The sequence below is a fragment of the Amblyomma mixtum genome, chromosome 8 (assembly GCF_055824585.1).
Source record: "Amblyomma mixtum isolate Tamu chromosome 8, ASM5582458v1, whole genome shotgun sequence".
Classification (NCBI taxonomy): Eukaryota; Metazoa; Arthropoda; class Arachnida; order Ixodida; family Ixodidae; genus Amblyomma; species Amblyomma mixtum.
The window spans coordinates 27494680-27611881 of NC_143019.1; the positions used below are offsets into that span (position 1 = coordinate 27494680).

Consider the following 117202-nt stretch of genomic DNA (forward strand, 5'->3'; position numbering starts at 1 on the left):
ACCTGCCCGAGCCTGAACTGTCCAGTGCTGCCTGCATGCACGAGTGGTCCTCCATTATGAAGCAGGCCAGCGCACAAAAGTGCTGCTGCACTGCGTACAGTACTGTTCAGGTGGTGCGAATGCCTGCACGTATAAGCCCACAATCTTACCGAAACTAACAACCGCTCTTTCGTATTCGTCCTCGCAAATGGTTCATTAACACTGACCAAAGACCTAATGAGGAAGATAAATAATTCAGCAGAAAAAGGCAACGCCGTCCTTATGGTCCGCGTCAAGAGAAATCGTTTCGGCTTGCCTACGGAAGCTTCGTTCAGTTGTGAGTTAAGCCATGTGAGTGAAGAAGGCTTCCGTACGGAAGCCGAAACGCCCTCCTTTGACGCAAACCATTGGCCGGCACCGCCTTTTTTACGCTGATGTGAACTTACTGCTCGACCAGATGAGATTTCGTCAACCTTTAGATTTCACCAATCAAACTATCGTAAGCAGCCGCGTGTTAAGAAACTACGTTCTGTAGGCCCCCATCGCTATCCAAAGGACTGAAGCGATGCTTGACGTTGTGCAGCGTAGCTGAAAAAGGGCACCTGTCTCACTTTGTAGTGGAGCACTAGTCCTATATATGTGAATCTCATCAAGCTTAAAAGCCAGCAAAGACCGCACCTGTGTACCTCATCCATTGGAGTGGTGTGCCTGGCGCAGTGGCTGTAGGTGCCGTTCCCCCGGCGTGGGATGGCCATCTCCTGCCTAAACGCCACGCCGGTGTTGGCGAACCTCTGCGGTGGTGGTCGCCACCGATGGTCCACGGCGAGCCCCGTTGGCTGACGCTGAATAGGTGGCACAGGAAAGCAGCCACCGTCGGTGCAGCGCCGTGGACCAAAGTTGTGACCTTGGGCCGACCTTCGCCGAACGTCACCCCGGGACACTCCTTGAGAACGCCCGTGGCCTTCTCACCACCAAGTGCGGCCGCACCAGGTTGGTTCGTCGAGGTGCGGCTTGATTTCCTGGAGACGGACGGCGAAGCTGCGTCTGTCCTGGCCACTGTTTTCTTCTTCTTCTTCGTTCAAGCACTACGCGTGCTCGCAATTAAGCATTCACCCGAGGTCTTCGTTCATGTCCAAAGTAAAACCTCAATAGTAGCGACGCTTACGTTGAAGCCCATGCATACTTGGTGTTTCAGGGAAGGCTAGCTAATTTTCAAAAATGAGATTTTTGACGTCAGAACTTTGCTTTTGCGGCATAGCATTGCCAGGGTTGGCGGGCACCAAAAAACTGGTGAGTTAGCTTAACTGGCAAGCTGGCGAAGTAATATCCAATAATTAACTTTTTAATTGTTAGTGTTATGCGCCTTGTTACAATTACAAATTTGTAGCCGGTCGCTTGTCGGCCCTATCAGTTTTTAGAACACCAGGTGTTTCAGGGAAGACTTTAAGCAAAATTTTAAAATAAGGTTTCGAGGTAAAAATGTGTTTTTTGTGGCATAGTATTGCCAGGGCTTGCGGACACCAGAAAATCAGTAAATCATCTTAACTAGTAAGCTGGTTAAGTAAGTTACAATAATGAACTTTTTAGCTATTTGTGTTAGGCGCTGGTTAAAATTAGAGATTTGTAGCTAGTCGCTAGTAACCGCCACATCAGCTTTTAGAATTTAGAAAATGCGATTACCCTCCGCGCTGTAGCCCAATAAATTCTGGCCACATAGTGCGAAAATACGTGCGCATTAGGATAGCATGCAGGGAAGCGACCACTACAGTTCAGTGACTAGTCGAAATATCCAACTTTGGCGAGCCACAGCGCCGAGGGCAATCGTGTTTTCGAAATTCTAAAAACGGTATAGCTATTACTAACGACCGGCTACAAATCTCTCCTTGTAACCAAGCGTCTAACTCTAATAGTTAGAAAGTGAATTATTGGAAAGTAGTTAACCGGCTTACTAATTAAGGTGATTCACCGATTTTCAGGTGTCCACCAACGTTGGGAATAATATGGCGCAAAAGCCATATTTTCCTTCAAAAAACCTCTTTTTTAAAATTAAACTCTTTCCTAAAACAACCTGAAACACACCAGCGCTCATGTGGCCTATCGCCATCAAACGTACGTAAACACTGCTGAGGAAGCAACACAAAAAAAATAGGAAATGACGTCATGCCTAAAGTAACATTGGGCATGCCTGAAGGCGTACAGGCTTAAATCAGTTTCTCGAAATCTGCCTGTGCACTGATATTTGAGATTCCCTTGGAATTCGATGTTTCGCAGTCGAGAATGATGATGATGTGCCATACGTAAGATATGCTGATTCCATTAGGTTTACACAGCATATAAAAACGGTGAATGGCTGTTCGACATGCTGATATTCATGTCAGAAATATTCGTTAATATTTTGTTGATTCTGTCCTTGAAATCATGGACGTTCTGAAAACTCGGCCATATGTATCTGGGTCGGTAAACGCGCTGGAGAAAGTGACAAACTTGAATTGTATAAAGTGAGACCAGTTGTCTGCAAACCCGGTCAGCTTTTCAATTCGTTCAGTTGGTACTTTGTTTTGAGAAATAAAGCTACAAAGCAAACAAAAAATGCGGCGATAGCAATTGCTCTCGTGCAGTGGCCAATGACGCGTACCTGTTCACGCCGCCGTGGGTTCGAAACCCAGGCGCGGCACAGTAGCGGCCATATTTATTTCATTTCTACACGTCTAGCTGATTTACGCATTCGACAACGTTTTTTTTTTTGTCAAGATTGAAAGCCTTAGTGGATTTTTCGTTTCCCTCACAACCGGAGTGATCTGGAAACCATACCAGGAAGCCACATCAGGGTCTTAGATTTTGTCGCGGTAATTTGATGAAATTTTGAATGCTGTATGTTGATCACTGATAATATATAATGATTTCTCTCCTAAAAACTATGTAAAACAGGTCTGTTAGACGAAAGCTTTTGTAGCCCCCGCCAGACAAGAACGATGAAGTTGCCCCAGCCATCTTCTCCACGCGCAAGAAAGTGCACGTGCCTCAACGAGCGATCCATAACCGTTGATTCAAAGCTGCTCTTGGGCTACGCAGGACCATGTTTCCGGGATTCCATCCTCAGCGACCGCTGTTCTCGCGCTCCCAGTCGCTGCCGGTATGCTGCTCGAACCAGATGATGCCCAACCACGGCGCCGTCGTGCACCGTAAGGATGCGAAGACACCACCAGCCGGTAGAGCGGTGTACGCGGCCTACGCCAACTCTTTCGACGAGGACGACGGGCCCCTTCTGGCGGCCATACCGCTGCCCTACATACAAGTGAGGTCAAAATCAGTAGACTTTCTGCACAGCGTTCTCGGTGGTGTTTGCAAATTCAGTAAAATGTCATCCGGAATCAACTAGAGCGAAAGACGATGACTAGAAAGGAAACAAGTCTTGTATTCTTCTTAGTCCTGGTCGTTCTCGTTCAGTATGACACCTAGTCATCATGCCCATACGTCTACTCTTCAGTAAAATGTACATCGCTGTCTTCTGCGTTGGTCACAGCCGCCGCCGTCACCGCGGTCTCGTTCGCCGGTTCCTGTGCCCCGGACATACTACTGGAGAACATGCGACCGTCATCAGCAGCGGTCGTTCCCGTCCTGGTCGGATGGAACGCGGCAAGACCCCAGCTCCTCTCGCGGGAACACGACCACGATCACGGGCTCTCGCCCATCGCGCGGTGACGCGATCAGCTACAGTAGTGGTGGCACCAAGAGTACGGGATACGCTTCCGGCATCCCGATGTCGACGGCCTCCATCAGTGAGGTACTTCAGCTGTCGTTTGCCGATCGCCTGATAGCAGAGCTTTTTCGAATATTGTTAACGGGATACTGAGACTGTTACTGTGTCCACGAGATAGCCATTGCGTATAGCGTATGGTACAGTACGGTACAGATCTTCTCTGAACAACATGCCGGTACATAACGTTAGACACCCATATTAGACACCCGTATTCTTTAAGAATGTGATTCAGAAGGTCTCTAAGTTTTTTCTCTTACAGAATGTCCGGTCTGTGTGTTAAACCCCATGCTGTTGGGAGGGGGGGCGGCGGCTCAAACACAACCCTGAGAAGTTATCACCCCATCGCCCATCAGTGTGGTATCTCGTGTAACACTGATCTGACCATAGCGCCAGAGCTCAGCAGGCTCAATGTACGGAACAGAAAGAATAAGACACTTTTCTTCGTCCAATCTGCTCTCGCAGGTGCTTACGGAAACGTACGCTTCAGAGCGGCGAACGAAACATCGCTCCCCAAGATACAAGGAGGACGCCCCCGCTTGGAAGGGCTACTTCGTCGTGGCGGGCACGCTCATGGCGCTTGCCTGCTTCGCAGTGCTGGCGCTCTTCTTGGTCACCGGGACGCAGTCTCTGTTCTCGGCGCAGCGCAGTGGGGCCTCGGCGCACGAAGACGGCGATCACCCGGCAAAAGCCACGGTCAAGGCGGACGAGCCGAACGAGCTTCTGGCAGGGTCCAGGAGCCTCGTCAAGTACGGCGTTGCTGCGAAACCCTCCACGGATGGCAAGCAGGACACGACAAGGCTCACTCATGCGAGGTGCGCTGCATTGGTGTGCGATAGTCATATTTACACGGCAACTCGCGAATCCGGCAGGCAGGTGATACGGCACATGGTATTCCTTACATCTGCTGTGGCTCTAACCCTTCATGTTTTCACCTTCAGTCCCGAAAGTTAATGAAGTCATTTGTGGCAAATTTTCCCTTTCCCCTGGTAGAAGACCATGTGAGACTGAAGATTCTGAACGCCAAACCCAAATTGAATGACATCCTGAATGTTTAGGACAGTTCGCGTATGAAATAAATGTGTCGAGCAAACATTTTTGGAGTATGGTCAGTTTTTGCGCCCTCTGAAGCGCCATTTTTTGTTTGCATCGAGGGGAAATTTTTTCCTTTTAATAGCATATTCACACTTCAATAAAGCTAATTTTTTAGTTTTCCAGAGCAAAATACTAGCAGGTAATTTTTTTTATGGATGCTGAATATTTCGTTCGAAATGTCAATTGATGAAACCAGCAAAATCGAAATGCAAGGAAGTGTCAGGTAAACATTCGAAAGATAGTGGCATGAAATTCTGTATCGGAAATGTAAAATACGGTTGAAATGGTTAAAAAATTAATGTTACTACCGGTGGACAAATCTGCATGCATAAAAATGACGGTCAGTCACTGCTTCACGAAATAATATTTGCTACGTTCGCTATTCGGCACAAAAAAAATCTTATTCGTGACATGAAGGATGGTAAAGTCACCCCAAGCAGATAACAGCCGCACACCCCAAAACCTTACCTTGAGTTACTAAGCACTCAGACTGTCAACATTTCGCACTACCCCAGCTATCGCTGATGTTCGCATTACTCGGAGGGTAAAGATACAGAGGATGTTTCAGTATGATGCGTTAGCATTATAGCTCCCACGTTGGAAAAATCCGTCTATTCCTCCGTCCGTGCGTCTGAAGCCTCGGATAGGAGGCGGCGAAGTGGAGAGAAGAAAATTCTCTCCATTTTCAGAGGTCAGGGAAGGAAGAGAGAAGATGAACAGAGAGATGGCGGGTGGGGTAGAGTGGAGAGGGGGTAGGGTATGTCCCACTCTGATTGCTCGAATGGAGCGGCTGCTCCGTCTGTGGGGAACACTAATACTAACGTGTATTCTGCCGCAGCAATCGCACCGACCATCTACATATATATATTTCACTTGTTATAGTTTATAACAACATCATTTTAAGCAAACATGCTTTTTGTAGTTCGAACGGGGTGGCTTCGTTGACCTAAAGTGCGGTGAGGCGAAAGCCTTCAGCGCGGTGTTGCTGCTTGTGTTACTGATGTGTGGTTAAGATGTTAAGCTTCGCCTCTAAGAGTGGAGCGCGACAGCACCTTGCAATGCTACCAGGGAGTCCACAGAATGCCATCGCCCGTTCGGCTGTACGTCTTGCACGTCGGTAAATGGTTTTTGAGGAAAGGAAATATATCTGTCTCAGATATCTCGGTGGGCACCTGAACCTCGCCGTAAGGGAAGGGAGGAAGATGAGAGTGAACGAAGACACCGTATTCACTAGACGCGCCTTTGTTCGCTTGCATGGCGGAGTGGTTCGCGTGGTCGTCTCAAACTCCGGATACCCTGGTTCGATTCCCCAACTCGACCAATTCATTACTCGGTTTTATTTATTTTACTTGAAGCATCACTGTACCATCCCTTTAATTGGTTGCATGGTTATTAGCCAAAGTACAATCGGCCCCGTTTGAAATTCGCGCACTGTGACGTCACGACTATTTCGGCCAGTTGAAAAGCGTGACATTTCTGTCGACAACTCCTGCTTACAACGACGAGCCATTAAAGGCTTCCGCCTTAATATCAATTTCTCTTCAGTGTCAGTTAAGCGCTCAATGCTACTGCCTTTCGCTTACTCTATATGACTCCGCCGTGCACGTTGCAGACGGGTCAACACCAGCAGCAGTCCTTCCTTCCCGCGCCTCTTCCCTTTCGTCGACGGGGCAACCACGCAGTTTCCGCGGACCGATTCTTCGACGCCGTCGCCACAACGACGGCGCACGTTGCAGTGGGACGACTCCGTCTGCTGGACAGAGGCGTGTCTGGCGGAAGGGGCTGCCATAAAGTACGCACTTTCGTGCTTCCTGTGTGCGCCTTCTAAGTTAACATGGCTTCTACAGGGGCAAGCGAGGAGCTCTGTGATCTTGTTGCGTTCTCGGAATTTAAATGGAATCAGTGCAGTCAAAGCAGTAATTCAGCCGTCATGGACATTACTTGGAGCAGGTATGCGATTAGTTTTTGGTGGCAGTTTAACAAATTTTTGTCTGCTTTTATCCACCTCATGCTTTGGAGCTACTTCTAGGCTACTAAGCGGCGTCCGCGATGTTTCTCTGAAACCTAAAGAAGGTTGGTTTATTGGTTTATAGGAGTTTAACGTCCCAAAGTTACTCAGGCTATGAGGGACGCCGTAGTGAAGGGCTCCAGAAATTTCGACCACCTGGGGTTTTTTAGCGTACACTTACATTGCATAGTACACGGGCCTCCAGAATTTCGCCCCCATAGAAATTCGACAGCCGCGGTCGGTGTCGAGTCCGCGTCTTTCGGGTCAGCAGCCGAGCGCCATAACCACTGAAGGATTGTTGCGGTACAAGCACTGCCTGTTCGCGAGTTACAGTCCTTCAAGCCCTCATGCCACTGTTGGACTTGCAGGTCATCTTTGGACTTGAGCGTTAACCCCTGCGACGACTTCTACGCCTATGTCTGCAACCGCTGGACGCACGAGCGACCACTGCCTCGCGGCCATGCAGTTGTGTCAGTGGACCTGGACTTCCTGGACGTCTTCACTCTGGACGTTTTCAACGTACTTGGCCGAGAGTCCAAAAATAAGTTCTTTGACAAGCTTAGGCTCCTTCTGCAGGTACATTATTATGCTTTGGTAACTCCTGTGCAAGCGTTTGGTTTTAGAATGTTAAGAGGAAGTGAAGTAATGAACAATTTTATGAGGAGAAGCAAAGGCGTGGTTGTTCTCGCATGGAGCCTTTTTGGTACAGTAAGGCACTTGAGGTCAGTCAGATACTGTTTTACGAGTACCTTACATGAAGGACGTGAAATTGTTTTGCACCAAAGTTGAAGTTGAAGTGTAAGTTTATTTCCATGTCAGTAAAAAATGTGAGACCCGAGACAAAAAGTGAACGTTAATTCACTTGACAGCGCTCGGGCCCCCGTCAAGTGAATTAACGTTCACTTTTTGTCTCGGGTAAGTCTGTGTCTCTGTTTCAAGGCAGGAGTACCACACAGACATTCAGTGTTGTCATGCCCATCGTAAATGCTGAGCTTCCTGCCCAGCCTCCCACCTTTGAATGAAACTGCTTTGTGAATGTCATGGTAACAACTGTAGTGGACTCTTGTTACTTGAAACTCGCTTAATATTAAGTGTCACTTTGCATTTACTAATTGTTCTGGTTGATTCGAAAACTGCTTGCTTGAGACACATTTTCTGTTCACTTTGAGCCGACTTATCTGCAGTGAACAATGATTACCTTCGTCGTAATCACACGTGCGCCGCAGCTTTCGCGAGTGCGCCCGTTCTTAAACTCACCAGCGTTTACGTGGCTCCAGATGAGAGGGCGCGTACCCACCGGCCCACGTGTTGTACTAACCCTGCCCCGCCTTGATGACGGTCATGTGCCGAAGATGGAGAGCACAGCATTTTTAATCGCAACGTAAGGCACGAAACGGCGCTCACCTCAAGCAGCTCGCTGTTTGTACCTACCATTATAATAAAATTTGTGCAATAAACGGCACAATACACAACACTTTCCGTACCATATACGAGGTAGAAACAAGAATGCTTATATCACATTCACATAACTTTTTTTTTGTCAACTGGCCTTTTATGGAACACCCCGACCACGGTGTAAGAAGTAGCTTCTTACACCGTGACCCCGACTAATAACCCGCAGGCGTGTGTGGCGTCTTCTGAAGACTTCTTCCCGAGGCTGGCCCGCGAGGCCCTCCAGTCCGTTGCTCTTGCCGGCTGGCCGTACGACCACGACGTGGACGCCGACGCTGTGTCCCTCTCGACAACGCTTGGACGCATGGTGACTGCGTACGACCTGGACCCTGTGTTCGGGCTCACCCTGACTTCGGACCCGGCGTCGGCATCTGGCATGATGGTTACCTTCGCCCTGTCCGGCCCAGATCCCGTGCTCAATGAGGGCATCGAAGAAGGGAGGGAGTACGGCTTCGTCCGACAGGTACCGTCTACAGCATTAAATTCGGAAGGAATACAGATGAGACCTATCGGTTATAAACTGCCCAGGAAGGCGAAAAAGTACAGGAAGACAAGCGGCCTCGTGTAGACTTCATTCTTTCGTCTTCGTCCGTCATTTTGCGCGCTGTGATAATTCTTGCGGCTAGAAATATATACTGCGCACGGTTTTCCACCGTCTTCAGGACATTCCTGTAAAAAAGCTGCAAAACTTCACGTAAGCTTGCCACGCAATTGCACCGGTCACTGAGGAAAAGCATATGCCGAGCGTTAAGTTACAAGGGGTTCTAATTTTTAAACGCAGCTTTAATATATAAATAGCAACACTTGTGAAAGGTACGTACACAGATAGTACGAAAGGAATACAAAAAGTTTTTGCAGAACAAAAAATGAAATGACTTTGTATCTGTTGTGCCCAAAGGATGCTGAAACCGATAGCTCCTCTGAAGGCTGTTTAAGCCATATTATTTTCCGTCTGAGCCATCGCTCTTGTCTACTGAATATTACACAGGGACTTTGCAAAGTAAAGCGTTTCGTAATAAAATTACATTGATGTCGCCTTCAGCTTGTTCATTTTCTTAACTCCAGTGTGCGTTAGCCCTGCTTGATTAAGCCGAAACTCCAACAAGCCAAAATGTCTAGATTCTAGGTTTGTATAGTTGTGTTACCCGCCGATAATCACCGGCTTTCCCCCTGAACGAGTCGCAGGCCTATGACATCCTGGTGGAGGCCATCGGAGAGAAGTCCCTGTACGACCCCATCGAGACAGACGTACAACTGGCCACAGTGTTTGCGCAGTCTGCGCCGGTCGCCACGAAGGCGCTGAAACTGAAGAACTGCACCAGGTATGCCGCGCCGTACGTCGAGGCTTCTGTATACGTATTTATTTTACACATGTTTTTTTCTATGTAGGTAACTGCTAGGGAGAACACAGAGTTACAACTGGTTGAATTAGTACGTATATGTGGTCAAATTGACGAAGACAGAGAAGTTACTGCTGTCATAACAAGGACCACCATTGTAGGCTGAAGTGCTCGAAACTGGGTTAAGCCTTGATAGGGCGCAGTGAGGATTTTGGAGACTCTTCCAAGCACACAATCCTAGGATAGCCGGGCACCGGGCTGACGAACGCTTATATCCTTTCCTTTACGGCGGTGGGACTTGAACCATTCACACCCCGCAGCCGAGGCGGACACATAATCCACTACGTGATCCGTCACCCCCCACCCTCTTTTGTATACATTTGCATAAATGTGGCTTTCTCGAAGCGCCATGTAGGTTTCTGCAATCTCGGAAACGCTGAAACAGGTATTGACAGTTTGGCTTGGCTGCGTTTCACGTTTACTGACGTCACTGATGGTCGCGCATGAGCCATGGTCTCGGATTTACCCGTGTCGAGATGGCAAGCCATTGCGGTCCTGGGCGCTCACTTGTGTGTATAACCAGGTTCGCAGATTAGCACGAAATGCGCCGTCTGTTCTGTCGAACACGCACGGCAAAGACAAGTTAACCGACAATACGGTCATGAGCCCTGGTGCATATTCAAAAACGCTTGGCCACCCGACATCGCTCTCGCTAGCTAGCTCAGCCGCTTGAGCTGCAACAACTTATTCCCTGTGCGCCCCTTGCGGCGGGCAGGGCAAGCATGAAGCATCTACCAGCGTCGGGACCAAAGAGGACGACATTATTGTATTTTGTTCGTACACGTGCAGTTGACGACTATCTAGAATTCAGCGAAGGATGTTAAATAGCGCTGACTTGCTTCAGAGTGCAGCTGTGTTGCTCTCCAGACAAGACCACTTTTTCACTTGAAGTCGTAGCACAGGCCTCTCCGGTCTATTAAGTTTTGCTACCGCCAATTGCGACGCAAACTGGTTTTCATAGTTAGAAAGACATCACATTCGCCACCTTCGCAAAAACCTACATACTGAGTCCGTCAGAGAGAGCTTCACACAGTTACCGACATGACGCGGCCGTCTCTATAGAATGAAGCCTAGCTTCCACCTGGTTTACGGCTATTAACGATAAATCTTCTAGAGATCACCTGCGGTCGTATAAGTAGCAGGTACTTGCCGTTCCTAACTACAGTATTTAGGACGCATGCTAATAGCTGCTTTATTGCCGTGCAAATGATCGCTCGCAGTGTAAAAATGTGCGGCAAAGAAACAGGCAAAATTTAGAGTCAAAACAGAACTCGGTCCCGGTCATCTACATCCGTAACAGAGTCTTAGCTGACCGGGTAGTAAATACACGGAGGCCGCAATATCTTAAAGGTGCTGTGAAGAGGAATCTGAACTCGTATTTTTACAGCTGGAACCGGACCTACAAGTTCAGGGCGCTCTGAGAAACGTCTAATTATTGCCCTGTGCGGCCGATTTCCCTCATTTAAATCGGATTAACGTCCAGCTCCAGCCTTTTTTTTTTAATTCCCTGCATACGGTGGGAGGAGTCGATCAACCTTTCAGCCAGTCGCGTGGCGGCTTGCCGCTCTGCCATCGAAGGAGGGATACGCAGCTTCTACGAAAGCAAAGCGTATTTTAATTTCCCTGGGCCTAATTTGCAGGTATGTAGTCTCTGTCTAGACCTATCTCTTCACGGAAACCTTAAAAAAACAAATAAAAGTGAAAGCAAAGCAGCCACGCGACTGCCTGAAAGGCACTCCATGCGTTGGTCGACTCCTCCCACCGTATGCGTGGATTCAAAAAACAAAGGCGGGAGTCGGACGTTAATCCGCTTTAATTAGGAAAATCGGCCCCACAGGGAAATAAATAGCAGTTTCTTAGAATGCTCGGAACGTGTAGATTGAGTTTCCGCCGCAAAAAGACGAGTTCAGATTCCTCTTCAGTGCACCTTTAATACTCGTGTGCATTCACATCGGTATGTTTGAGGTTCTCGCTCTTTTAGAGGTACTCCCTCAGGAACGGGCACCGTGACAAGTCCGTGTAATCAGCGCGGCTCTATTATTTAGTAGCCCGTCAGCAAAATAATGATTGAGGTGATGGCAATGCGATGCCTAACGCTCAGCCTTCGAATCTGTAAGAATATGTAAGCGCGCCATGTGATGGGCATAAAACAACCTCCGTATATGCATCGGAAACCCTAAGATATTACTGAAATACGTATGAAAACTTTCAGCGGGGATGGGATACCTTCTACACAAGCAAAATAATACTTCCGATCGGTCTTTCACAATGGTATTGCACGCTGTAGCAAGTGCTGTGTTGTAGAAGGTGTGTTACCACACTATAAGAGTTGCCCTTGCAGGACAGTTCTTACGGGAAATAAGTGAGGTGTTATAGACGTACTTCTAGAATGGAGGTTTCACAGACACTGATGGCGTCGGTGGTAAGTTAAGAAAAAAAAAACCTCATGGGAACTGTCATATAAAGCTGTGGTAATATTACCCACTGCCCATGATGACGTGGTACAGTGGTGCTGACAAACAACATGTACACGCCATTATTACCTCATGCACTTTCACCGCCACTCGTGACAATCTCGTAGTAAGGTTCTCTGACATCATGACGCTTTCACAAATAGTGGGACCAGTGCAAAAGCGTTCTGTCATCACTTCATGAGGAGGGTGCGATAATCGTTATCTCTTTCGCAATCGGGAAAGAAACATGGAAATCCTTTTCCCCCTCCTAAAGGAAATCCGTGGAAGAGCTTCCCCAGCTGGGCGAGTGGCTCTTCTGGGACAAGGTGTTCTCGGAACTGGCACCGGGTGTTCGGGGCAGCAGCATCGCGCTCAACGAGACCGAGGTTCTCTTGCCGGACACTGCGCTCTTCGAGAGGCTGAACCAGACGCGGCTTCTAAGTGCAAGGGGCACCAAGTCCAAGATGGCCAACTACTTGGGATTCCGGCTGCTCCTGCTCCTGTCGCCCTTCGGAACCGGAGCCGACGACAAGAACGTCCCCGCTAGCCTGGCTTACGCTCTGCACCGGAACTACCCGACCAGTTTACACGACTACCAGGTATGCCGCTTTGGCCGTACGGACAAAGGTTAGGGGCGCGCGTTACCTTAGCAGTTTCTGTGTTAGGCTCTCAAGGAGGACTTCTTGCCTTCTGGATAGCCAACAGAAGACACAGCTGTAGCAGTACTGAACGCCATGCTTTCAGTAACCATGCTTTCAGTGCAGGGATGGTTTCAGTGCGCCATGCTTTCAGTGCAGGGGATGCAGTGAGCGCGGTGAAACGGCTCGAAGCTTGATCGAAATGTGTTAAACGGTGGTGGTGGGTAGGCCATTCCAGGGCATTGGCAACTCAGCCTTATCGCTGCAACGGATAACGAGCAAGGGTACGGGCTAAGCCTCATTATATACCCATGACGAATGAAAGTATGCGTCCGGTCCTTATTTCTCCCAAGCTATATTTGGTTGCAGTGTGCAACCCGTGTGAAATCATGAGCCCCATCTTCACGGTTGTGGTTTACACGTGCCGCTGACACTCTTTTTCACCCTCGCCGTTCAATGACGTTCTACGTCACATCAGCGGTAACTCAGGACGTGCTACGTCCGCCGCTTAAGAGCGTGGGTGGCGCTGATGAACACTCTTGATGTTAGGTTATTTTTAAACATAAATACCCCCGAATGCAGAAGATTTGACAGCCGTCGCCGTAGCTCAGCGGTAGAGCACCGGACGCGTAATTCGGAGGTCGTGGGTTGGGATCCCACCGGCGGCATGTGGTTGTTTTTGTTTCTGCTTTTCTAATTAATTAGCTTTAAGCAGTAACATTTTTTTAATACTAAATCGAACAGCAAAATATAAAATAAATAAAAATCCCCTTTTTCCCTTGGTTTCTGTGGCTGTTGGCTTCTCTCATATTTGTAACGAGCCCCTCATTCCCCTTTCCTTGTTTGCTTTATGGGTCTAGTATAGTACCCCTTGTATCGATTCAATGGACAACTGAATGCTGCTAGCGTTCAGCTCCCACTTCCATCGAATTAATAGCCTACTGAGTTAGAGGAACAACGCGGACCTCAATCGAGATTTCGAAGTCCTTCGCACGGCGGCAGCGTGCATTCTCGGATGCCGAGCGCATGGAGCGATGCTCCGGTAAAATCGGTTCAAGGTTACGAAACTTGGCCGCAAAACACGTTCAGTAAGGAGGCTATCATTCAAGACGAACTGCTGGGCTATAGTTGGTTTTACATGCTTGAATTTTTGATACTTCATTTCTGTCCGTGTCTTTTGTGCGCTCTGTGAGGAATACGAAAACAAACGGCAGCCGCTGCTACAAAAACGCACGGCTGCTTTGTAGCTCGCATATAGGAAAACTAAATTTATTTCAAGAGCGAATAATATTCGAGTAAAAAATAATCATTTTGTTAACTCTTTCAGGTTAAACTTGTTACCTGATCGATTACATGCCTGCAAAACTATTATCGGCGATGGTGGCGCCACAACATCTTGGTGGGAGATAATGGAATCTGCCGAAGGCTACCGATTTTGGCTTGCAGCAGAGATGCAACTGCTTCTAGTTCGATCACGATTGAGAACATGAAAGGCTCTCGACTCATTTGGAAGTGCCTGTGTGACAAGGCCGTAAGCAAAGCAACATAAATGCGAATGACCGTCTGGACTTTTTAATAACTTGCACCAATTTAAGCACTTCATTCGCATTCTGCGAATAACATACTTGTTCTTGTCTGCCTGCGGTGTAAATAAACGTATATATTGTGATCTGCAAGTAGTTGTGGGTAAGTGGAAAAGTATTCGCTGTGGCGATAAACAAACATCTCTCAAGCAAGTACCTAACAATCTGTATATGCAAGCATTCATTCCTCTCATTATTTTTTGTGTACTGCTGGTGCAATTGATATGTTTGTACAAAGGTTTTTGTACCATTTTTATCTCAGAGGTGATTGCTTAGTTCAGATAAGGGATATTCGGCTGTCCCTTGGAATGCTTATAATTATTGTAACACATTTAAAACGACCAGTGCATCCGTTATTGGGCCCTTCGGACAGAAAAAAAATTGAAATCAACTAGACAACTTGAGTGCTTGCCCTGCTTGTCCACCACCAGGCGTGCCTGAGGTTCGTGAACCGGTTCGAGCCTATCGTGGCCATGCGTCGACTGCACGGCGACTGGAAGGAGAGGCTCGTCAAGCCGGACGATCTGGTCCAGATGGTCTCCTTCCTGAAGGACGAGCTCAAAGTCTGCCTCAAGACGAGCTCGCTTTTCTTCACGTCCTCGACGAACTTCGTTGCCAGAATCCTGCTGGAGTTCCTCAGCGGAGTGTCTTGGCAGGTAAAGGAGCGATGGAAAACGCCTATACACGAACCAAAAACAGGCTTTAAACGCCCGTTCCCAGAGAAGGTTCCGAAAATTCCCCAGTCTTACATCAGCCAGTTATCTGTTTTAGAGATTTTAGATATCATTAAATCATAAACGCAGCAAACGAAACTAACCCTTTTCTTGCTTCCTTCTCTACAAATTTCTCTACCCTGGGCGCATGTTGTCTTCTACCGTTCTAATCAAATGTACAAGTAACCCTGGTTTGGTATGGCTGCAAGCATCACTTATGAAAGCGGGGCTTGAATAGCAGCGTCTAGGAATCAAGAAATCTATTAAAACGGAAGATAAAGATATATAATCTTCCTCAAAGATACACGGCACCAGATTGGCCATCGACGCATACCGTAAATGAAAAGTTTGTGCTCACGCGAAATAAGCAGAAAACTCCGAGGAGGGGAGGTTTGATTGCTCGCCGGAGGAGCCTTATAGATCACCTTGTATACAGCATAGTGTAACTAGTGTTTCTCTCCCGGCAGGTACTCAATCCCGAGCTCATGGAGCACACATGGACCTTCGAGCACCTCTCGGCCGCGTACGAACAGCTGAACGTGACCGATCCAGGATCAGTCATCGCCTTCCTCCAATCGGCGGTGCAGTCCAAGAGGGACGCCGCGAGCGACCTTTCAGCGGTCCAGTGGAAGGGCGGCTTTCTCAGCACGACCGCGAATCTCGCCTACCCTTACAAGGTGCTCGAAGTTCCGCTCCCGGTCTTCAACCTGCAAAGAACCTTGGAGGACTCGGTCCGTCATCTCCAGTTGGCGCGCATCGGTCCACGAATCTACTATGCCATCTATAAGGCTTTGTACTTCGTCAGTGGCAACCTGGCGCTGGACAACATGACATGGAACCCTCAGCGGTACTTCGACACCGCGGCCGACTGCCTGTGGGACCAGCACTCGTCCTTATTGCGAAGGGCGGCCAACGCTTCCTCACTGTCACCACCGTATGGAAGTCGGACCCGTGATCTGGACGACTTGTTCAACGCCCTGGCACTTGGTAGCAGTCTGGACGCGTATGCGTACTTTGTAGGTGCGAAGAAGAAAATTTACCGGTTCAAGGGAAGCGAGGATCTAGATGTCACGAAGCTGTTCTTTGTGGAGTATGCTAGGAACTTATGTGAAAACCGGGACCCAGGATTCGGTGGCACACGGAACCGCGCGAGGTTCTCGGAAGCAGCCACAATTTCCCGACCTCATGCGTGGTACCGAGTCAACGGTCCTTTGATGCACCTGAAGGAGTTCTCGAAGGCATTCTCGTGTCCACCAGGGTCCCTCATGAACCCGTCAAACAAGTGCCCTTTGATAAGAAAGCATCGTTGAGAACTGATTACAGTGGCTCTTCTTGCTCATGCTCGTGCTTTTGATAGTTATTTCTACGAAAAGTATTGTCAATGTCCAAGAGAACGTAATTTTATCCAAGCGTTATTATCTCTGTACGGAACAAAAATGGCACACATTAGGGCATGTAATGCGAAGGCAACATAACCGATGGTCTTTAAACGTAACGGAGTGGATACCAAGGGAAGGTAAGCGATGCAAGGAGCTGCAGAAAGTTAGGTGGTCGGATGAGATTTGCGGGTTTAAAATGACCGAAGCTGGCACAGGGCAGGGTTAATTGGATGGTTTTGGGAGATGTCTTTGTCATGTGGTGGGCATAGTCGGGCTGCTTCTGCTGATAATGATAATATTTTTAGACTAAATCGGCCCATAGAGCAATTGAGTATTCAGGCGAGGAATAAGGCTAGCAGCATGTTGGCAAAATAATTTGGTAGTGCGGGTTTCGATAAGCTTCACTTTCGAGTAGGTGAAGCCGGGTATTCTGAAGCAAATCATTCAAGGCTTGCTTTAATAGCTCTATTGACGTACTACGAGTGACCGACCGTTATGCGCAGACGGCCCTACCAGTGTAAATTCTTGTTGATCCAAAAAATTCCCGGTGTAGTCACGAAACTTTTTCTTGCGCAGTCAGCCCTACTGGTTCACTGAAAGGCGTGGAACCACGGAGTGAGACTCAGGGAGGTGCATATAAGCTATTCTCACGTCGGCACCTAGCAGTTGAATGGGCACCGAGGGAACACAAATTAATATCTCTCTGCAAGCCTGGTTGCCGTAAAATTTGTCTGCGACTGTACAACTGAAGATGGAAAAAGAGAAACTTGAATTTGAGGTGTTAATGAGCAAAGCATTCTTTTTTCACGGGCTGTAGTTTAGAGCACGCGAGACAACGCTAACGTTTGGTCACTATCCAAGAAACTGTTCCATCTCTATCTACACATCGGAATACTTTATGTATTGCTTGGTTCTATACAAACTGATTTTCGAGCATGAAACGGTTTATTCAAGGCTGAGATGATATCCATTGCATTTGATAATCTTTATTGGGGATCCATAAGATTAAGATTTTTGTCTGCCGTGATGTCTTTAGGTACATTGAGAAAGGAAAGAAATAAAAATGAAGCAATAGTTGAAATTTTTGCGAAGAGCTAACTGAATGCTCACTCTTTCCGCATCACGGACAAAACCCCTAGCTCCGACTGCTAGACGGCGACGAAGTGACGCCATGCGCGAGATCAAAGCTCGCGCCTGCAGCTGGGGCACCGCGAGACGACCGTCAACGTGTTCGGTGCAGGCATATCTGCATTGAACGCTTCGATTAGCACTGGTCTTGTGGCGGCTAAAAATGACCTCCGAGGATGAGGTGCCGCATGTTGGTTGCGGATGTTCAGCATTACTTCGAGCGTTGACGAAGCAAGCCAGGCGCCCAGGTGCAGAAGATGGACCATCAGATCGCTCGGGTCGGCTAAAAATGACCTCCGAGGAAAAGGTGCCGCATGTAGGTTGCGGACGTTCAGCGTTACTTCGAGCGTTGACGAAGCAAGCCAGGCGCCCAGGTGCAGAAGATGGACCCTCATCAGATGTCTCGGGTTGTTCACATGGATCTTCTTCAAGCCCTGACGATGGAAGCTCATCAACCGGCCAGTCGATGTGGCGTTCTTCAGGTTACGCATCGACAAATGGCTCGCTGCTTGTGCCCGCCATGGGACGTGGTGCCCTGCTTGGAAAACTAATGGGTGAGTACTACAGTGCCTTCGTCCGGAATCCACCATATTCTGCTGAGGGGGATGTGGCAGAAGGCATACCAGGACCGTCTGGATATGACATTATGGCAGCACATGGGGACGGCTTAGTGGGCACGCCGGCCAGCATGAGAATGCATGCACAGCAGACAACAGCCACGCAGCAAGCTCAGGACATCTCTGGAGAGGCCTCCGCAGCTGCAGAGGCTGAAGGAAGTGTTGGACCTCCAGGACCGGCGATGGCGCAGCCAGGCATGATGGAGCTCACGGGAAAAGCTGGCCAGCCGGAATTTCTTGAAGCCGACTGCATTCATCTGGACACCAAGTGAGGTATAGGTGGGCACGAGTGCCGTATCAGCTATGGGTTTACCATTGCCTCTGAGCGCCCTGGCGATCAACGGTTCAGAAGCGACTTCGTTATGGAGTGCGCTAGCTGGATCCTGGTGTCTCCTAGCACAAGTATGCACCTGCCTCAGCGGCTTCAGGCGACTGCGACATTCACATAAACTGTGCTGCGAATACAGTGCAGTACGGTGATAGCGCGCACCAAGTTTATGAAAAAGACTCTTCCTCGCAGAGCAGGCAACTGTACAACGTGCTTTTGAAGAAAGTGATTCACTGCCGGCAGCTGACCCATAGTGCCTGCAACTACGTCAACCGCGGGGGTTTTCATGACGCCCCAGCGCTGACTGGAAGTGTAGCCTGGCTAGTGCAGTCTGTAGCCGAGTATGAAGAAGGGCTCCTGCTGAAGTGTGGTGTGCTTTAGTGTTCTACGCTGGGTAACTGCACGTGAAGTTTTGTTTCATGTATACAATGGTGGTGGTGGTAGTGGTTTATTTAAAAATAAAAAAGTGAAGCAAAAGAGTGTTGCCGGCCGTGGCAATTGCTATCTAATATCTTAAGCACCCGAGCTGCAGCAGGCGGAAACGAAAGGGAAAGGGAGAGGATAGTGAGGAGAAGTATAGAGGGGAGCGACAGCAAGAAAGGACAGGGGACAGCTTTGTACACTATTTACAAAATACAAAAGTAATCAAGTTCGCGCCGCTCGCGCGCTAATGTCCAAGCATTGTCCGAAAATAAGTGCGCGCGAGCGGCCACTGCGCACAATCACTTACAAAAGAAGTAAACTCTATGTACATAGCCGCGCGCACGTAGCGTCCTGTCTCGGAATAATCGCGCGCGCGGCACACTGCACTAGCAGCCGGGGTGGGGCGCCCGGCCACGTGTATACAATACCTACCCACAAGACTACAAGGTCAAATCTGCGCATGTCATTCAGGCTGTAGTTTTAATGACATGGTAATTTACCTCACCTATTGGTTGGATGGCAGCGTGGTTATTAAAATCAGCCTTCCCTTTTCATTTTCGCAGCAACCTGACTAGCCAGGTTAAGAACTCCAAAGCATATGCAATATTCAGATCCTGGACTAGCACTTCTTACGATCGCCATTGATGTTAATCGCTGTCACAGCCTCGCTGGAATAGGTAATAAAGTCAAAGGTTTGGCCACTTGTCGTTATCTGCACTCCATATTTTAAAGCTATGCAACAATTTGCCTTGTAACGCCTTTTACTCTTTTACGTAAAGAGTTCCGAACGTGTGGCCTCACTCTTGCATTGTTCGCACGATGAATGCGGTTTCGTGAAGCTTAGGCCTGAATGGGATCTAAAGCCAATACACAATAGCCAGCGAAAATACCTGAAGTAAATAAACGGGAGAACATGGAGGGCTGAACGAACATAGTGTAAAATTATTAAACAAGTTTTGTGATAAACGCAGTAGCATTTAGGTTGTCTTGAAACCGTGTTTCTCAGTGACAAAATTCTACTGGTCGGGAGGGTCGCAACGTCGTCATCACCTCCAAATTACAATGTCTGGGGAGTGAGGAGTAAAATGTTAGAGTGCCTTCCATTGGGTTGTCATCCTTACTTCATCTGGCTGTGCATGTATACTGTATGCCTTATTCACATGATACAGTGGCAACACAAATGTGCGACCGTATAAGACGGGAAGAGATGCTGCACTTATGATACGAATTAGGAATGCTGGAAGACGATAGCAGCTAGAGAATACATCACCTGAAAAAAAAAGTGCTCGTCTTTCAAGGTGTCTTGGTTTTTATTTCATTTCAACGTGCTACGTTTTCGAGCTTTATTTGCCAAAGCCATAAGGCAAAGAAAAATATCGAGAAGCGGTTGCTGGTGCCCTCTAGCTTACGGCGCGTACTGCGTAATAGTAACACGCCTTGGGTGCCGGCACCGTGCGCTGCAGCTATAATTAGATCCCGAAGCACACAGTGACGAAACTTTGTGCTACCTCATTTCACAATCTGAGAACGGCGCTTTCGCAGTGTGTCCGTCGGCGCCGTGGCTTAGTTAATAGAAGAGGGCTGAGGGGACATTTACATATAAGCGTTGTGTTTGAATATCATGGAAAGTGAAAAAATTCGAGGATTCCAGCTACAGGCAGCAGAAGTTAAGCTGCTGGCTTATGCGGATGATGTCGCGGTGTTCACAGTGAACCGGGAAGGTATAACCGAGGCCGTGGCATGCGTAAAAGAATTCACCAAGATCACCGGTAGTAAAGTGAATTGGTCAAAGTCCCTGGGGCTTTGGCACGGAGAATGGCCAACGAAGCCCGGCAATTTTGCAAACGTGTCCTGGGTGACGACCCCAGTAAAGTACTTAGGCGTTCCACTGGACGGTTATCGCGATAGCGATTCGTACTGGAAAGCACAGACGCAAGCCACGCGTGAAAAGGTGGAAAGGTGGAAAGGGCGACACCTTTCAATTTTCGCAAGGGCCACAGTGTGCAATCTGTTTTTTATGTCTAGGCTGTGGTACGTGATGAAAGTGTTGCATTGTGCAAGGATGAACGTACAGAGACTGCACCGGATCTTTGCCGTTTTTGTGTGGGCTGCGGACTGGGAACGCTGTAGCCGGACCAATTTGTTTAGGCGGGTGAAGGATGGCGGCCTGAGTCTGGGACACTTATTTCTGCGGCAGATTGTAAGCAGATTTTGTTTTGTGCGCGATGTAAGCGATCCGTTTTTGCGCACTGTGTGCCAATTAAGGCTCGGAAATGCACTGCCGGACTTTGTTGTCACAACCGAAAGTTTCTCGGGACGTATTTTTGGTTACTTTAGAGAGGTTGTCGTGAGTGTTCGATTCCTGTCTGTTCGATTTTCGTATGAATATTTATCTTCTGTTAGCAGGAAGAAGTTGTATAAAGATTTGTGCGATGTAGTTCTTCCACAACCTATGTACAGGGCCTTATACAATGGAGGCCAGGGACGCGACGTACTTAAGCGTGTGAAGGCGATGCAGGTGCCGCCAAGTGCAAAAACTTTTTTCTTTAAATTACATACCGGAACACTACCAGTAAAGGAATTCTTGGAAAGGAAGCAGTTATTTCTACCTTGGGGATCACATTGTTTAATTTGTAAACAACCAGAAACAATAGACCACGTTTTTTTGCACTGTTGGGAGGGGGTATACTTTTGGGACATTTTGCAACGGACTTTAAAAAAGGAATTTCCGCTCGACGCTCATGGTATTCGGTACTTGCCTGTAGAGAGTGAGGATGGGACACCATTCGACCTCATTATGCTAATGGGCCTCCATTGTATTTGGCGCTCCAGAATGGCAGGATATCATTGCGATCCTGATGCACGGCCAGCACGGATCTATTTTCAGGAGTGCATGCATAAGTATATTGAAGTTCAGAAACTTGCTCCTGAAGCTCCCGAGTGGCTCGAAAGAGTCGAGCCTTTGGTGACGCTTAAGGAGTTTTAATATGATGAAGCCACGCACCCCCGGGCGGATAGTGTTGTTAATTATTGCTCATTGCGCTCTGTAAGTGTATTTGTGTACTGTGGTTCTTGCCGAAGTCAGGAAATAAATAAAAAAAAAAGCGCCGTGGCTTAGTTGGTTAGTTGGTTAAAGCGCCTGTCTAGTAAACAGGAGATCGTGAGTTCGAATCTCACCGGTGCGTGTGTGCTTATATTTTTTCGCTACAGTGACAAGCACGCGCATACATGCGCAAAAATGTGCAACGAGGTCCGTATTTTTTTCTTTTTTATCATTTGTAAACGTACGAAGACGTCGGAGTTTGTTCGGGATGAAAAATGCCGTTGTACTATGCTGCGCTGGGAAACTCGGGAACTCTCCTGCAGCTCAGTGCTGCTTAGCTTGTACATCAGCCTTTAGAAGTGTACATTTCCTGCTTGATGAATTTAAGGCAGCTCCTTTACATGTTTGATTGCTTGCATATAATGCTCATCAGACCTGAGCTGGAATAGGATTCTATAGGCGGAGATCATTATTTGAAAAAGAAAAAAAAAACATGTTAAGAAACTGGCAATGCTTGTAAGAAAAGTTGACAGTTTTATGTTTGGTTCCTATCGCAGCCTTATTCACCATCATCGCTCATGGCAGGAAACAAAGTAGAAGGATGATCGCCACACTGAAGTTACTATTCGTGGTTCACAAGTGCCAACTTAGTATCAGTTCACTATATCCCCGTGTAGTTCGTGAATCTCGGTTCAACTGTTTCACACCCTCGCAACAACTTCGACATTATGAATATATTCAAGAACATAGCCCACCGGGCTAGGAACGAACTCACTATATCACCCACACAAACTTAGTATACTAATTCGGATATAACATACACTTGTATGCCAAATCGGGTATAACGGCCTTTCCTGTGTTAACTTCGGATATAACGAACCTTAATACGCCTCCTTGGATATAACGAATGTTAACCTTGGATTTACCGAACATAAGTAAGCCACCTCAAATATAGTGAAATTTGCGTTGTTGCCTTGGACATAGCACCCAAGTATGGCCCCCGCACATACCGAACTTTCCTGTCTAGACCTCGCATGTAACAAAGTTAGCGTGTTGACCACGGACATAAGGAACCTAAGTGCATCAACCCGGATATAACAAACTTTAGTGTGTCAACTTCGGATATAACGAACGTTAGGCGGCTGGTGTTTGAAGCCATCCACGGAGGATCGGCTAAGCGTTTTTTGTTCCACGTAGTATCTATCGCCTTTTGAATGCACCTGCGATAGACGTCTTTTCATATGGTGATATAAAATTACCTTTGAGACACGTGTACTGAGTGTTCCCTCTGGAATTTGTTCTTGGCAATTTTTTCCTTTTGTTTTTTTTTGCACTTTCATGTGTTTCTAAATTCGTATTTATTGATATTGCATGTCCATGACTGCCTTGTATTGCATTTATTTTTTCATGTATTGTTCTTCCACAGTCATCAATGACTGCCGTGCTTCAAAAAAAATAAAACAGTATAAATTAATATATTAGGAGATAAATAATGAAATACATAAATAAAGCATGCAACTAGAATGTGCTCCGAAGGGCACGCTGCCACGAAGTTAGCGTTATCGCTTTATATCTCCACAAAGGGAGGGAGTAGGAGTGCGGGAATCCCAGCAAGTTTTCTTTATTTCTTGATCTAAAGAAACGGCGTTTCATTCTCGTTTTGATTCATTGGAAAAATAGCATTATTTGTTTTAGGACACAGGTTCGCATGCCTGAAAAAATCTGGCCTGCTTTGTCCTTATTTTTCTTGCCGAAAAAATACAGGTCGAAAGTAATTTTTTTTTGTTTCCTTCTGCTGCCCAGAACAATAAACGGCGCATAAGTACGACATTTGGACCGGAAAATGCCGATTTATGGGTAACTATTACAGAGGTAGGTAGAGAGTGGGGTGGGGGAGTGGGGGGGGGGGGGGGGGGGGGGGGGGGGGGGTGGAGGGGTTGTGCAATGTCCAGTGCATGTCTTTAAGATTTGTGCTAAAAAACTGACCGGCCAGTGTTGTTTCAAGGTACATCTCCCCGCTCCTCCTTCGGCGCATAAAGAAAATATCTACCCCTTATTACTTGTCCTGCAGGAAATTAAATAAGCTTGGAACAAAATATAAATTCCAGCCCTTTTCGTCGTTGAGAGTGGTTGTAAGTATGGAATGCCTAGCTGCGAAAGCATAGCCCAATATTAGGGCTACTTATAGGTGGCGGTGGACGCGCTTGGGTAATGGCCAGCTTCCTTGGCTCTGGTGCACCGCTTCCTTCCCCTTTTTCTTTTCTTTGGCCTCGGAAGCGAGGTCGGTCTATCTGGCTGCTTTCGCACCTTTACATGTTGCAGCCATCAGCCGCTTATTTCCTGACAGCTTACTAAGGTGGCAGTCTGGGCATGTTGGTGATTCATGAAGGAAATGTACAGCGCGAAGAAAGACGAGGACACAAGGAAGACACAAAGGACGCTGGTGTGCCCCATGAACAATTGTGCCCCATAAACAATTGTAGGAAAATGGTAAGTAGTGGAATTTCATTCTGTTTGTGATCAAGAGCAGCGCAGTAAAGCCTTTTACGTCTCAATAAGTTGAAGAAAGCGCTTATAAGTTTGCCCTGGTTGGGGCCTATTGAGGGAATCCTTTAAACCAAGCCTATTTTGTCTGGCTGTGCATGCATACTGTATGCTTTATTCACATGATACAGTGGCAACGCAAAGGTGCGAACCTACAAGACGGAAAGAGGGGCTGAACAAAGGTAACGAATTAGGAATGCCTGAAGACGATAACAGAGAATGCTTCGCGAGAAAAAAAAAATGTTCTTGTCTAAAGGGATAAAAACGGCACTAGGTTTACCACCCAATACATCGACGAACAGGATTATGAGACTGGGTGTTTCCAATACCCTCGAACAGCTCATTGAAGCTGCAACAACCTCGCAATACCAGAGACTGTTGCGCAGCCGTACCGGTCGCACCATTCTGGAGAAGCTGGGGCATGAGCCACGAGCATGCTCCAGACGTACTGAAAAGGTTCCTACACAGGTTAGAGACAAATTAAAGATACCTCCACTCCCAAAAAACATGCATCCCATCTACCATGAGAGCCGGAGGAGGGATAGAGCAGTAGCTTTGCAAGCCCGATTTGATGGCAGACAGGCCGTCTTGTATACAGATGCCGCAGAATGCGCGGACGGTACGGGGCGCGTTTCGGTAACAACCAGGGAAAACGAGGGCCCGGTAGCGTGCTGCAGCGCCCGAAACTCGACCGCAACGGAGGCCGAAGAGCTGGCCATTGCGCTGGCTCTAACTCAAAAACAGGTCAAAATTATTGTCAGTGACTCAAAGTCAGCGATCAGAAACTTTGACGCGGGCTGCACTTCAGCTGTAGCAGCACGAGTGCTGGCCGGTGCCCCACCACCGGCAGAACAGGTCGCGCTCATTTGGACACCGGCGCACCAGGGGTTGAGGGGGAACGAGAAAGCGCACGCACTGGCCCGAGGGGCGTCTCATACGCAATCCCATCCCCCTCGCGAGATGAAGAGCCCCTACGGTTCGATGAGATTCTTAATACATACCAAGAAATTCTAAATCATTACAAATTAGGCAGAGCGACATTTCCAAAACCGAATAGACAACTCACTAAAAGCGAAGAGGTCGTGTGGCGCAAGCTTCAAACTGGAGTTTTCCCGAACCCGCAGCTCTATAGTAAGTGGCACCCGGAGATTTTCAGCCCCAGGTGCAAGCGTTGCGAGGGCATAGCGGACATGGTCCATATGATATGGACATGTCCTAGCTTTGGAGAGCCTTACAGAACTGCTGAGTCCTGGGAGGCACTGCTTCTGAAAGAGGACGAAAAAGAACAACGCACTGTCATCCATCTCGCCCTGGCCGCTGCCGAGATCCAGGAGATTCCGGTCGACGGTTAAGGGGGAGGACATGGCTGGGACCGAGCTGCGACTCGGATCCGGGTCAACCTTTTGACGGGTGTCAATAAATGTTATTTCTCTCTCTCTCTCTTGTCTAAAAGTCTCCAGTTTTTTTATTTTATTTTATTTCTGCGCTAAACTTTCTAGCTTTATTAGGCAAAGCCGTAAGGCAAAGAAGAATATCGAGAACTGGCTGCCGGTGCGCTCTAGTGCTAGGCGCGTATTGCGCAAGATATGCTCTTGGTGAGTGACGTACCTTGGGTGCCGGAAACGCGCGCTGAAGCTATAATTCGATACCGAAGCACACAGTGACGCAACTTCGTGCTACCTCATTTCACAATCTGAGCACGGCGCTTTCTTCCTCGCCTCCGTCGGCGCCGTGGCTTAGTTGGTTAAAGCGCCTGTCTAGTAAACAGGAGATCGTGAGATCGAATCTCACCGGTGCCTGTGTGATTACATTTTTTCGCTTTCACTGACAAGCATTAGCATACATCTGCGAAAAATGTGTAACGAGGTCCGTATTTCTTTTCTATCACCATTTGTTACAGTACATAGACGTTGGAATTTCTTCGGGGTAAAAAATGTCATCGTGGTATGTAGCGCTGCGAAGCTCGGGCAGTCTCACTGCAGCGCGCTTTGGATCAGTCTTTTAGGAAAGTAGATTATCTGTTCAATAAATTTAAGGCAGCTCCATTACATGTTTCGTTGCTTGTATACAATGCTCCCGAGACCTGAGCTCTAATATGCTTCCGTAGACGGGATCAAGAGGCTGAGACGATCGCATAAACTGGGCTGCGCACTTACAGTGCCATGACTGTGCACATCAAGTTTGGGAAAAAAATACCGCCTTATAATACAGGTGCCTTTATAACGTACTGTTCAAAGATGTGATGTAGTGCTTGCAGTTCCCCCCCCCCCCCCCCCCATTCCCTAGAACAACGTCCAGTGCACAGGTGCTCTCATGATGCGCCAGCGCAGGCTGGAGGTGTGGCGTGGCTACGTGCAGTCTGTAGCTGAGTATGATGAAGGGTTCGTGATGAGCTGCGTTTTGGTCTTCATTGCGATGCACAGCGTCACTGCACGTGAAGTGCTGTTTAATGTGTTCAGTGGCTACTGTCAACACTGTATGGCCAAGACTGTGCATGCCATTGTGGGCGCAACTGTAACGACGCGCTACAGCTACCACACATATCGGATGGATGACAGTAGGGGTTGTGAAACCAGTGCTCGCTTTTCAGTTCCGTTACAGTCATATGATTAGCAGAGTTGAGTATTGCAGTGCATGCTTTGCAGTGCATGCAGTGCAAAAGCTTTCGAGCTTTTAGTCCTGTCTCCTTCTCTAATATAGAGAAAATAAAAGGCTGATTGATGTACAATACTGAGATCCATGACTACTATCAGCCTATACCGCTAATAACGATCGCTTTTGCCGATCATAGAATCGCTGCAAAAGGTAATAAAGTCATGTACTGAGTAAGATGTGCCTGCTGGCACTTGCCTCTGAACTCTGAAAGCTTGTACAACTCTCCATAAGGTTCCATGTCTTCATGTCCAGAAGCCTGCTGTTAACTACCACATGTAATCTAGAAAATACGCAGTGTATCGCAGAGAAGATAATTTTCAGCAGAACCTTGAGGACCACAAAGCGCAAAGAGGCGTAAAGAGGGCAGAACATGTGGACACAATCTTGTTTTATTGTTGGTTGGCACGATGAATGTGATATCTCGGGAGAAAATGTACCGCTAATTTCTGGAAATTACGAAAATGCGCTTTTGTTACAATTTACGTTATGCCACTCCATCCGCCTACGATCGCAGGTGGCGTAGGAAGAGCTACGCTCTAACTTCGCATAATGGATAATCATAATCGACTGTCAAGTTTTTCTTCAAATATTGAGATTTGACAAAATATGTGTAACTGATTTTACAGATGTATAGTTGCACTTACCTAAATGAGAACGCAGAATATTTCGCTGTTTGGATTTCACCGTACTCAGGGTATTTCCCATAAAGAATTCGGCGAAGACATTGGGTATCGGAATTTTATTACGTTGGTGCAGTAACAGCAGCACAGGAACGCCTTTTACGTCTAAGGATTTCGAAGAAAGCGCTCGTAGGGCTCGTTGTTGAGGCTTGCTTAGGGAATGATTCTCAACAAGTCCACTTCGGCTGGCTGTGCATGCATATGGTATACCTAATTCATATGATGCAGCGGCTACACAGCGGTGCAACAATCCAAGATAGAAAGAAATAACGGACAAAAAAAGACAAGAACGCCGAAACATGATACTAAGTAGATAATGAATCATGAGAAAAAAAATGTGTTCTCGTCACAAAGCGTCTCGCTTTTTATTTTTTATTTTATTTCACTATTTTTTTAGCCTTATTATGCAAAACAGGAAGACAAAGAAATTGATAATCAGTCGGAAATGCTGTCGCGTTCGGCGCGTATTACGCAAGACATGCTCTTTGCTAGTGACGCGCCTTCGGTGCCGGCGCCGTGCACTAAAGATGTAATGAGATCTCGAGCTCACAGGGACGCAACTTTGTGCTACCTCATTTCACAATCTGAGCACGGCGCTTTCACAGCGCCTTCTGTCGGCGCCGTGGCTTTGTTGGTTAAAGCGCCTTTCTAGTAAACAGGAGATCGTGAGTTCGAATCTCACCGGTGCCTATTGCCTGTGTGATTATACTTTTTCGCTTCTCTGACAAGCATAAGCAATCATCCGCAAAAATGTGCAACGAGGTCCGTGTTTCTTTTCTTTTATCATTTACACCAGTACTAGGACATTAAAGCTCATTAGAGTTTACTGGGGGTAAAAACGTCATCGTAATATGTAGTACTGGGAAAATGAGGACTTCTGCCGCAGCGCAATGCAGCTTAGTGTGTCCATCTGTCTTTAGCAAAGTAGAATTTCTGCTTTATTATTTCCACGCACCTCCTTTTCGAGTTTATCTCCTTGCATATGATACTAATCTAACCTGAGCTCGAACATGCTTATAGTTCGTGTCTTTAACAGGGACTAACTGCATGCTTGGTCTTCGAGCATCACTCACAAAATCAATAGCTGTAACTGCAAAATGACAAAGACGGAGGGGCGCCACACGTGAGATCGAAGCTTGCGCGCGCAGAGAGAGCATCGCGAGACGATCGTGAACGTGTTTGGCGCAGTCATATCTGTATAGAACAACTCTATTCAAACTGTTCTTGTGGTGGCTAATAATGACCTCCACAGAGGAGGAGTCGCATGCATGTGGTGGTCGTGTTGGCCGCGCATCATTAGTTCTGGCTGCGCTGCAGCGGCATACCAGGCGCCCAGGGGTAGAACATGGACCCTCATCAGCTGTGTAAGGTATCGGTAGCGTTCGCGGGGGTCATTGGAACGCGGCTGGGGGCACTCAAAGCGGAGCGTCTCCTTTCTTGGAACGCGGCCGCTCGCGAACGCGCCGGGAAGTACGGGTGTCCACCCGCCCCGCGGAACCGATTAGAGCACGTTCTGGCACGAATGTATATTTGTGTTTTTGTTTTATTTTGTGGTGGAGAGAGCGCTCTACCTTACGGAAGCTGGAGGGCTGGCCATGCCCTGGATGAACCAACCATGTTAAGAGCGCAACATGATTGGAAGTTACCGAATGTGGGCCGGGCCTTTAGGGCTTTAAAACCGGGCCCCGGAGCTGGAAGCGGGGTTCTGCGCTAAGGTCAGATGCAACGCATCTTCGGCAACGCCGAGAGGGGCCTCCCCTAGTGATTAGCCAGATCCGCCCTTTTTGTTGTTTGTCTTGTGCCGTTAATTTGTCTCAAGTGTCTTAACTTGTATCTATTGTACATATTTGTATATAAATCTCCAGTCATTGCCTTTTTCATCCCTGCGGCTCTATTCATCGAGAGACCGTCTCTGACGGGGCACCGCTGGTGCGAAGAGCTTCAGTCTTCGAGTTGAAACCAACCCGTCTCTGGCGGGGCACCGCTGGTGCAATAAGGAAGACGGAAGAACCTGTGAAACTTTACTGGCGCAGTCGACAGGATCCTGCGGCCATCGGAAGACGGCGCAGGAAGAAGATTGTAGGCAGGGTAAAAGGCGAGGACAAGGCGACAGGTCAGCGTTCGTGAACGGACCTACGGAGACACGGCGGCAAGGACGCAAGGACCACGGCAGTAGTCCAGCGACGCGGGACTGCGTCCGGTCAAGGAAGGCAGCGCGTCGAGAACTCGACGGTCACCGGCGGGTCGCAGCAAGGCGACAGCAGCGGGCACAGGACCAGCGGCCTCCGACAGCTCATCGCAGCGTGCGGTGAAAGTGGAGGTGGACTCCGACGCCAAGGAGCTGGCAATGCGGATCGACGCATCGAAACCGTGAGTTTCCTTGGTCGCATTGTTCACGTCCCTGTGTTCGAGCCGGCAGGACAGTTGAGGGATACAGACGGCGGTATGGAGAGTTATCCATGCCGGCCCTCACTCGATGTGAGGTACCAGGTTGAGTTAGCGAAGGCGCGCTTAGCGGACCTTCAGGCTCAACTTGCGAAAGTAAATGGCGGAAAGGCGCTGCTTCGCGAGGAAGAACCTCAGGATGTTAAGTATGTCTTGGGGGTATTAGAAGCGAGACGCCAGCAGGTAGAGCTCGAGATTTCTAAGATCAAGGAGTCTAGGAGAGCTAGCCAACTAGCCAGGGAGAACTGCTCCGAGTCACGAGCAGAGAGGTCGCCAGTGCGGGAAGGCAACGGCATATGCCTGCCGGGCGCAGGTCAAGAGGACAGCCGGGCAGAGGTAAAGGGTGAGCCAGATTTCTGCGAAGCTGGAGTCGCAGTTCAAGAAAGCAGCCTGACGGAACGCAGCGTCGCGGTATCAGAGGCGGTGAACGCGCACGCCGACGACACGGCCGCCCAGGTTAGCTCAATCCCAAATGACACCAGGGACGCGGACGCGTGCTCAGGATTGTTGGAAGTGAGTCTCACAATTCCAAAAACGCAGTCTCAAGCAAGCTGCGGAAAAGAGCATTTAGCTCAGCAGGGAACGGCCAGCGACGACAGATGTCAGATCGCGGACCTAGTGACAGGAGAAAGTCTAGCGTTGCTGGAACCGCACACTGTGTCGGTCATAGGGCATGAAGGGCCCCGTAGCGTCATTGATGGAAAGAGCGTTCCATGCGAGCCAGGGAACGGAGGCGGGCTTGCTGGGCCGACCGGGCAGAGCGCCACACAGTTGTGGAACGCACCCGATGTGTGTCTGGCCAGGTCATTTGAGTACCCGGAAATGAGTGGCGACTTGCCGCAAGGCAAGCTCGGGTCAAGCGACGGCGAGTCAGCTCGTGCAGCAGACGATGCCACGAAGCCGGCCAGCGTCTATCAAGCAGGGAGCGGCGATTTAAATGTTTGCCCGTGCAGGAACGGTGCAAATAGCTCCAAACGCTCCAAAGTACCAGGGGACAGGCGCATAGCCATCACAGTGAATGTCGGCGCGTGGAACAGTACGTTCCGTGCTGCGGTACGCCAAATTATGTTCAGCAAAGCCGGCCGCACTGTTACAGCTGAACTCGGCAAGAGAGATGTTCCTTACGCAGCACGCGGTTCGTACCGGCGCGCCAGAGAGAGCGGGCCCTCAGGTGCGTCGTGTAGTGAGGGGTTTGGACCCATCAAAACCCGGGACGTTTTTGATCCTGGAGGGCACCATCTTTTCAGTTCGCGCCCCGTTGTGGCGCCAGCCTAATGAGTGAGTTACCGTTTAGGCGTTAATTGTGTTACTGACAACACGTGGTGGCTCGAATGTACACAGGGACGCTCGGTGCGACTAAGGAGGCTCACGTGGGCATTGGGCGAGTGCTGTGAACGCTCCAGTCGCGAGTGTCTGTGTCTGTGTGCTCATTCGCGAGCAGGACGACGGCGTGCATGCAGGCGAACTGGGTGCAACGCACCAACTTGGACGCTGTGTTACGGCGCACGGCAGGCATGCCACTGTGTGTATTTAAGTGTGCATTTTGCGTGATGTTGTGTTGGTGCCCGTGTGCATTTTGTTGTTTTTGGTTTTGTTCGTGCAACTGGTCGCATCGCGACAGCTTGGACTTCGGTGAATGCGCTGGTTTTACAGGTGTGAAACGCGCATTTGAATGTGTACGTTTTGTTTATGTTATGTCACCCGAAGGGTAGTTTCGTGTCAGACACCGATCCCTTTTGTTTGTAATTCTAAAAGTGGCATTTGAGCCCTTTGTAGAATCTTGGGAAGGGCGTGTAAGGTATCGGTAGCGTTCGCGGGGGTCATTGGAACGCGGCTGGGGGCACTCAAAGCGGAGCGTCTCCTTTCTTGGAACGCGGCCGCTCGCGAACGCGCCGGGAAGTACGGGTGTCCACCCGCCCCGCGGAACCGATTAGAGCACGTTCTTTCACGAATGTATATTTGTGTTTTTGTTTTATTTTGTGGTGGAGAGAGCGCTCTACCTTACGGAAGCTGGAGGGCTGGCCATGCCCTGGATGAACCAACCATGTTAAGAGCGCAACATGATTGGAAGTTACCGAATGTGGGCCGGGCCTTTAGGGCTTTAAAACCGGGCCCCGGAGCTGGAAGCGGGGTTCTGCGCTAAGGTCAGATGCAACGCATCTTCGGCAACGCCGAGAGGGGCCTCCCCTAGTGATTAGCCAGATCCGCCCTTTTTGTTGTTTGTCTTGTGCCGTTAATTTGTCTCAAGTGTCTTAACTTGTATCTATTGTACATATTTGTATATAAATCTCCAGTCATTGCCTTTTTCATCCCTGCGGCTCTATTCATCGAGAGACCGTCTCTGACGGGGCACCGCTGGTGCGAAGAGCTTCAGTCTTCGAGTTGAAACCAACCCGTCTCTGGCGGGGCACCGCTGGTGCAATAAGGAAGACGGAAGAACCTGTGAAACTTTACTAGCTGGCTCTGGGTCTTCATATGAATCTTCGTCAAGCCCTGACGACGGAAGCTCATCAACTTACCGGTCGCTGTGCCGTTCTTCAGCTTACGCGCCTACCTGCGGCTCACTTTCTATGACCGTCATGGGACCAGATGCCCTGCCTGGAAAACTAATGGGTGTGTCGTACAATGTATTCTCGTCCGCGAATCCACCTTAACCTGCCGCAAAACAATTAGAAGAAGGCATACCAGGACTTTCTTTCTGGTCATGGCATTATGGCATCACATGAGGCCAACCTATTGAGTACGCCAGCCGACATGAGCATTGTTGAGCATCAACCAGCAGCATTGCAAAAACCACAGGACAACTCTACAGAGGCTCCCACAGCTGCATATGTTGAAGCAAGGCTTGGACCTCGCAGAGATGCGATGGTACAGCCGAGCACCAAGGATTTCAGGGCACAAGCTGGCCAGCCGGTACTTCTTGAGGCTTACTGCATGCGTCCGGGCACAAAGTAAAGTATGGGCGTGCTTGAGTGCCGCATCGACCCTCGGCTGACCATCGCCTCCGAGGGAGCCAAGGAGAGCTGTATAGCTAGACGCCCTCTGCGTAGGACGAGGTTACAAGAATCTCCAGTTATTTATGTGTTTTAGCATGGATTGGTGGACCCTTCGCCAGGACAACTCAGAAGCTGCAGTACATGGCTTATTTGTCGCCGAATAAACAGCGTTACACATCGAGACGTACTAGGAATATAAATAATGATGTAATGAGCGCCAAGTATCAGATTGCATTATAACAGTTGAAAACACTGCACAGCGCATGATGGTCTCTGAAACGCCGGCACGAAGCCCGGGGAAGTCCAGGAACGAGCCATTCAGGCTCTCCGGGACACCCACGATGATAAGAGTTTTGGTGCTGTACACCTTTGTGCCCAAAAGGTTGGCCGCCACGGCTACTGGCGACGGCGAAGAATGCGAGGCCAAGGAGGCATCATGCAGCGCCATCTCGAGGAACAAGAGTCGAGAGCACACTTGTTGCTTCGCTGTGAAGATGTCTCCGCACCCCAGGAAGGCGTCGTCGCAGACACAGTGAAGCATCGCATCGGTCGACGGGACGCCGTTGCAAGAGTCGTTCCTGCGTGCAGTTTCAGGACGTTATTGGAGAAGAATTCTTTCAATGCGAATGGATGAGCAAGACCGCCTTCATAAGCGGACAGCTAGCACGAAATGGCTTAGATCGCTGCGCTACATCAGCTTGGGTAGACAAGTCAAGACGCAACCAGTTATTTAACACGATTAGCTGTTTACGAGCTTTCTGCAAAAGCATATCTGCGAAGAAATCGAGCTAGGGCCGACTTATGATAATGCTCACAGATCAGCGAAGCCTAAGCAATGATAGTCTGGAATGACTAGTTTGTGTGTGAAAAAGGAAACACTTCTGCAGGCGCTGAAGGTGGAAAGGCCACCTAGTTACTTGGCTTCAGAAGCGTAGGTTCTACCTGTTCCTCTCAGGAAACGACGAAATGCTAGGGGAAACTGAAGTTATTCGACAGCGTAGCACGTGGTATGGTCGTTGCAGGGACGGAAAGTGGCTTAGATGTTAGGTCGCTAGATTGAGACTGAGTTTGAGCATCTCGCTGAGTAGTCTGTTTAGACAGGCTGGTGACTTCTGTTTATGAGATGACGTCCATAAATATTCTATCGACAGTTCTTATCAACTGTTTCTATGCTTATTGCCTTACACTTTTTTTACTTTATGCAACTTGTGTATATTAATTTGTTAATAAGCAATATATATAGACCGTGTATAGGTTTATGGCCTTACTCATCTAGTATACTCTTGCCCTTATACTCTCACGTGAGAAAACTTGTACTTTGATCCCTAAAGGCAATTATTATGCAAACTAGAATAGGCAAAAGGAATCTTTACGAACTGTAAACATTGCTTGCCTGCCAGTCGTACTAGAATCCAAGAGTGTGAACTCATATATGAAATTTTTAAGTGGTTGTATAAATTCTACTTATTTCAGATCACGACGTCCAGTGCTTCGCGCCGCAGTTTTTTTGCAAAGTGCCGAGAAGAAAGACCGACGTCGGTCGGTTTTTGAGTGTTACACGACTGCGCCTCGCGAATTGGGCCAGAGACTGTCTTAATTTGTGCGAACCACTATGTATCGTTAATGAGTATTAAGCGCCACCTTCCCGAGCCTGAGCCGTCCAGTGCTGCCTGCATGCACGAGTGGTTCTCCATTATGAAGCAGGCCAGCGCACAAAAGTGCTGCTGCACTGCGCACAGTACTGTTCAGGTGATGCAAATGCCGGCACGTATAAGCCCACAATCTTACCGAAACTGACAACCGCTCTTTCGTATTCGTCCTCGCAACTGGTTCATTAACACTGACCAAAGACCTAATGACGAAGATAAATAATTCAGCAGAAAAAGGCAACGCCGTCCTTATGGTCCGCGTCAAGAGAAATCGTTTCGGCTTGCCTACGGAAGCTTCGTTGAGTTGTGAGTTAAGCCATGTGAGTGAACAAGGCTTCCGTACGGAAGCCGAAACGCCCTCCTTTGACCTAAACTATTGGCCGGCACCGCCTTTTTTACGCTGATGTGAACTTACTGCTCAACCAGATGAGATTTCGTCAACCTTTAGATTTCACCAATCAAACTATCGCAAGCAGCCGCGTGTTAAGAAACTACGTTCTGTAGGCCCCCACCGCTGTCCAAAGGACTGAAGCGATGCGTGACGTTGTGCAGCGTAGCTGAAAAAGGGCCCCTGTCTCACTTTGTAGTGGTGCACTAGTCCTATATATGTGAATCTCAGCAAGCCCGCACCTGTGTACCTCATCCATTGGAGTGGTGTGCCTGGCGCAGTGGCTGTAGGTGCCGTCCCCCCGGCGTGGGATGGCCATCTCCTTCCTAAACGCCACGCCGGTGTTGGCGAACCTCTGGGGTGGTGGTCGCCACCGATGGTCCACGGCGTGCCCCGTTGGCCGACGCTGAATAGGTGGCACAGGAAAGCGGCCACCGTCGGTGCAGCGCCGCGGACCGAAGTTGCGACCTTGGGCAGACCTTCGCCGAACGCCACCTCAGGAGAGTCCTTGAGAACGCCCGTGGCCTTTTCACCACCAAGTGCGGCCGAACCAGGTTGGTTCGTTGAGGTGCGGCTTGATTTCCTGGTGAAGGACGGCAAAGCGACGACTGTCGTGGCCACGGTCTTCTTCTTCTTCGTTCAAGCACTACGCGTGCCCGCAAGTAAGCATCCAGCTGAGGTCTTCGTCAATGTCCAAGGCAAAACCATAATAGTAGCGACGTTTGCATTGCAGCCTATACATACCTGGTGTCTCAGGGAAGACTAATTAATCTTTTAAAATGGGGTTTTTGAGTTAAAGATATGGTTTTTGCGGCATAGTATTGCCGGAGTTGGCTGGTTCGAAACCCAGGCGCGGCACATTAACGGCCATGTTTATTTCATTTCTACAGGTCTAGCTAACTTAGGTACCGGACAACGGAGAACAGGAAGCCTTGGTTGCTTTTTCATTTCCGTCATTGCCGAAGTGAGAAGTTTAACTGGCCTTACATTTTATCGCAATAATATGGATATAATTTTGAATGATGTTGATCACAGATAACATATAGGTAATGATTCTTCCCCTAAAAACTATGTAAAAGAGGTCTGTTAGACAAAAGCTTTTGTAGCCCCCCAAAGACAAGAACGATGAAGTAGCTCCAGCCATCCTCTCCACGCGCAAGAAAGAGGAAAACTGAGCGTGCCTCAACAAGCGACCCATAACCGTTCACTTAAATCTGCTCTCGGGCTACGCAGGACCATGTTTCCAGGATTCCATCCTCAGCGACCGCTGTTCTCGCGCTCCCAGTCGCTGCCGGTGTGCTGCTCGAACCAGATGATGCCCAACCACGGAGCCGTCGTGCACCGTAAGGATGCGACGACACCACCAGCCGGTAGAGCGGTGTACGCGGCCTACGCCAACTCCTTCGATGAGGACGACGGACCCGTTCTGGCAGCCATACCGCTGCCCTACATACAGGTGCGTTCAAAATCAGTAGTCCTTCTGCAGAGCGCTCTCGGTGGTGTTTGCAAACTCAGTAAAACGTCATCCGGAATCAACTAGAGTGAAAGACGATGGCTAGAAAGGAGACAAGACTTGTATTGTTTTTAACCCTGGTCGTACGCGCTGGTATATGTAGTGGGATACCTTAACAGACCCTGAAATGATTTTAGTGGTCGTATTCTAATGCGAGAGATCTGTATAGGGGGTCTTTGTGGGTATTCGAGTCAACTTTGAAAGCTCTGCCTGGACCCTATTTTTATAAATGATTTTTACTACTTGCTGCTCGCAGTAGCTCACAACTAATTAGGCTGACACACCTCACAGCGCGTCCCCTACCCCGATGACGTCAAGAAGAACCAGCCTTCAAGCTCCCCCCCCCCTGCACACTGACGTCATCGGGGTAGGGGACGCGCGGTGGGGTGTGTCGCAGTAATCGATTACAAGCTACGGGGAGCAGCGATTCTTAAAAAAAACTATTTTTAAATCACAGGCTCCACGCAGAGCTTTCAAATTTGACTCGGATACCCATACAGACCACTTCTATTGAACTGTTCCACTAGAATATGCCCATCGAAATCATTTCAAGCTGTCTTTAAGAACTGGACAAAGCGTCTATTCTTCAGTAAAATGTATATTGGTGTCTTCTGCGTTGGTCAAAGCCGCCGCCGTCACCGCGGTCGCGTTCGCCGGTTCCTGTGCCCCGGACATACTACTGGAGAACGTGCGACCGCCATCGGCAGCGATCGTTCCCGTCCTGGTCGGATGGAACGCGTCAAGACCCCAGCTCCTCTCGCGGGAACACAACCACGATCACGGGCTCTCGCCCGTCGGGCGGTGACGCGACCAGCTGCAGTAGCGTTGGCACCAAGAGTACGGGATACGCTTCCGGCATCCCGATGTCGACGGCCTCTAACAGTGAGGTATACTTAAGCGGTGGTTTGCCGATCACTTGATAGCAGAGCTTTTTCGAATATGGTTAACGGGATACTGAGACTGTTACTGTGCCCACCAGATGGCCGCTGCGTACAGAGTACGGTACAGCACGGTACACATCTCCTCTGAACAACATGCGAGTACATATTGCCGCGTCTACAACAATAGCTTCGCGCAGCTTCACGCTTCGCGCAGAAGAAGCTCGACAACTTGCAAGAGTGCGCATCCTGAACCAACAAGACCGTGACGCCCGACGTTACAACCGCCGCCACAGACTGATGACGTTCGCCCCGGACGACAAAGTGTGGGTATGGACCCCCATTCGACGCCGTGGCCTTTCCGAAAAACTGCTCAAGCAGTATTTCGGCCCCTACCGAGTTCTCCGTCAGCTAAGCGACGTAACCTATGAAGTCCTCCCTGACGGGGCTTCCCGGACTACTCGCCGTCAGCAGAGACCAGAGATTGTTCATGTAGTGCGGATGAAGCCCTATTTTTCGCGACACATTCAGTGACCACGTGCTGTGCGTTACTCTGTTTTTTTTTGTTTCTTTCTCCCTATTTTCTTGTTAAAGCATCGGGCCGATGCTCTTTCCGAGAGGGAGGGTAATGCCGCGTCTACAACAATAGCCGCTCGGCGGCTGTTCGGCACGCAGCTCGTGCGCCACGCGGTTCGCTGCTGAAGAAGACGAAGCTCGACGTTCCATCCTGGCCGTCTCGGTGTGCGCTGGCATCATCTCGGTGTTGGCGTTCCTCTGCCGTCTGGACGCGGCGCTACCTGTACCAACTGCTACGTTACAATATGATTAGACACTCATTTTAGACAACGCAGAAAGTAACATAAATTCTATCGCATTCTATTCTTTAAGAATGTGATTGAGAAGGTCTCCAAGTTTTTTTTCATTGAGAAGGTCGCGTCTCTGTGTTGTTACACCCCATGCTGATGAGGGGGGGAAAGGGCGGGGCGGCTCAAACACAACCCTGAGAAATTATCGCCCCATCACCCATCAGTGTGGTATCTCGTGTAACACTGAATGTCAGTGCACGTTAAAGAACCCCAGGGATCAAAATTTCCGGAGCCCTTCACTACGGCGTCTCTCATAGCCTGAGTCGCTTTGGGAGTTTAACCCCATAAACCAAACCAAACCAAACCACTGAACTGACAATAGTGGCAGAGCTCATCAGGCTCAGTGAACTGAACAGAAAGAATAAGACAGTTTTCTTCGTCCAATCTGCTCTCGCAGGTGCTTACGGAAACGTATGCTTCAGAGCGGCGAACAAAACATCGCTCCCCAATATGCAAGGAGGACGCCCCTACTTGGAAGGGCTACTTCGTCGTGGCGGGCACGCTCATGGCGGTCGCTTGCTTCGCAGTGCTGGCGCTCTTCCTAGTCACCGGGACACAGTCGCTGTTCTCGGTCCAGCGTGGTGCGGCCTCGGCGCACGAAGACGGCGATCACCCGGCAAAGCCCACGGTCAAGGCGGACGAGCCGAACGAGCTTCTGGCAGGGTCCAGGAGTCTCGTCAAGTACGGCGTTGCTGCGAAACTCTCCACGGATGGCAAGCAGGACACGACGAGGCTGACCCGTGCGAGGTGCGCTACATTGGTTTGCGATGGTCATATTTACAAGGCAACTCGCGAATCCGGCAGGCAGGTGATTCGACACACGGTATTCCTTACCTCTGGTGTGGCTCTAACCCTCCAAGTTCAGCGAATTCACAAGTTCCGAAAGTTAATGAAGCCAGTTGTGGCACATTCCCCCTCTCTGGTAGAAGAGCCTGCGAGACGTAAGATTCTGAACGCCAAACCAAAATTCCATGACGTCCTGAATGTGTAGGACATTTGACGTATGAAGTTTCGAGTATGGTATTTTTCGAGTATGGTCAGTTTTCTCATCCACTCAGCACCGTTTTGGTTTGCATCGAAGAAAAATATTTTTCACCCTACAGTATCTTCACACTTCAATAAAGCTACTTTGTTACATTTTCAGCTTAAAATGTTAGAAGCTAATCTTTTTTCAAGGATGTTCAAAATTTCGTTCTGTGTCATATAGCAGAATCGAAATGCAAGGAATTGTCAGGTAAACACTCGAAAGATCGTGGATTGAAATTCAGTGTCGAAAATGTACAGTACGGAAGAAATGGTGAAAAAAAAATTCACATTACTGTTGGCGAACTCTACTCTCATAAAAATGGTGGTCGATATGCTACCTCACTCTCTGCTTCACGAAATACTTTTTGCGTTTGCTATATGGCACAAAAAATCATGTTTCTGACTGACACAATAGATGCTAAAATCACCTCAAGCAAATAAATCGCTACTGCCTTGTACCCACAGCCCTACACCCTAAAACCTTACCCAGAGCTACTAAACACTCAGACTGTCATCAACATTTCCCACTATCCCAGCTGTCGCTGTCGTTCGCAATACCCGGTGGGTAAGCATCCAGGGAATGTTTTATTATAAAGCGTTAGCATTATAGCTCCCACGTTGCAAGCACCTGTCTATTCTTCCGTCCTTGCGTCTGAAGCCTCGGACAGGAGGCTGCGAAGGGGAGGAAGGAATCTCCTTTCAACTTTAGAGGTGAGGGAAGGAAGAGAGAACAGAGGATGGAAGGCGACAATGGCGGGTGGGGTAGAGTGGAGAGGGGGTACGGTATGCCACACTGTGACCGCTGGACTGGAGCGGCTGCTCCGTCTGTGGGGAACGCAAATTCGAACGCACACTCTGCCGCAGCAATCGCACTAATCGTCTATATCTTTTTTCACTTTTTCTAGTTTATGAGCGCACCATTTTAAGCAAGCAGGCTTTTTGTAGTTCGAACGGGGTAATCTGTCGGCACAGACCAATATCAATTTCTCTTCGGTGTCAGTTAAGCGCTCTAATGCTACGGCATTTCCCTTGTTCAATGTGACTCTTCCGTGCACGTTGCAGGCGGGTCAACGCCAGCAGCAGCCCTTCCTTCCCGCGCCTCTTCCCTTTCGTCGACGGGACAACCACGCAGTTTCCGCGGGCCGATTCTTCGACGCCGTCGACACAACGACGGCACACGTTGCAATGGGACGACTCTATCTGCTGGACAGATGCGTGTCTGGCGGAAGGGGCTGCCATTAAGTACGCACTTTCGTGCTTCCTGTGTGCGCCTTCTAAGTTAACATAGCGTCTACAATAACAGGCGAGGCGCTCCGTGACCTTATTGCGGTTTCGGCGTTTAAATGGAATCAGTACGGTAAAAGCAGGAATTGCAATCGTCACGGACATGACTTCGAGCAGGTAACCATTAGCCACGAACCTTAGATGGCAATTTAACAAATTTTCGCCTGCTTTTAACCACCTCATGTTTCGATCTACTTCCACCTACTAAACGGCGTCCGCAATGTTTCTCTGCAACTTATAGAAGGAGTGTTGCGACACACAACACTTGCCTGTTCGCGAGTTACAGTCCTTCACGCCCTCACGCCATTGTTTGACTTGCAGGTCATCTTTGGATTTGACCGTTAATCCTTGCGACAACTTCTACGCCTATGTCTGCAACCGCTGGACGCACGAGCGACCGCTGCCTCGCGGCCACGCAGTAGTGTCTGTAGACCTGGACTTTCTGGACGTCTTCACTTTGGACGTCTTCAACGTCCTTGGCCGCGAGTCCAAAAATAAGCTCTTTGACAAGCTAAGGCTCCTTCTGCAGGTACATTATTATGCTTTGGTATCTCCTGCATAAGCACTCGTGTTTAGGATGTGAAGAGGAAATTAAGGGATGAATTTTATGAGGAGAAGCAAAGGCATGGTTCTCGCACGGAGCCTTTTTGGCACAGTTAGGCACTCGAGGTTAGTCACATACTGTGTTACGAGTACCTTATATGAAGGACGTGAAATTGTTTTGCACGAAACGTTCTTTCTATTCAGTGTAATGGATTGAAACCCTTCTGTGACTACATTCCAAGGCAGGAATAGCACACAGATATTCAGTGTTGTCATACCCACTGTAAATGTTGAGTTTCCTGCTCAGCCTCCCACCTTACGAACTAAACTGCTTTATGAATGTCATGGTAACAACTGTAGTGGAGTCTCGTTAGAAACTCGCTTAACTTGAACTGCCGCTTCACATGTACTAATTGCTCTGGTTGATTCGAAAATTGCTTGGTTCGGAAAAAATTTCGGTTCACTTTGAGTTCGACTTGTCTGCAGTGAACAATGATTACCTTCGTCCTAATGGCAGGTGCGCCGCAGTTTTGGCGAGTGCGCCCGTTCTCAAACTCACTAGCGTTTACTACGTGGCTACAGATGAGAGGGCGCGGACCCACTGGCCCACGTGGTTTTGTAACCCAGCGCCACCTTGATGACGTTCATGTGCCGTAGCTGGAAAGCACAGCACTTTTCAATCGCGACCTAAGACACGAAATCGCGGTCACCCCAAGCAGCTCCCTGCCCACTATAATAAAATGTGTAATAAACAGCACAATACACAACACGTTCCATATTATAAAGGAGGTAGAAACAATATAATTTATATTCCATTCACATAATTTTTTTGTCCACTGGCCTTATATGGAACACTCCGACTAATAACCCGCAGGCGTGTGTGGCGTCTTCGGAAGACTTCTTCCCGAGGCTGGCCCGCGAGGCCCTCCAGTCCGTGGCCCTGGGTGGCTGGCCGTACGACCACGACGTGGACGCCGACGCTGTGTCCCTCTCGACAACGCTCGGACGCATGGTGACTGCGTACGACCTGGACCCTGTGTTCGGGCTCACTCTGACTTCGGACCCGGCGTCGGCATCTGGCATGATGGTCACCTTCACCCTGTCCGGCCCAGATCCCGTGCTCAACGAGGGCATCGAAGAAGGGAGGGAGTACGGCTTCGTCCGACAGGTACTGCCTATAGCATCGAATTCGGCAAATAGATAGGAGGTCTATTGATTATGAAAGGGCCCAGGAAAGCGAAAAAGCACAAGGCTGACAAGCGGCTTAGTATCAACTTCTTTCTTCCACCTTCGTTCATAATTTTTCGCGGTGTGATTTATTCTCACTACTGGAAGAAAACACTATACAGGGTTTTGTATCAATTATCTGTACCGTATTCAGTACATTCCCCCATAAACGTTATTAAACTCCACACGCGACGGGAAACGGACCGGTCACTGAGGAAAAAGACATGCACAGCTGTAAGGTATCGGTAGCGTTCGCGGGGGTCATCGGAACGCGGCTGGGGGCACTCAAAGCGGAGCGTCTCCTCTCTTGGAACGCGGCCGCTCGCGAACGCGCCGGGAAGTACGGGTGTCCACCCGACACGCGGTACCGAGCACGAATGTATATTTGTGTTTGTTTTATTTTTATTTTGTGGTGGAGGGAATGTTCTCTGCACGTACTGGCACGACCGTGCGTTTGTGTTTGTGGAAAGGGCGTTTTGCCCTACGGAAGCTGGAGGGCTGGCCAGGCTCTCGATAAACCAATCAGGTGAACATCGTAACATGATTGGAAGGCACCAAATGTGGGCCGGGCCTTTAGGCCTTTAAAACCGGGCCCCGGAGCTGGAAGCGGGGTTCTGCGCTAAGGTGAGATGCAACGCATCTTCGGCAACGCCGAGCAGGGGCCTCCCCTAGTATTAGCCAGATCCACCTTTTGGTTGTTTGTCTTTTTGCCGTTGTGCCTGAACTTGTATATTCTGTGTATATTTGTATATAAATCTTCAGTCATTGCCTTTTTTATCCCTGCATCTCGAATCACCGAGAGACCGTCTCTGACGGTGCACCACTGGTGCGAAGAAAGAAGCTTCAGTCTTCGAGTTAGATAAACCGTCTCTGGCGGGGCACCGCTGGTGCAATAAGGAAGACGAAAGAACCTGTGAAACTTTACTGGCGCAGTCGACAGGATCCTGCGGCCATCGGAAGACGGCGCAGGAAGAAGACAAGGCAGGGAGAAAGGTGACGACAAGGCGACAGGTCAGCGTTCGTGAACGGACCTGCGGAGACACGGCGGCAAGGACGCGAGGACCACGGCAGTAGTCCAGCGACGCGGGACTGCGTCCGGTCAAGGAAGCAGCGCGTCGGGAACTCGACGATCACCGGCGGCGGACCAGCGGCGTGCGACAGCTCATCGCAGCGTCCGGGGAAAGTGGCGGTGGACCCCGACGCCAAGGAGCTGGCAATGCGGATCGACGCATCGAAACCGTGAGTTTCCTTGGTCGCATTGTTCACGTCCCTGTGTTCGAGCCGATAGGACAGTTGAGGAGTACAGACGGCGGTATGGAGGACTATCCATGCCGGCCCTCACTCGATGTGAGGTACCAAGTGGAATTAGCAAAGGCGCGCTTAGCGTACTTTCAGGCTGAACTTGCGAAAGTGAATAGAGGAAAGGCGCCGCTGTGCGAGGAGAAACCTCAGGATGTTAAGTGCGTCTTGGATGAATTAGAAGCAAAGCGCCAGCAGCTAGCGCTGGAGCTCGCTGAGCTCAAGGCGTCTAGGAAAGCTAGTGAACTAACCAGGGAGAACTGCTCCGAGTCCCGAGAGGTGAGGCAGCCTGTGCTGGAAGACAAAGGATTATGCTTGTCATGCACAGGTCAGGGAAAAAGCAGTGAGGACGCTGAAAGCAATCAGCCGGTATGCGGGAACGCATCTTTCTTAGGAAACGCCGCGAAAGGTTCAGGAAGAGAAAACAGGATTCCTGAAGGACGCGGAAATACCACAGCTTTTCCGCCACCGCGGGCGGCTAGCAAAGAACAGGAGCAGCCCAATTCTGATGATCCAGGCCCAATTGAGACCAAGGTGTCCGATAACCAACAGGACAACGGTCAAATTCCTGCAGGCTCGGTGACGGAGGTTGTGACCTCCGACACGTCAAAAGAGCGAACGAAAAATAGCCAGGAAGAAGTAAAAAGAGAGCCAGCTTTCCGCGAAACTGGAATCTCTGGTGGAAAAAGTATCGGGATGGAACGCAGCGCCGTCCAGTTGTCGAACGCACCCGATGTGCGTCCGATCAGGTCATCTGATGACAGGGAAATGTGTGGCGACTTGCCACAAGACAAATTCAGGCCGAATGACTGTGAGGGGGCTCATGCAGCCCCAGAGTTAAACAATGCTACGGAGCCGGCAAGCTCCTATAAATTAGGGAGCGGCAATTTAAATGTTTGCCCTTGTAGGAACAGTACGCACCGTGCTACAGGTCGCAACATCAAATGTAGCAAGACTGACCGTACTGATATATTTGGACGGCCCAGGGGCTATGCTCCTTGTGCAGCACACGGTTCGTACCGGCGCGCCGGAGAGAGCGTGCCCTTAGGTGCGATGTGTGGTCAGGGGTTTAGACCCATCGAGAACCGGGACGTGTTTGATCCTGGGGGGCACCAGCTGTTGAGTTCTTGCCCTGCTGTGGCACCAGCCTAATGAGCCGAGTGGCAGTTAGGCGTTAATTGTGTTGAGACGCGTAGTGGCTCGAACGCACACAAGGACGCTCGGTGCGACTAAGGAGGCTCACGTGGCCACTTACGGACGTCGTGCGAGTGGTACCGAACGCTCAAGTTGCGAGTGTCTGTGTGTGTGCGTGTGCTCGTTCGCGAGCAGGACGAGGGTGTCTACTTGGTGGTGGTGAACTGGGTGCAACGCACCAACTTGGACGCCGTGTTACGGCGCACGGCAGGCATGCCACTGTGTGTATTTAAGTGTGCATTTTGCGTAATGCTGTGTTGGTGCCCGTGTACAGTTTGTTGTTTTTGGTTTTGTTGATACAACTGGTCGCAGCGCGACAGCTTGGACCTCGGTGAATGCGCTGGTTTTACTGTTGTGAAACGCGCATTTGAATGTGTACGTTTTGTTTATGTTATGTCACCCGAAGGGTAGTTTCGTGTCAGACACCGATCCCTTTTGTTTGTAATTCTAAAAGTGCCATTCGAGCCCTTTGTAGAATCTTGGGAAGGGCGTGTAAGGTATCGGTAGCGTTCGCGGGGGTCATCGGAACGCGGCTGGGGGCACTCAAAGCGGAGCGTCTCCTCTCTTGGAACGCGGCCGCTCGCGAACGCGCCGGGAAGTACGGGTGTCCACCCGACACGCGGTACCGAGCACGAATGTATATTTGTGTTTGTTTTATTTTTATTTTGTGGTGGAGGGAATGTTCTCTGCACGTACTGGCGCGACCGTGCGTTTGTGTTTGTGGAAAGGGCGTTTTGCCCTACGGAAGCTGGAGGGCTGGCCAGGCTCTCGATAAACCAATCAGGTGAACATCGTAACATGATTGGAAGGCACCAAATGTGGGCCGGGCCTTTAGGCCTTTAAAACCGGGCCCCGGAGCTGGAAGCGGGGTTCTGCGCTAAGGTGAGATGCAACGCATCTTCGGCAACGCCGAGCAGGGGCCTCCCCTAGTATTAGCCAGTTCCGCCCTTTTTGTTGTTTGTCTTGTGCCGTTAATTTGTCTCTAGTGCCTGAACTTGTATCTATTGTACATATTTGTATATAAATCTCCAGTCATTGCCTTTTTCATCCCTGCGGCTCTATTCATCGAGAGACCGTCTCTGACGGGGCACCGCTGGTGCGAAGAGCTTCAGTCTTCGAGTTGAAACCAACCCGTCTCTGGCGGGGCACCTATGGTGCAAAGAAGAAGAAGAACCTGATCTTTACTACAGCGTAAACTAATACATCAATCGGAACAGTTGTGATGAGCACGTGCGCAGATAGGAAAGAGCGCAAAAAAGTGTTCTGTTTCTGTGGCGCGCAAAAGGCCCTGTTGCCTACGTTGACCCCACAGGGTTTCGTTGCCCACTACTACATTCTGTCTGAGCCAACCCTTTAATCTACTGAATTTTGCACATGCCTTTGGCAAATTACAGGTTATCGAAATAAAATGTGCTGAAGTCGCCATCGTCTTGTCTATATGCTTAAACCCAGTGTGCGTTAGCTCTGCTTGATTAAAGGCGGAAATCCAACGAGCTTAAATATCTAGACGTTAGGCTTGTATACTCGCCTTACCCGCCGATCATCATCGGCTTTGCCCCTGAACGTGTCGCAGGCCTACGACATTTTGGTGGAGGCCATCGGAGAGAAGTCCCTGTATGACCCTATCGAGACAGACGTACAGCTGGCAACCGTGTTTGCGCAGACTGCGCCGGTCGCCACGAGGGCGCTGAAGCTGAAGAATTGCACCAGGTACGTCGCGCCGTACGCCTAGGCTTTTGTATATGTATTTATTTTTGTCGTGTGTTTTTTGCTATATAGGTAATTGTGAGGAAGTGATGGGAACACGAAATTACAGCCCGTTGTATTAGTATATGCGGTCGAATTGAGGAAGAAATAGAGGTTGTCGTGAATGCAACACGGACCACAATTGAAGGCTGAGGTGTTCGAAACTGAGTTAGCCCTGAAAGGGAGCGGTGGGGTTTGCGGAGCGTCTTCCAAGCTCACACCCCTAAGACAGCTGGGCGCCTGGTCGGGGAACGCTTATACCCTTTCTTGTACGGCGGTGGGATTCGAACCATTCACACCCCGCAGCCGAGGTGGACGCATAATCCACTAGGGCATCCGTCAACTCCCACCCTGTTTTTGCATAAATTTGCATAAATGTGGCTTTCTTTCTCAAATCGCCAAGTATATTTTGCCATTTTGGAAACGCACAAACAGGTATTGAGAGTATGGCTTGGCCACGTTTTACGTTGAATGACATCACGGATAAAGTCACGCATCAGCCATTGTTTCGCCTTCACCCATGTCGAGATGACAAGCCTCTGTGCTCCTAAGCGCTCCCGCGCTGATGAAACCCAGTTCGCGGGGACAAAATGCGCCGTCTGTCTTCTCGAAAATGCACTGCGCTGGTGCGTATTAAAAACGCACGGCCTCACGACGTGGCTAGCTCTAGCATATTCAGCCGCTGGCGAAGCAAAAACTCCAGTGCATGTGCGACCCTTGTTGCTGGCGGGGTGAGCTTGAAACTAGGACCATCATCGGGACGAGAGTGAAGGACAGTTAAGTATTTTGGTCGCGCATACGCAGTTGACGGTTATCCACAGTACAGTGGAGAACGTTAAATGGCGCTGCCTTGCTTCACAAGACTAGTCACCTTTGCACCTGAAGTTGTAGTACAGGCCCCTCCGTTGTGTAAACTTTTAGCTCCATAAACATCGACGTAGGCTCGTCTTTATAATTAGAAACCCATCATATTCGCCACCTTCATAAAAAAAAACTTACTTAGTTTTTCGGCCAAAGCTTCACACAGACACCTTACCTGAGGCATCCGTCTCTAGAATGAAGCCTAACCTCTACCTGATTTGTGGCTATTAACGATAATTATTGTAGAGATCATCGCCTGCGGTCGTATAAGTAGTGGCGTATTGCGGGCCCTAATAGCAGTATTTAGGACGTATGCTAATGGCTGCTTTATTGCCGTGCATATGATCATGGCCGCTGTCAAAATGTGCGCAAATAAAGAGGCAAGATTTACAGTCATACCCGACGCGTCCCGGCATTCTAAATCCGTAACAGGGTCTTGGCTGACCGGTCGTGCAGTAAATACATGGAGGCCACAATATCTTAATAGTTTGATGTTCTCGCTCTTTTACAGGTACTACCCCAGTAACGGTCACGGTATTGAGTCCGTGTTATCAGCGTGGCTGTATTTATTAACCTGTCAGAAAAATAACGATTGAGGTGATGGCAATGCAATGCCTAACGCTTCGCCTCTGTAAGAATGTGTAAGCGCGCCATTTGCTCGGTACAAAACAACCTCCGTAGATGCATCGGAAACCCTTAGACATTACTGAAACATATATGATAACTTGTACCGGGGATGGGCTGCCATCTACAGAAGCAAAATAACACTTCCGATCGGTTTTTCACAATGGTGTCCGCTGCAACAAATGCTCGGTGTAGAAGGTGTGTCACCGGACGATGTGAGTTGTCTTTGCAAGACACAGCCCTTACGGGTAATAGGCGCTGTGTTTATAGCCGTAGTTCTGTAATGGAGGTTTCACCGATACTGATGGCGTCGGTGGTAATTTAGGGGAAAAAAAAAACGTCAAGGGAACTGTGATATATAGCTATCGTAATATTGCCCACTTCCCACAATGACGTGGCACAGCGGTGCTTACAAACAACATGTACAAGCCATTATTACCTCGTGTATACTTTCATCGCCACTCGTGACAGCCTCGTCGTATGATTCTGAGACGTCATGACGCTTTCACATATAGCGAGACCGGTGTAAAAGTATTCTGCCCTCACTGCATGAGGAGGGTGCGATAATCGTTCTCTTTCGCAATCAGTAAAGAAACATGGAGATCTTTTCCTTCTCCTCCTAAACTCACAGGAAATCCGTGGAAGAGCTTCCCCAGCTGGGCGAGTGGCTCTTCTGGGACAAGGTGTTCGCCGAGCTGGCGCCTGGTGTTCGGGGCAGCAGCATCGTGCTCAATGAAACCGAGGTGCTGCTACCGGACCCGGCGCTCTTCGAGAGGCTGAACCGGACGCGGCTGTTGAGTGCCAGGGGCTCCAAGTCCAGGATGGCCAACTACTTGGGATTCCGACTTCTCCTGCTCCTGTCGCCCTTCGGGACCGGAGCCGACGACAAGAACGTCCCCGCCAGCCTGGCTTACGCTCTGCACCGGAACTACCCGACCAGTTTACACGACTACCAGGTATGCCGCTTTGGCCGTAAGGACAAAGGTTAGGGCGCGCGTTACCTTAGCAATTCCTGTGTCATGTGTTAGGCTCTCAAGGAGGACTTCTTGCGTTCTGGATAGCCAACAGAAGACACAGCTGTAGCAAGTACTGAACGCCCTGTTTTCAGTAACACTGCAGGGGATGCAGTGACTGCGTTTTACAAGTGCTTGCACTTGATATCTCGTTATGTGAAACGGCTCGAAGCTTGATCGGAATGTGTTGAACGGCGGTGGTGGGTAGCCCATTCCAGGTCGTTGGCAACTCAGCGTTATCGCATTATATACCCATGACGAATGAAAGTGTGCGTACGGTCCTGATTTCTCCCAAGCTATACTTGGTTGCATGTGCAACCCGTGCGAAATCGTGAGCCCCATCTTCACGGTTGAGGTTTACACGTGCCGCTGACACCCTTCATGAGTCTAGTAGAGTACCCCTGTCACGGGCTCATACAGGCGGCCTTCGGACCGATAGTCCGTCAGTTCGATGGACAACTGAATGCATTTAGCGTTCAGCTCCAACTTCCATCGAATTAATAGCCTACCGAGTTAGAGGAACATCGTGGACCTCAACTGAGAATTCGAAGTCCTTCGCGCGGTGGCAGCGCGCATTCTAGGATGCCGAGCGCATGGAGCGCTGCTCCAGGGAATAAAATCAAAGCAGTAAAATGGCTTGAAGGTTACGAAACCTGGCCTCAAAACACGTTCAGCAAGCAAACTATCATTCAAGACCAACTGCTGGGCTAGTTGGTTGTACATGCTTGAATTCTTCATGCTTCAATTCTGTCCGTGTCTTTTGTGTGCTCTGTGAGGAATTGAATAGAAGTTTTGGTAGTGATACGAAAACAAACGTCAGCCGCTACTACAAAAACACATGGCTGCTATTATAGCTTGCATCGGAAAATTAAATTTATTTCAAGAGTGAATAATATTAGAGTAAGAAATAATCATTTTGTTGTTAACTTTTTAAGCTTAAACTTGTGAGCTGATCGCTTGCATGCCTGCAAAACTATTATCGGCGATGGTGGCGCCACAACAACTTGGTGGGAGATAATGGAATCTGCCGAAGGCTACCGATTTTGGCTTGCAGCAGATGTGCAACTACTTCTAGTTCGATCACGATTGAGAACATGAAAGGCTCTCGACTCATTTCAAAGTGCCCGTGTGACAAGGCCGTAAGGAAAACAACATAAATGCGAATGACCGTCTGGACTGTTTATTACATTGCACCAATTTAAGCACTCCATTCGCGTACTGCGAAAAACATGCTTGTTTCTTGTCTGCCTGCGCTGTAAATAAACGTATATATTGCGATCTGCAAGTAGTTATGGGTAAGTGTAAACGTATTCGCTGTGGCGATAAACAAACATTTCTCAAGCAAGTACCTAACAGTCTGTATCTGCAAGCGTTCATTACTCTCATTATTTTCTGTGCACTGCTGGTGCAATTGATATGTTTGTGCAACGGTGTTTGTACCATTTTTATGTCAGAGCTGATTGCTTAGTTCAGATAAGGGATATTCGGCTGTCCCTTGGAATGCTTATAATTATTGTAACACATTTAAAACGACCAGTGCATCCGTTATTGGGCTCCTCGGACAGAAAAACAAATTGAAATCAACTAGACAACTTGAGTGCTTGCCCTGCTTGTCCACCGCCAGGCGTGCCTGAGGTTCGTGAACCGGTTCGAGCCTATCGTGGCCATGCGTCGACTGCACGGCGACTGGAAGGAGAGGCTCGTCAAGCCGGACGACCTGGTCCAGATGGTCTCCTTCCTGAAGGACGAGCTCAAGGTCTGCCTCAAGACGAGCTCGCTCTTCTTCACATCCTCGACGAACATCGTTGCCAGAATCCTGCTGGAGTTTCTCAGCGGAGTGTCTTGGCAGGTAAAGGAGCGATGTAAAACGCCTGTGCACGAACCAAAAACAGGCTTTAAGGGCCCGTTCCCAGAGAAGGTTCCGAAAATTCTCCAGACTTACATCAGCTAATTATCTGTTTTAGAGAGTTTAGATATTGTTAAATTGTAAACGGAACAAACGAAAATAACTTTTTTTTTGCTTCCTTCTCTAAAAATTTCTGTACCCCGTTCAGATTGTGTTTTCCACCGTTCTCCTAATCCAGTGTACAAATAACCCCTGTTTTGGTATGGCTGCAAGCATCACTTATGGAAGCGGGGCTTGAATAGCAGCGTCTAGGAATCAAGAAATCTATTAAAACGGAAGATAAAGATATATAATCTTCCTCAAAGATACACGGCACCAGATTGGCCATCGCCGCATGCCGTAAATGAAAAATTTGGGCTCACGCAAAATAAGCAGAAAACTCCGAGGAGGGGTGGTTTGACTGCTCGCCGGAGGCGCCTTATAGATCACCTTGTATACAGCATAGTGTAAATAGTGTTTCTCTCCCGGCAGGTACTCAATCCCGAGCTCATGGAGCACACATGGACCTTCGAGCACCTGTCGGCCGCGTACGAACAGCTGAACGTGACCGATCCAGGATCAGTCATCGCCTTCCTCCGATCGGCGGTGCAGTCCAAGAGGGACGCCACGAGCGACCTTTCAGCGGTCCAGTGGAAGGGCGGCTTTCTCAGCACAACAGCGAATCTCGCCTACCCTTACAAGGTGCTCGAAGTTCCCCTTCCTGTCTTCAACCTGCAAAGAACCTTAGAGGACTCGGTCCGTCATCTCCAGTTGGCCCGCATCGGTCCACGAATCTACTATGCCATCTATAAGGCTTTGTACTTCGTCAGTGGCAACCTGGCGCTGGACAACATGACGTGGAACCCCCAGCGGTACTTCGACACCGCGGCCGACTGCCTGTGGGACCAACACTCGTCCTTATTGCGAAGGGCGGCCAACGCTTCCTCGCTGTCACCACCGTATGGAAGTCGGACCCGTGATCTGGACGACTTGTTCAACGCCCTGGCACTTGGTAGCAGTCTGGACGCGTATGCGTACTTTGTAGGAGCGAAGAAGAAAATTTACCGGTTCAAGGGAAGCGAGGATCTAGATGTCACGAAGCTGTTCTTTGTGGAGTATGGTAGGAACTTATGTGAAAACCGGGACCCCGGATTCGGTGGCGCACGGAACCGTTCAAGGTTCTCGGAAGCAGCCACAATTTCCCGACCTCATGCGTGGTACCGAGTCAACGGTCCTTTGATGCACCTGAAGGAGTTCTCGAAGACATTCTCGTGTCCTTTGGGGTCCCTCATGAACCCGTCAAACAAGTGTCCTTTGATAAGAAAGCATCGTTGAGAACTGATTACAGTGGCTCTTCTTGCACGTGCTGGCGCTTTTGATAGTGATTTCTACGAAAATTATGGTTAATGTCCTAGAGAGCGTAAAATGGCACACATTAGGGCACGTAATGCGAAGGCAATAAAACCGACTCTCTTTAAAGGTCACGGAGTGGACACCAAGGGAAGGTAAGCGATGCGAGGAGCTGCAGAAAGTTAGGTGGTCGGATGAGATTAAAAAGTTTGCATGTTTAAGGTGACCGCAGCTGGCACAGGACGAGGTTAATTGGATAGTTATGGGAGATTGTCATGTGGAGGGCATAGTCAGGCTGCTTCTGCTGATAATGATAATAGTTTATTCTAAGGTGGCCCTGAGAGCAATTGAGTATTCAGGCGAGGAATAAGGCTAGCAGCATCTTGGCAAAATAGTTTGGCAGTGCGGGTTTCATTAAAGGTTTCACTTTCGAGTAATGAAGGCGGGTATTCTGAATCAAATCATTCAAGGCTTGCTTTAACTTAGCTCCACTGACGTACTACGAGTGACCGACCGTTATACGCTGACAGCCCTACTAGTGTAAATTCTTGTTTATACAAGAAGTTCCCGATGCTGTCATGAAACTTTTTCTTGCGCGGTCAGCCCCACTAGTTCAAGTGAAAAGCGTGGAACCACGGAGAGAGACTCAGGGAGGTGCATTTAAGCTATTCTCACGTCGGCACATACCATTTGAATGGGCATCGAGGCAACACAAATTAATATCTTTCTGCAAGCCCGGTTGTTGTAAAATGTCTACGACTATACAACTGAAGATGGAAAAAGAGAAACTTGAATTTGAGGTGTTAATGAGCAAAGGACCCCTTTTTCACGGGCTGCAGTTTAGAGCACGCGAGACAACGCTAACGTTTGGTCACTGTCCCTGAAACTGTTCCATCTCTGTCTACATATCGCAATACTTTATGTATTGCTTGGTTGTATACAATCTTGAAACGGTTTCTTCAAGGCTGAGTTTATATCGATTGCATTTGATAATCTTTATTAGGGATCCATAAGATTAAGATTTTAGTCTGCCGTGATGTCTTTAGGTACTTGAGAAAAGAGAGAAATAAAAATGAAGCAATAGTCGAAATTTTTGCGAAGAGCTAACTGCATATTCGGTCTTTCCGCATCACAGACAAAACCACTAGCTCCGACTGCTAGACGGAGACGAAGTGACGCCATGCGCGTGGTCAAAGCTCGCGCCTGCAGCTGGGGCACCGCGAGACGACCGTCAACGCGTTCGATGCAGGCATATCTGCATTGAACGCTTCGATTCGCACTGGTCTTGTGGCGGCTAAAAATGACCTCCGAGGATGAGGTGCCGCATGTTGGTTGCGGACGTTCAGCATTACTTCGAGCGTTGACGAAGCAAGCCAGGCGCCCAGGTGCAGAAGGTGGACCTTCATCAGATCGCTGGGGTCGGCTAAAAATGACCTCCGAGGAAAAGGCGCCACATGTAGGTTGCGGACGTTCAGCATTACTTCGAGCGTTGACGGAGCAAGCCAGGCGCCCAGGTGCAGAAGATGGACCCTCCTCAGATTGCTCGGGTCGTTCACATGGATCTTCTTCGAGCCCTGACGATGGAAGCTCATCAACCGGCCAGTCGCTGTGGCGTTCCTCAGGTTACGCAGCGACAAGGGTCTCGCTGACTGTGCCCGCCATGGGACGTGGTGCCCTGCTTGGAAAACTAATGGGTGAGAACTACAGTGCCTTCATCCGGAATCCACCAGATTCTGCGGCAGGGGATGTAGCAGAAGGCATACCAGGACCTTCTGGATATGGCTTTATGACAGCACATTGGGACGGCTTAGTTGGCACGCCGGCCAGCATGAGCACGCGTTCACAGCAGACAACAGCCACGCAGCAAGCTCAGGACATCTCTAGAGAGGCCTACGCAGCTGCAGAGGCTGAAGGAAGTGTTGGACCTCCAGGACCGGCGATGGTGCAGCTCGTCTCTGGAGAGGCCTACGCAGCTGCAGAGGCTGAAGGAAGTGTTGGACCTCCAGGACCGGCGATGGCGCAGCCAGGCATGATGGAGCTCATCTCTGGAGAGGCCTACGCAGCTGCAGAGGCTGAAGGAAGTGTTGGACCTCCAGGACCGGGGATGGCTCAGCCAGGCATGATGGAGCTCATCTCTGGAGAGGCCTACGCAGCTGCAGAGGCTGAAGGAAGTGTTGGACCTCCAGGACCGGCGATGGAGCAGTCAGGCATGATGGAGCTCTCTGGAGAGGCCTACGCAGCTGCAGAGGCTGAAGGAAGTGTTGGACGGCCAGGACCGGCGATGGCGCAGCCAGGCATGATGGAGCTCACGGGAAAAGCTGGCCAGCCGGAATTTCTTGAGGCCGACTGCATTCATCTGGGCACCAAGTGAGGTATAGGTGGGCACGAGTGCCGTATCAGCTATGGGTTTACCATTGCCTCTAAGCGCCATGGGGATCAACGGTTCAGAAGCGACCCTGTTATGGAGTGCGCTAGCTGCACCCTGGTGTTTCCTAGCACAAGGATGGACCTGCCTCAGCGGCTTCAGGCGACTGGGACATTCACATAAACTGTGTTGCGAATCCAGTGCATTACCGTGAAAGGGCGCATCAAGTTTATGAATAAGACTCTTGTTTGCAGAGCAGGCAACTTTACAACGTGGTGTTGAAGAAAGTGATTCACTGCCGGCAGCTGACCCATAGTGCCTGCAACTACGTCAACCGCAGGGGTTTTCATGACGCCCCAGCGCTGACTGGAAGTGTAGCCTGGCTAGTGCAGTCTGCAGCTGAGTATGAAGAAGGGCTCTTGCTGAAGTGTGGTGTGCTTTAGTGTTCAGCGCTGTGTAACTGCACGTGAAGGTTTGTGTCATGTATACAATGGTGGTGGTGGTAGTGGTTTATTTAAAAATAAAAAAGTGAAGCAAAAGAGTGTTGCCGGCCGCGGCAATTGCTATCTAATATCTTAAGCACCCGAGCTGGAGCCGGCGGGAATGAAAGGGAGAGGGAGAGGATAGTGAGGAGAAGTATAGAGGGGAGCGACAGCAAGAAAGGACAGGGGAGAGCTTTGTACACTATTTACAAAATACAAAAGTAATCAAGTTCGCGCCGCTCGCGCGCTAATGTCCAAGCATTGTCCGAAAATAAGTGCGCGCGAGCGGCCACTGCGCACAATAACTTACAAAAGAAGTAAACTCTATGTACATAGCCGCGTCCACGTAGCGTCCTGTCTCGGACTAATCGCGCGTGCGGCACACTGCACTAGCGGCCGGGGTGGGGCGCCCGGCCACGTGTATACAATACCTACCCACAAGACTACAAGGTCAAATCTGCGCATGTCATTCAGGCTGTAGTTTTAATGACATGGTAATTTACCTCACATATTGGTGGGATGGCAGCGTGGGTATTAAAATCAGCCTTCCCTTTTCACTTTCGCAGCAACCAGACTAGCCAGGTTAAGAACTCCTATGCATATGCAATATTCAGATCCTGGACTAGCAGTTCTTACCATCGCTGTTGATGTTAATCGCTGTTACAGCTTCGCTGGAAGAGGTAATAAAGTCAATGATTGGGCTATTTGTCGTTAACTGCACTCCATATTTTAAAGCTATGCAACAATTTGCCCTGTAACGCCTTTTACTCTTTTACGTAAAGAATTCCGAACGTGTGGCCTCACTCTTGTATTTTTCGCACGATGAATGCGGGTTCGTGAATCTTAGGCCGGAATGGGATCTAAAGCAATAAACAATAGCCAGCGAAAATACCTGGAGTAAAAAACCGAGAAAACGTGGGGTTCTGAGCGATAACATTGTAAAATTATTAAAAAAGCTTTCTGATTAATGTAGTAGCATTTAGGTTGTCTTGCAAAAACCACCGTGTTTCTCAGTGGCAAAATTCTCCTACTGGTCGACAGGTTCGAAACATCGTCACCATCTCCAAATTAGAATGTCTGAGGTGTGAGGAGTATAATGTTCGAGTGCTTTCCGTTGAATTGTCGTAAGGAATTATACTGTCCTCACTCAGTAAGCTGTCCCAATACACCCACAAATCCTAACTAATGCACAGGAATCTACCCAAAAATCACAATTCACCTCAATATGCTCACCCATCTCCTCTAGTTCACCTCAATTCACCCACTTATTCCAACTAATCCAACTCAATCCATGTCCTGCCTTGGGCCTACTTATACAATTTTTGGGTCCTTTGAAATTGCCGGGAGTGAGAAAACGTCCAACGTTATTTCATTTTCTTCTATAAGAATGTGGTTAATAGGGCCCCCAAGATTTCTGTAACGTATAAAGATAAAATATTGAAATACTATTTAACGCGAACCAAGAGGTGACTCTGATTAAAAATTCTCTTTATCTAGATATTACTTAAAGCACCCACATTCCTCAGTGGGCATCGCTGACAGGAGTGGTATATACTACATAGGAATTGTGAAGTGAATGAAGAGACACCGCAGAATAAGGAAGGAGAAATGCATTGCTACGAGCCCGGGATAAAGTTGAGACATAGCAACTAAAATATGGTACATAAAAGAAAAGAAACTGTTATAGCAAAGAGTCACGTAGCCCTGTGACCGGCAATGAATGAGAAAAAAGGAAAAAAGAAAAAACAAACGAGAACAAGGCCACCGATACCAAATTTTCGATGTCGTCGATTTGTTTCAGGAACTCTCATTGCCCACAGACCATGGCTCCTTGCCAGAAGTGCTTTTACGTGCGTCTTGACATTTTCTTTCGGTCCCCTTATTCCCCTCTCAACGTGTAGGGAGGAGTAGGAACAACTGTATTTTAAGAAAAGAACAAAATGTTCCCAAAGGTGGGCGCCTACATGTCGAAGAGTCCACGGGAAGCTATAGGGAGAAATGCCTGGCTGAGGTCCCTGCCTGTCGTTTATTCTGTCTATCCCTTTTTCTCCTTAGAGAACTGGCAGATGTGCGGAACAGAATTGGTCTTTAGGAATTGAAAGGCGCAGTAACCGTCTCACTTCTCGGTGGACATCTCAGCCAAGTTGTGAGGCAAGGGAGCAATTTGGCAGTGAAAGAAGGCAGAGAGAAAGAGGTGACGCAGTCCTGTCCCATTCGCGCATTACTAATCTTTTCTGCAATGAACCAACTAGTCCGCAAGAACGTCCTACTTTGTCATTTTTAGTTTCCTCGGGCTGTATTCTACAAGCTGTCCATTTTACATCGCCTATTTCGCGTCTATTCGGTTCTCTATCGTTGGTCACTCCGATATACCCGCGGCGTGCCTGCGGCATTGCCTGGCAATTGCCTGCGACATGCAGGCAGGGGTGGGGTGAATCGCATCGCTTTGTCAGGCAGGCGACCGTGTCTGACCAACGGCTTACATTGGTTACGATATGCATAGAACGGTGCGTTCCAGTTGCCGACCACACAATGGTCTGGTAGCTTAGCACATACGCTTGAAAACCGCGGATATATCTGAGTGACCAGTGATAGAGGACCGAATGAACGCGAAATGGATGATGGAAACTGGAGAGCTTACAGGATATGATCTGTAGCTGCAAATCACAAAGAAAGCCTGCGCTGATTCAAAGTGACTCGTTCGATGACATTACATAACGCATGCCTCCCAAAAGCAAAAACAGAGGGAAAAGAATAGATCATCTGGGTCAGCAACCCCCGGGCTTTGATGGTGGCATAGACATAAGTAGGTGCAATGTGACGAAGCGACGCTTCAAATGTGAGCGGCAGAACCCGTTGCTTTTCTTAGTATGGGCGCCATTTCGCGACGCGTGTGCGCGAATCGACGAGGTACCGAGGCAGTTTCTCAGCCAGCTAAAGGAAATGATAAGTAGGGCAATGAAGAGCAAATCACACAGCTAGCCATAATGGCGGGCAAATATCGTGGGGAGACAGGCTAAGCTAGTCTAAGCCGAAACCGCACATGTTATCCAAATGGGTTCAAAGAGCCATTCAAGGTTTAGCGAAATTTAAGGATGAGTTCAAATCAAAGATTAATTTTTCCTCAAGTTGAGGAATTTGATAAAAGATGTGTAACTATCTTTTACAGACGTACAGTTGCTCTTAAGTAAACTGGGAGTGAAAATATTTCACTGTTTGGTTTTCATCTCATGGAGGGTGTTTCCCATAAACTATTGCAGGAAGACGGTAGGTAACGGAATTTCATTTTGTTCGTGCTTTAAGAGCAGCGCAGTAAATAAATCCTTTAACTTATAAATAAGTAGAAAAAAAAAGCTTGTAAGTTTGTTCTAGTTGAGGCTTGTTTGGGGAATCCTTCAAACCGAGCTTACTTCAGCTGGCTGGGCATGTATACTGTACACCTTATTCACATCATACAGTGGCCGCACAAAGGTGCGACCGTACAAGAGGGAAAGAGATACTGCACTAATGATACGAATTAGGAATCGATAGCAGCTAGAGAATACATCACGAGAAAAAAAAGTGTTCGTCTTTCAAGGCGTCTTGTTTTTTTATTTAATTTTATATTATTTCAACGCGCTACATTTTCTAGCTTTATTTGCCAAAGCCGTAAGGCAAATAAAAATATCGAGAACCGGCCGCTGGTGCGCTCTTGCTTTCGGCGCGCATTGCGTAATAAAGAGACGCCGGCACCGTGCGCTGAATCTATAATTCGATCCCGAAGCACACAGTGACGCAACTTTGTGCTACCTCATTTCACAATCTGAGAACGGCGCTTTCACAGTGTGTCCGGCGGCGCCGTGGCTTAGTTGGTTAAAGCGCCTGTCTAGTAAACAGGAGATCGTGAGTTCGAATCTCACCGGTGCCTGTGTGCTTATATTTTCGCTACAGTGACAAGCACAAGCATACATGCGCAAAAATGTGCAACGAGATCCGTATTTATTTCTTTTCATCATTTGAAAAGGTACTAAGACGTTTGAGTTTATTCGAGATGAAAAATGCCGTTGTACTATGCTACGCTGGGAAACTCGGGAACTCTCCTGCAGCTCAATGCTGCTTAGCTTGTACATCAGCCTTTAGAAGTGTAGATATTCTGCTTGATGAATTTAAGGCAGCTCCTTTACATGTTTTGTTGCTTGCATATAATGCTCATCAGACATGAGCTGGAATAGGATTCTATAGGCAGGGATCATTATTTGAAAAAGAAAAAAAACATGTTAAGAAACTGGCAATGCTTGTAAGAAAAGTTGGCCGTTTTATGTTTGATTCTTATCGCAGCCTGATTCATCATCATCGCTCATGGTAGGAAACAAACTAGAAGGATGATCGCCACACTGAGGTTATTGTTCGTGGTTCACAAGTGCCAACTCAGTATCAGTTCACAATATCCCCGTGTAGTTCGTGAATATCGGTTCAACTATTTCACAACCTCGCACCAACTTCCAAAATATGAATATATTCGAGAACGTAGCCCACCGGGCTGCAAACGAACTCACTATACCACCGTAACAAACTTAGTGTACTAACTCGGATATAATGAACACTTGCCTTTGCCCCTTGGCACTACTTATGTACTGTCTTAAGCACAACAAACAAACAAACAAACAAACAAACAAACAAACAAACTTGTATGCCAAATCGGGTATGGCGGCCTTTCCTGTGTTAACTTTGGATATAACGAACCTTACTACGCCATCTTTGATATAACGAATGTTAATGTGTTACTTCGGATGTACCGAATTTAAGTAAGCCACATCGGATATAGTGAAATTTTGATTGTTGCATTGGACATAACACCCAAGTATGCCTCCTCGGACATACCGAACTTTCGTATCTAGACCTCGCATGTGACAAAGTTAGCGTGTTGACCCCGGATATAAGGAACCTAAGTGTATTAACCCAGATATAACAAACTTTAGTGTGTCAACTTGGGATATAACGAACGTTAGGCGGCTGGTGTTTCAAACCATCAACGGAGGATCGGCTAAGTGTTTTTTGTTCCACTTAGTATCACCTTTGGAATGCACCAGCAATACACGTCTTTCTGCTGGTGATATAAATTTACCTTTGAGACTGGTGTACAGAGTGTCCTTTCTTGAATTTGTTCCTAGCAATTTTTTCTTCTTTTGTTTTTATTTGCACTTTCATGTGTTTCTAAGTTCGTATTTATTGATATTGCATGTCCATGACTGCCTTATATTACATTTATTTTTTCATGTATTCTTCTTCCATGGTCATCAATGACTGCCATGTTTTTGAAAATAAAACAGTATCAGTTAATATATTAGGGAATAAATAATGAAATGCATAAATAAAGCATGCAACTAGAATCTGCCCCTAAGGGCACGCTGCCTCGAAGTTAGCGTTATCGCTTCATCTCTCCACAAAGGGAGGGAGTAGGAGTGTGATAATCCCAGCAAGTTTTCTTTATTTCTTGATCTAAAGAAACGGCGTTTTACTCTCGTTTTGATCCAGTGGAAAAATAGCATTATTTTTTTTAGGACACAGGTTCGCGTGTTTGAAAAAATCTGGCCTGCTTTGTCTTTATTTTTCTCGCCCAAAAAAATACAGGCCGAAAGTAATTTTTTTTGCTTCCTTATCTGCTGTCCAGAACAAGAAACGGCGCATCAGTACGACATTTGTACCGGAAAATGCCGATTTATGGGTAACTATTACTGAGGTAGGTAGAGAGTGGGGTAAGGGAGGAGGGGTTGTGCATTGCCCAGTGCATATCTTTAAGATTTGTGCTAAAAAACTGACTGGCCAGTGTTGTTTCAAGGTCCATCTCCCCCTCCTCCTTCTGCGCATAAAGAAAATATCTACCCCTTATTACTTGTCCTGCAGGAAATTAAATAAACTTGGAACAAACTATAAATTCCAGCCCTTTTCGTCGTTGAGAGTGGTTGAAAGTACGGAATGCCTAGCTACAAAAGCATAGCCCATGGATATTAGGGCCTGTCATAGATGGTGGTGGACGCGCTTGGGTAATGGCCAGATTCCTTGGCTCTGGTGCTCCGCTTCCTTCCCCTTTTTCTTTTATTTGGCCTCGGCAGCGAGGTTGGTCTATCTGGCTGCTTTCGCAGCTTTGCGTGTTGCAGTCATCAGCCGCTTATTCGTTACAGCTTACTAAGGTGGCAGTCTGGCCATGTTCGTGATTCATGATGGAAATGTACAGCGCGAAGACGAGGACACAAGGAAGGCACATGGGACACTGGTGTGCCCCATGAACAATTGTGTCCCATAAAAAATTGTAGGAAAATGGTAAGCAGCGGATTTTTCATTTTGTTTGTGGTCAAGAAGAGCGCAGTAAAGCATTTCACGACTCAATAAGTTAAAAAACCGCTCATAAGTTTGTCATAGTTGAGGCCTGTTGAGGGAACCCTCCAAACCAAGCTTACTTTGTCTGGCTGTATGTATACAGTATGCTTTATTCACGCAATACAATGGCAACACGAAGGTGCTACCCAACAAGACGGAAAGAGACTGCACAAAGGCCACGAATTAGGAATGCTTGAAGACGATAACAGCTAGAGAATGCATCACGAGAAAAAAAAAAAACATGTTCTTGTCTCAAGGCGTCCCGTTTTTTTTTTCATTTTAATTTATTTCTGCGCTATATTTTCTAGCTTTATTAGGCAAAGCCGTAAGGCAAAGAACAATATCGAGAACCGGCTGCCGGTGTGCTCTAGTGCTAGGCGTGTATTGCGCAAGATATGGTCTTGGTGAGTGACGCGCCTTCGGTGCCGGCATCGTGCGCTGAAGCTATAATTCGATCCCGCAGCACACAGTGACGCAACTTCGTGCTACCTCATTTCACAATCTGAGAACGGCGCTTTGGTGTTTGCCTCCGTCGGCGCCGTGGCCTTTTTTGTCGGAATACAACATTATTGTTAGCCATGCGAGAGGCTTATCCGGAGGTTGTATGCTATTCCTGGCGGACACGCTAGAGATGACAGCCATGTCTTATTGCATAGATGACGAGGTGCGACTTATATGCTGTGATCTCACAATTTCAGGTGTACATTGGCGGATTATTTGTGTTTACGCCCCCACAAAGCAGCGCGATAGAAGGCTTTTCTTTCTGTCATTAGTTGAACATTTGTGCACGGACCACAAAATTATATTGTTGGGAGATTTTAATTGCGTTTGTAGGGATGAGGACCGATCAGTGGTATGTAAGAGATACGACCATAGTGCTGCATTACTTACTGACTTGGTTTCTGAATACAGTCTTGTGGATGTGGGACAGGATAAAGGCGACAGTATACATTTCACTCATTTTCAGTTTTCCTCTAATGCTCACCTTGACAGAATTTACGTTTCTGTAGACGCGTTAGCAAGTGTGTTTGGCTACTGGGTGCGGCCCATCTTCTTCAGTGACCATTGTATGGTGTCTCTTCAGATAGGGAGGTACACTCGGCATGTACTTCACCCTCGATGGGAGTTGTGGAAGATGAATAACTGTCTGCTCTCAGACGAAATCTTTCAGCGTGCTGTACCTACTTGTTTGAAGGACGTATGGTCAAGCCGTGATCTGTCCGTTTTTCAAAAGTGGGACTTGTTTAAACAGGAGATCAAAAACTTGGCAATTGAGGCCTCAGCAAGAATCGCTTTCCTGAAGAGACACCACCTTCGTGAGCTTGGGCGCACCCTAACGGAGCTACATGAGCTAGAGAGGATAAGCCCGGGTGCCTATCTCGAAGAGATTAATAACGTAAAAGCAGAGCTTCAACAATTTGCGACAGAAAGATATAAGGGGGCCTTGATACGATCTAGGTCCCGAAGGTTTCTTGATGAGCAACCTTCTCGTCGGGCCCTGAGTGATGAAAGAGAGAACGCTCTTGCAAAGGAAATATTGGAAATTCAGTATGGTGATTGCACATAAAGCGATGCGCCTGGTATTCTTGCTGCTTTCTTCGACTATTATCGGAAGCTGTTTGGCAGTTGCGAAGATCCAAATCAGGGTTTCGATTACAGTTCCTTACTCGGAAACTTCCCTCGACTTGACGATGAGAACTGTGCTATAGTGAAGGGACCTATCACTTTGGATGAAATTCAATCAGCCATTTCTGCCCTGCAGAGCCAGAAATCTCCTGGGCCAGATGGTATTACTAGCGAATTCTATAAAACATTTTTGCCTTGCCTTGTGCCTGTTTTGATGGAAGTTTTCCAAGCATCTTATGATGTGGGTGTCCTGCCTCCCACTTTCTATTCTGGGCACACAATATTAATTCCCAAAAGCAAAGATACTAATCGGTTGAAAACTGTTGAGGGATATCGTCCAATTTCCCTCTGCAATGCTGATTACAAAATTTTTGCCAAGGTTCTTAGCAGTCGTCTGCAACTCGTCATTATGGACTTGATAGGTTCGCATCAGGTCTGTGGTATTAGAGGCCGCAGTATTCAAACACATATCCATATTGCACGTTCAGTATTAGAGACAGTATCAGATGAGACAGGCCAAGTAGCTCTGATTCAAATTGACTTGGCGAAGGCGTTTTATAAAGTTCGGCACGATTTCTTGTTCGCGGTCTTGGAGTATGCAAATATTGGTGACGTCTTGCTCAAAGGCATAAGGCTGTGCTATAAGAACTCCTATACAAGGGTTATTGTTAATCAGGAGCTAACGAAACCAATACCACTAGAAGCATCTGTTCGTCAAGGATGTCCACTGTCTCCATTGTTGTTTGCCCTATATCTGGAACCCCTCTGTCTCAGTATTATTAACAGCGCAGCTATCCGCGGTTTCTCTTTGACCCAATGTGAAGTTAAAGTTTTAGCCTACGCTGATGATGTCGCCCTCTTTTGTTCTGACAAAAAGAGTGTACTTGAGGCTCTAAACTTGACTAAACAGTTCTGCGATGTATCAGGCGCGGCTCTTAATTTAGAGAAATCCAAAGGCTTTTGGTTGGGTTATTGGGGAACTAGGCCAAGCCAGTTTGGTGGCATAGGCTGGGACTGTAGCCCTCTTGAGTACCTAGGCGTTCCGCTGCACTAAGTTCGCAACAGTGCAGCCTACTGGGATTCACAAATTGTAACTTTACGGCGGCAAACACAGGCTTGGATGGGTAGGGAACTCTCAGTGTTTGCGAGGGCACATGTCTGTAACATATTTTTGTTTGCAAAGCTCGCGCATGTCCTTCAAGTCCTGCATTGTGCGAGGAGGAAGGTGCAAGCAATACACAGAATATTTGCAACATTCGTTTGGCGCTCTCAATGGGAGCCCATGAGGCGTGACAACTTGTTCCTTCCCTTAGAAGGTGGTGGAGTGGGCCTTGTTCACCTGTTCGTGCATCAACTTGTTTCCCGTTTTTTCTTTTTCAAATCGGCAAACCATCCGTTTCTGGTAGCTGTGCTCATTAGGCGGCTTAGTTTTCGTTTGCCTTACTTATTCGCACCGACTGTGCAGGCTCGTGAGGGGACTTTATGGGGATTCCTTAAGGAGGTTGCTGACACTTTCAATTTCCTCACTGCGCGCTTCTCTTTAGATTACCTGTATAGCCTCTCGAGAAAACAGATGACCCAGGCTCTCACTGAGTCTTTCTTCCCTACACCATTGTATCGGCAGCCTTATCTGGGGTCTTTGGACATCAGTGTTCTAAAGCGTGTTAGGCGGATGTGCATTCAGGCAGCCGCTAAAACGTTCTTTTTTAAACTACACACAGCGACGCTGCCTGTCAAGACATTTCTTAGTGACAAGGGGATGTTTGTACCCTGGAATGTGAATTGCCGTCTGTGTAACGTGCCTGAGACAATTGATCACTGCTTCATCCTGTGCCGTGATGCCATGTTCTTTTGGGACATACTACAACGAACTCTTAAGAAGGACATTGAAATTACACCATACACTATTAGATTTCTGCCTGTTGACAAAAACTCTCTTGTGCCTTATGATCTGTTTGTGTTGATGGGACTATTCAGTCTTTGGAAAAGCTGTATGATGGACAGACATGCCAAGCCACCAAGATCGTCCAAATCTGTGTTTCGTGAACGGTGTGCTTTGGTGAGGAGTGTATATGCTGCACGCGAAGAACCTCCAAGCTGGCTGCCGTGTCTGGATGAATGTGTGTGCCTCCCTGAATTTTGATGTTTGGATAGAGATGCAGTGTTGAGGTAGGGCTATGGCGGGCTCCTATTAAGCAGCCCGGTAACTTGTGACTCGAACCAGTCTGACTGAAGTTTTCCTCCTTTCTACGGAAGTTCTTCCATGCAATAAAGAGAAAAAAAATCGGCGCCGTGGCTTAGTTGGTTAAAGCACATGTCTAGTAAACAGGAGATCGTGAGTTCGAATCTCACCGGTGCCTGAGTGCTTCTATTTTTTCGCTTCACTTACAGGCATACATTCGCGAAAAATGTGTAACGAGGTCCGCATTCCTTTTCTATCGCCATTTGTTACAGTACTTAGACGTTGGAATTTATTCGGGGTAAAAAAATGTCATCGTAGTATGTAGCGCTGCGAAGCTCGGGCAGTCTCATTGCAGCGCGCTTTGAATCAGTCTTTTAGGGAAGTAGATTTCCTGTGTAATAAATTTAAGGCAGCTCCTTTACATGTTTCGTTGCTTGTATATAATTCTCCTCAGACCTTAGCTCTAATATGCTTCCGTAGACGGGATCAAGAGGCTGAGACGATCGCATAAACTGGGCTACGTATTGACAGTGCCGTGACTGTGCACATCGTTTGTGAAAAAAATGCCGCCTTACAGTACAGGTGCCTTTATAACGTACTGTTAAAAGAAGTGATGTAGTGCTTGCAGTCCCCCCCCCCCCCCCCCCCCCCCCATTACCTGGAACAACGTCCACTGCACAGGTGTTGTCATGATGCGCCAGCGCAGGCTGGAGGTGTGGCGCGGCTATGTGCAGTCTGTAGCTGAGTATGATGAAGGGTTCGTGATGATCTGCGTTTAGTTCTTCATTGCGATGCACAGCGTCACTGCACGTGAAGTGCTGTTTAATGTGTACAGTGGCTACTGTCAACAATGTATGGCCAGGACTGTGCATGCCATATTGGGCACAACTGTAACGACGCGCTACAGCTACCACACATATCGGATGGATGACAGTAGGGGTTGTGAAACCAGTGCTCGCTTTTCAGTTCCGTTACAGTCATATGATTAGCTGAGTTGAGTATAGCAACGCATGTACAATGCTGAGATTCATGACTAGTATCAGCCCATATCGTTAATCACGATCACTTTCAGCCTGCCTGCAAAAGGTAAGAAAGTCATGTCCTGATTAAGATATCATGCCTGGTGGCAATTGTCTCTGAACTCTGAAAGCTCGCACAACTCCCCATGACGTTGCATGCCGTCATGTCCAGAAGCCTGCTCTTAAGTGTCACATGTAATCTCGAAAACACGCAGTGCATCGCAGAGAGGATAATTTTCAGCAGCAGCTTGAGGACCACAAAGCGCAAAGAGGCGTAAAGAGGGCAGAACGTGTGGACACAATTTTGTTTTATTGTTGGTTGGCACGATGAATGTGATATATAGGGAGAAAATATACAGCTAATTTGTGGAAATTACGAAAATGCGCTTTTGTTAGGGAGCATTTTGTTACAATTTACGTTATGTTTACGTTATGCCACTCCATCCGCCTACGATCGCAGGTGGCGTAGGAAGAGCTACGCTCTAACTTCGCATAATGGATAATCATAATCGACTGTCAAGTTTTTCTTCAAATATTGAGATTTGACAAAATATGTGTAACTGATTTTACAGATGTATAGTTGCACTAACCTAAATGAGAACGCAGAATATTTCGCTGTTTGGATTTCACCGTACTCAGGGTATTTCCCATAAAGAATTCGGCGAAGACATTGGGTATCGGAATTTTATTACGTTGATGCTGTAACAGCAGCACAGGAATGCCTTTTACGTCTAAGGATTTCGAAGAAAGCGCTCGTAGGGCTCGTTTTTCAGGCTTGCTTAGGTAATGCTTCTAAACGAGTCCACTTCGGCTAGCTGTGCATGTATTTGGTATACATAATTCATATGAAGCAGCGGCTACACAACGGTGCAACCATCCAAGATAGAAAGAAATAACGGACAAAAAAAGACAAGAACGCCGAAACATGATACTAAGTAGATAATGAATCATGAGAAGAAAAATGTGTTCTCGTCACAAAGCGTCTCGCTTTTTATTTTATATTTTATTTCAATATTTTTTAAGCTTTATTAGGCAAAACAGGAAAACAAAGAAATTGAGAATCAGTCGGAAATGCTGTCGCGTTCGGCGCGTATTACGCAAGACATGCTCTTTGCTAGTGACGCGCCTTCGGTGCCGGTGCCGTGCACTAAAGATGTAATGAGATCTCGAGCTCACAGGGACGCAACTTTGTGCTACCTCATTTCACAATCTGAGCACGGCGCTTTCACAGCGCCTTCTGTCGGCGCCGTGGCTTAGTTGGTTAAAGCGCCTGTCTAGTAAACAAGTTCGAATCTCACCGGTGCCTATTGCCTGTGTGATTATACTTTTTCGCTTCTCTGACAAGCATAAGCAATCATCCGCAAAAATGTGCAACGAGGTCCGTGTTTCTTTTCTTTTATCATTTACACCAGTACTAGGACATTAAAGCTCATTAGAGTTTACTGGGGGTAAAAACGTCATCGTAATATGTAGTACTGGAAAAATGAGGACTTCTGCCGCAGCGCAATGCAGCTTAGTGTGTGCATCTGTCTTTAGCAAAGTAGAATTTCTGCTTTATAATTTCCACGCACCTCCTTTTCGAGTTTATCTCCTTGCATATGATACTAATCTAACCTGAGCTCGAACATGCTTATAGTTCGTGTCTTTAACAGGGACTAACTGCATGCTTGATCTTCGAGCATCACTCACAAAATCAATAGCTGTAACTGCAAAATGACAAAGACGGAGGGGCGCCACACGCGAGATCGAAGCTTGCGCGCGCAGAGAGAGCACCGCGAGACGATCGTGAACGTGCTTGGCGCAGTCATATCTGTATAGAACAACTCTATTCACACTGTTCTTGTGGTGGCTAATAATGACCTCCACAGAGGAGGAGTCGCATGCATGTGGTGGTCGTGTTGGCCGCGCAGCATTAGTTCTGGCTGCGCTGCAGCGGCATACCAGGCGCCCAGGTGTAGAAGATGGACCCTCATCAGCTGGCTCTGGGTCTTCATATGAATCTTCAAGCCCTGACGACGGAAGCTCATGAACCTACCGGTCGCTGTGCCGTTCTTCAGCTTACGCACCTACCTGCGGCTCGCTTTCTATGACCGTCATGGGACCAGATGCCCTGCCTGGAAAACTAATGGGTGTGTCGTACAGTGCCTTCTCGTCCGCGAATCCACCTTAATCTGCCGCAAAGCAACTAGAAGAAGGCATACCAGGACCTTCTTTCTGGTCATGGCATTATGGCATCATATGAGGCCAACCTATTGAGTACGCTAGCCGACATGAGCATTGTTGAGCATCAACCAGCAGCAACGCAAAAACCACAGGACAACTCTACAGAGGCTCCCACAGCTGTATATGCTGAAGCAAGGGTTGGACCTCACAGAGCTGCGATGGTACAGCCGAGCACCAAGGATTTCAAGGGAAAAGCTGCGTACTTCTTGAGGCTTACTGCTTGCGTCCGGTCACAAAGTAAAGTATGGGCGTGCTTGAGTGCCGCATCGACCCTCGGCTGACCATCGCCTCCGAGGGAGCCAAGGAGACCTGTATAGCCAGACGCCCTCTGCGTAGGACGAGGTTACAAGAATCTCCAGCTAGAATAAATATATATTTATGTGTTTTCGCATGGATTGGTGGACCCTTCTCCATGACAACTCAGAAGCTGCAGTACATGACCTATTTGTCGCCGAATAAACAGCGTTACATATCGAGACGAAGTAGGAATATAAATAATGATGTAATGAGCGCCAATTATCAGATTGCACTATGCCAGTTGAAAACACTGCACAGCGCATGATGGTCTCTGACGCCGGCACGAAGCCAGGCGAAGTCCAGGAGCGAGCCAGTCAGGCTGTCCGGGACACGCGCGATGAACAGCGTTTTGATGCAGTAGACCTTTGGGCCCAAAAGGTTGACTGCCACCACCACTGGCGACGCCGATGAAAGAGAGGCCAAGAAGGCATCATGCAGCGCCATCTTGAGCAGCAAGTGTCGAGAGCACAGTTGTTGCTTCGCTCTGACGATGTCTCCGCACTCCTGGAAGATGTCGCAGATACAGTGAAGCATCGCATCGGTCGACGGGACGCCGTTGCAAATGTCGTTCCTGCGTGTGGTTTCAGGGCATTATTGGAGAACTTTTTGAATGCGAATGGATGAGTAAGACCGCCTTCATAAGCGGAGAGCTAGCACGGAATGGCTTGGATCGCTGCGCTTCATCAGCTTGGGTAGACAAGGCAAGATGCGACCAGTTATTTAACACGATTAGCTATTTACGAGCTTTCTGTAAAAGCAGACCTGCGAAGAAATGTAGCTAGCGCCGACTTATGCTAATGCTCACAGCAATCAGCGATGTCAAAGCCATGATAGTCTGGAGTTACTAGTCTGTGTGTAGAAAAGGAAATACTTCTGCAGGCGCCGAAGGTGGAAAGGTCACCTAGTTACTTGGATTCAGGAGCGTAGATTCTACCTCTTCCTCTCAGGAAACGATGAACTGCTTGGGGAAACTGAACTTATTTGACAGTGTAGCACGTGGTATAGTCGTTGCAGGGACGGAAAGTGGCTTAGATGTTAGGTCGCTAGATTAAGACTGAGTGAGTATCTCGCTGTGCAGTGCCCTCGCAAGTCTCTTTAGACAGGCTGCTGACCTCTCTTTATGAGATGACGTCCATAAATATTCTTAGAGAATTCTTATCTCCTGGTTCTATGCTTATTGCCTTACACTTTTTTTACTTTATGCAACTTGTTTATATTAATCTGTCAATAAGCCATATATATAGACCGTATATAGATTTATGTCTACTCATCTGGTATACTCTTGCCCTTATACTCTCACCTCAGAAAATGTGTACTTTTATTCCTAAAGGAAATTATTATGCAAACTAGAATAGGCAAAAGGAATCTTTACGAACTGTAAACATTGCTTGCTACTAAATCCAAGAGTGTGAAAACATATATGAAATTGTTAAGTGGTTGTATAGACTCCACTTATTTCAGATCACGGTGTCCAGTACTTCGCGCCGCAGGTTTTCAGCAAAGTGCCGAGAAGAAAGACCAAAGTCGGTCGGTTTTCGAGTGTCACGCGACTGCGCCTCGTGAATTGGGCCAGATATTGTCTTAATTAGTGCGGACCACTATACATCGTTAATGAGTTGCAAAGCAGGAGTATTAAGCGCCACCTGCCCGAGCCTGAGCCGTCCAGTGCTGCCTGCATGCACGAGTGGTCCTCCATTATGAAGCAGGCCAGCGCACAAAAGTGCTGCTGCACTGCGTACAGTACTGTTCAGGTGGTGCGAATGCCTGCACGTATAAGCCCACAATCTTACCGAAACTAACAACCGCTCTTTCGTATTCGTCCTCGCAAATGGTTCATTAACACTGACCAAAGACCTAATGAGGAAGATAAATAATTCAGCAGAAAAAGGCAACGCCGTCCGTCCTTATGGTCCGCGTCAAGAGAAATCGTTGCGGCTTGCCTACGGAAGCTTCGTTCAGTTGTGGGTTAAGCCATGTGAGTGAAGAAGGCTTCCGTACGGAAGCCGAAACGCCCTCCTTTGACCCAAACCATTGGCCGGCACCGCCTTTTTTACGCCGATGTGAACTTACTGCTCGACCAGATGACATTTCGTCAACCTTTAGATTTCACCACTCAAACTATCGTAAGCAGCCGCGTGTTAAGAAACTACGTTCTGTAGGCCCCCATCGCTATCCAAAGGACTGAAGCGATGCATGACGTTGTGCAGCGTAGCTGAAAAAGGGCACCTGTCTCACTTTGTAGTGGAGCACTAGTCCTATATATGTGAATCTCATCAAGCTTAAAAGCCAGCAAAGCCCGCACCTGTGTACCCCCTCCACCGGAGTGGTGTGCCTGGCGCAGTGGCTGTAGGTGGCGTCCCCCCGGCGTGGGATGGCCATCTCCTGCCTAAACGCCACGCCGGTGTTGGCGAACCTCTGCGGTGGTGGTCGCCACCGAAGTTCAGTGACTAGTCGAAATATCCAACTTTGGCGAGCCACAGCGCCGAGCGCAATCGTGTTTTCGAAATTCCAAAAACGGTATAGCTATTACTAACGACCGGCTACAAACCTCTACTTGTAAGCAAGCGCCTAACTCTAATAGTTAGAAAGTGAATTATTGGAAAGTAGTTAACCGGCTTACTAATTAAGGTGATTCACCGATTGTCAGGTGTCCACCAACGTTGGGAATAATATGGCGCAAAAGCCATATTTTCCCTCAAAAAACCTCTGTCTTTAAATTAAATTCTTTCCTAAAACAACCTGAAACACACTAGCGCTCATGTGGCCTACCATCGCCATCAAACGTACGCAAACACTGCTGAGGAAGCAACGCAAAACAAATAGGAAATGACGTCATGCCTAAAGTAACATTGGGCATGCCTGAAGGCGTACAGGCTTAAACCAGCTTCTCGAAATCTGCCTGTGCACTGATATTTTAGATCCCCTTGGAATTAGATTTTTCGCAGTCGAGAATGATGATGATGTGCCATACGTAAGATATGCTGATTCCATTGGATTTACACAGCATGCAAAAACGGTGAATGGCTGTTCGACATGCTGATATTCATGTCAGAAATATTCGTTAATATTTTGTTGATTCTGTCCTTGAAATCATGGACGTTCTGAAAACTCAGCCATATGTATTTGAGTCGGTAAACGCGCTGGAGGAAGTGACAAACTTGAACCGTATAAAGTGAGACCAGTTGTCTGCAAACCCGGTCAGCTTTTCAATTCGTTCAGTTGGTACTTTGTTTTGAGAAAGAAAGCTACAAAGCAAACAAAAAATGCTGCGATAGCAATTGCTCTCGTGCAGTGGCCAATGAAGCGTACCTGTTCACGCATACCTGTCGAGAATGATGATGATGTGCCATACGTAAGATATGCTGATTCCATTGGATTTACACAGCATGCAAAAACGGTGAATGGCTGTTCGACATGCTGATATTCATGTCAGAAATATTCGTTAATATTTTGTTGATTCTGTCCTTGAAATCATGGACGTTCTGAAAACTCGGCCATATGTATCTGGGTCGGTAAACGCGCTGGAGAAAGTGACAAACTTGAACCGTATAAAGTGAGACCAGTTGTCTGCAAACCCGGTCAGCTTTTCAATTCGTTCACTTGGTACTTTGTTTTGAGAAATAAAGCTATAAAGCAAGCAAAAAATGCGGCGATAGCAATTGCTCTCGTGCAGTGGCCAATGAAGCGTACCTGTTCACGCAGCCGTGGGTACGAAACCCAGGCGAGGCACAGTAACGGCCATATTTATTTCATTTCTACAGGTATAGCTGATTTACGCATTCGACAATGTTTTTTTTTGTCAAGATTGAAAGCCTTAGTGGCTTTCTCGTTTCCCTCACTACCGGAGTGATCTGGAAACCATACCAGGAAGCCACATCAGGGTCTTAGATTTTGTCGCGGTAATTTGATGAAATTTTGAATGCTGTATGTTGATCACTGATCATATATAATGATTACTCTCCTAAAAGCTATGTAAAAGTGGTCTTTTAGAGGAAAGCTTTTGTAGCCCCCGCAAGACAAGAACGATGAAGTTGCCCCAGCCATCTTCTCCACGCGCAAGAAAGTGCACGTGCCTCAACGAGCGATCCATAACCGTTCATTCAAAGCTGCTCTTGGGCTACGCAGGACCATGTTTCCGGGATTCCATCCTCAGCGACCGCTGTTCTCGCGCTCCCAGTCGCTGCCAGTATGCTGCTCGAACCAGATGATGCCCAACCACGGCGCCGTCGTGCACCGTAAGGATGCGAAGACACCACCAGCCGGTAGAGCGGTGTACGCGGCCTACGCCAACTCCTTCGACGAGGACGACGGGCCCCTTCTGGCGGCCGTACCGCTGCCCTACATACAAGTGAGCTCAAAATCAGTAGACCTTCTGCACAGCGTTCTCGGTGGTGTTTGCAAATTCAGTAAAATGTCATCCGGAATCAACTAGAGCGAAAGACGATGACTAGAAAGGAAACAAGTCTTGTGTTCTTCTTAGTCCTGGTCGTTCTCGTTCAGTATGACACCTCGTCATCATGCCCATACGTCTACTCTTCAGTAAAATGTACATCGCTGTCTTCTGCGTTGGTCACAGCCGCCGCCGTCACCGCGGTTTCGTTCGCCAGTTCCTGTGCCCCGGACATACTACTGGAGAACATGCGACCGTCATCAGCAGCGGTCGTTCCCGTCCTGGTCGGATGGAACGCGGCAAGACCCCAGCTCCTCTCGCGGGAACACGACCACGATCACGGGCTCACGCCCATCGGGCGGTGACGCGACCAGCTACAGTAGTGGTGGCACCAAGAGTACGGGATACGCTTCCGGCATCCCGATGTCGGCGGTCTCCATCAGTGAGGTATACTGGTTTGCCGATCACTTAATAGCCGAGCCTTTTCGAACATGGTTAACGGGATACTGAGACTGTTACTGTGCCCACCAGATGGCCACTGCGTATAGAGTACGGTACAGTACGGTACACATCTCCTCTGAACTGTGAGCACGGATGCAATTATTCTACCGTCGAACAGTTACAAACAAAAGGCTTCAAATACAGACGGCAGCGTCTCCGCTCGCGGCTGAAGGCTCTCTCCCCGACTCGGCACTTCGAGAGGGAACGCGCGGAGACAGTCAGGGTTGCCAGGCCACTTATGAGTTTGGCTGTTCTAGGCGGTGAGTGGCTTGCACCTCACATCCCACCCCGCCTGCAAGTCCAAGTCCTCTTGGACAGGAACATTAGTCTATTTTGGCAAAGTCGTAGTCAAGCAGTCGCCTGGGTGGTGCACGGTGACGCTGAGGTCGCTGACTCGCTGAACCAGTTGGCTGATCCGGCTCATTGGTCATAGGTGGCATTTGCTCGGCATTGTCTTCGTCAGGACTCGGGATAGATTGCACGGCTTCGCATGTGGGCTCCACTAGCACTGGGTCGAGTTTGGAGACCCACAGTGCCTGATCATTGTTGCACAGTTTTCGGAGGACGGTCACAAGTGTGGCATTGGCACGTTCCACCAGTCTGTTGCTAGCTGCCCTGTAAGCTACTGCGAAGTGTATGTTCACACCATGCGTATGCATGAAGTTCTTGAACAGGTGTGATTCAAATGACTTGGCATGGTCACACAAACAATGGTCAGGAGCACCGAACCTGTAAAACACTGAGTGGAGATGTTTCAAGGCATCTTTTGTAGAGGTTGTAGGCACAGCAGTTTCATTGTGGAAGTGTCCCAGTATAGGTGCTGTTGTAAGTGCGGCACGAAGGGCTTCAAAGGCTTGTTGACACTCAACTGTCCACTCGAAGTCAGCCTTTCGGATGACAGCTTGCAGAGGTGCGGCAACTTTCGAGAAGTTCGGGATGAAGCGGCTCTTTTTGTCTTTCTGCGTCACGACAATGGCAGGAAATCCCCAAGGTCTAGATGAAGAACGGATGATGTCATTTTGAAGAAGAGATGCTGTTTGGGTTTCGAGGAACTTCCGATCACTGGCTGTGTAGCGGTATGGTTGCTGTCCATAAGGCTTTGCATCCGGCAGTAAGTTGATCTCGTGCTCGATGCCTTCATAAAGGCCAATGTCATCAGGACTGGTAGCGAAGAGACGTGAGTGGCGGTGCACTATTTGCTTCACTGCTGGCTGTTCTTCGGGCTTGAGTTGGGTCCCGATGATGATATCAGGGAAACTGTTGGGCGTGGATGAACATGGCTCAGAAGGAAATACGCTGCATGAGGCTGGCTGGGCTGGGCTCTTGTAGTCTGCTGGCTGAGTTTGAGACTGGGCTGCCTTGTTGAGCTTGCTCCACACGGGCTCGTGTTCGTCTGGTTCAAAATCCACTTGTAGGGGTTCGCTGGTGGTATGCGGTGGGTCAAAGCGAGACAAAGTTGATGTTTTAAGTATCACTGCATTGGACATCCGCGGTAACAGTTCCTCTTTGCACAGCACGACAGTGTTTGTAGAGGGCTGGCAGATAACAGGAAGGTGTGGTGGTCTGAAATGAAGTTCCGCTTGAGCAGCATAAAACCAGTCCTCTCCCAGAATAAGGGGAAGGGCATTTCTCTGAAGGACTGCTGCTTCCACAATTGCAGAGAGGGGGCCTACGCTGATTTGCAAGAAGACAGATCCCTGAGGCGCGACGGAGGCTCCTCCTACGACGAGAAGGGGTGGCTTTGTCCACGGCTCTATGCTGAGGTTTTCAGCTAGGCTGGCAGCGAGGATAGTGACGTTGGAACCACTGTCTGGGAAGGCATTGATCTCTCCAAGGCCCTTGACGTGAGCAGTGATAACCGCACACCTGAGCATGGATCCAAGCAAAGGGTCCTCAGTGCGGCCAACACAAGCTGTTGGCGTTTTAGGGATTGTTTGCGTCTTGTCTCGGGAGGGCTGTCCTTTCTCAGTGCAGTTGCTAGCCAGATGGCCCTTTTTCTTGCAGCTATAACATACTGCTTCGCTTAGGTCTTGCCCTCGTCTGTAGGTAGGTGCACCATACTTGGAAGAGATTGCCTCGTACCGATGTTCTTGGTCAGCAGGTGGCAGGTTGGATATTCTTGAGGGCGGCAGCCTTGCACGGTTTGGTTGCTGGTAGGTGCTATTTATAGGTTGGGAAGGCTGGCGGATGTCTGCAGTGCTCTCGGTCATGGCTGTAGCACTGGAGGTGACAGGACGCGGCTGTCGACTTGAAATTGGCGCGGATGGCTTTGTCAGTCTAGTCATGCGAGAGTGGTCCATGGCACGATCAACTTCTGAAGCGATGCTGACGAAATCCTGGACAGTCTTCGGGCGTTGAACGACGATCGCTGTAGCCACTTGCTCATCACGGATGCCCTGAATTAAATATTCGATGCGCTCTTTGTCAGTCAATGAAAGCGGGCACCTTCCAATTATCTTGAGCTTGGCGAAAGTATAGGTAACCAGGCTCTCACCGGGGCTTTGCTCACGCGCACCGACAAGTTCCTGCCACTGTATAAGCGACAGTCGCTCGCCGAACTGCGCTATAAGCGCTTCCTTCCACTCTGACCAAGTTTTTAGCTGGTGGCCAGTGATTTCCTTCCAGTCAGCGGCTGGGCCACGAAGTTTTGAGAGGGCGATGGCTAGCAGGGTAGCGGGTTCCCAAGAGGCAAGCTGTTGGGTGCGCTCGAGATCGTCTATCCATCGGGTTACGGATAACCCTCCGTCGCCACTGAACGTCGGAAGCGTTGATGACAAGTCCGGCAAAGTTGTTACGTGCACTGCTCTCGTAGAGGCTTGTGACAGTGACAAAGCTAGTTGATTTTGAAGGTAGGCGGTCAAAATCTGCATATTCTGTACGGGGTCGGCGCTGAACACTGGCATAGGCTGGAAAAACTGGTCACCTTGAGTTGGAGCGGGCTGCGTCTCGGTGACTGATCCAGTTGTTTCCGGTAGCAGGACTCGTTTTGCGGCAGTGTCAGCAAGGATGCGAGAAATAAGTTCGTCCTTGGAACCAGTATTGTCCAAATTGCGTTGCGATAGTTCATCTCGCAAGAAGTCCATTCTAAAACCAGCGAGGTCCGAGGCGGTGGCTTCCTCCCAGTTTATGAGCGGCATGGCGGCGGCGGCGGCGGTGAGACGGGCGTTGGGCTTTGGCTGCTGGTGCTCGACACACGTTGACTCTGGCTTTCGGTGAAGTGGCTTGCGGCTTCGAATGGGCGGGCTACACCGAGGTTCGGGACGTCGACTGCGCCATATGTGAGCACGGATGCAATTATTCTACCGTCGAACAGTTACAAACAAAAGGCTTCAAATACAGACGGCAGCGTCTCCGCTCGCGGCTGAAGGCTCTCTCCCCGACTCGGCACTTCGAGAGGGAACGCGCGGAGACAGTCAGGGTTGCCAGGCCACTTATGAGTTTGGCTGTTCTAGGCGGTGAGTGGCTTGCACCTCACAGAACAACATGCGGGTACACAACATTAGATGCTCATTTTAGACAACGCAGAAAGCAACATAAATTCTATCGCATTGTATTCATTAAGAATGTGACTCAGAAGGTCTCTAAGTTTTTCTCTTACAGAAGGTCGCGCCTGTGTGTTTAATGTTAAACCCCATGCTGTTGGGGTGGGGGGGGGGGGGGGGCGGCTGATACACAACCCTGAGAAATTATCACCCCATCGCCCATCAGTGTGGTATGTGGTGTAACACTGAACTGACCATAGTGCCAGAGCTCACCACGCTCAATGAACTGAACAGAAAGAATAAGACACTTTTCTTCGTCCAATCTGCTCTCGCAGGTGCTTACGGAAACGTACGCTTCAGAGCGGCGAACAAAACATCGCTCGCCAAGATACAAGGAGGATGTTCCCGCTTGGAAGGGCTACTTCGTCGTGGCGGGCACGCTCATGGCGCTTGCTTGCTTCGCAGTGCTGGCGCTCTTCTTAGTCACCGGGACACAGTCTCTGTTCTCGGCGCATCGCGGTGAGGCCTCGGCACACGAAGACGGCGATCACCCGGCAAAGCCCACGGTCAAGGCAGACGAGCCGAACAAGCTTCTGGCAGGGTCCAGGAGCCTCGTCAAGTACGGCGTTGCTGCGAAACCCTCCACGGATGGCAAGCAGGACACGACAAGGCTGACGCGTGCGAGGTGCGCTGCATTGGTGTGCGATGGTCATATTTACAAGGCAGCTCGTGAATCCGGCAGGCAGGTGATATGGCACATGGTATTCCTTACCTCTGCTGTGGCTCTAACCCTTCATGTTGGCACCTTCAGTTCCGAATGTTAATGAAGTCATTTGTGGCAAATTTTCCCTCTTCCCTGGCAGAAGACCATGCGAGACTGTAGACTCTGAACGCCAAACCAAAATTGAACGACGTCCTGATTGTTTAGGACAGTTGACGTATGAAGTTAATATCACGAGCAAACATTTTTGGAGTACGGTCAGTTTTTTTGCGCCCTCGAAAGCGCCATTTTTTGTTTGCATCGAAGACAAGTATTTTTCCCTTTAATAGTAGATTCACACTTCAATAACCCTGATTTGTTAGTTTTCTAGCGCGAAATACTAGCAGGCAATTTTTTTTTCATGGATGCTGGTTATTTCGTTCGAAATGTCACAAGCGATGAAAACAGCAATATTGAAATGCAAGGAAATGTCACGTAAACATTCGAAAGATCGTGGAAAGAAATTACGTATCGGAAATGTACAATACGGTTGAAATGGTTATCAAAAATTTATGTTCTTACCGGTGGAGAAATCTGTATGCATAAAAATGACGGTCACTCACTGCTTCACGAAATATTTACTACGTTCGCTATACGGCATAAAAAAATCTTATTCGTGACATGAAAGATGCGAAAATAAGGTGAAGAGAATAAATTACTACTGCCTTACGTACATGGCCCCAAAACCCAAAACCTTACCCACAATTACTAGACACTTAGACTATCATCAACGTTTCGCACCACCCCAGCTATCGCTGAAGTTCGCATTACCTGGAGGGTAAGCATCCAGGGAATGTTTTATTATGATGCGTTAGCATTATAGCTCCCACGTTGGAAACATCTGTCTATCCATCCGTCCGTGCGTGTAAAGCCTCGGATAGGAGGTGGCAAAGTGAAGAGAGGAAAATTCTCCTCTCCACACTCAGAGGTGACGGAAGGAAGAGGGAAGACGAGTAGAGGCTGGAAGCCAACGGATGGCGGGTGGGGTTGAGGGGAGAGGGGGTAGGGTATGTCACATTGTGACTGTTGGACTGGAGCGGCTGCTCCATGTGTGGGGAACACTAATGCTAGCCTATACTCTGCCGCAGCAATCGCACTGATCATCTATCATAACACCATTTTAAGCATACAGGCTTTTTGTAATTCGAACGGGGTACGCTATTGGCACAGACCACGATCAATTTTTCTTCAGTGTCTCTTAAGTGTTCTAATGATGTGGCATTTCCCTTACTCAATGTGGCTCCCCCGTGCACGTTGCAGGCGAGTCAACACCAGCAGCAGCCCTCCCTTCCCGCGCCTCTTCCCTTTCGTCGACGGGGCAACCACGCAGTTTCCGCGGACCGATTCTTCGACGCCGTCACCACAACGACTGCACACGTTGCAGTGGGACGACTCCGTCTGCTGGACAGAGGCGTGTCTGGCGGAAGGGGCCGCCATAAAGTACGCTCTTTCGTGCTTCCTGTGTGCGCCTTCCAAGTTAACATAGCGTCTGGAAGGGCAAGGGAGGCGCTTTGTGATCTTGTGTCGTTCTCGGTGTTTAAATGAAATCATTGCGATAAAAGCAGTAATTCAGCGGTCATGGACATAACTTGGAGCAGGTATGCGATTAGCTATGAACCTTTGGTGGTAATTTAACCAATTTTTGTCTGCTTTTAACCACCTCATGTTTCGGCGTCCGCGATGTTTCTCTGAAACCTAAAGAAGGTTGGTTTATTGGTTTATAGGAGTTTAACGCCCCAAAGTTACTCAGGCTATGAGGGACGCCGTAGTGAAGGGCTCCAGAAATTTCGACCACCTGGGGTTTTTTAGCGTGCACTGACATCGCACAGTACACAAGCGTCTAGAATTTCGCCCCCATAGAAATTCGACAGCCGCGGTCGGTATCGAACGCGTGTCTTTCGGATCAGCAGCGGAGCGCCATAACCACTGAAGGACTGTTGCAATACAAACACTGCCTGTTCGCGAGCTACAGTCCTTCAAGCCCTCATGCCACTGTTGGACTTGCAGGTCATCTTTGGACTTGAGCGTTAACCCCTGCGACGACTTCTACGCCTATGTCTGCAACCGCTGGACGCACGAGCGACCGCTGCCTCGCGGCCACGCAGTAGTGTCAGTGGACTTGGACTTCCTGGACGTCTTCACTCTGGACGTCTTTAACGTCCTTGGCCGAGAGTCCAAAAATAAGCTCTTTGACAAGCTTAGGCTCCTTCTGCAGGTACAGTATTATGCTTTGGTAACTCCTGTGTAAGCGTTTGGTTTTAGAATGTTAAGAGGAAGTTAAGTAATGAACAATTTTGTGAGGAGAAGGAAAGGCGTGGCTGTTTTCGTACGGAGCCTTTTTGGTACAGTTTACCCCTCGAGGTCACATACTGTGTTACGAGTACCTTATATGAAGGACGTGAAATTGTCTTGCACCAAACGTTCTTTCTAGTCAATTAAATGTGCTGAAACCCTTCTGTGCCTCTATTTCAAGGCAGGAATACCACACAGACATTAAATGTTGTCATGCCCATTGTAAATGTTGATCTTCCTGCTCAGCCTCCCACCTTATCAACGAAACTGCTTTGTGAATGTCAGGGTAACAACTTTGTCAGACTGTTGTTATTTGAAACTTGCTTAATATTAACTGTCACTTTGCATTTACTAATTGTTCTGGTTGATTCGAAAACTGCTTGCTTCAGACAAATTTCCGGTTCACTTTGAGTCGACTTATCTGCTGTCAACAATGATTACCTTCGTCGTAATGACACGTCCGCCGCCGCTTTCGCGAGTGCGCCCGTTCTTAAACTCACCAGCGTTTACGTGGCTCCAGATGAGAGGGCGCGGACCCATCGGCCCTCGTGGTTTACTAATCCTGCCCCACCTTGATGACGTTCATGTGCCGAAGCTGGAAAGCACAGCCTTTTTCAATCGCGACGTAAGGCACGAAACTGCTCTCACCTCAAGCAGGTCGCTGTTTGTACCTACAGTTATAATAAAATTTGGGCAATAGGCGGCACAATACACAACTTTCCATACAATATACGAGGTAGAAACAAGAATGTTTATATTACCTTCACATAACTTCTTTTTGTCAACTGGCCTTTTATGGAACACCCCGACTAATGACCCGCAGGCGTGTGTGGCGTCTTCGGAAGACTTCTTCCCGAGACTGGCCCGCGAGGCCCTCCAGTCCGTTGCTCTGGCCGGCTGGCCGTACGACCACGACGTGGACGCCGATGCTGTGTCCCTCTCGACGACGCTTGGCCGCATGGTGACCGCGTACGACCTGGACCCTGTGTTTGGGCTGACCCTTACTTCGGACCCGGCGTCGGCATCTGGCATGATGGTTACCTTCGCCCTGTCCGGCCCAGATCCCGTGCTCAATGAGGGCATCGAAGAAGGGAGGGAGTACGGCTTCGTCCGACAGGTACCGTCTAGAGCATTAAATTCGGCAGGAATAGAGATGAGACCTATCAGTTATAAACTGCTCAGGAAGGCGAAAAAGCACAAGGGAGACAAGCGGCATCGTGTAGACTTCATTCTTTCGTCTTCGTCTGTCATTTTGCGCGGTGTGACAATTCTTACGACTAGAAGAAAATACTGCGCACGGTTTTCCACCGTCTTCAGGACATTCCCGTAAAAATGCTGCAAAACTTGACGTAAGCTAGCCACGCAATCGCAACTGTCACTGAGGCAAAACATACGCAGAGCGTGAAGTTACAAGGGGTTGTAATTTTTAAACGCAGCTCCAATATATAAGTCGGAACACTTGTGAAAGGTACGTACACAGATAGTACGGAAAGAATACAAAATTTTTTGCAGAATAAAAAATGAAATGACTTTGTATCTGTTGTGCCCAAAGGATGCTGAAACCGATAGCACCTCTGAAGGCTTTTTTAGCCGTATTATTTTCCGTCTGAGCCATCCCTCTCGTCTACTGAATATTGTACAGGAACTTTGCAAAGTAAAGCGTTTCGAAATAAAATAACCTTGATGTCTCCTTCAGCTTGTTCATTTTCTTAGCCCCGGTGTGCGTTAGCCCTGCTTGATTAAAGCTGAAAATCCATCAAGCCCAAATGTCTTGATGCTAGGCTTGTATAGTTGTGTTACCCCCCGATCATCGTCGGCGTTCCCCCTGAACGTGTCGCAGGCCTATGACATCCTGGTGGAGGCCATCGGAGAGAAGTCTTTGTACGACCCTATTGAGACAGACGTGCAGCTGGCCACAGTGTTCTCGCAGACTGCGCTGGTCGCCACGAAGGCGCTGAAACTGAAGAACTGCACCAGGTATGCGGCGCCGTACATCTAGGCTGTTGAATATGTATTTATTTTGCACATGTGCTTTTTCTATATAGGTAACTGCTAGAGAGTTCTAGGAACACAGAGTTACAGCCGGTTGAATTAGTGCGCACATGTGGTCGAATTGAAGAAGAAACAGAAGTCAGTGCAGACTTAACAAGGACCACCACTTTAGGCTGAAGTGTTCGAAACTGGGGGAAGCCCTGAAAGGGCGCAGTGAGGCTTTCGGAGCGTCTTCCAAGCACACACCCCTAGTATAGTCGGGCGCCGGGCTGGGGAACGCTTATACCCTTTCTTGTACTATCTAGGCGCTATACTTGTACGGCGGTGGTAGTTGAACAATTCACATCCCGCAGCCGAGGCCGACACATAATCCACTAGGCCATCCCTCACTCACACACCCTCTTTTTGTGTAAATTTGCATAAATGTGGCTTTCTTTCTCGAAGCGCCAAGTAGGTTTCTGCAATCTCGGAAACGCACGAACAGGTACTGAGATCTTGCCTTGGCTGCGTTTCGCGTTCAATGACGTCACTGATAGCCACGCATGAGCTATCGTCTCGGATTTACCCGTGTCGCGATGGCAAGCAAATGTGCTATTGGGCGCTCACTCGTGTATAAAACAAAGTTAGCGAATTAGCACGAAATGCACCGTCTGTTCTGCCGAACACGCACGGCAGAGACAAGTTAACCGACAATACGGTCATGAGCCCCGGTGCATATTCAAAAACACTGGGCCACCTGACATCGCTCGCGCTAGCTCGTTCAGACGCTTGAGCTGCAACAACTTAAGTCCCTGTGCGACCTTTGCGGCGGGCAGGGTAAGCATGAAGCGAGTACCAGCGTCGGAACCAGAGAGGACGACATTACTGTATTTTGTTCGTACACGCGCAGTTGACTACTATCTAGAATCCACCGAAGGATTTAATTTTAAATGGCGCTGACTTGCTTCAGAGTGCACCGGTGTTGCTCTCCAGACAAGGCTGTTAACTTTTTCACTTGAAGCCGTACCACAGGCCTCTCCGGTCGATTAAGTTTTACTACCGCAAATTGCGACGTAAACTCGTCGTCACAGTTAGAAACGTATAACATTTTCAACCCTCGTAAAAACTGCACATACTGAGTCCGCCAGAGAGAGCTTCACGCAGTTACCCACATGACGCGGCCGTCTCTGGAATGAAGCGTAGCTTCCACCTGGTTTGCGGATATTACCGATAAGTATTCTAGAGATCGCCTGCGGTCGTATAAGTAGCGGGTAATTGCTGTTGCTAACCACAGTATTTAGGACGCATGTTAACAGCAGCTTTATTGCCTTGCAAATGACCGCTCCCGCTGTCGAAATGTGCGACAAAGAAACAGGCAAAATTTAGAGTCGAACGTGAACTCGGTCCCGGTCTTCTGCATCCGTAACAGGGTCTTAGCTGACCGGCCGTGTAGTAAGCACATGGGGGCCGCAATATCTTAATACTCTTGCTCGTGCGCATAGGTGTGTTTGAGGTCCTCGCTCTTTTAGAGGTACTACCCTAGGAGCGGACACGGTACCGAGTCCGTGTTATCAGCGGGCTGTATTATTCTGTAGCCCGGCGGCAAAATAATGATTGACAATGCAATGTTTGAAGCTAGGCCTTCGAATCTGTAAGAATATGTAAACGCGCCATGTGCCGGGCATAAAACAACATCCGTATATGCATCGGAAACCCTAAGATATTACTGAAATATGTATGAAAACTTTCAGCGGGGGTGGGATACCTTCTACACAAGCAAAATAATACTTCCGATCGGTCTTTCACAATGGTATTGCCCGCTGTAGCAAATGCTGTGTTGTAGAAGGTGTGTCACCACACTATAAGAGTTGCCCTTGCAGAACACAGTCCTTACGGGAAATAAGTGATGTGTTATACCCGTACTTCTAGAATTGAGGTTCCACCTACACTGATGGCGCCGGTGGTAAGTTAAAAAAGAAAACCTCATGGGAACTGTCAAATATAGCTGTGGTAATATTGTCCACTGCCCATCATGGCGTGGTACAGTGGTGGTGACAAACAACATGTACAGTCGGGGATAAAAGTCTCCGGACCACGTGTTCCTCAAAAGAAGCTTATAGCTCTACTATCAGACTGCGGCTGGAGACCGCACTTGTGGAGATGAAAGAATAAAAAATTAACTTTTGCCTCCACAACTGTGGTCTCCAGCCGCCGACTAATAGCAGAGCTATAGGCTTCGTTAGAGGAACACGTGGTCCGGAGACTTCAGTCCCCGACTGTACACGCCATTATTACCTCATGCACTTTCATCGCCACTCGTGACAATCTCGTCGTCAGATTCTCAGACATCATGACGCTTTCACAAATAGCGGGACCAATGCAAAAGCATTGTGTCCTCACTGCATGAGGAGGGTGCGATAATCGTTATCGCTTTCGCAGTCAGGAAAGAAATATGGAGATCTTTTTTCCCCTCCTAAACTCGAAGGAAATCCGTGGAAGAGCTTCCCCAACTGGGCGAGTGGCTCTTCTGGGACAAGGTGTTCGCCGAGCTGGCACCGGGTGTTCGGGGCAGCAGCATCGTGCTCAATGAGACCGAGGTGCTGCTACCGGACCCGGCGCTCTTCGAGAGGCTGAACCAGACGCGGCTACTCAGCTCCAGGGGCTCGAAGTCCAAGATGGCCAACTACTTGGGATTCCGGCTGCTCCTGCTCCTGTCCCCCTTCGGGACCGGAGCCGACGACAAGAACGTCCCCGCTAGCCTGGCTTACGCTCTGCACCGGAACTACCCGACCAGTTTACACGACTACCAGGTATGCCGCTTTCGCCGTGTTGACAAAGGTTAAGGCGTGCGTTACCTTAGAAGTACCTGTGTCATGTGTTAGGCTTTGAAGGAGGACTTCTTGCCTTCTGGATAGCCATAAGAAGGCACAGCTGTAGGAATACTGAACGCCCTTTTTTCAGTAACACTGCAGGGATGCAGTGACCTCGTTTTACAAGTGCCGGCACTTGATATCTTGTTTGTGTGAAACGGCTCGAAGCTTGATCGGAATTTGTTGAACGGCGGTGGTGGTAGGCCATTCCAGGGCATTGGTAACTCAGCCTTATCGCCTCAACGGATAACGAGCAAGGATACGGGCTAAGCGTTATTATATACCCATGACGAATGAAAGTATGCGTCCGGTCCTTATTTGTCCCAAGCTATATTTGGTTGCAGTGCGCAACCCGTGGGAAATCGTGAGCCCCATCTTCACGGCTGAGGTTTACACGTGCCGCTAACACCCTTCACGGGTCTAATATAGTACCCCGGTCACGGGCTCATACAGGGGGCCTTCGGACCGATAGTCCATCGATTCAATGGACAACTGAATGCTGTAAGCGTTCAGCTCCCACTTCCATCGAATTAATAGCCTACTGAGTTAGAGGAACAGCGCGGACCTCAATTGAGATTTCGAAGTCCTTCGCGCGGTGGCAGAATGCATTCTCGGATGCCGAGCGTCTGGAGCGATGCTCCAGGCAATAAAATCAGAGCAGTAAAATGGGTTCAAAGTTACGAGACTTGGCCGCAAAACACGCTCAGCAAGCAGACTATCATTCAAGACGAGCTGCTGGGCTAGTTGGTTGTACATGCTTGAATTCTTCATGCTTCCAATTCTGTCCTTGTATTTTGAGTGCGCTGTTAGGAATTGAATGTGATTGTTGGTAGTGATACGGAAACAAACGGCAGCCGCTGCTACAAAGACGCATGGCTGCTATTGTAGTTTGCATATAGGAAAACTAAATTTATTTAAAGAGTGAATAATATTTGAGTAAAAAATAATCATTTCGTTTTTAACTTTTTCAGTTTAAACTTGTGAGCTGATCGTTTGCATGCCTGTAAAACTATTATCGGCGATGGTGGCGCCACAACACTTTGGCGGGAGATAATGGAATCTGCCAAAGGCTACCGATTTTGGCTTGCAGCAGAAGTGCAACTACTTCTAGTTTAATCGCAATTGAGAACATGAAAGGCTCTCGACTCATTTCAAAGTGCCCGTGTGACAAGGTCGTAAGGAAAACAACATAAATGCGAATGACCGTCTGGACTGTTTATTACATTGCACCAATTTAAGCACTCCATTCGCGTACTGCGAAAAACATGCTTGTTCTTGTCTGCCTGCGCTGTAAATAAACGTATATATTGCGATCTGCAAGTAGTTATGGGTAAGTGTAAACGTATTCGCTGTGGCGATAAACAAACATTTCTCAAGCAAGTACCTAACAGTCTGTATCTGCAAGCGTTCATTACTCTCATTATTTTCTGTGCACTGCTGGTGCAATTGATATGTTTGTGCAACGGTGTTTGTACCATTTTTATGTCAGAGCTGATTGCTTAGTTCAGATAAGGGATATTCGGCTGTCCCTTGGAATGCTTATAATTATTGTAACACATTTAAAACGACCAGTGAATCCGGTATTGGGCTGCTCGGACAGAAAAACAAATTGAAATCAGCTAGACAACTTGAGTGCTTGCCCTGCTTGTCCACCGCCAGGCGTGCCTGAGGTTCGTGAACCGGTTCGAGCCCGTCGTGGCCATGCGTCGACTGCACGGCGACTGGAAGGAGAGGCTCGTCAAGCCGGACGACCTGGTCCAGATGGTCTCCTTCCTGAAGGACGAGCTCAAAGTCTGCCTCAAGACGAGCTCGCTCTTCTTCTCGTCCTCGACGAACATCGTTGCCAGAATCCTGCTGGAGTTTCTCAGCGGAGTGTCTTGGCAGGTAAAGGAGCGATGGAAAACGCCTATGCAAGAACCAAAAATAGGCTTTAAAGGCCCGTTCCCAAAGAAGGTTCCGAAAGTTCTCCAGTCTTACATCAGCCCATTATATGTTTTAGAGAGTTTAGATATTGCCACGTTTCCACAAGCAGCCGCAGGGCGGCTGCTCTTCGCAAGTCGCGTGCACCAGCGAGTGAAAGAAGATCGGTCCCGGCCTCTTCTGGGTGCTCTTGGCTTGCTCTCCGGTGCCGTCCATGTCAACCCCCCCATTAAAGCCTTTCGGTTACGAGCCCCAACGGCTACATAACAATATTATTAAATTGTAAACGCAGCAAACGAAAATAACTTTTTTCTTGCTTTCTTCTCTAAAAATTTCTCTACCCTGGGCACATACTGTCTTCTACCGTTCTCCTAATCGAGTGTACAAGTAACCCCGGTTTGGTATGGCTGCAAGCATCACTTATGAAAGCGGGGCGTGAATAGCAGCGGCTAGCAATCAAGAAATCTATTAAAACGGAAGATGAAGATGTATGAACTTCCTCAAAGATACACAGCACCGGACTGGCCATCACCGCATGCCTTAAATGAAAAATTTGTGCTCATGCGAAATAAGCGGAAAACTCCGAGGAGGGGAGGTTTGATTGCTCGCCGGAGGAGCCTTATAGATCATCTTGTATACAGCACAGAATAAATAGTGTTTCTTTCCCTGCAGGTACTCAATCCCGAGCTCATGGAGCACACATGGACCTTCGAGCACCTGTCGGCCGCGTACGAACAGCTGAACGTGACCGATCCAGGATCAGTCATCGCCTTCCTCCAATCGGCGGTGCAGTCCAAGAGGGACGCCACGAGCGACCTTTCAGCGGTCCAGTGGAAGGGCGGCTTTCTCAGCACAACAGCGAATCTCGCCTACCCTTACAAGGTGCTCGAAGTTCCGCTTCCTGTCTTCAACCTGCAAAGAACCCTGGAGGACTCGGTCCGTCATCTCCAGTTGGCCCGCATCGGTCCACGAATCTACTATGCCATCTATAAGGCTTTGTACTTCGTCAGTGGCAACCTGGCGCTGGACAACATGACGTGGAACCCTCAGCGGTACTTCGACACCGCGGCCGACTGCCTGTGGGACCAACACTCGTCCTTATTGCGAAGGGCAATCAACGCTTCCTCGCCGTCACCACCGTATGGAAGTCGGATCCGTGATATGGACGACTTGTTCAATGCCCTGGCACTTGGTAGCAGTCTGGACGCGTATGCGTACTTTGTAGGTGCGAAGAAAAAAATTTACCGGTTCAAGGGAAGTGAGGATCTAGATGTCACGAAGCTGTTCTTTGTGGAGTATGCTAGGAACTTATGTGAGAACCGGGACCCCGGATTCGGTGGCACACGAAACCACGCAAGGTTCTCGGAAGCAGCCACATTTTCCCCACCTCATGCGTGGTACCGAGTCAACGGTCCTTTGATGCACCTGAAGGACTTCTCGAAGGCATTCTCGTGTCCTCCGGGGTCCCTCATGAACCCGTCAAACAAGTGCCCTTTGATAAGAAAGCATCGTTGAGAACTGATTACAGTGGCTCTTCTTGCACATGCTCGTGCTTTTGATAGTGATTTCTACGAAAAGTATGGTCAATGTCCAAGAGAACGTAATTTTATCCTAGCGTTATTATCTCTGTGCAGAACGAAAATGGCACACATTAGGGCATGTAATGCGAAGGCAACATAACCGACGGTCTTTAAAGGTGTCGGAGTGGATACCAAGGGAAGGTAAGCGATGCAAGGAGCTGCAGAAAGTTAGCCGGTGGGATGAGATTAAAAAGTTTGCGGGTTTAAGACGACCGCAGCTGGCACAGGATAGGGTTAATTGGATAGTTATGGGAGATGTCTGTCATGTGGTGGGCATAACCAGGCTGCTTCTGCTGATAATGATAACGTTTAGAGTAAGGTGGCCCGGAGAGGATTTGAGTATTCAGGCGAGGAATAAGGCTAGCAGCATGTTGGCAAAATACTTTAGTAGTTCGGGTTTTGTTAAGTTTCACTTTCGAGTTGGTGAAGGCGGGTATTCTGAAGCAAATCATTCAAGGCTCGCTTTAACTTAGCTGCATTGACATACTACGAGTGACCGACCGTTATACGCTGAAAGCCTTACCAGTGTAAATTCTTGTTTATCCAAGAAGTTCCTCATGAAACTTTTTCTTGCGTGGTCAGCCCCACTAGTTCAAGTGAAAAGCGTGGAACCACGGAGAGAGACTCAGGGAGGTGCATATAAGCTATTCTCACGTCGGCACCTAGCAGTTGAATGGGCACCGAGGCAACACAAATTAGTATCTCTCTGCAAGCCCGGTTGCCGTAAAATTTGTCTACGACTACGCAACTGAAGATGGAAAAAGAGAAACTTGAATTTGAGGTGTTAATGAGCAAAGCATCCCTTTTTCACGGGCTGCAGTTTAGAGCACGCGAGACAACGCTAACGCTTGGTCACTGTCCCTGAAACTGTTCCATCTCTATCTACATACTGGAATACTTTATGTATTGCTTGGTTGTATACAAACTTGAAACGGTTTCTTCAAGGCTGAGTTTATGTCGATTGCATTTGATAATCTTTATCAGGGATCCATATGATTAAGATTTTAGTCTGCCGCGATGTTTTTAGGTGCTTTAGAAAGGAAAGAAATAAAAATGAAGCAATAGTTGAAATTTTTGTGAAGAGCTAACTGCATGTTCGGTCTTTCGACATCACGAACAAAACCACTAGCTCCGACTGCTAGACGGCGACGAAGTGACGCCATGCGCGAGATCAAAGCTCGGGCCTGCAGCTGGGGCACCGCGAGACGACCGTCAACGTGTTCGGTGCAGGCATATCTAACGCTTCAATTCGCACTGGTCTTGCGGCGGCTAAAAATGACCACCGAGGAGAAGGTGCCGCATGTAGGTTGCGGACGTTCAGCATTACTTCGAGCGTTGACGGAGCAAGCCAGGCGCCCAGGTGCAGAAGATGGACCTTCGTCAGATCGCTCGGGTCGGCTACAAATGACCTCCGAGGAGAAGGTGCCGCACGTAGGTTGCGGACGTTCAGCATTACTTCGAGCGTTGACGAAGGAAGCCAGGCGCCCAGGTGCAGAAGATGGACCCGCTTCAGATTGCTCGGGTCGTTCATATGGATCTTCTTCAAGCCCTGACGATGGAAGCTCATCGACCGGCCATTCGCTGTGGCGTTCTTCAGGTTACGCATCGACAAGGGTCTCGCTTACTGTGCCCGCCATGGGACGTGGTGCCCTGCTCGGAAAACTAATGGGTGAGTACTACAGTGCCTTCATCCGGAATCCACCAGATTCTGCTGAAGGGGATGTAGTAGAAGGCATACCAGGACCGTCTGGATATGGCATTACGGCAACACATGGGGACGGCTTAGTGGGCACGCCGGCCAGCATGAGCATGCATGCACAGCAGAGAACAGCCACGCAGGAAGCTCAGGACATCTCTGGAGAGGCCTCCGCAGCTGCAGAGGCTGAAGGAAGTGTTGGACCTCCAGGACCGGCGATGGCGCAGCCAGGCATGATGGAGCTCACGGGAAAAGCTGGCCAGCCGGACTTTCTTGAGGCCGACTGCATTCATCTGGGCACCAAGTGAGGTATTCGTGGGCGCGAGTGCCGTATCAGCTATGACTTTACCATTGTCTCTAAGCGCCCTGGCGATCAGCGGTTCAGAAGCGACCCTGTTATGGACAGCGCTAGCTGCACCCTGGTGTTTCCTAGCACAAGGATGCACTTGCCTCAGCGGGTTCAGGCGACTGTGACATTCACATAAACTGTGCTGCGAATCCAGTGCAGTATCGTGGAAGCGCGCATAAAGTTTATGAAAAAAGACTCTTCCTCACAGAGCAGGCAACTTTACAACGTGGTGTTGAAGAAAGTGATTCACTGCCGGCAGCTGACCCATAGTGCCTGCAACTACGTCAACCGCAGGGGTTTTCGTGACGCCCCAGCGCTGACTGGAAGTGTAGCGTGGCTAGTGCAGTCTGTAGCTGAGTATGAAGGGCTCCTGCTGAAGTGTGGTGTGCTTTAGTGTGCTGCGCTGTGTAACTGCAAGTGAAGTTTTGTTTCATGTATACAATGGTGGTGGTGGTAGTGGTTTATTTAAAAATAAAAAAGTGAAGCAAAAGAGTGTTGCCGGCCGCGGCAATTGCTATCTAATATCTTAAGAACCCAAGCTGCAGCCGGCGGGAATGAAAGGTAAAGGGAGAGGATAGTGAGGAGAAGTATAGAGGGGAGCGACAGCAAGAAAGGACAGGGGAGAGCTTTGTACACTGTTTACAAAATACAAAAGTAACCAAGTTCGCGCCGCTCGCGCTAATGTCCAAGCATTGTCCGAAAATAAGTGCGCGCGAGCGGCCACTGCGCACAATCACTTACAAAAGAAGTGAACTCTATGTACATAGCCGCGCGCATGTAGCGTCCTGTCTCGGACTAATCGCGCGCGCGGCACACTGCACTAGCGGCCGGGGTGGGGCGCCCGGCCACGTGTATACAATACCTACCCACAAGACTACAAGGTCAAATCTGCGCATGTCATTCAGGCTGTAGTTTTAATGACATGGTAATTTACCTCACATATTGGTTGGATGGCAGCGTGGGCATTAAAATCAGCCTTCCCTTTTCACTTTCGCAGCAACCAAACTAGCCAGGCTAAAAATTGCAATGCATATGCAATATTCAGATCCTGGACTAGCACTTCTTTAATGTTAATCGCTGTCACAGCCTCGCTGGAAGAGGTAATAAAGTCAAAGATATGGCTGTTTGTCGTTAACTGCACTCCATATTTTAAAGCTATGCAACAATTTGCCCTTTAACGCCTTTTACTCTTTGACGTGAAGAATTCCGAATGTGTGGCCTTACTCTTGTATTGTTCGCACGATGAATGCGGTTTCGTGAAGCTGAAGCCTGCGTGGGAGCTAAAGCCAAAAAACCAATAGCCAGCGAAAATACCTGGAGTAAATAAACGCGACAACTTGGAAGGTTGAGCGATCGTAGTGGAAAATTAATAAACCACATTTCTGATTAATGCAGTAGCATTTAGGTTGCCTTGCAAAAACGACCGGGTTTCTTCGTGACAAAATTCTCTTACTGGTCGACAGTGTGGTAACGTCGTCACCTTCTCCAAATTATAATATCTGAGGAGTGAGGAGTACAATGTTTGAGTGCTTTCTGTTGGAATGTTGTAAACAATTATACTGACCTGACTCAGTGATCTGCCCCATTACACCCAGAAATCCCAACTAATGCACCGAAATCTACCCAAAAATCCCAATTAAGATTATTATTGGCAAACCCATCTCCTCTAGTCCCCCTCAACTCACCCACTTATTCCAACTAATCCAACTCAATCCATCTTCTGCCTTGGGCCTACTTCTAAAATTTTTGGGTCCTTTGAATTTTTCTGCAGTGAGATAACTTCCAATTGTTATCCTATTTTGTTCTTTAAGAATGTGGTTAATAATGCCTCCAAGATTTTTGTAACCCATCAGTATAATTTAACAAAACTTCAGTTTGGGCTAGATGGTGCATAGCTTATACTGAAATTAATTTAAGCGCACAAGAACACTCATACAAAGGAGGAAAAACACAGGACAGGCGCTAACTTCATCTGATTTATTCGCAGGTAAGAGACTGAAAATATATACATAAAACAAGACATGCGCAAGAAAGAAACATCGTCATTTCACAATACGTGCTCAAGATATCTGTATTCTGCCTGCCAAAGATTGACCGACGTGTCACTCACAGTCATGCCCCCTCTTCCTGATGTGAAAGGCTTCTAATAATTCACGTGCCGTCTTATCACCGCCTCTGCCAAGTATCTTTATCTCCTTCAGCTGTGGCTCGCACGCTCTGCAGTTCGCACAATGGTCTGCCAAATGTGTCCCCCCGCCCCGCCCCTTTGGCAGACCATTGTGCGAACTGCATTGTGCGAACTGCGAAAAGCCATAAGGCAAAGAAAAATATCGAGAAGCGCTAGCTGTTGCCTTCTGGCTTTCGGAGCGTACTGCGTAATAGTAACACGCCTTGGGTGCCGGCACCGTGCGCTGCAGCTATAATTAGATCCCGAAGCACACAGTGACGCAACTTTGTGCTACCTCATTTCACAATCTGAGAACGGCGCTTTCGCAGTGTGTCCGTCGGCGCCGTGGCTTAGTTGGTTAAAGCGCCTGTCTAGTAAACAGGAGATCGTGAGTTGGAATCTCACCGGTGCCTGTGTGCGTATATTTTTCGCTACAGTGACAAGCACACGCATACATACGCAAAAATGTGCAACGAGGTCCGTATTTTTTTCTTTTTTATCATTTGTAAACGTACGAAGACGTCGGAGTTTGTTCGGGATGAAAAATGCCGTTGTACTATGCTGCGCTGGGAAACTCGGGAACTCTCCTGCAGCTCAATGCTGCTTAGCTTGTACATCAGCCTTTAGAAGTGTAGATTTCTTGCTTGATGAATTTAAGGCAGCTCCTTTACATGTTTTGTTGCTTGCATGTAATGCTCATCAGACCTGAGCTGGAATAGGATTCTATAGGCGGAGATCATTATTTGAAAAAAAAAAAAACATGTTAAGAAACTGGCAATGCTTGTAAGAAAAGTTAACAGTTTTAGCATCATCGCTCATGGCAGGAAACAAAGAAGAAGGATGATCGCCACACTGAAGTTACTATTCGTGGTTCACAAGTGCCAACTTAGTATCAGTTCACTATATCCCCGTGTAGTTCGTGAATCTCGGTTCAACTATTTCACAACCTCGCAACAACTTCGACATTATGAATATTTTCAAGAACATAGCCCACCGGGCTAGGAACGAAGTCACTATATCACCCACACAAACTTAGTATACTAATTCGGATATAATGAACACTTTCAGAATTCATTCAGAATTTATTTAAGACAACGAAGAGGTTGTCCAGGGTGACGTGGCAAAATCCATACTTTGCCTGACGAGGCCACGCCACCCGGATGACAGGCGGCACACAGTCATGCATGTGTGCCACTTGTATGACAAATCTTGTATGTATACTTGTATGACAAATCGGGTATAACGGCCTTTCCTGTGTTAACTTCGGATATAACGAACCTTAATACGCCTCCTTGGATATAACGAATGTTAGTGTGTTAACCTCGGATGTACCGAACTTAGGTAAGCCACATCGGATATAGTGAAATTTTCATTGTTGCCTTGGCCGTAACACCCAAGCATGCCCCCTCCGACATACCGAACTTTCGTATCTAGACCTCGCATGTGACAAAGTTAGCGTGTTGACACCAGGTATAAGGATCCTAAGTGCATCAACCTGGATATAACAAACTTTAGTGTGTTCACTACGGATATAACGAACGTTAGGCGGCTGGTGTTTCAAACCAGCCACGGAGGATCGGCTAAGCGTCTTTTGTTCCACGTAGTATCGCCTTTTGAAAGCACCTGCGATAGACGCCTTTCCTGCTGGTGATATAAATTTACCATTGAGACACGTGTACTGAGTATCCTCTCTTGAATTTGTGCCTAGCAATTTTTTCCTTCTTTTGTTTTTTTTGCACATCATGTGTTTCTAAGTTCGTATTTATTGATATTGCATGTCCATGACTGCCTTGTATTGCAATGTTTTTAGAAAACAAAACAGTAGCAATTATTATATTAGAGAATAAATAATGAAATACATAAATAAAGCACGCAACTAGAATGTGCCCTGAAGGGCCCGCTGTCACGAAGTTAGCGTTATCGCTTCATCTCTCCACAAATGGAGGGAGTAGGAGTGCGGGAATCCCAGCAAGTTTTCTTTATTTCTTGATCTAAAGAAACGGCGGTTTATTCTCGTTTTGATCCAGTGGAAAAATAGCATTTTGTTTTAGGACACAGGTTCGCATGCCTGAAAAAATCTGGCCTGCTTTGTCTTTATTTTTCTCGCCGCAAAAATACAGGCCGAAAGTAATTTTTTTTCCTTCCTTATCTGCTTTCCAGAACAAGAAACGGCGCATCAGTACGACATTTGGACCGGAAAATGCCGTTTTAAAGGTAACTATTACAGAGGTACGAAGAGAGTGGGGTAGGGGAGGGGAGGCTGTGCACTGCCCAGTGCATGTCTTTAAGATTTGTGCTAAAAAACTGACCGGCGAATGTTGTTTTAGGGTTCATTTCCCCCCTCCTCCTTCGGCGCATAAAGAAAATATCTACCCCTTATTACTTGTATTGGCGCAAATTAAATAAGCTTGGAACAAAATATAAATTCCAGCCCTTTTCGTCGTTGAGAGTGGGTGTAAGTACGGAATGCATGCCTAGCTGCAAAAGCATAGCCTATAGATATTAGGGCTAGTCATAGGTGGTGGTTGACGCGCTTGGGTAATGGCCAGGTTCCTTGACTCCGGTGATGATGATGATGTTGTCCGGTGCACCACTTCCTTCCCCTTTTTCTTTTCTTCGGCCTCGGAAGCAAGGTTGGTCTATCCGGCTGCTTTCGCAACTTTACGTGTTGCAGTCATCAGTCGCTTATCTCCTTACAGCTTACTAAGATGGCAGTCTGCGCATGTTGGTGATTCATGATGGAAATGTACAGCGCGAAGAAAAACCAGGACGCAAGGAAGACACTTGGGACGCTGGTGTGCCCCATGAACAATTGTGTCCCATAAACAGTTGTAGGAAAATGGTAAGTAGCGGAATTTCATTATGTTTCAATTCAATTCAATGTTTATCATGATGTGATCAAGAGCAGCGCAGTACAGTCTTTTGCGTCTAAATAAATTGAAGAAAGCGCTTATAAGTTTGTCGTAGTTGAGGCCAGTTTAGGAATCCTCAAACCAAGCCTACTTCATCTGGCTGTGCATGCATACTTTATGCGTTATTCACATGATACAGTGACAACATAAAGGTGCCACTCTACAATACGGAAAGAGATACTGCACAAAGGCCACGAATTAGGGATGCCTGAAGACGATAACAGAGAATGCGTCGCGAGAAAAAAAAAATGTTTTTGTCTCAGTCTCCAGTTTTTTATTTTATTTTATTTCTGCGCTATATTTTCTAGCTTTATTAGGCAAAGCCGTAAGGCAAAGAAGATTATCGAGAACTGGCTGCCGGTGCGCTCTAGTGCTAGGCGCGTATTGCGCAAGATACGCACTTGGTGAGTGACGCACCTTCGGTACCGGAAACATGCACTGAAGCTATAATTCGATCCCAAAGCATACAGTGACGCAACTCTGTGCTACCTCATTTCACAATCTGACAACGGCGCTGTCGCTGTCGCTTCCGTCGGCGCCGTGGCTTAGTTGGTTAAAGCGCCTGTCTAGTAAACAGGAGATCGTGAGTTCGAACCTCGCCGGTGCCTGTGTGCTTACATTTTTTCGCTTCACTGACAAGCATAAGCATACACCCGCAGAATATGTGCAACGAGGTTCGTATTTCTCTTTTTTCATCATTTGTAACAGTACTTAGACGTTGGAATTTATTCGGGGTAAAAAAATGTCATCGTGGTATGTAGCGCTGCGAAGCTCGGGCAGTCTCATTGCAGCGGGCTATGGATCAGTCTTTTAGGAAAGTAGATTTTCGGTTTAATAAATTTAAGGCAGCTCCTTTACATGTTTCGTTGCTTGTATACAATGCTCCCGAGACCTGAGCTCTAACATGCTTCCGTAGACGGGATCAAGAGACTGAGACGATCGCATAAACTGGAGAGAGAGAGAGAGAGAGAGGGAAATAAACTGGGCTACGTATTGACCGTGCCATGACTGTGCACATCAAGTTTGTGAAAAAAATACCGCCTTATAATACAGGTGCCCTTATAACGTACTGTTCAAAGAAGTGATTTAGTGCTTGCAGTTCCCCCCCCCCCCCCCCCATTCCCCAGAACAACGTCCAGTGCACAGGTGCTCTCATGATGCGCCAGCGCAGGCTGCAGGTGTGGCCTGGCTATGTGCCGTCTGTAGCTGAGTATGAAGAAGGGTTCCTGATCAGCTGAGTTTTGTCCTTCAATGTGCTGCGCAGCGTCACTGCACGTGAAGTGCTGTTTAATATGTACAGTGGCTACTGTAAACACTTATGGCCGGAACTGTGCACGCCATGGTGGGCGCAAATGTAACGACGCGCTACAGCTACTACACATATCGGATGGATACCAGTAGGGGTTGTGAAAGCAGTGCTCGCTTTTCAGTTCCGTTACAGTCATATGATTAGCAGAGTTGAGTATTGCAACGCATGTACAATGCTGAGATTCATGACTAGTTTCAGCCTATACCCCCAATCACAATCACTTTCGCCGTTAATTATGATCACAGCCTCTCTGCAAAAGATAATAAATCATGCACTGATTAAGATATCGTGCCTGGTGGCACTTGTCTCTGAACTCTGAAAGCTCGCACAATTCCCCATGAGGTTGCATGTCGTCATGTCCAGAAGTCTGCTCTTAACTTATCACATGTAATCTCGAAAACACGCAGTGCATCGCAGAGAGGATAATTTTCAGCAGCAGCTTGAGGACCACAAAGCGCAAAGAGGCGTAAAGAGGGCAGGACGTGTGGACACAATCTTGTTTTATTGTTGGTTGGCACGATGAATGTGGTATCTCGGGTGTACAGCTAATTTCTGGAAATTACGAAAATGTGCTTTTGTTAGGGAGCATTTTGTTACAATATGCGCTATGCGCTATCCCACGCCACCTGCCTACGATGGCAGGTGGCGTGTGAAGAGCTACGCTCTAATTTCGCATAATGAATCATCATAATCGTCTGTCAAGTTTTTCTTCAAATATTGAGATTTGACAAAATATGTGTAACTGATTTTACAGATGTATAGTAGCACTTACCTAAATGACAACGGAGAATATTTCGCTGTTTGCATTGTACCGTAATTAGGGTACTTCCCATAAAGAATTGGGCGAAAACGTTGGGTAGCGGAATTTTGTTAAGCTGGGGCTGTAAGAGCAGCACAGGAACGACTTTTACGTCTAAGGATGTCGAAGAAAGCGCTCGTAGGGCTCGTTGCTGAGGCTTGCTTAGGGAATGCTTCTAAACGAGCCCACTTCGGCTGGCTGTGCATGTATATGGTATACCTGATTCATATGATGCAGCGGCTACACAGCGGTGCAACCCTACAAGATAGAAAGAAATAACGGACAAAAAAAAAAACAAGAATGCCGGAAGATGATACTAAGTAGATAATGAATCACGAGAAGAAAAATATGTTCTCGTCACAAAGCGTCTCGCTTTTTATTTTATTTTTTAACCCGATATTTTTTAATTTTATTAGGCAAAACAGGAAGGCACAGAAATTGAAAATCGGTCGGAAATGTTGTCGCGTTCGGCGCGTATTACGCAAGACATGCTCTTTGCTAGTGACGCGGCTTCGGTGCCGGCACCGTGCGCAGAAGCTATAATTCGATCCCGAAGCACACAGTGACGCAACTTTGTGCTACCTCATTTCAAAATCCGAGAACGGAGCTTTCAGAGCGCGTTCCGTCGGCGCCGTGGCTTAGTTGGTTAAAGCGCCTGTCTAGTAAACAGGAGATCGTGAGTTCGAATCTCACCGGTGCCTAATGCCTGCGTGCTTATATTTTTTCGCTTCACTGATAAGCATACGCATACAACCGCAAAAATGTGCAACGATGTCCGTGTTTCTTTTCTTTTATCATTTACACCAGTACTAGGACATTAAAGTTTATTACATTTTACTGGGGGTAAAAAAGGTCATCGTAATATGTAGTACTGGGAAAATGACGACTTCTGCCGCAGCTCAAGGCAGCTTTGTGTGTGCATCTGTCTTTAGCAAAGTAGAATTTCTGCTTTACAATTTCCACGCAGCTCCTTTTCAAGTTTATCTCCTTGCATATGATACTAATCTAACCTGAGCTCGAACATGCTTATAGTTCAAGTGTCTTTAACAGGGACTAACTGCATGTTTGGTCTTGGAGCATCACTCACAAAATCAATAGCTGTAACTGCAAGATGACGAAGACGGAGGGGCGCCACAGGCGAGATCGAAGCTCGCGCGCGCAGAGAGAGCATCGCGAGACGATCGTGAACGTTTGGCGCAGTGATATCTGTATAGAACAACTCTATTCAAACTGTTCTTGTGGTGGCTAACAATGACCTCCACAGAGGAGTCACATGCATGTGGCGGTCGTGTTGGCCGCGCAGCATTGGTTCTGGCTGCGCTGCAGCGGCATACAAGGCGCCCAGGTGTAGAAGATGGACCCTCATCAGCTGGCTCTGGGCCTTCATTTGAATCTTCAAGCCCTGACGACGGAAGCTCATCAACATACCGGTCGCTGTGCCGTTCTTCAGCTTACGCGCCTACCTGCGGCTCGCTTTCTATGACCGTCATGGGACCAGATGCCCTGCCTGGAAAACTAATGGGTGTGTCGTACAATGCCTTCTCGTCCGCGAATCCACCTTAATCTGCCGCAAAGCAACTAGAAGGCATACCAGGACCTTCTTTCTGGTCATGGCATTATGGCACCACATGAGGCCAACCTATTGAATACGCCAGCCGACGTGAGCATTGTTGAGCATCAGCCAGCAGCAATGCCAAAACCACAGGACAACTCAACAGAGGCTCCCACAGCTGCATATGCTGCAGCAAGGGTTGGACCTCACAGAGCTGCGATGGTACAGCCGAGCACCAAGGATTTCAGGGGAAAAGCTGGCCAGCCGGTACTTCTTGAGGCTTACTGCTTGCGTCCGGTCACAAAGTAAAGTATGGGCGTGCTTGAGTGCCGCATCGACCCTCGGGTGACTATCGCCTCCGAGGGAGCCAAGGGGACTTGTATAGCTAGACGCCCTCCGCGTAGGACGAGGTTACAAGAATCTCCAGTTACAATAAATATATATTTATGTGTTTTCGCAAGGATTGGTGGACCCTTCGCCATGACAACTCAGAAGCTGCAGTACATGGCCTATTTATCGCCGAATAAACAGCGTTACATATCGAGACGAACTAGGAATATAAATAATGATGTAATGAGCGCCAAATATCAGATTGCACTATATCAGTTGAAAGCAGTCCACAGCGCATGATGGTCTCTGACACACCGGCACGAAGGCCGGCGAAGCCCAGGAACGAGCCAGTCAGGCTGTCCGGGACATCCGCGTTGAACAGCGTTCTGGTGCAGTAGACCTTTGGGCCCAAAAGTTTGGCCGCCACGGCCACTGGCGACACCGAAGAAAGCGAGGCCAAGGAGGCATCATGCAGCACCATCTCGAGGAACAAGAGTTGACAACACACGTGTTGCTTCGTTCTGACGATGTCTCCGCACTCCTGGAAGATGTCGCAGATGCAATGCAGCATCGCATCGGTCGACGGGACGGCGTTGCAAATGTCGTTCCTGCGTGTAGTTTCAGGGCATTATTGGAGAACTCTTTCAATGCGAATGGATGAGTAAGACCGCCTTCATAAGCGGAGAGCTAGCACGGAATGGCTTGGCTTGCTGCGCTACATCAGCTTGGGTAAGCAAGGCAAGATGCGATCAGTTATTTAACACGATTAGCTGTTTACGAGCTTTCTGTAAAAGCAGATCTGCGAAAAAATCGAGCTAACGCCGACTTATGATAATGCTCACAGCAATCAGCGAAGTCTAAGCCATGACAGTCTGGAATGACTAGTCTGTGTGTTGAAAAGGAAACACTTCTGCAGACGCCGAAGGTGGAAAGGTCACCTAGTTACTTGGCTTCAGGAGCGTAGATTCTACCTCTTCCTCTCTGGAAACGATGAACTGCTTGGGGAAACTGAAGTTATTTGACAGTGTGGCACGTGGTAAGGTCGTTGCAGGGACGGAAAGTGGCTTAGATGTTAGGTCGCTAGATTGAGACTGAGTTTGAGCATCTCGCTGAGTAGTCTGTTTAGACAGGCTGGTGACTTCTGTTTATGGGATGACGTCCATAAATATTCTATCGACAATTCTTATCTACTGTTTCTATGCTTAGTGCCTTACACTTTTTTTACTTTATGCAACTTGTGTATATTAATTTGTTAATAAGCAATATATATAGACCGTGTATAGGTTTATGACCTTACTCATCTAGTATACTCTTGCCCTTATACGCTCACGTGAGAAAACTTGTACTTTGATCCCTAAAGGCAATTATTATGCAAACTAGAATAGGCAAAAGGAATCTTTACGAACTGTAAACATTGCTTGCTTGCCAGTCGTACTAGAATCCAAGAGTGTGAAAATATATATGAAATTGTTAAGTGGTTGTATAGACTCCACTTATTTCAGATCACGGCGTTCAGTGCTTCGCGCCGCAGTTTTTTTGCAAAGTGCCGAGAAGAAAGACCGAAGTCGGTCGGTTTTCGAGTGTCACGCGACTGCGCCTCGTGAATTGGGCCAGATATTGTCTCAATTAGTGCGGACCACTATACATCGTTAATGAGTTGCAAAGCATGAGTATTAAGCGCCACCTGCCCGAGCCTGAGCCGTCCAGTGCTGCCTGCATGCACGAGTGGTCCTCCATTATGAAGCAGGCCAGCGCACAAAAGTGCTGCTGCACTGCGTACAGTACTGTTCAGGGGATGTGAATACCAGCACGTAAGCCCAGAGTATTACGGAAGCTAACTACCGCTCTTTCGCATTCGTCCTCGCAACTGGTTCATTAACATTAACCAAGAACATAAATTCAGCAGAAAAAGGCAACGCCGCCTTATGGTCCGTGTCAAGAGAAAGCGTTTCGACTTGCTCACGGAAGCTTTGTTCAGTTGTGAGTGTGACAATGTAAGTGAAAAAGGCTTCCTTGGGTAAGCCGAAAAGTCCTCCTTTGACCCAACCCATTGGTCGCCATCGCCTTTTCTTACGTTGATTAATGATATTACTACTCGACCAGAGGATATTTCGTGAAGCCTTAGATTTCACCAAGAAAAATCAAACTATCACAAGCAGCTCCGTGTTAGAAGCTAGGCTCTGTACGTCCCCACCGCTATCCAATGGGCTGAAGCGACGCGTTAGGTTGTGCAGTGTGGCGGAAAAAGGGCTCCTGTCCCACTTTGTAGTGGTACACTTGTTCCCTATTTGACATTCATTGACCTTAAAAGCAAGCAAAGCCCGTACCTGCGTACCCCATCCATTAGAGTGATGTGCCTGGCGCAGTGGCTGTAGGTGCCGTCCCCCCGGCGTGGGTGGCCATCTCCTTCCTAAACGCCACGCCGGTGTAGGCGAACCTCTGCGGTGGTGGTCGCCACCAATGGTCCACGGCGTGCCCCGTTGGCCGACGCTGAATAGGTGGCACAGAAAAGCAGCCACCGTCGGTGCAGCGCCGAGGACCAAAGTTGTGACCTTGGGCCGACCTTCGCCGAACGTCACCTCAGGACACTCCTTGAGAACGCCCGCGGCCTTGTCCGCACCAAGTGCGGCCGCACCAGGTTGGTTCGTCGAGGTGCGGCTTGATTTCCTGGAGACGGACTGCGAAGCGACGACTGTCGTGGCCACGGTCTTCTTCTTCTTCTTCGTTCAAGCACTACGCGTGCCCGCAAGTAAGCATCCAGCCGAGGTCTTCGTCAATGTCCATGGTAAAACCACAATTGTAGCGACGTTTACATTGAAGGCCATACACACCAGGTGTTTGAGGGAAGACGTTAAGTAATATTTTAAAATAGGGTATTGAGGTAAAAATATGGCTTTTGCGGCATAGTATTGCCAAAGTTGGCGGACACCAGAAAACCGGTCTATTATCTTAACTACTAAGTTGATTAAGTAATGTCCAATAATTAACTTTCAACTATTACGGTTAGGCACCTGGTTGCAGATAGAGATTTGTTGCCAGTGGTTAGTAACCTCTCTATCAGTTTTTAGAATTTCGAAAATGCGATTATCCTCGACGCTGTAGGCCAATAAATTTTGGCCACATAGGGCCAAAATACATGAGCATTCGGATAGCATGCCGGCAAAGCAACCACTGCAGTTCAGTATTAGGTCGAAATATCCAACTTTGGCGAGCCACAGCGTCGAGGGTAGTCATGTTTTCGAAATTCTAAAAACGGTATAGCTATTGCTGACGACCGGCTACAAATCTCTTAACTGACACAAGGCGCCTCTATAATAGTTAGAAAGTTAATTATTGGAAATTAGTAACGTCTACTAATTAAGATGATTAACCGACTTTCAAATGTCCATCAACCTTGGCAATACTATAACGCAACAGCCATATTTTTACCTCAAGAAACCTATTTTTGAAAATTAAAGTCTTCCCTGAAAAACACTGAAACACACCAGCGCTCATGTGGCCTACCATCACCTCCAACGTACGCAAACACTGCTGAGGAAGCAACGCAAAACAAATAGGAAATGACGTCATGCCTAAAGTAACATTGGGCATGCCTGAAGGCGTACAGGCTTAAACCAGTTTCTCGAAATCTGCCTGTGCGCTGACATGTTAGATCCCCTTGGAATTCGATTTTTCGCAGTCGAGAATGATGATGATGTGCCATACGTAAGATATGCTGATTCCATTGGGTTTACATAGCATGTAAAAACGGTGAATGGCTGTTCGACATGCTGATATTCATGTCAGAAATATTCGTTAATATTTCGTTGATTCTGTCCTTCAAATCATGGACGTTCTGAAAACTCAGTCATATGTATCTGAGTCGATTAACGCGCTGGAGAAAGTGACAAACTTGAACCATAGAAAGTGAGACCAGTTGTCTGCAAATCCGGTCAGCTTTTCAATTCTTTAAGTTGGTACTTTGTTTTGAGAAATAAAGCTACAAAGCAAATAAAACATGTGCCGATACCAATTGCTCTCGTGCAGTGGCCAACAAAGCTTACCTGTTCACGAAGCCGCGGGTTCGAAACCCAGGCGCGGCACAGTAACGGCCATATTTATTTCATTTCTACAGGTCTAGGTGATTTACGCACTCCACAACGTTTTTTTTTGTCAAAAAAAAAAAAAAAACTCGACAAAGCCTTAGTGGCTATTTCGTTTCCCTCACTGCCGGAGTGATCTGGAAACCATGCCAGGAAGCCACACCAGGGTCTTAGATTTTGTCGCGGTAATTTGGATGAAATTTTGAATGCTGTATGTTGATCACTGATCATATATAATAATTTCTCTCCTAAAAACTATTAAAACCGGTCTGTTAGACGAAAGCTTTTGTAGCCCCCGCCAGACAAGAACGATGAAGTTGCCCCAGTCATCTTCTCCACGCGCAAGAAAGTGCACGTGCCTCAACGAGCGATCCATAACCGTTGACTCAAAGCTGCTCTCGGGCTACGCAGGGCCATGTTTCCGGGATTCCATCCTCAGCGACCGCTCTTCTCGCGCTCCCAGTCGCTGCCGGTGTGCTGCTCGAACCAGATGATGCCAAACCACGGCGCCGTCGTGCACCGTAAGGATGCGAAGACACCACCAGCCGGTAGAGCGGTGTACGCGGCCTACGCCAACCCCTTCGACGAGGACGACGGGCCCCCTCTGGCGGCCATACCGCTGCCCTACATACAAGTGAGCTCAAAATCAGTAGACCTTCTGCACAGCGTTCTCGGTGGTGTTTGCAAATTCAGTAAAATGTCATCCGGAATCAACTAGAGCGAAAGACGATGACTAGAAAGGAAACAAGTCTTGTGTTCTTCTTAGTCCTGGTCGTTCTCGTTCAGTATGACACCTCGTCACCATGGCCTTACGTCTACTCTTCAGTAAAATGTACATCGCTGTCTTCTGCGTTGGTCACAGCCGCCGCCGTCACCGCGGTCTCGTTCGCCGGTTCCTGTGCCCCGGACATACTACTGGAGAACATGCGACCGTCATCAGCAGCGGTCGTTCCCGTCCTGGTCGGATGGAACGCAAGACCCCAGCTCCTCTCGCGGGAACACGACCACGATCACGGGCTCTCGCCCATCGCGCGGTGACGCGACCAGCTACAGTAGTGGTGGCACCAAGAGCACGGGATACGCTTCCGGCATCCCGATGTCGACGGCCTCCATCAGTGAGGTACCTTAGCGGTCATTTGCCGATCGCCTGATAGCTGAGCTTTTTCAAATATCGTTAACGGGATACTGAGACTGCTGCTGCGTCCACCAGATGGTCACTGCGTATGGAGTACGGTACGGTACGGTACACATCTCCTCTGAACAACATGCGGGTACATAACATTACACACTCATTTTAGACAATGCAGAAAGCAACATAAATTCTATCGCATTTTATTCTTTAAGAATGTGATTAAGAAGGTCTTTATGTTTTTTCTCTTACAGAAGGCCGCATCTGTGCGTTGTTAAACACCCTGATGGTGGGGTTTATCAATGAAATTATGACCCCATCGCCCATCAGTGTGGTATCTCGTGTAACACTGAACTGACCACAGTGCCAAAGCTCATCAGGCTCAGTGAACTGAACAGAAAGAATAAGACACTTTTCTTCGTCCAATCTGCTCTCGCAGGTGCTTACGGAAACTTACGCTTCAGAGCGGCGAACAAAACATCGCTCGCCAAGATACAAGGAGGATATTCCCGCTTGGAAGGGCTACTTCGTCGTGGCGGGCACGCTCATGGCGCTTGCCTGCTTCGCAGTGCTGGCGCTCTTCTTGGTCACCGGGACACAGTCGCTGTTCTCGGCGCAGCGCGGTGGGGCCTCGGCGCACGAAGACGGCGATCACCCGGCAAAGCCCACGGTGAAGGCGGACGAGCCGAACGAGCTTCTAGCGGGGTCCAGGAGCCTCGTCAAGTACGGCGAGGCTGCGAAACCCTCCACGGATGGCAAGCAGGACACGACAAGGCTGAGCCGTGCAAGGTGCGCTACATTGGTTTGCGATGATCATATTTACAAGGCAACTAGGCAGGTGATACGGCACACAGTATTCCTTACCTTTGCTGTGGCTCTAACCCTTCATGTTGGCACCTTCAGTTCCGAAAGTTAAATGGTCATTTGTGGCAAATTTCCCCTCTCCTCTGGTAGAAGAGCATGCGAGACGTAAGATTCCGAACGCCAAACCAAAATTCCATGCCGTCCTGAATGTTTAGGACGTTTGACGTATGAAGTTTCGAGTATGGTATTTTTCGATTATGGTCAGTTTTTTCATCCACTCAGCACCACTTTTAAGGCGGAAGCCTTTAATGCCTCATTGTTGTAAGCAGGAGCTGTCGACAGAAATGTCACGCTTTTCAATTGGTCGAAACGGTCGTGACGTCACAGTGCGCGAATTTTAAACGGGGTCAATTGTACTTTGGCTACTGACCATGCAACCGATTAAAGGGATCGTATAGTGATGCTCCAAGTAAGTTTGAGTTTAGTTAATTGCTTACTTAACGAATTAGTCTAATTAACCTTTCTAGTCAGACCAGATAAATAAATAAAACCAATTTACCGACGACAAAGGCGTATTTGTCCGCGTTTCAGATTGGTCCAAATTGTCGTGACATCACCACGCGCGAATTTTGGCGGGTGTCCGCCGAAATATGTGAGGCAGTTAGTGCTCAACTTCCTTTCCTCAAATACAATTTTCATTTTCTTCATTACGGCCCTCTTTCTTCTTTCACTCACACTTCCTCCCTTCCTGTACGGTGCGGCTCAGGTGTCCACCGAGATGACAGAGAATTACAGCCTCATTTCCTTTCCTCAAAAAACGTTGCGTTCAAAGGGCAACGCATCGCGCCGAACGGGTGGCGGCGTTCCTTGGACTCCGTGGCAGCGCTACAACACGCTGTCGCGTTCCACTCCTAAATTCGAAGCTTAAGCGTCATTAATTGGCAGTTAGGTAATGCACCAACAAAATGTACAGTGAATAATCGCGTAGCAGAATGCAGTACTCAGGCTTTCGCCTTTCACCACTTTAGCCGCTAAAGTTCCTCGTAATTTTTTTGTTTGCATCGAAGAAAAATATTTTAAGGCGGAAGCCTTTAATGCCTCATCGTTGTAAGCAGGAGCTGTCGACAGAAAATGTCACGCTTTTCAGTTGGTCGAAACGGTCGTAACGTCACAGTGCGCGAATTTCAAACGGGGCCAATTGTACTTTGGGCACTAACCATGCAACCAATTAAAGGGATCCTATAGTGATGCTCCAAGTAAGTTTGAGTTTAGTTAATTGCTTACTTAACCAATTAGTAGAATTAACCTTTCTAGTCAGACCAGATAAATAAATAAAACCGAGTAAGAAATTGGCCGGGCTTGGGAATCGAACCCCGGTCTCCGGAGTGCGAGTCGAGCACGCTACCACTTCGCCATGCCAGCTCAATGGTTTGGAATGAACAAAGGTGCGTCTACTGAACACGGTGTCTTCGTTCACTCCCATCTTCCTCCCTTCCCGTTAAGGCGAGGTTCAGGTGTGCACCGAGATATGAGAGACAGATACATTTCCTTTCCTCAAAAACCAATTTACTGACGAGCAAGGCGTATTTGTCCACGTTTCAGATTGGTCCAAATTGTCGTGATGTCACCACGCGCGAATTTTGACGGGTGTCCACCGAAATATGTGAGACAGTTACTGCGCAACTTTCGTCAAATACAATTTTCGACTAGTGTCTACTGAGATATGCGAGACAGTAAATGCGTAAATTCCTTTCCTCAAATACAATTTTCATTTTCTTCATTACGGCCCCTCTTTCTTCTTTCACTCCACTTCCTCCCTTCCTGTACAGTGCGGCTCAGGTGTCCACCGAGACGACAGAGAATTACTGCGCCATTTCCTTTCCTTAAAAAGCGTTGCGTTCAAAGGGCAAGGCATCGCGCCGAACGGGTGGTGGCGTTCAATGGACTCCGTGGCAGCGCTACAACACGCTGTCGCGTTCCACTCCTAAAGGCGAAGCTTAAGCGTCATTAATTGGCAGTTAATTAATGTACCAACAAAATGTGAAGTGAACAATCGTGTAGCAGAATGCAGCACTCAAGCTTTCGCCTTTCAGCACTTTAGCCGCTGAAGTTCCTCGTAATTTTTTCACCCAACAGTATCTTCACACTTCAGCTAAACTACTTCGTTACATTTTAAGCTTAAAATACTAGCAGGTAATCTTTTTTCAAGGATGTTCAAAATTTCGTTCTATGTCATATAGCAGAATCGAAGTGCAAGGAATTGTCAGGTGAACACTCGAAAGATCGTCGATTGAAATTCAGTGTCGAGAATGTTCAGTACGCAAGGAATGGTGAAAAAAAATTCACATTACTGGTGGCGAACTCGACTCTCATAAAAATGGTGGTCGATATGCTACCTCACTCTCTGCTTCACGAAATATTATTGATTGCGTCTGCTATATGGCAGAAAAAATCTTGTTCCTGACTAACATAATAGATGCTAAAATCACCTCAAGCAAATAAATCGCTACTGCCTTACACCCACAGCGCCACACCCTAAAACCTTACCCAGAGCTACTAAACACTCAGAGTGTCATCAACATTTCGCACTACCTCAGCTGTCGCTGTCGTTCGCAATACCCTGTGGGTAAGCATCCAGGGAATGTTTTACTATAATGCGTTAGCATTATAGCTCCCACGTTGGAAGCATCTGTCTATTCTTCCGTCCTCGCGTCTGGAGCCTCCGGCAGGAGGCGGCGAAGGGAAGGAAGGAATCTCCTTTCAACATTCAGAGATGAGGGAAATAAGAGAGAACAGAGTATGGAAGGCGACAATGGCGGGTGGTGTAGAGTGGAGAGGGGGTACGGTATGCCACACTGTGACCACTGGACTGGAGCGGCTGCTCCGTCTGTGGGGAACGCAAATTCGAACGCACACTCTGCCGCAGCAATCGCAGTAATCGTCTATATATATTTTTTACTTTTTCTAGTTTATGACAGCACCATTTTAAGCAAGCAGGCTTTTTGTAGTTCGAACGGGGTAATCTGTCGGCACAGACCAATATCAATTTCTCTTCGGTGTCAGTTAAGCGCTCTAATGCTACGGCATTTCCCTTACTCAGTTTGACTCTCCGTGCACGTTCCAGACGGGTCAACACCAGCAGCAGCGCCTCCTTCCCGCGCCTCTTCCCTTTCGTCGACGGGACAACCACGCAGTTTCCGCGGGCCGATTCTTCGACGCCGTCACCACAACGACGGCACACGTTGCAGTGGGACGACTCTGTCTGCTGGACAGAGGCGTGTCTGGCGGAAGGGGCCGCCATAAAGTACGCACTTTCGTGCGTCCTGTGTGCGCCTTCCAAGTTAACACAGCGTCTGCAAGGGCAAGCGAGCCGCTCTGTGATCTTACAGCGTTCTCGTCGTTTAAATGAAATCGGGGCGGTAAAAGCAGGAATCGCGATCGTCACGGACATGACTTCGAGCAGGTATGCGATTAGCCATGAACCTTAGACGGCAATTTAACACATTTTTGTCTGCTTTTAATCACCTCATGTTTTGAACCTACTTCCTTCCAGCTACTAAACGGCGTCCGCGATGTTTCTCTGAAACTTATAGAAGGAGTGCTGCTACACAGAACACTGCCTGTTCGCGAGTTACTGTCCTTCAAGCCATCACGCCACTGTTCGACTTGCAGGTCATCTCTGGACTTGACCGTTAATCCTTGCGACGACTTCTACGCCTATGTCTGCAACCGCTGGACGCACGAGCGACCGCTGCCTCGCGGCCACGCAGTAGTGTCTGTAGACCTGGACTTTCTGGACGTCTTCACTTTGGACGTCTTCAACGTCCTTGGCCGCGAGTCCAAAAATAAGCTCTTTGACAAGCTAAGGCTCCTTCTGCAGGTACATTATTATTCTTTGGTATCTCCTGCGTTAGCGTTCGGGTTTAGAATGTTAAGAGGAAATCAAGGAATGAAGAATTTTATGAGGAGAAGGAAAGGCGTGGTTGTTCTCGACAGAGCCCTTTTGGTACAGTTAGGCACTGGAGGTTAGTCACATACTTGTTTCGAGTTCCTTACAGAAGGACGTGAAATTGTTTTTCACCAAACTTTCTTTCTAGTCAGTTTAATGTGCTGCAACCCTCCTGTGCCTGTACTACAAGGCAGGAATACCACACAGACATTCAGTGTTGTCATGCCCATCGTAAATGTTGAGCTTCCTGCTCGGCCTTCTACCTTATGAATGAAACTGCTTTGTGAATGTCAGGGTAACAACTTTGTCGGACTCTTGTTATTTGAAGCTCGCTTAATTTGAACTGCCGCTTTACAAGTACCAATTTCTCTAGTTGATTCGAAGACTCCTTGTCTCGGACAAATTTCCGGTTCACTTTGAGTTCGGCTTGTCAGCAGTGAACAGTGATTAAGGTGCGCCGCAGCTTTGGCGAGTGCGCCCGTTCTTAACCTCACAAGCGTTTACGTGGCTACAGTTGATAGGGCGAGCACCCACCGAGTCACGTGGTTTTGTAACCCTGCGCCACCTTGACGACGTTCATGTGCCGAAGCTGGAGAGCACAGCACTTTTGAATCGAGACGTAAGACACGAAATTACGGACACCCCAAGCAGCTCCCTTTCCACCATAAAAATGTGTAATAAACTGCACAATATACAACACTTTCCCTACTACAGAGGCGGTAGAAACGACAATATAATTTATATTACATTCACATAACTTTCACATAACTTTTTTTAGAGCGCAGCTCTTTGGCGTCCGTTCCTGGGTTTCGCGTCGTCGTCGGCGTCGGCGTCGGCCTCGTAACCAGCTCCGCCCCCAATGTCACGCTTTTCAATTGGTCGAAATGCTCGTGACGTCACAGTGCGCGAATTTCAAATGGGGCCAATTGTACTTTGGCTAGTAACCATGCAACCAATCAAAGGGATCGTATAGTGATGCTGCAACTAAGTTGGACTGAGTTTAGTTAATTGCTTAATTAATCAATTAGCCTAATTAATATAGAGGAGAATGAAGAGGTCAGAAGAAAAGAAAGACGCGCGCCGCAGCGACAACAGCGTCCGCGGAAGGAGACGCTGCTGAAAAAAACAGATAAATACGAAGCCGCGTTCCCTCCACCACCACGCACTTCCCCACTCAGTAAGACGTTGCTCGTTTCATATACGTTGTGTGGAACATCCTAGACAGTTCCAACAATTGACAGGTTAATGACAGAACACGATGGATAGAAATGCAATAATATAAATATGAAATAGCCTAATTAACCTTTCTAGTTAGACCGCATAAATCAATAAAACCGAGAACGAAATTGGTCGAGTTGGGGAATCCAACCAGGGTCTCCGGAGTGCGATACGAGCACGCTAGCCACTCCGTAATGCCAGCTGAATGGTTTGGAATGAACAAAGGCGCGTCTACCTAATATGGCGTCTTCGTTCACTCCCATCTTCCCCCTTTCCCTTACGACGAGGTGCAGGTGTCCACCCAGATATGCGAGAGAGATACATTTCCTTTCCTCAAAAAATAAATTTACCGTCCAGCAAGCCGAATTGGCGATGGCGTTCTGTGGACTCCCTGGCAGGTGGTGGTGGTGGTGAAAACATTTATTTCGAATGAACTGGAGGTATGTTTGGATCAGCCCGTAAGGGACCGATCCTTACAAACACTAGGTGGAGGTCCCTAGTATGGGACCCCAGTGGCGGTTGCCGCCGCCCGGGCGCGCATTGCAAGACGCTGTCGCGTTCCACTCTTACAGGCGAAGCTTAACATGTTAACCACACATCAGTAACACACGCAGACAGCCAATGGACGCGTCATTCGCTGGCAGCACTTGATTCATCATTCACAACCACATTCTTAACGTACGCTCCCTTGCCGCACATGCCAAGAACGTACACCACGACCACATTCTGCGCCATTCCTCTGTACTTTGCTTTGCTGAAACCTGGATGGATCCCGAAGAGCCTCTCGAAATCATAGATTTCCTATACTGCTGTGGTGCTCGCAGAGACCACAACAGAGCGGCGGGAGTCGCTATCTACTTGCGCACAGGTCTCTCTGCAATACCAGTCGAAATGTTTGGCACGTCACATGAAGTTGGCGAACTGTGCGCCGCAAAGTTGCCCAACGGCTTGCTGGTAGTAGCTGCTTACTTCGCCCCTACCGCACTCACGAAAGACGTCGTGCACTTCCTGCAACTCGCATTAACCGTCCATCGATCCACACCGATGTTAGTAGTGGGGGACTTTAATGTTGACATAAAGACAAACAGCAATTTCCTAACACTTATGCGGGAGAACATCCCGTTCCTCTCGCTCGTAACGCGTCCCACGGCTGTGACAACCTCGCGAGGCACTTGTATAGATCTCGTCTTTGAGAATCAAGCATTGGTGTACCAATTTGAACATATATCACTCTATTTCTCCGACCACAAAGCTTCCTTCATGACTGTCAAGAACTGTTAGTGTCTTTGTTAAAGGAATACGTGTGAAAAATAAAAAAAAATTCTGTGATAGCGCATACATGTGTTGCTCGATTTCTTTGCCTCAATCTATCGAAAAGGTGACACAGCTTATTTGCTGCGCTCAAATTTCGCATTAGGAAGTAACGTAATCGTCGGTAATTTTTTTGTCCACTGACCTTTTATGGAACACCCCGACTAATAACCCGCAGGCGTGTGTGGCGTCTCCGGAGGACTTCTTCCCGAGGCTCGCCGGCGAGGGCCTCCAGTCCGTTGGTCTTGCCGGCTGGCCGTACGACCACGACGTGGACGCCGACGCTGTATCCCTCTCGACGACGCTTGGACGCATGGTGACCGCGTACGACTTGGACCCTGTGTTTGGGCTGACCCTGACTTCGGACCCGGCGTCGGCATCTGGCATGATGGTCACCTTCGCCCTGTCCGGCCCAGATCCCGTGCTCAACGAGGGCATCGAAGAAGGGAGGGAGTACGGCTTCGTCCGACAGGTACTGTCTACAGCATCGAATTCGGCATGAATAGAGATGAGACCTATCGGTTATAAACTGCCCAGCAAAGCGAAAAAGCGCAAGGCAGTCAAGCGGCATCGTGTAGACTTCATTCTTTCTTCTTCGTCCGTAATTTTGCGCGGTGGGATAATTCTTACGACTAGAAGAAAATAATGCGCCCGGTTTTCTACCGTCTTCAGGACATTCCCGTAAAAAATGCTGCAAAACTTCACGTAAGCTTGCCGCGCAATTGCACCGGCCAATGAGGAAAAACATATGCAGAGCGTAAAGTTACAAGGGGTTCTAACTTTTGAACGCAGCTCCAATATATAAATCGGAATGTGAAAGGTATGTACGCATATAGTACGAAAAGAATACAAAAAGCTTTTGCAGAACCAAAAATGACATGACTTGGTATCTGTTGTGCCCAAAGGATGCTGAAACCGATAGCACCTCTGAAGGCTGTTTTAGTCATATTATTTTCCGTCTGAGCCACCCCTCTAGTCTACTGAATATTACACATGAACTTTGCAAAGTAAAGCGTTTAGAAATAAAATTACCTTGATGTCGCCTACAGCTTGTTCATTTTCTTAACCCCAGTGTGCGTTAGCCCTGCTTGATTAAGTCGAAACTACAACAAGCCCAATTGTCTAGATGCTAGGTTTGTATAGTTGTGTTACCCGCCGATAATCGCCGGCTTTCTCCCTGAACGTGTCGCAGGCCTACGACATCCTGGTGGAGGCCATCGGAGAGAAGTCCCTGTACGACCCTATTGAGACAGACGTACAACTGGCCGCCGTGTTTGCGCAGTCTGCGCCGGTTGCCACGAAGGGGCTGAAACTGAAGAACTGCACCAGGTATGGCGCGCCGTACGTCCAGGCTTCTCCATATGTACCGGGTGTTTCACCTAAGACTTTCTGCAATTTTTAAAAATAAGCTATTTGAATTAGATGCGCGCTTTTTCTGGCATAGCATTGTCAGTGGTGTAGTACATCATAATGCAGCTAAGACGTGCTAACTAGCAGGCTTGTTAACCAATATTTAATAGTTAACTTTTAAACTATTACCGTTGGGCTCCTTAATTATTGACAGGCATGTAGCCCATCGAAAGTAATGTCCATATACGTTTTTAGAATTTCGAGAACGCGATTTTCCTAGGCGCTGTGGCCCAACAAATTTCGCCTACATCGCGCCAAAATACATGCGGTTTGAGAAGCTTGCAGGCAAAGCAACCTCTCCAGTGAACCTAACTCGTCGAAATAGTCAAAATTTGTTGGGCCACAGCGCCGAGGATAATCGCGTTCTCGAAATTCTAAAAACGGATATGGACATTACTTACGGTGGGCTACACGCCTCTCAATAATTAAGGAGCCCAACGGTAATAGTTTAAAAGTTAACTATTAAATATTGGTTAACAAGCCTGCTATTTAGCACGTCTTAGCTGCATTATGATGCACTACACCACTGGCATTGCTATGCCAGAAAAAGCGCGCATCTAATTCAAATAGCTTATTTTTAAAAATTGCAGAAAGTCTTAGGTGAAACACCCGGTATTTATTTTGCACATGTGTTTTTTCTTTATAGGTAACTGCTAGGGAGTTCTGGGAACACAGAGTTACAGCTGGTTGAATTAGTACGCATATGTGGTCAAATCGACGAAGAAACAGAAGTTACCACTGTCATAACAAACACCACCATCGTAGGCTCAACTGTTCGAAGCTGGGTTAAGCCCTGATAGGGCGCAGTGAGGTTTTCGGAACGTCTTCCAAGCACACACCCCTAGTATAGCCGGGCGCCCGGCTGGGGAATGCTTATACCCTTTCCTGTACGGCGGTTGTAGTTGAACCATTCACATCCCGCAGCCGAGGCGGACACATAATCCACTAGGCCATCCGTCACACACACACCCTTTTTTTGTATAAATTTGCATAAATGTAGCTTTCTTTCTCGAAGCGCCAAGTAGGTTTCTGCAATCTCGGAAACGCACGAACAGGTACTGAGAGCTTGGCTTGGCTGCGTTTCACTTTCAATGACGTCGCTGATAGCCACGCTTGAGCCATCGTCTCGGATTTACCCGTGTCGCGATGGCAAGCTATAGTGCTATTGGGCGCTCACTCGTGTATAAAACAAAGTTCGCATATTAGCACGAAATGCGCCGTCTGTTCTGCCGAACACGCTCGGCAAAGACAAGTTAACCGACAATATGGTCATGAGACTCGGTGCATATTCAAAAACACTGGGCCACCCGACATCGCTCGCGCTAGCTCGTTCAGCCGCTTGAGCTGCAACAACTTCAGTCCCTGTGCGACCCTTGCGGCGGGCAGTGCAAGCATGAAGTGTGTACCAGCGTCGGGACCAGAGAGGACAACATTACTGTATTTTGCTCGTGCACGCGCAGTTGACGACTATCTAGAATCCAGCGAAGGATTTAATTTTAAATTGCGCTGACTTGCTTCAGAGTGCACCGGTGTTGCTCTCCAGACAAGCCTGTTCACTTTTTCACTTGAAGCCGTACCACAGGCCTCTCCGGTCGATTAAGTTTTGCTACTGCAAATTGTGACGTAAACTCGTCTTCACATTTAGAAACGTATCACATTTTCAACCCTCGTAAAAAGTGCACATACTGAGTCCGCCAGAGAGAGCTTCACACAGTTACCGACATGACGCGGCCGTCTCTATAGAATGAAGCCTAGCTTCCACCTGGTTTACGGCTATTAACAATAAATATTCTAGAGATCACCTGTGGTCGTATAAGTAGCTGGTAACTGCTGGTTCTAAGTACAGTATTTAGGACGCATGCTAGTAGCTGCTTTATTTCCGTGCAAATGATTGCTCCCAGTGTAAAAATATGCGAGAAAGAAACAGGCAAAATTTAGAGTCAAAACAGAACTCGGTCCCGGTCTTCTACATCCGTAACAGGGTTTTAGCTGACCGGGTAGTAAACACACGGAGGCCTCAATATCTTAAAGGTGCACTGAAGAGGAATCTGAACTCGTATTTTTACAGCTGGAACTCGATCTACACGTTCTGAGTGCTCTTAGAAAGTTCGAATTATTGCCCTGTGCGGCCGATTTCCCTAATTTAAATCTGATTAATGTCCAGCTTCCGCCTCTTTTTTTGAATTCCCGATATACAGTGGGAGGAGTCGATCAACCTTTCAGCCAGTCCCGTGGCGGCTTGCCGCTCTGCGATCGGCGGAGTAATACGTAGTGATCGGCGAAAGCAAAGAGTCCACGCGTATTTTTATTTCCGCGGACCTAATTTGCAGCTATGTAGTCTCTGTCTAGATCTATTTATTCACGCAAACCTAAAAAAAAAAAATAAAAGTGAAAACAAAGCCGCCACGCGACTGCCTGAAAGGCACTCCATGCGTTGGTGCAGTTTTTAAGAATTCTTGTAACGTGCAGATCGAGTTCCCGCGCCAAAAAGACGGGTTCAGATTCCTCTTCAGTGCACCTTTAAAAATCGTGTGCATGCACATATGTATGTTCGAGGTTCTCGCTCTTTTAGAGGTACTTCCCCAGTAACGGACACGGTACCGAGTCCGTGTTATCGGCGCGGCTGTATTCTTTAGTAGCCCCTTCGCAAAATAATGATTGAGGCGATGACCATGGAACGCCTAACGCTCAGCCTTCGAATATGTAAGAATGTGCAAGCTCGCAACTTGCTGGGTATAAGATAACCTCCGTAGATGCATCGGAAACCCTTAGATATTACTGAAATATGTATGAAAACATTCAGCGGGGATGGGATACTTTCTACTCAAGCAAAATAATACTTCCGGTCGGTCTTTCACAATGGTATTGCCCGCTGTAGCAAATCCTGTGTTGTAGAAGGTGAGTCACCACACTATAAGAGTTGTCCTTGCAGGACACAGTCCTTACGGGAAATAAGGGATGTGTTATATCCGTACTTCGAGAATGGAGGTTTCACCGACACTGATGGCGTCGGTGGTAAGTTAAAAAGAAAAAACCTCATGGGAATTGTCATATATAGCTGTGGTAATATTGTTCACTGCCCATCATGGCATGCCACAGTGGTGCTGACAAACAACAAGTAGACGCCATTATTACCTCATGCACTTTCATCGCCACTCGTGACAATCTCGTCGTAAGATCCTCAGACATGACGCTTTCACAAATAG

At 48.2% G+C, this 117202-nt stretch overlaps 2 protein-coding genes, 8 non-coding genes and 1 pseudogene across 10 annotated transcripts; all 11 read left to right on the top strand.

Moving 5' to 3' along the window:
• Window positions 1-22056: 22056 nt before the first annotated feature.
• TRNAT-AGU (transfer RNA threonine (anticodon AGU)) lies at window positions 22057-22138 on the top strand. Its single transcript has one exon. It is a non-coding gene; the product is annotated as a tRNA-Thr (tRNA).
• Window positions 22139-24846: 2708 nt separating this feature from the next.
• On the top strand, window positions 24847-25976 carry LOC149331808 (uncharacterized; annotated as a pseudogene).
• A 289-nt stretch (window positions 25977-26265) lies between these two features.
• TRNAT-AGU (transfer RNA threonine (anticodon AGU)) lies at window positions 26266-26339 on the top strand. Its single transcript has one exon. It is a non-coding gene; the product is annotated as a tRNA-Thr (tRNA).
• Window positions 26340-28491: 2152 nt separating this feature from the next.
• Window positions 28492-28565, top strand: TRNAT-AGU (transfer RNA threonine (anticodon AGU)). The gene has a single exon. It is a non-coding gene; the product is annotated as a tRNA-Thr (tRNA).
• Window positions 28566-35699: 7134 nt separating this feature from the next.
• On the top strand, window positions 35700-52923 carry LOC149331811 (neprilysin-2-like). Its single transcript, XM_089556882.1, has 10 exons — window positions 35700-36015; window positions 36587-36809; window positions 39008-39357; window positions 40699-40878; window positions 41242-41449; window positions 42338-42631; window positions 46757-46893; window positions 49046-49370; window positions 51052-51276; window positions 51805-52923. The coding sequence occupies exons 2-10, from the start codon at window positions 36591-36593 to the stop codon at window positions 52645-52647; spliced, it is 2781 nt and encodes a 926-aa protein (XP_089413008.1). The 5' UTR covers window positions 35700-36015; window positions 36587-36590; the 3' UTR covers window positions 52648-52923.
• A 6419-nt stretch (window positions 52924-59342) lies between these two features.
• On the top strand, window positions 59343-59416 carry TRNAT-AGU (transfer RNA threonine (anticodon AGU)). Its single transcript has one exon. It is a non-coding gene; the product is annotated as a tRNA-Thr (tRNA).
• Window positions 59417-65778: 6362 nt separating this feature from the next.
• On the top strand, window positions 65779-65852 carry TRNAT-AGU (transfer RNA threonine (anticodon AGU)). The gene has a single exon. It is a non-coding gene; the product is annotated as a tRNA-Thr (tRNA).
• A 7490-nt stretch (window positions 65853-73342) lies between these two features.
• LOC149331814 (neprilysin-2-like) lies at window positions 73343-88914 on the top strand. The gene is made up of 9 exons (XM_089557413.1): window positions 73343-73561; window positions 77922-78271; window positions 79607-79786; window positions 80354-80561; window positions 81462-81755; window positions 82479-82615; window positions 85095-85419; window positions 87139-87363; window positions 88072-88914. Exons 1-9 carry the CDS (start codon window positions 73343-73345, stop codon window positions 88912-88914), a joined length of 2781 nt encoding a protein of 926 aa, XP_089413539.1.
• Window positions 88915-93530: 4616 nt separating this feature from the next.
• On the top strand, window positions 93531-93604 carry TRNAT-AGU (transfer RNA threonine (anticodon AGU)). Its single transcript has one exon. It is a non-coding gene; the product is annotated as a tRNA-Thr (tRNA).
• Window positions 93605-96637: 3033 nt separating this feature from the next.
• TRNAT-AGU (transfer RNA threonine (anticodon AGU)) lies at window positions 96638-96711 on the top strand. The gene has a single exon. It is a non-coding gene; the product is annotated as a tRNA-Thr (tRNA).
• Window positions 96712-98838: 2127 nt separating this feature from the next.
• TRNAT-AGU (transfer RNA threonine (anticodon AGU)) lies at window positions 98839-98912 on the top strand. Its single transcript has one exon. It is a non-coding gene; the product is annotated as a tRNA-Thr (tRNA).
• Window positions 98913-117202: the final 18290 nt, after the last annotated feature.

Excerpts from the sequence above, each read along its gene's own strand:
- LOC149331811 (XM_089556882.1), top strand. The coding sequence starts at position 36,591 with ATGTTTCCAGGATTCCATCCTCAGCGACCGCTGTTCTCGCGCTCCCAG. Across the intron at positions 36,810-39,007 it reads TACCGCTGCCCTACATACAG|GTGCTTACGGAAACGTATGC; the intron begins GTGCGTTCAAAA and ends CTGCTCTCGCAG. Across the intron at positions 39,358-40,698 it reads ACGAGGCTGACCCGTGCGAG|GCGGGTCAACGCCAGCAGCA; the intron begins GTGCGCTACATT and ends TGCACGTTGCAG.
- LOC149331814 (XM_089557413.1), top strand. The coding sequence starts at position 73,343 with ATGTTTCCGGGATTCCATCCTCAGCGACCGCTGTTCTCGCGCTCCCAG. Across the intron at positions 80,562-81,461 it reads AGCTTAGGCTCCTTCTGCAG|GCGTGTGTGGCGTCTTCGGA; the intron begins GTACAGTATTAT and ends AATGACCCGCAG. Across the intron at positions 85,420-87,138 it reads CCAGTTTACACGACTACCAG|GCGTGCCTGAGGTTCGTGAA; the intron begins GTATGCCGCTTT and ends GTCCACCGCCAG.